At 47.3% G+C, this 142,815-nt stretch overlaps 4 protein-coding genes and 1 long non-coding RNA gene across 13 annotated transcripts in view; 2 read left to right on the top strand and 3 right to left on the bottom strand.

Annotated features, from left to right (window-relative positions):
• Positions 1-8,362, bottom strand: part of RNF114 (ring finger protein 114) — a 14,140-nt gene extending 5,778 nt beyond the window's left edge. For both annotated transcript variants that reach the window (XM_046679230.1, XM_046679231.1), the window contains exons 1-4: positions 8,204-8,362; positions 4,030-4,180; positions 1,980-2,086; positions 1,505-1,619 (exon numbers count right to left, since the gene is read on the bottom strand). In XM_046679230.1, the coding sequence (XP_046535186.1) occupies positions 1,505-1,619; positions 1,980-2,086; positions 4,030-4,180; positions 8,204-8,343 (513 nt within the window). In that variant the 5' untranslated portion in view covers positions 8,344-8,362. The remainder of the gene's footprint in view (positions 1-1,504; positions 1,620-1,979; positions 2,087-4,029; positions 4,181-8,203) is intronic.
• Positions 8,363-26,401: 18,039 nt separating this feature from the next.
• On the top strand, positions 26,402-36,787 carry SPATA2 (spermatogenesis associated 2). Of its 6 annotated transcripts, none has more exons than XM_046678967.1 (4): positions 26,414-26,540; positions 27,994-29,747; positions 32,035-32,477; positions 33,452-36,787. In XM_046678967.1, the coding sequence occupies exons 3-4, from the start codon at positions 32,142-32,144 to the stop codon at positions 34,676-34,678; spliced, it is 1,563 nt and encodes a 520-aa protein (XP_046534923.1). In that variant the 5' UTR covers positions 26,414-26,540; positions 27,994-29,747; positions 32,035-32,141; the 3' UTR covers positions 34,679-36,787. The 6 variants fall into 6 exon arrangements, with proteins under 6 accessions (XP_046534922.1, XP_046534923.1, XP_046534924.1 ...); XM_046678968.1 differs by having other exon boundaries at positions 27,994-29,755; XM_046678966.1 differs by lacking the exon at positions 27,994-29,747 and having other exon boundaries at positions 26,402-26,540.
• A 2,283-nt stretch (positions 36,788-39,070) lies between these two features.
• On the bottom strand, positions 39,071-39,646 carry LOC124248633 (interferon lambda-1-like). Its single transcript, XM_046678973.1, has one exon. It carries the CDS (start codon positions 39,644-39,646, stop codon positions 39,071-39,073), a length of 576 nt encoding a protein of 191 aa, XP_046534929.1.
• Positions 39,647-39,864: 218 nt separating this feature from the next.
• LOC124248634 (uncharacterized) lies at positions 39,865-44,501 on the top strand. Its single transcript, XR_006891104.1, has 3 exons — positions 39,865-39,930; positions 43,478-43,565; positions 44,215-44,501. It is a non-coding gene; the product is annotated as an uncharacterized LOC124248634 (long non-coding RNA).
• Positions 44,502-45,924: 1,423 nt separating this feature from the next.
• Positions 45,925-114,875, bottom strand: SLC9A8 (solute carrier family 9 member A8). Of its 3 annotated transcripts, none has more exons than XR_006891102.1 (17): positions 114,767-114,875; positions 112,799-112,977; positions 107,083-107,163; positions 93,189-93,247; positions 88,399-88,482; positions 84,410-84,511; positions 83,294-83,328; positions 77,950-78,093; positions 72,370-72,508; positions 70,820-70,925; positions 62,673-62,789; positions 60,261-60,343; positions 57,325-57,436; positions 53,963-54,183; positions 51,359-51,505; positions 49,599-50,337; positions 45,925-47,726 (listed from the first exon to the last, which is right to left on the bottom strand). XR_006891102.1 is itself a non-coding variant. In XM_046678965.1 (16 exons), exons 1-16 carry the CDS (start codon positions 114,778-114,780, stop codon positions 50,230-50,232), a joined length of 1,731 nt encoding a protein of 576 aa, XP_046534921.1. In that variant the 5' UTR covers positions 114,781-114,875; the 3' UTR covers positions 45,925-50,229. The 3 variants fall into 3 exon arrangements, 1 of the variants encoding a protein (XP_046534921.1); XR_006891103.1 differs by having other exon boundaries at positions 45,925-46,165; XM_046678965.1 differs by having other exon boundaries at positions 45,925-50,337.
• Between the last annotated feature and the right edge of the window lie 27,940 nt (positions 114,876-142,815).

Here is a 142,815-nt window from a genome sequence, read left to right as displayed (position 1 = left end):
TCAAGAGAAGATTCAAGGTATTTTCGAATAGGCCAGCTATACCTTAAGATTTAGGAGAGAGAAATAAAGAATACTACCAGGCCTAATTCCAGCAAAACCTCACGCAAAGTCTGAAGTCTGCGTACAACCTCTTAGAGCAATGGAGCTGAAGGCTGCCCAGAAAACTAGGTATATGGTTCAAGGGAAGCAGTCTGAGACAAATGGGAAAACTGAAGGAAAACTGCACGGAAGCTGGGTTAAGACCTAGTCTGTTAATGACATCAAGAGGGAAGGAAGCGGAGGGGAGCTCTGCTGACACAGACCAAATTCAAACATTTTTTTTTTTTAAGATTTTTATTTTTCCTTTTTCTCCCCAAAGCCCCCTGGTGCATAGCTGTGTATTTTTAGTTGTGGGTCCTTCTAGTTGTGGGTTGTGGGATGTGGGACGCCGCCTCAGGCTTGATGAGCGGTGCCACGTCCATGCCTAGAATTTGAACCAGCGAAACCCTGGGCCACTGAAGCAGAGTGCACGAACTTAACCACTCGACCACTGGGCCGGCCCCCAAACACTTTTTTCAAAAAAGAAACTACACGTGGACACCAAGGGATCCAAGTTAACGTTACCAAAAACAGGGCCAAAAGACTTCATATGACCCTTAACGTGGCACCTGGAGGAAACGCTGCTTACAGAGCATCCCAGTATCTAATCATGAAGAAACAGACAAACTCAGATGCAAGGACACTCCACAAAACAACTGGCCTGTCCTCGCTAAAAACGTCAAGGTCACGAGCCAGCCCCGACGGCCTAGTGGTTAAAGTTAGGGGTGCTCCCCTTCAGCAGCCCAGGTTTTCATCCTGGGCATGGAACCTCACCGCTCGTCTGTCAGTAGCCACACGGTGGCGGTGGCTCGCATAGAAGAACTAGGACCTACAACTAGAATCTACAACCACGCACTGGGGCTTTAGGGTGGGGGGAATAAAAAGAAAAGAAAAGAAAAGGGAAGATTGGCAACAGGTGTTACTCAGCACGAATATTTCCCAGCAAAAAAAATGTCAAGGTCATGAAAGACAAAGAAAGGCTGAGGACCAAAGAGACATGACAATGAAATGTAATACACAGACCCAGGATGTGGGGCAGGGGAAGATGCTATGAAGGACACTACAATGGTTAAGATTTAAACATCAATTCCACATTAGCTATTAGATTCTATCAATGCTATGTTTCCTGAGTGTGACAATTAAACACAAAAAATGTGGTTTTGCAAGAATGTAAACTACTCTTAGGAGATATAAGCTGAAATATTCAGGGGCAAAGGGTCATGAAATCTGTAACTTACTCTTGAATGGTTAGCAAAAAATATGTATATAGAGAGTATGGTTAAGCAAGTACAGTAAAGTGCTATTAATCTGTGAATCTAGGTAAACAGTACATAGCAGTTCACTCTACTGATTCTGTAATTTTTCTGTAAGTTTGACTTTTTTTCCATAAAAAGTAAAAAAAAAAAAAAAAAAAAGTTACTCTTACCACAGATTTGGTATCCGTGCTATGGGACAACTTGCAGTGTTCCACAAGTCCTTCTTGATCAAAGTTCTTTTCAGGACAGTAAGGGCAAGGAAAGGTATAACGGTTTGGGACATTCCTGGAAGATGAAAGGCAGGAAAAAAAAAGAAACCGCTCTGTGAGCACCTTTCCACACAACTTCAACCACTGTAGCCCCAAAAAGGAGCAAAGTTACCAGACGTGTTACGACAGCGATTCTGATGATCACTTTAGAAGCAAGTCAACTCTTCTGAAAACACAGCATGGCTAGTATTTGAAATGAACATCAGACAGTCCTTCTCTACACCCCCCAACAAAAACTGACATCAGCCTTAGCCAGCGTAACAATTACACCTCCACCTTCCAAAACTCGTACAACTAGACCCTTGGACATGCAAAGTGGCCAATGTCTTTGTAGCAAAAGATGGCCTCCACCTAAGGGAGTGACTGAGTCATTTACCTTGGCTGAAGGGATGCATCCTTGGTGGTGGCCTTCACACCTTCCATGATGTAATTCTGGTATTTGGAACAAGTAGCCACGTGGGCCCGGATCTTGGATAGGAAGAACTTAGACGGAAGAATCAGAGCCCACAGGTTAGTCAGGACCCTGTACCAGGTCCACCACAGTCCCAAAGCAAGGGCAAGAAGACCACTAGACCCACAACACCCTGGCAAACACCCCCAGACTCCTGGCTGTGCTCAGGTGGCTGAAGGGTTTCTGTGAATACCAACAATGACGTTTCACTTGATCAAACTAGGTGACCTGCTTCTACTCTAAAGTGACTCTCCTGGAGGCATGTTTCCTTCACAACGTGCTCTCTGCTCACAGACACATCCCAAACCCAGTGAAGTTTCCGAGTTTTCCACACTAGCACTTAAATTAGTCTCCTCACAGCAAGCCAAGAACCACACTCCATTATGTGCAGCAGAGAAACAGGATCGTTTATGTAAAAAGGACAAAGGCTAGTAATCCTAGTTAAAAGTACAAACTGCCAGACCATGATAAATGATCTTAAAAAAACCTGAAATCTGAATTCCATTTCTCCCATAAAATCTAGTCTTCGCAAGAAGGAAAGAGAAAAGAAAACCCAGAGAATAGTGCTTCATCACAGGTGTTCTAAAAAGAAAGAAAAGTGTAAGGAATGAAGAAAAGGGGGAGGTAAAGGGAAGATAAACATTTTTGGAAGTATAATATACCTGGAGGTATAATATGATACAATCGCTAATCTTTAAAATGGAGGAAATGAAAAGTATACAGAAAAAAGTCAAAAAACCCATGATGCACACATAAAGAAAGATGAAGGTAACAGGAAATTTATTTTAGTATCTTGAGTTTCCAAGTTAAAGAAAACTGCAAGAAAAAAACAAAAAGTTTCAACATTTGAGCTCTGGCTTTCCCTGATGCTTCTTTCTGTCTTACTTCCAGCTAAAGAACTGACTTCAAGCTGTCAATCAAAGAGCTCACAATTAGAAGGGATGGGAAATGGCCCTATTCAGAACTGCAGCCACTGTCCACCCCAGCACGAATCCGCTCTGAAAGGAAGGAGGTGCTAAGGTGTATCCGCTCTTTGGCTCCCATATCAAGGTGTTAAAGTAATGAAACTGACATGCAAGGCTGTCCAATAAGTCACTAAGTGAAAAGAAGTTGTATAAATATATATTACAGTATGATACATCCTGTTTCGTAAAAAATCCTACATTTGTGTTTGTAAAAATCCTACATCTGTGTTTGTCAAAGGGCAGAAAATGTTTTGCAGCCTTCTAAATTGAACCACTTTTAAAGAGGTAACCTCTGGAGTGGGGAACAAGCCTACATTATTTTATATTTTTGTATTGCCTGGAATTAACAATCATAATAATTTTAAAGCCAATTAGGCTACGTATATCTCTTGGAAAATAAGACAGTAGTATTTCTTCTCTGCAGTTATAACAGGCATTAAAGTAAATATACTTGACTCTAACATGATTATACAAAAGAGCATGGAGGCATGTCAAATGTTAGATATTGCTATTATAATCAAATGACTTCATATTGACCTTTGTATCATCAGTCCTCCCTATCAAGTGCTAAAAAGGCGAACAATTAAATTTTGTACCTAAATGAGATAGATCATAAAATTCCCCCTCTAACTCATTGCAGCAGATAACTTTGTGTCATTGACTTCATTTTATATTTTAAACAATTAAGAAATATCATTGTCATTATATTCTAATTAAAATTGTGCATAATGCTTTGGAAAGATGGGGGTGTTTTATAGGAAAAACCTGGGCTAACTGATTTCTATGGCTTTCAAAGTTAACATATGTAATATCCTAAACCAATTCTTAAAAAAAAAACCCAATAAGTTTACCAAAACGAAACAGCACAGCCATTGCCACAGATAACTGGCATGCACACATGCTGTTAGTCACCTAGTCATGCTCTCACTTCAGAAACAACGTGGCAACAGCCTGACGTTTTACCCCGGCTCATCACAAAGACACTGACTCTTCGTTTTACTTCCACATACATTTTTACGGCAGCCATGGCAAGAAGTCTCTGTGCTCTCAATCTGCCGCTCGAGCTCCACGGCTGGGACGCCAGGCGCCAGAGGGCTGCGACACACCCCACAGACAGGCTTCTTCGGCTTCAGACATTCCTGCAGGCATGCAGAGCAAAAGCTAGAACAAGACATACAGAGAACCTGCATCATGCATTGTGGAGACAAGACAACAAAAATGGATACACTTTTCAAAAGACAGCAATGAATAATGGATTAAAAACATCTTGCTCCCTACCCCCAATTCAAATACTGAGTCCTCCTAGGCCAGAAAAACAGCACCGGGGGTTGCCGGGCAAAGAGCACACAGGCCCAGCAAGAGAAACAAACACGAAGTGCCATGACACACACTGAAAGGTGTCATGGTGCAGCCTTCCAACCTTCGCCTTTGCCACTGATGGGTCTCGGTGGGGTTTCCTAAATCTCGGTTTCTCCTCTGTGAAATGGAGATGGTAGCACATACCTCTAGGATCGTAGGAAGGATGGAATATGTACAGCAGCCCACAAATACAATGTCTAGCACACGTGAAATGCACCGCAAACAGGAGCTGCTACCATTAGAAGTGAATGCAAAGCAGAATGGGAACACAAAGACATGAGCAACTAGGCTGCTAAGACTAGAGGCAGCATCCACAAAAGAGCCTTAAAAGAAAGAGGTCAGCAGGCAGAGGAAATGAAAACCATTCCAGGCCCTCAGACTCAAAAATTCATGATGCATCTGAGGAAGAAGTGTAACACTTTTCCTCATAAGCAGCAGGGACCCAGATGTTCAAAGCAAGGTATCAACGAGACCAAAGCCTAGTTTTAGGAAAATGGCTCTGGGGTGATCATGGACAAGAGAGTTGTGGGCTTTTAATTATTTTTTTAGGTGAGGAAAGATGAGAAGAGACTTGAAGTAGAAACCAAACAGATGGCTAAAGGCAAGGGATTGTGAGGGCCTGACTAAGGCGACAGAAACAAATTCAGGAAATGGTTCTGAGGCGGCCTCCGCAGGACTTGAGCACTTACTGAATTTGGAGAAGAAAAGAAGGAAAGTCAGGGACGACTGAGTTCTCTCCTGAAGCCTGGGCAGGTGGTGCTGCTGGGATAAGGTGCACAGAAAGAAGGGATAACAAGGCATGGGAAGAGCCCGGCCGCATACCCACCCGGACAGACTTACGGCAGGATAACCAAATCCGCCAGGAAGAATTCAGGAGACACAATCAGAGGTAATCTGCACATTTGACAGTTTTTTAGGGTTTCTAAGAATTTTATTCCTCTTTGTCATTAAGCTAGATGGTAATGCTGCTAGGCAGAATTCTAGACCAGGCTGGGAGAAGGTGGGGTTCTACTGACTCACCACTCAGGGCACAGCAGTGAGCTAAACAAAGCCTCTGTCCTCATGGCGCGCATACTCAAGGGTGGAGAAAAACACAAGTGTGAATTTCAGATAGTGATGAAGTATAGGAAGGAAATGAAGCGAAGCAAAGAGATGAGCTCTCTTTGTCGATCATAGGAAGCTTCTTCAAGAAGGTGATATCTGAGCTGAGACCTAACTTCAAGGAGAGAACCACACAGACCTGGATGCAAAGAGTTCCACACAGAGATGACACCAAGTGCAAAGCGGGGTCGGAAAGGCAGAAAGGAAGGCTGTCAGGGTCATCATGTAGACCACAGCGAGAGGGTAGAGGGTAGGCGATGAGGTTGGAGAAGCAGACAGGCCTTGTGGCTATCACTTACTGTACTTCTTCTCAAGGGCAGATCACAAGATAAACTCAAGAGAGCACAGAGGGTCCCAGAGAGCATTAAAAAACCAAACCCAGCTTGCAGATAAAAGTAACTCGCAGCCTCCCTTCAGGCACACACCCAGATACAGCTCATCAATCAAACATTTGTGGGCCACTCTGTGCCTGAGTCATGCCCAACAAGTGAGCCTGCTTTGAAACGGTCCTTACATCTTGGGCTGGCTTTCAGTTTCCATTTCCTTAACGGGCCTTTTTCTAGTTCAGCCTTCTGGATGCAACCTTTCCTGTTACTGTGCTATGGAGAAAGTCCCTTCTCTTGGGCACCCAGCCACCTGCCCTTCTCCAGCTGTATTCCACTAGATTGGAGAAGGTTACAGTCATTCAGGGCTTGAAATATTTTCTAAAAACCCTATACCCCAGCCACAGCTTCAGTGATGTTCAAGTTTTCAAGCACAAATGTTAGCAAAAATCACCTTGGCAGAGCAAAAAGCACCTGGCTGGAGCTAAGGGAGACCTGCGCTGCCCTCACAGGTGCATCCATCTGTCTTCAATCAGCAGTGAACTAATGAACAAGCGCAACTAGTATGGTGAGTATAGCAAAAAGCCAAGGTTTGAATCCTAGTACTGCCCCTTGACCTCTGACCTAGGAAAGGTTCGCCTGGCTCAAGGAAACCTCAAATTTTCTTGCTCTTCGGTTGGTAAATTGTGCTGGGTCAAGTCTCTTTAAAAATGTTGACTGTAAATGAAACCCACTGAATTAATCCAAGATTAGCTAAATGTAATAAGGAGGGCTGATCCAAGGAAAAGAGGACTCAATGAGAAAGCTAACTAGACTCACTTCCACTCTCACCAAGTTTGCTTCCCTCACTGACTTTTTGGTTCATTCACCCATTACCTGATCACACACCCCGCCCCGGTTTGACCCTTAAAACACCCTCCCACCGCACAACGAATTTTCACAGTAGTTGGAACATCTGTTAGTACTTACTTCTCATCAATCCACTGGCTTGTGAACTCTGAGGGCAGAGGTGTTTCTTACTACGCCCCACGATTTTGGCACGAGGCGGGCACACAAATATTTTAGTGGGTTGACTATAAGATGGGAAGATGGATGCTCAGAAACTGTGCTGGGCACTGGGGATACAGAGAGGGGCAAAACAGATACGGCCGCTGCCCTCATGATCCCTAAGTTTTGCTCTGAGCAAGGAAAGAGGAAGCCCCAGGAGAGAAGCAGAGAGGTAACGTAAACGGGGATGGTGATAGGGAGGTCACTTAAACTGGGACTTGAGTCTGAGAAGGATCTGGGGTAGGGGCGCGGGAGGTGCAGATGGGGGGGAAGAGTTCCAGGCTAACTGAACTGCGAGCAGGAACAGCCTGAGGCCAGAAACAGCTCGGTGTACTTGAAGACGCAAAAAAGCAGTCGGTGCGCCTAGGAGCCCTTGCCAAGGTGCCAAGTGTTCTCTGGGCTGGCAAACAGATGCGTGCAGTCCACCTGGGAGGAGTGAGACCAGGGTGGGCCCGGCTTAAACCAGCCGCAGTTCCCTGGCCTGCAAGACGTCTGCCAACCCCCTTCCCCTGCGGGACTGCTGCAAAAATAATGCCCGAGAGGCCCAACAGGTGCCTGTACCGCCCAGTGACCAGTAAAAGGGGTCCAAAGGCCAATGCCAAGGCGATGCCATGATAAGCACTGAGCGAGGCCAAAGAGCAAAAGCCGACTCCAAGCGGCAAGAAGCAGGCGGCGACTTTCCACAGTTCCCTCAACTCAGGTGTGTGTGTGTGTCCCATGGAGTGAGGCTTCGACTCCAATCCGGCCAAGCTCAGAGCACCCACGCCGGCCCAGGACCTGTGCCGGACGCGTTCACCCCCGTCTCCTTAGTCGTCGCGGCCGGCCCATCCGCAAAACGCAGGCCGCGAAGGCGTCCCCTCAAAGGGCACGACGCACACCTCGTCCGCAGCAAGCAGGAAGGCTACACCCCCGATCCGCCCGCTCCAGCCGCGACCACAGTCCCGGGCGGGCCGCTCAGGTCCTCCCCGGACTTCCCTTTTGTCCCTCCAGGCCCGCCAGCGTTCTCCAACTCCAGCGCCCGTTAGACTACCCGGAGCGCCGGACGCGTGCCCCGCACGCCCCCGACCTCAGGGGATGCAGACCCCCAGAGGGGCCCGCGGCTCTCCGCGGCAGACGGCAGCCCGCCGCCACGCGGGGGAAGGGGCCTGACAGGCCGCCCGGGACACCGCAGGCGCTCGACGCCAGCCCGGGGCGGCCGCCTTCCGCGGGCCTCCGGAGCCCGGACGGCCCCGCGGGGACGCCGCGTCAGGCCGGTCCTCTCGCTCCCGCGCCGGGCCCCTCCCCGCCGGGCCTCGCCCCTCCGCCCCGCTCCCTCTCAGCCCCGCGCCCCCCGACCAGGCCCGACCGCGCTTACACGTGTCCGCAGGGCACTTGCACCGGCTTCTCGTACACCTCCAAGCACACGGGACACGTGAAGCGGCCCAGGGGGTCGGCCTCCGCCGCGGGTCCCGCCAGCGGAGCACCAGCCGCCGCCTCCTGCACTTGCGCCGCCATCTTGCCGTCGCAGAGCAGGGCGCAGCCGCGGCCGAGGAGGAGGAGCGCGGGGGGCGGGGCCGGGGCGACGCGTGCGCGCGAGGGGCGGGGCGCGCGGGGCCGGGGCTCGTGGGAGGAGCGCCCGGCTGGGGGCGGGGCTACTGGCTAGGCCGAAGGAAATCTGGAAAATGTGGAAGCCAGATCCCGAGCCTCGCAGAATTAGAATGGGCTCTGTCCTTCGGCCACTGTTTCCCATATTTAAATCTTTATTACTGTTACTTAATATTACGCACTATTACTTAATATTTCTCTTCAAATCGAGTTGCTCTGTCTTTAAGCTTAAGCAAACAGGTTTTAAAGGGAGATCTTATATCACTCCCGAGGTACTAACAGAAAATCAGCATCACTTATTTTAGAAGGGCACTGCAAAAATACACTGGAAACAAAGCAATACTATTTATTTTTTTGAGGAAGATCAGCCCTGAGCTAACACCTGCTGCTAATCCTCCTCTTTTTGCTGAGGAAGCCTGGCCCTGAGCTAACATCTGTGCCCATCTTCCTCTACTTTATATGTGGGACGCCTACCACAGCCTGGGGTTGACAAGCGGTGCACAGGTCCATACTGGGATCTGAACCCGTGAGCACTAGGCCGGCGAAGTGGAACACGGGAACTTAACTGCTGCGCCACAGGGCCGACCCCGAAAACAATACTATTAATTCATGCTGGGTACTGTTGGCGCTGGAAAGGCAGATGAGCCATTATTGGAGAGGCGTTGAAGACAAGCTGTCACCACACTGAGACTTCCCAGTGGAAGCAGAAGGAATGGGCAGCGTCGTCCTCCGTGAGTGAACATTGGGTAACGTCGTGCTCACGCGTCTCCTGGTGATGGGGTCCAGCTCCTGCTCAGAGCAGACGGAAGCTGAGGCTCGAACAGCTCGACTAAACCTCAGTCTCACAAGAAAGGGGTGGGCCTAGAACCCAGATGTTTTGAATCCCAACTGTCTCCACTTTCACTGCACCAAACCAGCTCTTGTAAACAGCCCATTTAACACAAGACTCATCTTTTTAAAAGGCAGCTCTGCTAAAATTCTACATGGTTCTTTTAACCAGAGAATTCAATGGTCAATTAAACCTCCATCCTGAAAGGCCACCAAGGGCTCACAATAAGGAGTCTACAGAGGAGAAATAAATGGTGTTTGTTAAGCCAGGTTAATTGAATGCAAACTTGTGCCTCCCTTGTCCCGTTCTCAGTTCCCTGGACTGATTTTGCTTGACCTGGTGGTGGTGGCAGCAGGATTATTTTTAGCTATCCACATGGGCATCTTTGCACCAACGAATAACCTGGCACGTAGGCAGCAGCCCAAGAGGGCCGATGCTTACACTTTGCCGTTTCTTTTCCCTGTCCCTGTGCCAGGACCCATGCATCTGAGCTCCTGCCAGCCAGACGTGCGCTGTCTCCCCTCCAGGGATGGAGGTGCCCTGGTGGGGGCAGAGGTATGCTGTGGGTATGTACAAACCTTTCATCGGCCTTGCAGCTGCTGCCAGACCCTGTGTGTGTGGCCGGGGAGCTTCAAATCCCATGAGTGCCTCCAGTTTGGGCCCTTGAAATGAACCTTCCACGAGCTTATACACTTAGTAGAAAGACAAGAGGACAGAATTGAAATAATATTACTAGTGAACTTTTTTGGTGCTTATTTTTCTAAGCCCTTTACGTGAATACGTTCTCACGGCAACCTATGACTTAGGTCGGTTATTATCCCATTTTACGGCTATGCAAATCGAGGCACGGAGAGATTAAATTACCTTTTTAAAAAATTATTTTATTAGGTCATATTGGTTTATAACATTGTGTAATTTCAGGTGTACATGATTATATATGAGTTTCTTTTTATTAATTTTTTAAATTTTTTCCTTTTTCTTCCCAAAGCCCCCCGGTACATAGTTGTATATTCTTCTTTGTGGGTCCTTCTAGTTGTGGCATGTGGGATGCCGCCTCAGCGTGGTTTGATGAGCAGTGCCATGTCCGCGCCCAGGATTGGAACCAATGAAACACTGGGCCTCCTGCAGCGTAGCGCTCGAACTTAACCACTCGGCCACGGGGCCAGCCCCTGAGTTTCTGTATAGACTGCATCACGTTCAACATCAATAGTCTAGTTTTTATCTGTCACCATACACACATGTGCCCCTTTACCCCTTTCACCCTCCCCCCACCCCTTTCCCCTCTAGTAACCACTAATCTGTTCTCTTTGTCCATGTGTTTGTTTTTCTTCCACATAGACTGAAATCATATAGTGTTTATCTTTCTCTGTCTGGCTTATTTCACTTAACATAATACCCTCAAGGTCCATCCATGTTGTCGCAAATGGCACGATTTTGTCTTTTTTGTGGCTGAGTAGTATTCCATTGTGTGTGTGTGTATAGTGTATAATATATATATATTTCTATTTTCAGGACTTTATCCCATAGACCGGTGCCATCCAATACTGTGGCTATTTAAATTTAAATAAATCATAGGGCCGGCCCCATGACCAAGTGGTTAAGTTCTCGCACTCCGCTTCGGTGGCACAGGGTTTCGCTGGTTTGGATCCTGGGCGTGGACCTAGCACTGCTCATCAGGCCATGCTGAGGTGGCATCCCACATGCCACAACTAGAAGGACCCACGACTAGAAAAATACAACCATATACTGGGGGGATTTGAGGAGAAAAAGCAGAAAAAAAACAAAAACATAAATAAATTAAAAAACACAACCAAAAATTTAATTCCTCGGTTTCACTGGACATATTTCTAGTGCTCAGTAGTCACGTGTGCTAGTGGCCATGTATTGGACACAACAGATATAGAACATTTCCATCATCGAAGAAAGTTCTGTGGACGGTGCTGCTATGGACCTGCTCACGCATGTGGGAAAGACATGCACACACAGGTGCCTGGGACAGCCTTGGTCACAGTGGCAAAGTGTTGAATAAATACAATAGATGTCATTACTGCTATGTCAACTCCCCGAGGACAGGAATTTGTCCATCTTGTTTACTACTGTATCTTCAGCTTCTAAAACAGTGCCTAATTTTCAGAGAGGGCCGACCCAGTGGCGCAGCACTTAAATTCGCATGTTCTGCTTCTCGGCAGCCCAGGGTTTACCAGTTCGAATCCCGGGTGTGGACATGGCACTGCTTGGCATGCCATGCTGTGGTAGGCATCCCACGAATAAAGTAGAGGAAGATGGGCACGATGTTAGCTCAGGGCCAGGCTTCCTCAGCGAAAAAGAGGAGGACTGGCAGTAGTTAGCTCAGGGCTAATCTTCCTCAAAAAAAAACCAAAACCAAATAAATAAAAATAAAACAGTGCCTAGTGCAGGGTAGGTAACTCCATAAATACTTAAGTGAATATACAGCTGATATGGAATGATCTTCAAAATGTACTTTTAATGAAAATAACACCAAATGCTGAGTAACACAGCTAGTATATGTATATGTTTCTGTGTGATGAATAGATGTCTCTGGAAGGTAGGCGGACCAACTGTCCCGTTTGCCTGGCGCTGTGGGGTTTCTCAGGATGCGCGGCTTTCATTGCTAAAGCTGGCAAAGTCCTGGGCACAGCAGGATGAGTGGACCACCCTACCAGAAGGATTCCTGGGAGTCTGGTACCAGGGCCTATTATCAGAAAGGGTAACTGGGGGCCTGGGGCCTCGGTGGTGGGCTGTGGGCCTGGAGGAAGACCAACTTGTCATTCTCTTTCCCCTTGTATTGCCTAAACTTCTCTACCAAGTTCCTGCCTCACTTTTTAAGTAGAAATTAAACAGTGGTGCACCAGGCCCTGTGGGAGAATAGTTGAGATGAATTAGGCATGACCTCAGCCCTCAAATCATATAACCCTCAGAGCCCTATTGTGTAGCCTCAGGTCACATGTAAAATTTATTACTATACTTCTCTAAAGCAGGGAGAATTTATACCAGGATGTATTACTAAGTTTATCAATCTATGCGCAGATCATTTCATCCCGATTTCAGCCGGTTCTTCAAGATTGCCAAACTGGTAGGAGAGCGAGCCAGGAGGAATTCCCACCTGCGCCACTAGGGGGCAGAAGAGTCCCTCACAGACTCACCTGGCCGGCAAGGTGAACGCAGCCTCTCTTATTCTTTCCTGTTCCTCAAGCATTTACCGCCCCTGCTCATTGTGGCTTACTGTACTTAGCCTGGAAGAAAAAAATCAAAAAGGACATAGTCTTAGATCGCAAGGAGTTTTAACATGAGTGACACTGGCGTGTAAATATCCATTCAAGCAATAACGTGTGTGTGCCAGGCCTCCCAACAGGTGTTGGGGCTATGGCAGTGAATGATTTGGATATAAGCAGGAAAGACACAGGGGGATGACCACAAAAAAAATGCTGCTTCCAGAAAGTTGCGGTTTATCAGTCACTCCACCAGCTCAATGTTTTCACACAGCATTTTACAGTTTATGTTATATCAGGGATCAGCCACATAAGGAGGTGAAAACAATGATGATGCAGTAAGATCTGACATGAACTAGAACCAAACAATGAATATTATCAAGAAGACTGATTGAAATAGGGATTTAAATCCACCGTCATCGGTGATAAACGCCACTCCATGGGTATATTGTGACTTGAGACGTTGGCCAATGATAGAATGAAGCTGTCATAGTTAGCAAGACTTTGAAAAGCTAAGCATCCATACAGAAGCAGAATTGCTGGGTCAGGGCATTTGGCAAGTGTGTATTTAAATTTACTAGAAACTGCCAAAGCAAGCCATTTTCCAAATATTTTCCACTGCCACTAACAATGTGAGCTGCTCCACATACACACCGGCATGGGGTTGTCAGCCGTCTGGATTTTAGGCATGCTGGTGGGTGTGTAGTGATAGCCTTGTGGTTTTAGCTTTTGTAATGAGGAGTGATGTTGAGCGCTCTTTCATTTGCTGATTGACCATTTGTATGTTCTCCTTTGGAGAGTGTCTGTTCTTTTGTTCATTTTTATTGGGTTGTCTTTTCTGTCCTTCATTGTAGGAGTTCTTTATAAGTGATTCCTAAGTCAGTGCAATTTTGAGCTTTAAATACTTTAAAGCTACTTAAAGCTTAACACTTAAAACTGCACCAAGTTTTTAGATGTCTTGTAAATTCTGGATACAAATCTTTTATCAGACATATGTATTACAAGTATTTTTTCCCAGTCTGTGGCTTGCCTATTCATTTTCTTAGTTCCGTCTTTTTTAAAAAAAAAAATTGTGGTCATAGTAGTTTCTAATATTGGGAAATTTCAGTTGTACATTATTTGTCAGTCACCATATAAATGTGCCCCTTCACCTCTTGTGCCCACCCCTCAGCCCCTTCCCCCCCGGATAACCACTAATCTGTTCTCTTTGTCCGTAAGTTTATCTTCCACAAATGAGTGAAATCATGGAATGTTTGTCTTATTTTGCTTAACATAATACCCTCAAGGTCCATCTATGTGGTTGAGAATGGGACAATTTTGTCTTTTTTTATGGCTGAGTAGTATTCCATTGTATACATACCGCATCTTCTTTATCCGTTCATCACTCAGTGGGCACTTGGGTTGCTTCCACGTCTTGGCTATTGTGAATAATGCTGCAGTGAACATAGGGCTGCATGAGTCTCTTTGGATTGCTGATTTCAAGTTCTTTGGATAAATACCCAATAGTGGGATAGCTGGGTCATATGGTATTTCTATTTTTAATTTTTTGAGAAATCTCCATACTATTTTTCATAGTGGCTGCTCAGTTTGCATTCCCACCAGCAGTGTATGAGGGTTCCCTTTTCTCCACAACCTTTCCAACATTTGCTATTTTTTGTCTTGGTGATTATAGCCATTCTAATGGGTGTAAGGTGTTATCTAACTGTAGTTTTGATTTGCATTTCCCTGATAATTAGTGACATTGAACATCTTTTCATGTGCCTGTTGCCTTCTGTATATCTTCTTTGAAAAAATGTCTGTTCATATCCTTTTTTTTTTGATATGCCACATTGTAAAACTTTTTATTACGGAAAATTTTAAACATATATAAAAGTGAGTGGAATGACGAATTTACATGTACCTTTCACCCAGCTTTCATAGTTATCCACTCATGACTAGTCTTATTCATTCTATGCCCTCATCAATTCTTCCCTTCACCCATCACTTGCATTATTTTGAAGCAAATTTAACCATGTCTTTTGATGAGCCAAAATTTTTAATTTTCATCAAGTCTAATCTATTGTTTTTCCCTTTTATTGTTAGGGCTTTCTGTCCTAAAAAACCTTTGTCTACCCAAGGTTGCAAAGATATTCTCCAGCATGTTCATTGAGAATTTTTATGGTTTTATGTTTAGACCCATGATCCATCTTGAATTAATTTTTGCACCTGGCGGGAGGTGTGGAGCCAGTGTTAGTTTTTCCCGATGGCTACACAGTTGTTCCAACACCATTTATCAAAAAGTCCATTCTGGGGGCCGGCCCCGTGGCCGAGTGGTTAAGTTCCTGTGCTGCACTGTGGCGGCCCAGGGTTCGGATCCTGGGCATGGACATGGCACCGCTCATTAGGCCACGCTGAGGCGGCGTCCCACATACCACAACTAGAAGGACCCACAACTAAAATATACAACTACGTACTGGGGGATTTGGGGAGAAAAAAGCAGGAAAAAAAAAAGAAGATTGGCAACCGTTGTTAGCTCAGGTGCCAATCTTAAAAAAAATAAAAAATTTAAAAATAAATAAATAAAAAGTCCATTCTGTGACCCCAATTTCACTCAAGAAAAAATTTAGGTAAAATTCACAAACTTTACCCAAGACATATGTAAATATATGTTCATAAAAAGATTTAGACGAGAATGTTCATAGCGGCTTGTACAAGAATCTTCAAAATGCTCTAAACTGGAAACACTGCAAAAGTATATCAGCATGTGAATGAATAAACAGGGTGTGGGGTCTTCATACAATGGAATACTACTAAGCAACGAAAAGGAACAAACTGCAACACGTGAGACTTATGATGTGGCTGAGTCCCAAAGTCATTATGCTGAGTGAAAGTAGCCGGACCCCAAAATTCACAGCATGTAGGATTGTATTTATATGAAATCCCAGACAAAACTAATCATGGTGAAAGAAATAAGAACGGTGATTGCCTCTGGGTGTGGACTGGACTGGAAAGGGCATGAGGGAACTTTCTGGGGGTTTGGAAATGTTCCGTATTTTAATAGGGATGGTGTATGCATTTGTCCAAACTCACTGAATTGTGACTCATAAGATCGGTGCGTTTCACTGTATGCAAATTATAACTTAAAATAAAAATTAAAAGACAAAAAATAATGCATGTAAAGAATTACTACGAAGGCTAGCAAATATTAAGCACTTAATAAAATTTATCCACTATTATTAAATTTTTTAAATTATTTACTTTAAGGGAAAAAAGGTGTCTTTTTCAGATGATGTTTGTAATCACCTATTTGCCTCTGCAGCATAATTACATTAAAAATAACATAGCAGAGGCCGGCCCTGTGGCTGAGTGGTTCAGTTCGCACACTCTGCTTCGGCAGCCCAGGGTGTCGCTGGTTCGGATCCTGGGTGCTGACATGGCACTGCTCATCAAGCCATGCTGAGGTGGCGTCCCACATGCCACAACTAGAAGGACCCACAACTAGAATATACAACTACGTATGGGGGGCTTTGGGGAGAAGAAAAAAAAAAAGAAAAGAACAAAAAGGAAGATTGGCAATAGATGTTAGCTCAGGGACAATCTTTAAAAACAAATTTTAAAAATAACATAGCAAACATCAAACGGTAACAACAACAAAGCCCCCAACATCCACAGCAAAAACACAAACCTCTCCAACTGGTGGATGGGATTAAAAAAAAGAAAAAGCACCCCCTGATTTGGAAAGCCCAAGCAGAGGTTCCTGCTTCCATGTGGATCTGTGTATGTTTTTAAGGAAACTTTCCAGCTACAAGTGCCATTAAAAAGCAAGTAGCAAAATACATATTATTGGGACAACTGGCAAATTTGAATATGGGCTGTATATTAGAAAATAGTATTGTTTCAATGTTAAATTGCCTATTTTAATAATTGCGTGGTGGTTATTTGAGTAAATATGTTTGTTTTCATGCAATGCACGTAAGCACTCAGGGTAACCTAACTCCCTGTCCACAACTTATTCTCAACAGTAGCAGGCGTGTAAAGAGAGACAGAGAGGCAAACACGGCTAAATATTAACATCCAGGAGTCTGCGTGAAGAGTGTACCGAAGTTCATTGTATTATTCTTGGATCTTTTCTCCAGGTTAAAATTTTTTTCAAAAGCCAAGAGGTTAAAATCAGAATAAACTGAAGAACAAATTCCCAATTGGCCATATCACAAAACATGTGAACCAAGATTTAAAAAAGAATAATGAAATATTTTTAATCACATTCCTCTCATAAAACTCATAAAAAAATATAGTTTTGTTGAGGCAGATTAGCCCTGAGCTAACATCTGCTGCCAATCCTCCTTTTTTTGCTGAGGAAGACTGACCCTGAGCTAACATCCATGCCCATCTTCCTCTACTTTATATGTGGGACACCTACCACAGCATGGCTTGCCAAGCGGTGCCATGTCCACACCTGGGATTTGAACCAGCGAACCCTGGGCTGTCAAAGCAGAACATGTGCACTTAACCGCTGCACCACCAGGCCAGCCCCAAAATATTTTACTAATAATATTTTTTTGTTAGCACAATAAAGTTTTTGTATCATTAAGAAATCAGATAAAATATTATATTTAGGCTATTCTTTCTTTTTTTTTTTTTTTGGTGAGGAAGATTGGTCCTGAGCTAGCCTCTCTGCCAACCTTCCTCTATTTTGTATGTGGGACGCCACCACAGCATGGCTTGATGAGTGGTGTGTAGGTCCATGCTTGGGATCTGTGCCAGCCAAGTGCAGTGTGTGAACTTAACCACTATGCCACTGGCCCAGCCCCTATTTAGGCTATTCTTTTTGTAAGTTTTTATTTTGAAATAATTTTAGACCTACAGAAAAGTTGCAAAAATGGTTTAAAGAACTCCCAGAAGTCCCTTCAACCAGATTCCCCAATTTTATCACATTTGCTGTATTATTCTGTCTCTCTCTCTATGTATATACACACACATACACACGTATGGCTGGCTTTCATATATATACACATACATCCATATGTATGCTCTTTTTTCTGAGACATTTGAGAGTAAGTTGTAGACATGATGCCCTTTATTTCTAAATACTTCAGTGTGTATTTCCTAATAAAGACATTCTTTTATAAAACCACAGTAAAATTATCAAAAAGAAGTTAACATTGACATAACAGTATTAACTAATCTATAGACCTTATTCATGTTTTACCAATTGTCTCAATAATCTTTATGTAAATAGAAATAAATGTCTCTATTTTTTTAACTTTTTCCCCCTAGTTCAAGGGTCCATCCAGGATAGCATATTGCATTTGGTTGTCAAGTCTCTTTAAACTCTGTTAACCTGGAACAGTTCATCAATCTCCTTTTATCTTTCAAGGGTTTAATATTATTATTATTATTTTTTGATGAGGAAGATTTGCTAACATCTGTTGCCAATCTTCCCCCCTTTTTGCTTGAGGAAGATTAGCCCTGAGTTAACATCTGTGCCAATCTTTCTCCACTTTGTATGTGGGTTGCCACCACAGCATGGCTGACGTGGTGCAGGTCTGCACCCAGGATCTGAACCTGTGAACCCCAGGCCGCCGAAGCACAGCATGTTGAACTTAACCACTACATATGGGGAGTGCCTCAAGACCTTAATAATTTTGAAGTGCACAGTAGACTGTACTTTTTAATCTTTCTTTGTGTGAATGTTTCTTAAGGTCCACAAAAATAAGCATTGTGATTATTTATTTATTTATTTATTTTTAGGAAGATTAGCCCTGAGCTAACATCTGCCACCAATCCTCCTTTTGCTGAGGAAGACTGGCCCTGAGCTAACATCTGTGCCCATCTTCTTCTACTTTATATGTGGGACGCCTACCACAGCATGGCTTGTCAAGCGGTGCCATGTCCGCACCTGGGATCTGAACTGGCAAACCCCAGGCTGCCAAAGAGGAACGTGCGCACTTAACTGCTGTGCCACTGGGCCGGCCCTGTGATTATTTACTATGTATGTTGTGGGAACATACTCAAATTTTGTACTGATGGGCTATATGACTGAAAAGATTGGAGCCCACTGTTTTATAACCTTCTTGCATGTACATTTTCCTATTTGGAAAACTGTAAGTTATCTGCTGTATAATGCTGAGAAAACATGGAGTTGCTCTAATCACCTGTAGCACTTGGTTTCAGTAGCAATCTTTGTTTCCAGCCACGTACTTTGGCTGTAGTCAGCAGAGACTGACTCCAGCGAACTTTAGCAAAATGGAAGAAAAGCTAAAACTCCAGACTTGAGAGGGACTGGTAGTGGGGCATTCTCAGCTGGAGGAATCCACTCCTTCCAACTCCTTCCAACTTCTGCGTAACCTGCTCTGTAGTCAGACTCCCTGCGAAGCATCTGATTGGCTCAGGGTGAGCCATATGCTCCTTCCTTGGACTGGGGGACGTTGAGGGAAAGAAATCACAGGCCTGTAGCCAATGGAGCTTTGGCCAAGGGTGGCTTCCCAGAGCAAAACTGAGATGCTATTATCAGAGGAAGGCGGGCTGGGACTGGGCGTCCACAAATGACCTGCATCCACTGCTGGCAGTTTGTGCTCAGGAGGCCCCATTAAGGCTTCTGTGTCCGCAGCTCCTTTGGAGGCAAGTGGGGCTCCAGCCTCACACCATGTTGTTCAAGTATCCAGGCCACAGCTCACTGACCAAGGCCCAGGGTCTGATCCAAGCCACCATCATGGCCCACCCGGATTGTTGCAGGAGCCTCCTCGCTGGCCTCCCTGCTTCCATCCTCATCCTCCAACAGGCCCTCCTTGATATGCTGCCTGCTTCCCTCTGATGCCAGTCTCCTGCCTGACCACCACACTCCAGCTACAACAGCCCTGTTTGTTTACCCCAAGCACACCCAGTTCATTCCTGCCTCGGGGCCTTTGCACCTACGGTTCCCTCTCCCTGGCATGCCTTCCCCTGGTTACCTGCATGGCTTTTTATGAGTCTCAGGTAAACAGCTACCACTTTAGAGGGCTCTTCCTGAAGCACCTATCTGAAGTCACCTTCCCAGCATGCTCCATCACATGACCTGATTTATTTCCTTCCCAGCCTGTATCAAAATCTGAAATGGTTTTGTTCATTTCTTTGTCCACTGTTTTCTGTCTCTCTCCCCACTGTTAGCATGTAAGCACCCCCACAGCTTGGATCTTATCTCCTCTGGCTGCCTAGCCTGGTGCCTGGCACATAGGTGTCAATAAATATTGAACGAGCAAATGACTCAATCAATCAGTGACACATCAGGTCGTTTGTTGAGAAGCTCAGCCCTCAAGCGGGTGGACTAACCACCCCAGTCAAACTCTTCTCTCTCTGATTTCCCTCTATTTGTTTCCTTTCTGCTTTCTAGTGAAATAGCAGGAATATTGTATTTTTCTTTTTTAAAAGTTTTTAATTTGTGGTAATATATACATAACCTAAAATTTGCCATTTTGACCATTTGAAGTTACTAAGTCAGAGGCATTAATTACGTTCACAATGTGGGCAAGCATCACCAGTTTCCAGAATTTTTCATCACCCCAAACAGAAACTCTGCACCTACTAAGCAGTAACTCCCCATTCTCCCCTCTCTCCAGCCCTGGTCACTTCTAATCTACTTTCCATCTCTTTGAATTTTCCTATTACAGGCATTTTATATACACGGAATCATATAACATTTGCCCTTTCGTTACTGGCTTCTTTCACTTAGCCTAATGTTTTCAAGGTTCATCCATGTGGAGGCATGTCTCAGAACTTCATTCCTTTTTTATGGGCAAATAATATTCCATCGTATGGATATACCACACCTTGTTTATCCATTCCTCTGTTGATGGCCGCTTGGGTTGTTTCCACCTTTCGGCTGTTGTGAATGCTGCTGCTGTGAATGCTGGTGTATGGCCTTCTGTTCCAGTCTCTGTTCTCAATCCTTTCGGGTAGATGCCTAGGACTAGAATTGCTAGGCCATATGGTAATTATGTTTCACTTTTCAAGGCAGCACCGAACTTTTCTCCATAGCAGCTGCACGACCTTACATTCCAATCGGCAAGGCACAGGTTTCTGATTTCTCAAGATCCTTGTGAACACTTGTTATTTTCCCTTTTTTTAAATTATAGCCACTAATAGGTGTGATTCTGCATCTGTGACTTTGATTTGCACTTACCTAATGGCTGATGATGTTGAGTACTTTTCCATGTGCTTATTGGCTGCTTGTATATCTCCTCTGGAGAAATATCTATTCAAGTCCTCTGCCCATTTTTAAATTGGGTTGTCCTGTTGTTCTTGAGTTGTAGGAGTTCTTTATATATTCTGCATGTTATAAAAGTCTATTCTTGGGAGCAGCACAAATGCAAGGTGCCCAGGATTGACCAGAATGGCATCAAGCCCAGTCACCTTCCCCATCGTCTGAGGCCGACTGTGCACCCCAGCCTGGCAGGCTCCGTGACTCTGAGTTAAGAATACTCATAGCTGGCTTGTCTCCACTGCTCACTGTCCGCTGGCGCCCTGTCTGAGCTCATTCAATCTCTCAGCATCCTTGGGGTACTTACTCCTATTAATCTCATCTTACTGATAAGGAAACCGAGGTCTGCAGGGGTCAGATAGCTTGTCCAAAGTCACACAGCTGGAAAGTGGCAGAGCTGGGATCTGAACTCAGGCCTTTTGGCTTCAGAGTTTACTTTGCCCTCCTGCCTTGGGAGGACGTTGCTATGGAACAAAGACAACCTGTTTGTGGCTTTCCCTGGCCTGCTTCAAGGGAAGGGCAGAGACGGTCGGTTTCAGTGCACAGGCTTTGAAACCCAATTCTTTAAGAGACCAGTAAAGTACATATCGGGAGCTCCCAACCTCTGAGTTACTGTTTTCAGGAGCAATTCAGAATCACCAGAGGAGGAGCTGAGTGGTGCACATCCAACCCCATGACCTGTGTCTCCAGGGAGCGGGGCTGGGCTGGGCGGATCACGCTAAGGACCAGCCTTCAGCCAGCCCGGTTACCTTTGGACTTGTGGGTGGCTCCTGCGGCAGACATGAAGACTGTGAAGCAATTGACAGTTGGGTTTATATTTAGAGAAAAAGGGGGAAGCAAGCCTCTTACTGATAGTGAAGAAGCTCACTGTGCCAGCTTCATTTCCAGGCATGCTTCTTCAGGCTACGAACCTCCCCCAGCGCTGCCTCCACCTGTGGGAGGTCAGAATGAATGCTGAGCTTTGAGCAGCAGACAGAATTGCCAGCTCCCGGCACATTCGTGTTGCACAGCAATGACCCTCATCATGGACAACACCGCCTGCAGGCTGACTCTCTTCCAGGCTTTGGGTCAAGTTCTTCCCACGCATTATCCTATTTAACAAAAAGCGCTGATACAATAGCTCACGCTTAATGGGCACTTACTATGCCAAGTGCTCACGTGGACTATCTCACAACCCATATGGAAGCAGGCACTACTGTTATCTTTCTCATCTCACAGATGAAGAAACTGAGGCACAGAGAAGTGAGGTTAATTTGCCCAAGATCATACATAGTAAGTAGCGCAGCTGAACCCACACATTCTGGCTCCAGAGTCCAGCCTCCTGGAGGGGCTGAGAGTGAATGACTTGCCCAAACTGTGAGGCTACCAAATGCTGTGCCAGGGACTGGAAGCCAGGGCTATTGGCTGCAGGGTCATTTCTGTTCACTGTGCCATGTTTCTAATGACCTTAAATCCTGATTTCCTGTCTACCATACCCTGTTGCATCCATGCCCCAAATACCTGCTCTGCAGAGCCAGGGCTGTGATCACCATCTCTCCTGCTCACAGACCTTCAGTGGCTCCCAGGTGCCCACAGGGTCAAATCCGGACTCTTGGAGTGACATTCAAGATCCTCAAAGACCAGGCTGATCTTGCATCACCCCGATTTCCTAGCTTGTCTTGTGCACTCATATCTCTAACCAGATGAACTACTCATTGTTCCTTGCTCCTCCTTAGTGCAAGGGTCAGACCTGGCACCCAGGGCCACACACAGCCCTCGGATGCATTCCTCTGGCAAACACCGTATTTTATGTTTAATATCAGTATGGGATCATGGTTTCTTCTTTTTTCACCCCTAAGGAATTATAATTTGTTAATATCATTATTTACTTTAATGTTCAGATTGTCCCAGATTCAGCCAGTAGGAACCCCTCAACCTGGCTTTTGTGTCTTTTAACAAGTCCCATCATTCGTTTGACATTTCCTTACTTTCTGGCTCAATAAGACGTTCCAGGCTCACGTTCCTTGCCCCAGCCCCGAGACTCAGTGATTTCTCCAAGAACACTTGGTTCCTTTTAGTGGAGAATGGCAGTTAGGAAGTAAGATCTGGGTGCTAGGTGCTTGTTGCTCTAGGGGTGTCATTTCTTGTAGGCTCTCTTGGCACACAGAACCAGGAAGTCTATTTACACAGAGTGTTTATAACTGAGAAATTTCACTTACAAATCTGGACTTCTAACTCCTCTTCAGAAACCTGGATATCGGATCACAATCAGCCAGGAAACTGGCAACAATCAGCAGGGTGGGGGTTCAACAGTATTTGTTTTCTCACTAAAGTACTTATTGAATGCCTACTGTGAGCCAGGTACGGTCATACACCACGTAACCACGGGGACACGTTCTGAGCGCCATTGGGCAGTTTCTTTGTTGTGTGAACGTCAGAGGGTGCACGCACACTAACCTAGAGGGTCTAGCCTACCACACCTAGGCTAGATGGCACTAATCTTAGGGGACCGCTGCCATCTATGCAGTCCATTGTTGACTGAATCATCGTTACGTTAGGCTACTTTACCACTGTGCCCAGTACTATCTAGTATGAGACTGGTACTCAAGCACCTAGTTGCGCCCACCTTACATGCTTGTAGGCAGCTGAGTCTCAATTTCCACTCCTTGCTTTTGATTGTTTTCTTCCCTCCAGCTGGAAGGAAAGCTGGACATCCTCAAGTGCCCAGCTCACTCAGAGCCCAGCTCCAACGCCACCTCCTCTGTGGGGCTGTCCCCAGTTCGCCCTGTCGGAGGTCACGTCTCCATTCTTTAAGCTCTATGCCGCTCTCATAACATTTACCACCTTCTATCCCGGAATTACGGGTATTTAGTTCATCCTACTCCTGTTTTATTCTTTCTGATAAGGCGACTGTGCGCTCCTTGAGGGCAGGCGCTGTGTCTGTCTTGCTCACAGTTACGCCCCTTAAATCTAACATAAATCCTGGCATTTAATAAAAACTTTGTTCAGAAACACTGTTGGACTCCCGTTTGTGTGTGGGAAGTGCATCTATGGCAGACAGTAGTGATATAATTGTGAGCAAAACAGATACAGTTATGTCCTCATGGAGCTTACTGACTTCTGGGAGAGAAATATATTAATAAAAATCACATAATATGTATTTGTGACAAGATTTAAAAAACACATGATCGATATTTGCATTACTGTCTCCCGCTGACTTTATACACTTATACACACCCTTAGACAATACGGTTTCCATTTCAGGGTACGTCCTGCAGAGGTACACAGGTTTCCATCATCCTTTTCAGTGACACACCCTAGTCATCAGCACGGACACACCACTCCCCTACTGACGGACATTTAGCATGGTTCTGGTTTTGATTTTGCATTACAAACAACGACGCAACAGGTTTCTTGGTGCATGTACGCTGGTTTCTCTAGTAGATTCCAAGAAATCAAACTGCTGGGTCCTAGGGTTGCTTTTCTTTTTCATTTTTCGTTCTACACACGTCTGCATCGTTGGAATTCATGTGCTACTTTTGTGATGAGAAAAACGCCTAAAAAATAGAAAGAAGTAGGTAGATTGTTCGTGTTGTTGGCTCTTAGCAAGTAGAGGTGCCTGATCATTGTCATGACTGTTACATAACCTGCGAATCATTATGTAATAAAATCTGGAGAGATGCTCCTGCGGTTCCACATTACCAAGCAGAGGAATCTCAGGCCTTCAACCTCGTCTAAAAGATGAGACACACGACTCTCTTCGGAGACTTTGGGTCTTTTCTGATATGAAATGTCACCGAGTCTCGATGACCAGGGTTTCCTACTGGTAAAGCCTTCTGCAAACTCTGTTTCCCTTTTGGCTGCCACAGAACCACGGAGCTGCAAGGGACTTATTAGCAGTCTCATGCAGTCCCGCAACAGTTTCCAAAGGTCAGTTGTGAGTTGCTGCAAAGGCAGAGAATTCAGGTGGGCCAGTTTTTCTCAGCTGGAATCCCTGTAAACACCATTCCCTTGCAGGTGATTAAGAGAGGAGCTTAAACCTGAGCTGATAAAGGCTGAAGTGCACAAAGACCTTGTGCGGTGCTAGGACAGCACCAGATAAATATAGTCACTGCTGCTGCAGGAACAGCAGGCTGCTCCTTCTCCAAATGCTTCCCCAGGTACGATGTCATTCCCTCCTGAGACAAGACCCCCCGGCTTCAGCTGGGGACACCAAGGCTGGGACAAAGAGTCCTGCAGCCAAGGAACATCTGTTGGGCGCCTCCTGATCAGACATGTGCAGAGCTCAGGGGAAACACAGAGGAGTAAGGAGCGCCAGGTCTTGTGGGGGTGTCAGGTTTAAAAATACATATAATCCACTGCAGTAAGAGCTCAGATAAAATTATGAAAGACAGTGTTGTGGGGAACCAGAGGAAGGTGGATCTTTGCCTGGAGGAATCAGAGAACGCTTCAGAAAGGATGTGAGGACTGAGCTGGGGCTGGAAGTCAAGAAAGCAAGGAAGGAGGTGAGGGGAAGAACATTCACACTGAGGGAAGAGCATATAGAGGCTCAGAGGCAGAAGGGTGGAAGAGCACGGTAAGTGCAGGGAGCCAAGAGCACGTGGAGGAAGAGAACTTGGCATGGGGTGGGCTCTGAGTCTTGAATAAGTGGCTGGAGTAAGTTAGAGAGAGAGAATGAACGGTTCAATCGCAAACGTGTTCAACACAGTCTTGAGTACGTGCCAGGCACTTTGCAAACACTAGGGATTCAGTGAGTGGTGACCCACAAAAGCCGAGTCCTCGGGGAGCCCAGAGTCAACGTGGTGGGTGGGAGTATAGACAAATCCACGAAGTGAAATGACAAGCTACCAGGATTAACGTCAGTGTAGACCACGCAGGTACTGCAGGTGCCTGGTGAAAAGTCACAAGGCTAGGAGGCAATATTTTGGCATCGTTTTCCCCAAGGGAAGTTGAGGGCAGAGACCGGTCATTTTCTTTGACTTAACTACTTAAAAAAACAAAATGTATTTAGATCTCTACTATACGCCAACTACTGTAATAACTGGTTTCTATATATTAATTCTCACATGAATCCCAGGAGGCGGTACAATTGTTCCATTTTACAGGTGAAAAAGCTGAGGCTCAGAGAGGTTAAGTAATTTGCCCCGTGTCACGCAGCTAGGAAGTGGCAAAGGCAAAGTTGGGGCCCCGGTCTTAACGACAGCCTGTAACGTCAACAATGCTCCCAAGGCGGGATTCAGTCTCGCGTGATCCCGCGCATCTCACTTGCTCTCGGTATTTCCGTCCGTAAAATGGGGCGAGGGGTCCAGCCATCAGCTCAGGCGCGGTCGGGAGCGCAGCTCTCGGTCACCTGGAGGGGGGCAAGTCTGGGCGGCGGAAGCCGCGGTCCGCGGGCTGCGCTCATAGCTCTGAGCCTCCGCCGCCCGGCTCAGACCGGTTCCCATGACAACCCGGCCAGCCGCCATCCTGGGGCCGCGGCGCGCGTCACTTCCGGTCCATTTGCTTCCGGGTCCGAGACCCCGCCGCGGCCGCGGCCCTCGGGGCCCCAGAGCGGAGTTCGGCGGCTCCTGGGCTCGCTCGTCGGGCCCCGCCGCCTCCGCCGCCGCCACCGCCGCCGCCCGGGGGCCTCGGCCTCGCCCGGGCCCAGCGCGCAGCCGCGGCCCGGCCCCCCTCTGGACCCGCCTCCGCGGGACGTCACGCCGTGACTGAGTGCTTCCGGGTCGCGGCGGGCCCGGGGTCCTGGTCGCGCTGCCCTGTAGCCGGCCGGAGCGGCAGAGCCCGGGCGGGCCCGGCTCCGGCGGCGCCGCGGCTCCTCCTGCTTCGCTCGACCGGGGTCCTCGGCGGCGGGGCCGGGGTGAGTGCGAGGCGGCCGCGGGCGGAAACGGCCTCCGGGGCTTCCCGGGCGGAGGAGCGCCCGACTCGGCGGGGCTCGGCCGGCCCGGGCGCGGGGGCCCCTCGCGGCGGCGGGGGCGACGGGCGGGGCCGCCTCCTGGGCGCCCGGCGGCCCAGCTTGGCTCGGGACCTCCACGGCCCCGGGGGCGGCCTCGCAGGCTTCGGGAACGGCCGCGGGCGGCCCGGGGCGGCTCAGGAGGAACACCCCCTTTCGGCGACTCGCTCAGCAGGACATCCCGCTCCCAGGCGGTTGCCCCGCCGTGGCCCCCGGTCTCCGGCAGCAGGCCCGGGTTTGAACTGGCGGTGTGACCTTGGACAAGTCACTTGGTCTTCTGAGCCTCAGTTGCCTGATGAGTTACATGGAGTGAACCTGCCTGCGAGCGCCTCGGTGGGGGTGGGGGGGTATGCGTGCGAAGCTCGGCCTCGGGCATACAGCAGGCGTCCAGTAAATGATCGCTGCGGGGAATTCATTCACAAACCCGTGGGGAGGGCCCGAGTTTGGGACGAAGCTGTTTTTCGCAACTGCGGTGGCGCTCCCAGGCAGGAGGAGTGACCAGGCGGGGAAAAGCAGCCGCCAGCTTCTGTCGCCTGCAGGGCGGGGAGGCTGCTTCCTTCAGAGCTCCTCGGAGAGGCAGCTGCCACCGGGCAAGCCTGCTTTCGGCACGCTGAGGTTATTTTCAGGGATTTGGAAGGCCTCTGTAAATTTCTCTGGGATCTGGTTGGGATGTGGGGACCCTCCGGTGTTTCCCAGCCAGTGGAAGGTGCGTTGGATGTGTCTCAGGGGGCCTCGGGCTCGAAATGAGAGCAGGAGTGGGCTGCGGAGGTGGCGGGTGGAGCTGCTCTCCCCTTGCTGCCCTGTGGAGGCCAGGGAACTCGGAGCCGGAGGAAGCTGAACCAGGGATCTGTCCGCTGTGGACTGGGGCAGTGCCCGGACCAAAATAGCTTCTGCCTGTGCAGGGAGGGGGGCCTTTGGATGCTGCTGGGGGAACGTTTCTGCTTGAATGGGCCAGCTGAGGAAAAGCCAAGCCAGTGCTTTGCTACCCAGAATCATTTCAGTGCCATTCAGTGGGGTTTTAAACAGATACGGCCGTCTTTTGAGATGTTTCAAAAATAACAGAGAACCACCATCTCCCTGACAGCCGTCTCTCTCCCTTCATTGATTTGCTGTTCGGAGGGGGCCCAGATTGTGGGTGCAGGAAGTGCTGACCAGGCCTGTTGGCTCTGGGCACCCGCCTGACTCTGTTAGAGATGCTCACAGTGCCATTTTTTTTTTTTTTTTTCTGCCAGACTGGCACATCTTGGTGTTCCAATCCTCGGGTTGCTTGGAGAAATTATCGGCTCCTGTCACTGCTCTGTCTTGGTCTCCTGTAACCACGCTGTTTTTGCAGAGAGTGTGTTTTTTTTTGTTCTTGCAGAATACCGGGAATAAATTACCGGCTCTGTGCTCAGAAAAGATACCAGTTACGGCCAGCTACAGTGCAGCCCGTATTCTCAGAAAATGTATTCGGGAGAGATGATGTCAGCTGCTTCATCGCTGGCCGGTCTCTGGCCAGCCTCTTCCCTTGGCCTTTGAGCTTACATCATAAAGAGATTGGTGGTTCTTCCAGCCTGGTTCTGTGTGGGAAGATGTGAATTTTGCTACTATAGGAATTTTTAGAACTCAGCTCTGCTCGCCCTGCCCTAGGGCCCTTTCAAGTAGAGCTGTCCAGCAGACGATGCCACAGGACGGCTTTGCTTAAAAGCAGCGTGGCTCAGAGCTTGAGGCAGGGTTTTGACATCAGACCTAGGTTCGGATCTCAGATCCACTTCTTCCTAGCTTTGTAATTTGGGACAAGGGACTTCACCTCTCTGAGCCTCAGTTTCCTCTTCTGTAACCTTGGGGCTGTCGTGGGTTTTATTGATTTTCGTCAAGCACTTAGCAGAGGGCCCTCAGGTACTAATCTCTTGGTGCACGGTGCTAATTGTAACAATAAGTGAGTGAGATAAATGGGAAGAAGCTGGGGCCTCAGGACCTGCCAACCCAGGTTCAGATTCCACTGGGCCTCTCTGAAGCTCTGATGGGCAGCTTGTTTAACGGCCGGGCCTTGGTTTCCTCATTGTTGTGAGGGTTAAACAGGATGATGCAGTTAAAGCAGAAAGCCCAATGCTCAGCACATAGTAGGACCTCAGTAATTGTTCGTTTCCTTCTCTTTAATTATCTTTTAGCATTCATTTTCTTCCACCTTTTTCCTCGCCTACCTAGCTTGGTTCAAGATTCTTCTTGGATGGGTTTCCCATCCTTGACTTGAAGATTTTGAACACCAGCTGGGCTATTTGGGTCCCTTTGCCTTGTTTATTGTTTGCCAGCAACAAACAAAGGTGTGGACTGTGGCGTGATTACAGAGCAGCAGACGCAGAGCTCGAGGGTGGCTGACATTGTAAAAAAAAATTAGCCTCTGTGGGCTCAAGGCTGACTTCCTTGGGGAAAAGTCACAGCAGTGTTTAGGAGGCTTGCTGTCCCCCTGTTTAAATTGTCCTCAGCTGTGCCAAAAAACAGTCCCTGGGGCCAGAGGCACGATGAAAGCTTCTCTTAGATAAATAAAAAATGGTCGATGCATATGGGTTTCTGTTACCAGGGACAGTGATGGTTCTCTCAGGTTGCAATACAGTTCTGTTTTTTGAGAGAACATACGTACTTTGATACTAGACGGTAAGCTCTTTCAACTGGAATTGAGGGCAAGGCTATGTCTTCTTAACTGCTTCCCCTACTGCCCCTTCCCCACCCCAAATCCCCCCACTGCAGCCTAGCACAGGGCCTTGGGCAAGGTTGGCGCTGCATAAATGCCTGTTGAACTCAGGAATCCTAGGGGGTGGGAGGGACTCAGGAGGAAGCCGGAGGCCAGGCCTGCCAGGCCTGCATCTCTAGTCCGCCTTTTCCTAGCCCCGAGCTACTTACATCATGTCAGTCCTGGAGCCTCTGTTCCTTCTCTCTCCAGCTGATCTCCCAGGATTCTTGGGACAACTAAGTGAGAAACTAAAGGAGTGGCATCGTGAATGCTTACAGCCTTTGCATCATTCATTTCATCTGTGTGCCAGGCTCTGTGTTAGGCATCGTGGTGAACAAAACAGATGTGGTCCTTGCTGCTGTGGAGCTCTGGGGGTGACAGGAGGATACCAAGAGAGGAAGCGGGTAAAGAAGTAAATAAAGTCGATAATTTCCAATGGTGATTATCCCAGGATAAGGGGGTCACAAGGGACTGGGGAGGTGGGAGGGCCTCTGAGGGGTGACATTTGAGCTTGAGGCCTGAATGACGGGAGTGAGCAGCTCTGGGAAGAACCAGAGGAAGAGCATGCAAAAGAAAGCAATGGACAAAGGTCCTGAGATAGAAAGGAGCTTGACGTGTTTGAGGAACAGACAGAAAGGTCCGTGTGGGGGAAGGGAAGGGAAAGGGCAGACTGCTATGGGGGGTGAGCGGCCGCTGACCACGCGGAGCCTTTGACCAGGTCCAGAGGTAGAAGTTGATCCTAAGTGGGCTGGCATCTGCCTCGTGTGCCCCCAGGCGCACTTGTTCTGTGGTTCCTGAAGCACTGGGCTGCCTGCAGGGCCATAGGTGGGAGACGGTGGCCTCTCCGTGTCCCTAGGTCTCCTGCACATCTCACCCCTCACCTCACAGTTAAGACCCCCGAGAGGCTCCCCAAAACTCTGGAGAAGCCAGACGGGTGCTTGTGGAGACAGGGATGGTTTTATTGACCTGATGATGGTTGCCAGGCTTTGGGCTCTTAGGACTCCCTGAGCTGAACTCAGATCTGCGAGAGGACTCCATGTGTCCCTCCCATCCCACTGCCGCTTCTTCCGCGTCCCTTGCCATCCCCCACAGCCGGCAGAGCCTCCCCGGCTCAGACAGCAGGCGTGTGAATCGCCGTGCTTAGGTTAGTTGCTGTGTTCAGGCCCGAGGCCTGCGCCCATGGAGCCTGGTCAGCACTGGCAGGACAGGCGAGTGCGAACACGCACATCCACCACCTGTTGGAGACATTTGTCCTGCTCGGATCTGACCCCTCGAGGATGCTTGGCATCATGGCGGGTGGCACACCTTCAGGCCCCGGGAATGGCTGCTTGTAAGTGTCAAGGGCTTACTTTGAGCCGGCATCTGTGCAGAGCTTTCTATACTGATGGCACATAATCCTCCCACCAGCTCTGGACTCTAGGTCCCATTGTTCACCTCCTTTTTCAGAGGAGAAAACTGAGGCCCAGAGAGGTTGAGGAATTTGCCCAAGTGCCCTAGAGCAGCAGACCCAGGATTGACACCGGGCCGTCTGGCTTCGGAATCTGTGTGCAACCCCTGTGCTGTGTGGCCTCCCCCGGGCCTGGCAGTATCCCTCGATGAATCCAGGTTTGCTGCCAGCATTGTGGGCGCCACGAATATTGCTGCAGCTGTACACATGCTCCTAACAAGTGGCCAGGCAGACAGCAAGAGTGTATAAATCCAGTGTGTCCCAGCTCAGAATGTCCTCTTCTCTCCCAGTGGGGCCATAAACTGCTCTTAAGGTAAAGGGGAATGCAGGCCTGTGAAGGCGGATGAAAGCCCTCTCCAGGGGCCAGCAGCCAGCATGGTCTCTCTTTAAAACTGTCGATGTGATGTGTCCCTCTTTCCCGTGCTTTGAACTCCTCAGGCGCTTCCTATGGTTCTTTGAATAAAATGTAAAATTTTTAATGTGCTCTTTGAGGCCTTGGAGAACAGGCTCCTGCTTAAGCCTGCGGCTCCATCTCTTGTCACTCCCCTCCTCTCTGCTGCCGCAGCCACACTTGGCTTCTCTCTGTTCACATGCCAGTCTCCTTCCTGCCTCAGGAAAGCAGGGTGTGGTGGTGAAGGGCACGGACTTTGGAGCCCGACTGCCACAGCTCTGATCTCAGCTCTGCCTCTTAACAGTTCTGTAACTTTGGGCAAGTTTCTTACCGTCTCTATGTCTCAGTTTTTACATCTGTAAAATGGGGACAACAATGGTACCTATCTCCCGGGGTTGTTTAAGAAGACGGCTGGCGAGCATGTGTCAGTGCCTGGCACAGGGTGAGCACTGGCAGTGTTAGCCCGGGGCCTTCGTCTGTGCCGCTGCTTCTGGGGTACACCCTCGCCCCCCTCTTTGCCTGGGAAGCTCCTCATCCTTCAGGTCTAACCGTTACTGCCTCAGGGGCTTTTTAAAACTCCTCCTTCTCACCAAAAAACCAGGGTAGGTGCCCCTAATCATATTTTTCATTGGTGAGCTCAACAAGGTCAAGGGCCTTATCTGTCTTGTTTCCACTGCAACCTCACGTGGTATGTGTTCAGCAAATGTGCCGAATGAATGAGCAGAAAGGGGCCCTGGGCTGGTGGTGCCCATGTAGCTCAGGCCAGTGCTGCTGCTTATCCTGCCTCAGCAGCCACAAGCTGGTGTGTGGACTATTGCGAGGAATGACACGCTCCTGGTTCTTCCCCTTCCAGAGCACTCCGCTGGTCCAGGCGAGCAACATGTCAGTGCTTTTAGTCATGTCCCTGACTCCAACCCAGATGCCATGGAGGAGATAAGGTAGCCCCCGTCCCTGAATCCGATGGAGAAGCCCAGTTCAATGGATACGAAATACAAGGATGACTTATTTCGGAAGTACGTGCAGTTCCATGAGGGCCAAGTGGACACCACCCCCAGCAAGCAGCGGCCCGGCAGTGAGGAGTACCTGCGGGCGGCAGCCTCGACCCTGCTCAGCGCGCACAAGCTGGATCCCTTCTATCGATTCCGGCTGATCCAGTTCTATGAGGTGGTGGAGAGCTCCCTGCGCTCGCTGAGCTCCTCCAGCCTGCGGGCTTTGCAGTCTGCCTTCAGCGTGCTCGAGACGGTGGGCGTCAACCTCTTCCTCTACCCGTGGAAGAAGGAGTTCAGAAGCATCAAGGTAAGGTCTAGGGACGGGCCCTCCGCTCTGGTCTCCCTTCTCCCTTCTCCCCGCTTCCAGTCCGTCTTGAGAGGGCTTGTGCCCATCTGATCACATCCCTCCTCTGCCCCCAGACCCTCCCACTCTCTCCACTGCCTTTGAGAGAACAACCAGAATTACCCCCCAGGTCCCCACTGTGCCTGTCGTCCAGTGTCACTCGTAACTGGCTCCCTGCCCCGCAGCGCATGTCTGAAGCTGTGAGGTTGGAAAGGTAGGCAGCACCCCGCTTGTGCAGGACCTTGAAGCCGGGGCGGAGGGCTTGGCTTTATTCCAAGTGGGCAGGGAGGCCAGGCAGTGCTGGGATCAGGGTTACATTTGAAAAGAATCCTTCTGGCTGTCTTACGGGAAGTAGATTGTAGAGGGGCAGGAGTAGGGCGGGGAGACATTAGGAGGCTGCCGCCATGTCCGGGTACCCAGAGAGACGCTTTGGACAAAGCGGTAACAGAAGGAGGGAGGAGGGTGAATTTGAGAGAGAGAATCCTCAGTCACTCCAAAGACAGTGATGGCTCAGGAGAGTGTCACCCGATCGGGCCCTTCAGCCTGGCGTACTCTTCGCACCTACGTAGAAACACCAGAAAGGAGCATTCTCGTTGCTCCTCGTATGTTCTGCCCCCGATCTGATGCCCTTGCTTCCCCCGCGTTTGCCCCATCCCCTTGTTGTATGGAGCGGGGCCGCTGCCCCATGGAGAAGTCAGTGGCCTTGTTCCTGCACTTGAGGAAGGAGTGGTGTGTGAGCTCCCTCGCGCCGGTGAGCCGAGCTGCTGGCGGCCTTGGCCTCTGCCCGCCGCAGTGAGGCACCGACGCGGACTCCTGCCCCTCCCCCGCCTCTCCCCCGCGCTCCTGTTCAGACTTGGCTCTCCTGGCTTTGACGCAGTCTCCGTCTGTGTCCAGAGAGAACATACTGCCTCTCTTTCTCTGCCCTCTCCCTTCTCCAGACCTACACGGGCCCCTTCGTTTACTATGTCAAGTCGACCTTACTGGAAGAGGACATCCGAGCAATCCTGAACTACATGGGCTACATTCCTGAGCTGGGGACCGCGTACAAGCTCCGAGAGCTGGGGGAGACCCTCCAGGTGAAGATGGTCTCCTTCGAACTCTTTCTGGCCAAGGTGGAGTGTGAGCAGATGCTGGAAATCCACTCACAAGTCAAGGATAAGGGCTACTCTGAGCTGGACGTGGTGAGCGAGCGCAAGAGCAGCGCAGAGGACGTGCGTGGCTGCTCCGATGCCCTGCGGCGGCGCGCTGAGGGCCGGGAGCACCTAACAGCCTCCATGGCCCGTGTGGCGCTCCAGAAGTCAGCCAGTGAGCGGGCGGCCAAGGACTACTACAAGCCCCGCGTGACCAAGCCCTCGAGGTCGGTAGATACCTACGACAGCTACTGGGAGAGCCGGAAGCCGCCCCTCAAGGCCTCGCTGAGCCTGCGCAAGGAGCCTGTGGCAGCAGACTTGGGGGACGACCTCAAGGATGAGATCATCCGCCCGTCCCCCTCGCTCCTGACCATGTCCACTTCCCCCCACGGCAGCCCGGATGACCTTCCTTCCCCCTCCTCCAACAATGGCCTTGGCCTGCTGCGTGGCACATACTTCTCCGCTCAGGATGACGTGGATCTGTACACAGACTCAGAACCTCGGAGCACGTACCGGAGGCAGGACGCCCTGCGGCCGGACGTGTGGCTGCTCAGAAACGATGCCCATCCCCTCTACCACAAGCGCTCGCCCCCTGCCAAAGAGTCTGCCCTCTCCAAGTGCCAAAACTGCGGTCTGTCCTGCAGCTCCTCCCTCTGCCAGCGCTGTGACAGCCTGCTCGCCTGTCCCCCAGCCTCCAAACCTGGCCCCTTTCCCAGCAAGGCCTCCGCCCACGACAGCCTGGCCCACGGGCCGTCCCTGCGGGAGAGGTATGCAGGCCAGACTCAGGGCCTCGAGCGGCTGCCACACCTCCACTCCAAACCCAAGCCCTCCCCCACAGCCACCTCCCGCTGTGGCTTCTGTAACCGCCCCGGTGCCACCAACACCTGCACCCAGTGTTCAAAAGTCTCCTGCGACGCCTGCCTCAGCGCCTACCATTATGACCCCTGCTGCAAAAAGAGCGAGCTGCACAAGTTCGTGCCCAACAACCAGCTGAACTACAAGTCCGCCCAGCTCCCCCACCTCGTGTACAGATAGGCTCGGCGCGCCCCTCCCTGCTCCAAGGGCTACGCCGCTCACCCGTCTGGCTTCCGGGGAAGACGTGTTCGTGCGTTATCTCGAAGCAGAGACCTGCACTTGACCATGTGGGGGCCAGGGGCTCGTGGGGCCGGCCGCACCGTGTGGAGTTCACTTAGCGACTCGTGTGTTTCAGCTGGTGGCTGCTTTGTCTCCTGACAAGGGAGAGGGTGGCACTTCCGTTCAGATTAATTTTTGCTGATCTCTCCACTCCCTAGTCTGTTGTTTGGGGTTTTTTTTAAAGAGAATTTCTATCTCTGGGACTCTTGCCATGCCTGCCACTCCCAGCACAAAGCCAACGGGGACTAGGAAGGGCCCTCCAGGTCACCTCCAAATGCCCCCCTGGAGTGGCGAGCTAGAGGCCTGTTGGCTTGTGAAATGAGCCCTCCGGCCACACTGGGCCTCTTCAGTGGCTCATCCCTTCACCTCCCCCTTCCCGGACACAAGGACCCCCACCTGACCTCCCGCCCCTCGCTCCCCCACCCAGGTCTCACAGGTGAACCGAGCCCAGTGTTAGATGAATGTCCTCCTGTTGCCACCACAGTGCAGTCCAGCCCGTGGTGTTTGGCACTTTGCTCCAGCGTGTTGACGTGTGGCCCTTCCGCAGCAGGACTGTCTTCTCCCCTTTCTGTCATTTGCACATGCCCCTCTTCCTGTACTGTAAATAGATATTTTTGAGATTTATTTTTAAATAAATATTCAACTTGCCGTGTGTTTCAAAGTGGTTAAAACATTAATTATGTAGCTGTTTATAAAAATGCCCCGGGTTCTTTAGTCTTCCAAGGGAGGGCCTCAAGCCCATCCCTGTGGTATCCTCCACTGGCCACAGCCCGAGGGTAGAGCGGAGAGTGTGGGGGCAGAGGAGCAGAGCCGATGTCCCTGAGGTGGTGGAGAGCCACTGTCTTCCCTACAATAAGTTTCTATACACCTACCTCCAGTGGGTTCTAGGGGGTTAGCGCGGGCCGACAGGTCTGGTAGCCTAGTGACGATTCAGGAACCTCCGTGCAGATCTGCAGCCCGGCCTTTGCCACTTGCTGAGTGTGAACCTGGCACTCCACACTTCTTCTGGAGTCCCGTTTCAGAAGGAGAATCATTTGGGATTCCTGCCACCCCTCTATCTCAGTCCTCTTCTCTTCACCTGTTTCCAGGACTCTGCAATGTTTGCGATCTTTTTGCACTAAGAGTGGGCGGGAGTCGGCGTGCGCCCCTGAGACGTGTCCCCTGGGATTCTCAGCTGAGCCTAAGCTTCCAAAGCCGAAGGCCCCTTAATCTCCTCTTGTGAATTACTGACCCCTGGATTTTCCTTTTGGGGTGCAGAGCAGGAGTGGGGCAAGAGTTTGAAAATAAAGCCGCTTCCTTGTGAACTAATAATCTATTTTAGCCATAAGTGTTTGTGCTGTATGGAATGTCACAGGAATTTACATGCAGTGGGTTTTCTGGTAGAAGGAGGTATTCAGCTCTTGAGCAAATTTAAATCTGGCTGAGTCCTGAGGCCACTGTGAATTTGCTGATGTCCTTCCAACTCAGTTGAGTGATTTTAAGGTTTTCAGTCTTCTCTGGCTCTTTTTTATATATCTAGTGGATCACATGTAGATATTCAACGTGTATATACAGCCGGATTTCAGCCAACCTCCCTGCTAAGACCAGCCCGTTCTGGGGCATCCGTCTTCGCTGTTCTTCCTTTTCACGTTTCAGAAGTGTCAGTGCCACCCACTCCCGAGAGCTCTAGCTTTCCGTTTCCAGATCGCTCCAGCACTACAGTCACTCTTTAACCACCTGTGATGCCACGTAACTGACACGGCAGACAAAAGCAGGAGCCACTCGCTTGTCCTGGGAGAGACAGTCCAGGGTGCGTTTCACCATGGAGATACTGTGTTCGTGGACTGGAATAGGAAACGCTGTGACCCTGCTCCTTCCTGGTGTGTATCTTCTCGTGTGAGGTTGCTGTGATTAAGATAGTTAAATATGTGCTAATTTAAAAATGCAGATGTTTTACATTTGATTTCTACCAAGAGTTGAAATGTTGAGAGATGATTTTAAAAAAGTAATAAAGTGTCTTCCATTGTTAAATGAAGTGTTTGGGGTTTTATGTCCCCTCTCCTTGCTGCTTTGAAGTTTGCTCGGGTTTGGGGGTTTTTTTGCTCAAGCCTTATTTAGTTCTTTAATGACAGGGCTCACATTTTCTCCTCCATGGAACAGGAATAATAACAGCCAGCTTCTGAGTGCCTGTACTATGAGCCTGGCGGCTCGTCCGCTCAGACTTCACGTGTGTGATCTCATCTGGTGTCGGTCCTCCAGGGAGACAGGTGCTGTTATGATCCCCATCTTACAGATGGGGAGACTGAGGTGTTTCCCACGTTTCCAGGAGAAATATGATTGTTGGTGGTGATTGACAGGCATTAAATAACATTGAAGGACATTATGAGAAAAAGGTCCATTTTTCATTCTTTAGATTCACTTAAACGCCTCAAAGAGGCAGTCAGTTTAATGCTACCTTGCCTGTAACAATGAGAAAGCAGACGTCGGGCTCACCTCTGGCAGAATCTTAGCCAGGTTTTCAGTTACCTTCTATTTAGGGCAGCCACACTGCTTTTCCATCTACAGCAATGACAGATTACTTTAAAAGCCAATTTAAGGTGTTTTTAATAGAGTTGACGTAAAAGCAAAGGACATGGCCAAAATCTTAAGGGTGGGTAAGAGCGGCTGTGGTTTGGGACATCCTGGCCCTAGCACCACGGTGCTGACCGCTGCTGGGCGGGGCCCACGAGGTGGCTCAGCTGTTGGGGAAGAGACGGAACAGGCTTCTCCTTTTCCCGCACTGGCTGGACAAATATCCAGGCTTTGGGCCAGACCCAGGCCCAGGTGCTGGGTTTGCTTTTAGCTACAGCATAGGAAATGGCCCCACCATCCTGGCTGCCAGGAACAGCAGCTTCCTGGAGATGACACCCAGCCTGGGAGAGCAGAGGCAGCCACTAGGCCCTACATCCGAAGCGGAGCAGATTCTGAGCAGATGCTTAATTTGTATATGTAGATAACAAGCATTTAAACCCCTCAGGCCCACCAGCTGTACAGCATTAGCTCTGCTGCCAGCTCCGAGCACCGATCTGTGGTACCCCACGAGCCTGATTGCCAATCTCAGATGAGAATATGGCAAACACCGTGAATGGAACCCGGATCTCTGCTCGCCCTTCCTCCCTGGGTAAGAGAAGCCCTGATTTGTAGACATATGGCTGTCGAGACTGCCTCTCCTGCAGCCAGGCACAGTCATGTGACTGTGTCTGGTCCCTGGGATGGAAGAGTGCCGTGTGTGGCTTCTGAGACATGTCCTTCAAAGAAAGGAGTTTGTCCCTCTTCCCACCCGGACCCTCCTTCCCGCTGGACTGGCTGTGCTGGCTGGAGTGGAGCAGCCTTGGGAGACCGAGTTGGAAGCCAAGTGAAGGGGAGGGTGGGGCGGCAGCTGGGAGGGGCATGGTCCCTGATGCTTCGGAAGCTGCGATCACGCCTGGCCTGCCCGCTTACCTCCAGAGTTTTTATATGAGAGGGAGAAAGTATTATCTTGCGTAAACCACAGTCTTTCTCTTTGCTCATTTAAAAAGCCCTTTTATTTACAAAAGAAGTGAGACTGGTATAATGAACGCTCATGTATATTGAACCCAGCTTCCATGGTTGAACAGTTAGCAACTTGTGGCCACCTGCTTTCCTCTACCTGGCCAACCCCCCGCCCCCCAGTTCCTTTGAAGCAAACTGCAGACACCTGTTTCATCTGTGAACATTTCAGTATGTGTATCTAAAAGACAAGGACTTTTGAAACACAATAGCATGAGCACATCTAAATTTTTATAACAATTCTTTAATAGTGACAAATACCCAGTCATTGTCCCATGTCCAGTTGTCTTATGAACCTGTATGTTTAGAACAGTTTGGTTGCATCAGGGCGCAAATAAGGCCCGCACGCCGCAGTTCGTGGACAGGCCTGTAAATGGCCTTTACAGACTGCCGGGCAGAGCGTAGGGCCCTGTCTCTCTTTCCTTGAAATGTGTTTGTTGAGGAAGCTGGGCTATTCGTCCCTCAGCATTTGCCAGTCTCAGTTTCGCTGATTGCAGCCCTGCTGTTATTAACATGCTCCTCTGTTCTCCGATCTCCCGAAAACTGGTATTTGGCTCTTCTTTCTTTACAGTTCCTACTGTTTATTTGCACAGATTATACAAAAGTAGAAAAATAAACAATTCTTAGGGGTCTGAGTCAGAGTCGAAGCTCCATAAATAAGGGGGGAGGGGAAATAACTTAAGGCGGGGATGGGTTAGTTCATAAATAAGGTCTGGGTTCCAGACGGGCGGCGGTGGGTCCAGGTCCTCAGACGCACAGGTCTCCGCTGGCAACACATTTCAGGTCCCGTGTGAGGAGGCGGAAGAGGTTGAATGTGACGGAGGCCTCAAGGCAGCCTTGGGACTCCTTCTTCGTGGCCTCCTGGAGCCGGTGCAGCCAGTGGTGGAGGCGGCCCCGGGGTCTGGGGCCTGCTGTGGGCTGAGCCGGGACACAGGCCCGGAGCCTGGAGTGGATGTGGCGCAGCGTGTGAAGGGGCTGGTCCAGGACGACGCCCAGGGACGCGTCAGCCGCAGTCCTCAGGACCTTCAGCGTCAGGTGTAGCTCAGCCTCCAGGGCCACCGGGCGCTCCCACACCTGCAGCAGCCTCAGGTCTCTGGTCATGGGGAAGAGGCGAGAGCTGCAGCTCCAGTCGTTCTGCAGGAGCGACTCTTCCAAGGCATCCTTGGCTTTCTTAAAGGCTTCCAGCTCCCGTGGCGACAGAGATTGGAACCTGCCCATGTGGCAGCCCCTCCAGGTTGTGGTGGGCTTGGAAGTGGGGACAGGGCCAGCTGTGGCCAAGCCCAGCACCACGGTCATGAGCACCAGAACCCAAGCTGTAGTCATGGTCGGATCTCAACTGCTCCTCTGGCCTCATGGCTCTGCTTTTAGCCAGGTTCCCTGGGCAGTCCCAGGTGATGTGTGTAAAGTGAAAAGGCAAATGGAAGTTGCAATCTTCACTTTGACTGAAAAGGCATGAGGGGGTGGGGCCAGCCACTGAGCAAGGTGAGTCCAGACCTGTGCCAAGAAGGAAAGAGAAACTGAAATTACATCGTGGGGAGAGCCTTGTTTCCGAGAAGGCCCTGTACCTGGAGAATCTCCAGTCCAGGGCTCCCTGGGGCGGCCTCCAGGTAGCTGACGACTTTGGGGAGTCCCTGGTTGAGGCTAAGGCAGGTGGAGGGATGGGAAACTGGCTTGAGGACTTTCCCAGAGGGGCAGCGACCTGGGGGGCGAGGGTGAGGCTGCCCCAGCAGCGAAGGGGCATCCTTTCGATGTGCGGAAGTTTTAGAGTTTGCTGTGGTCCCGTTTGTCTGCTCTTGCTCTTGGTGTCATATCCAAGAAATTATTCCCAGATCCAGTCCCATGAAACTTTTCCCTATGTTTTCTTCTAGGACTTTTATAGTTTTAGGTCTTAGATTTAGACATTTAATCCATGTTAAGTTTTGTGTATGGTGTAAGGTAAGGGCTAACGTCATTCTCTTGCATGTGCATGTCCAGCTCTCCCAACACCATTTGTTGAGACTGTCCTTTCCCCATTGGGTGGCCCTGGCCCCTGTTGTTGAAGGATCATTTGATGGCATAAGTGAGGATTTATTTCTGGGCGCTCTCTTCTGTTCTGTTGGTCTGTATTGTCTATCTTTATGCCACTACCACATTATTTTGAATACTGTAGCTTTGAATGTAATGTGTTCTAAAATCAGGAAGTGGGAGCCCTCTAACATTGTTCTTTTTCAAGATTGTTTTGGCTATTCAGGGTCACTTGAGATGCCATATAAATTTTAGTATTTTTTTTTTCTATTTCTGCAAAAATGCCACTGGGATTTTGACAGGGATTGCATTGAATCAGTAGATTGCTTTGGGTAGTATGGACATTTAAACAATATTAAGTCTTTGAACCTGTGAGCACATGATGTCTTTCCGTTTGTGTCTTCTTTACTTTCTTTCAGCAATGTTTTATAGTTTTTAGTGTACGAATCTTTTGCCTCCTTAGTTAAGTTTATTCTTAAATATTTTATTATTTTTGATGCTATTGTAAATGGAATTGTTTTGTAATTTCTTTTCCAGATTGTTCATTGTTTGTGTATAGAAAGCAACTGATTTTTGTGTGTTGATTTTGTATCCTGCAACTTGGCTGAATTCATTTATTAGTTCTAACAGGTTTTTTTTTTTGAATCTTTAGGGTTTTATACATATACGATTGTCATTTGAGAACAGATATAATTTTACTTCTTTCTTTCCAATTTGGATGCATTTTTCTTTTCTTTTTCTCTTTTTTTGGTGAGGAAGATTGGCTCTGAGCTAACATCTGTGGCAGTCTTCCTCTGTTTTTTTGGTATGTGGGATGCCTCCACAGCGTGGCTTGATGAGCAGTGAGTAGGTTGGTGCCTGGGATCCAAACCCATGAACCATGGGCCACTGAAGTGGAATGTGGGAACTTAACCACTATGTCACTGGGCCGGCCCCTGGATGCACTTTATTTCTTTTTCTTGCCTAATTGCTCTGGCTAGGACTTCCAGTTCTATGTTGAACAGAAGTGGTGAGAGTGGGCATCCTTGCCTTGTTCCTGATCTTAGAGGAAAAGCTTCCAGTCTTTCACCGTTGAGTATGATGTTAGCTGTGGCACATGTGTTTTCACATGTGGCCTTTCTTATGTTGAGGTAGTCTCTCCTTCTATTCCTAGTTTGTTGTGTGTTTTGATCATGAAAGTGTGTTGAATTTTGTCATGTGCTTTTCTGCACTGAGATGATCGTGTGGTGTTTGTCCTTCGTTCTGTTAATGTGCTGCATCACGTGGTAGTCGACTTCTGAGGCCGGCTCAGACTTGGGTTTGATTTTTTGAGTGAGAATGCTTCATTGATGTTGTCTTCTTTCGTCAGGAGGCACGTGATATCGAGTTCTCTCTCTTAGGGATGTTAAGAGCCCTTAAGGCTGTTACTTAGTCCTGAGATCCATTATTTCATTGGTGCTTGCAAAATGGAGTTATTCTAATTCTGGTCCAGTCAGCCCCTCTGTATCTGCAGGTTCTGCGTCCACGCATTCAGCCAACCACAGATCGAAAGGCCCACGATGGCTGCATCTGTACTGAACGTGTACAGACTGTTTTCCTGTCATTATTCCCTAAGCAGTGCAGGATAACGACTATTTACACAGCATTTACATTGTGCTAGGTATTATAAGTAAACTAGAGATGATTTAAAGTATACGGGAAGATGCGTGAAGGTTACACACAAGCACTGCACCATTTTACATGAGGCCCTGGAGCATCCACGGCTTTTGGCATCCGTGCAGCATCTTGGAACCAATCCCCCGTAGAGACCAAGGGACAACTATATTTGTTCTTTGTTTGGCAGCTGGAATACTTCTATAAAAAGAAACCTCCCTGTGGCAGTGTGAATCTATATCAGTGATAAAATTGCATAAAACTAAACACACACAGGAGTGCATGTAAAACTGGAGTAATCTGGACAAGGTCTATGGATTGTGTCAATGTCCATTTCCTGGTTGTAATATTGTTCTATAGTTATGCAAGATGTTACCACTGGGGGCAACTGGGTGCAGGGTACGTGGGACCTTTCTGTACTATTTTTTGGCAACTTCCTGTAAATCTATGATTTATTTTTTATTTTTTTGGTGAGGAAGATTGGCCCTGAGCTAACATCAGTTGCCAGTTCTCCTCTTTTTACTTGAGGAAGATTGTCACTGAGCTAATGTCTGTGCCAATCTTCCTTCTTTTGCTTGAGGAAGATTGTCCCTGAGCTAACGTCTGTGCCAATTGTCCTCTTTTTTTTTGCTTGAGGAAGATTGTTGCTGAGCTTACATCTGTGCCAATCTTCCTCTATTTTGTATGTGGGATGCTGCCACAGCATGGCTTGGTCACAGGGATATGTAGGTCCGTGCCTAGGATCTGAACCTATGAACCCTGGACCACCGAAGCAGAGCACGTGAACTTAACCACTATGCAACCCAGCCAGCCCCTATGATTATTTTTTTTAGAAAGTCAAAAAGAAACATTTCTGATCTACTCTTTGACTACCAGTGGTACTGTTTAAGAAAGGCAGGATAAGTGCTTCATTCTTTCCCTTTATTTTTATTCAGAATAATGAGTTGATGCCTTCGAATCTCCCCAATAGTGACTGATTTTTAAAAAGTATCATTATGAACTCACTGATTTCAGTAAATTTTAAGTATTTCAATCCATTGCATATTAATGTTACTGACACTCACTTTCCTGTCTTTGGCCAGTAGGAACCTCCTCAAGCTCCCTCCTGAGCCCTTCTCACGTGACCCTGAAATCTTTGATTGCTTCCGGCGCCCCAGGTTCATCTTGTGCATTTCCTGCCCAAGTCCTGGAATCAGGCATTTCCCCAAAGAACGCGGGGTCCTTTTACTGTGAGCTGACATTTGGAGCCACAGTCTGAGAGCCAGGGGTCTCACTCCACTGGGTTGGTCGTTGTTTCTAGGTCCTTTCAATGGGTAGAGCTAGGAACAGGTTTATATTTTTTCAAAAACAAAATACATCCTAAGTTCATACTTTAAAGTTCATACTTTAAATTAAAATTCAGGACCGGCAGGGTTTTTACTGAACTTCATTTCTCTTTCTTTTCCCATGCCGAGAATCCTGGTTCTCCAGGACTCCAGGGGAGCCAGTACTCATTTTGATTTTGTCACCCGTGACTAGGCCTAATCCTGACTGGTCGGAAGGAGTCCTGGCCTGGGACGGCCCCGGGAGAGCGAGCGGCTCAGTTACCACAGAGCGAGCCCTGCAGGTTCGCACACACATTCGCTGTTCGGAGGGAAAGGCCAGGGACACAGGTGCAGGGGGGCGGGTACTGGGGTTCGAATGCAGTTCCTCACCTCCCCCCCCCCCCCCCCCCGCCCTGGGAGCCCTGGGTCCCGTGCTGACACCCGGCCACATCCCTGAGCACCGTAGTCGCCAGCCCTCTTTTGCGCGGGTCACATGGACGTCTTCCCCTGTGTTCCTCTGCAACCTGCTTCCCTCCTCGCAGCGTGTTGAGGTTTGTCCGCGCTGACGGGTCACTCCAGTTTCATTCCTCATCCTCACCGCGTACGGCGCGTGTCCTCACCTCACGGGGCCTGTTGTCCCTGTTCCCAGTGGGAAAGACTTAGCTCGTCCCCATCATTTGCTCTTACAGAGATTCTCGTGGGTGTGCCCTGGTGCACGAGTGTGTAAGAATTTCTGTAGGGCGGGGCGGGCAGCGTTTTCTGTAAATGGCCAGATAGGGAATATTTTAGGCTTTGGGAGCCAAGAGACAAAAAATACGTTGGTACCTATATAACAGGAGAGCAAACAAATTTCCATACATTTTTTATTAAAAAATTCCAAACTTTATGGACATTGAAATTTGAATTTCATAAATTTTCACATCATGAAATATTCTTCTGAATTTTTTTCAGCCGTTTGAAAATGTTACGAACCAGTCTTAGCTCTCTGGTGGCCCCACCACAGGAGCAGGCTGGGTGTGGTCCCCACTTCCCTAGGTGTGGCCGGACGCTCTTCCAGGTGACCTCTCAGCCGAGCATGACGAGGATGACGGCTGAGGAGACTTCCTGCTTCCCGAGTGGCCTGCACGGCGCCACCTTTCTCCCTGGAGCACCTGCTCCCTGGGTCTGGTGCCGTTGCTAATCGCACTTTGAAAAGTGCAGATAACATGCCGTGTGCCCCTTATTATGGAATAAATGTTCTTTATGACAGAAATAGAAACATGTACAAACGGTGAGATTTTTTTAAGTTACCCACAATCCTTCCACTTAGAGAGAACCCAAGTTAAAACTTGGCATCTGTCGTTCCCGATGTTTTCCGATAGAGACACACAGCGTTAATTTAATTTTTAGAGGCTAACACTGTGTCTATTGTTTTGGCATCTGCGGTCTCGCTTCGTGAAGCTGTATCAGGATTCTTTTTGTTCTAACATATTGGGGTGCGGGGCCCTCTCCCCAGCTTCCTGGCCTCTAGGGAAAGTACTTCCTCCCTGGCTTGCTCCCCTCCACCCTGAGCGTGCTTTCTGGGAGTGGAGGAAAAGGTTGACATGTGAAGGAGGGATGCCCAGGTGCTCCAGTGGCGGTGTGCCTCTGGACCCCTTCTCCCTTTCCTTCCAGCACTCCGTTTTGTCCAGGCTGATGCTCTGCTCAGCCCCACGCCATCTCCCAGCCTCCCCTGCAGGCAGCTGTGGTCTGAGAAGACTCTGCTTTATGTTTGCCAGAGTCCCCATCACTCCAGTGCCACCTGTCACCACACTTGCACAGTTTTGTTCTGGTAGAGAAATCATTCTCTGAGCCCAGGTCTATCAGGTGGGAAAGGGGCTGACAGCCCGGCCCCACCCGGCTCCCGGCAGGCACTTGGGTGCGCGCTCTGGCAGCCCAGGTGCAGGTGGGTCCTAAATGTGACTGACTCTCCCTGGTTTCTTCTCTGGCTGGGGGCGGGATGAGGGCACAGTGCAGGGCCAGGAGGAACGAAGAGGCCTAGTTCTTGCCTCCCTGCCGGAAGGCCGGGGTCTGGGGTCAGGACACGTTCTCCTGCCTGGTGTCGACTTACTTGACATGTCTATTTTTGTTTGCCCTGTTGAACATGCAGCTGTGGACGCCTTTTGGAAGTACGATGGGGCGTAAATAAACTGACGCTCAAGACGTCCCACAGACAGCCCCACCTCCTTCCATCAGACTCCTGCGGCTGTGCGGATTCAGAGCCTGGAGGGCAGACCCGCGGGCTCCTGGTGCACAGTCAGGCAAAGGCCCCGCAGGGGCGAGCTGCGATCTCGGGAGGCAGGAGACCAGCAGCCCGCCAGCCCGGGGAAGATGGGTCCCCAGGCCTGTGAGGAGGCAGCCGGGGGCTGTGTGCAGGCTGGGCCTGCGCTGAGCCTCTGCGCAGCCTCCCGTGCTGCTCCCGAGGGTGGGGGCGGGAAGGAGGCCCAGGCCTGCCTGAGCCAGAGCCCACACTCCCACCCACTGACCACTGCGCTTCGCTGGCCACGTGGGCTGCTGGTCCGGAGAGTCGGGGAGGCAGTGACACGGAGCTGAGTCTAGGAGTGTGACCCGTGTGTCCACAAAGCCACCGAACGAAAACACAGAAACCGTCTCTGGTTCAGCAGCATTCATTTTTATTTCCAGGCAAGTATCCAGTGACTAAATTACTGAGTTCCATCCATTTGTGGATTCTTTCAAGAGTCCGGTGAGACGAAGCAGGGGCTCCCGCACGGCAGCCACCAGTCGCGACCTCTGACGCCCTTCCCCTGCCCACTCAGGAGCCCGTCCAGAAGAGCAGCAAGTCGTGTCCCGGCACCAGATGGAGCGAGCGTCGCTCACAGCGGACTTGGGGGAGAACAGAACAAGCCCGACCTTCCCAATGGTCCTTGAATCAAAAAGCAGGACTTAAAAATCTTTCATTTTTACAAAGAAAACTACTCACAAAAATACAAGATTCAGAGTAAGCCCGAGAACAAATCAAGCTTTGCAGGAGCCATACTGGCGACAACACTGAAGCAGTGGGGAAGCCGGGACCCCGCAGCGAGGTGGTGAGGGTGCTCCCCGGCCTCGGCGGTGCCTTAGAGCAGGGGGCCGCGAGAAGGGGGCGCCAGGACGCTGACAGGCTCGTCAGGCTCCCCTCCCGGGAGCACAGGCCCACAAGGCTGACAAGGGACCTTTCTCTTGACCACCCCTCTGCACATCCCTGCGGCTGCGCTCACGCACTGCACTGTCACCCTGTGCCAGGCGGGCTCACGCTGAGCAGCCTGGGAGAAGACCGTCTCTCCGCGAGGAAAGGCCAAGGCTTTTTTCTCTCAGGGAGAACATGGGGCGGGCCAGGGGACATTAGAAAGTCTTCCTGCTTTTGTAACATGGCCAATGACAACAGAAGTCCCTGCATATCTAACCCACTTGTGTGAGAAGTGCAGGAGCCTAAGTGGAAGGGAGTGTGGCTACCAGTTCTCTTGAGGCCTTGACTCTGCGGTGTTTTCATTGAAAACACACCGCCTGGGGCTTCGGAGACTGGGTTCCTGGTGAACCGCCTCCTACTGGTCCTATGTGGTTTCCTACCCACCAACCAGCGGGAGAAGCCCAGGCCTGCACTCCGGAGGGCACGGGGAAGGATCAGGGGACCCTGCTCTTTTTCACATTTAAAGTCCTCGTCAATGGCGGATCACGGCTGCTGAGAGTCAGGGACCAGCTCTAAGAGCAGATCCACCCCAGGCCAGGCCTGCATCTTTGATGGCAATGACGGCTGAGACGCCGGCCACCACCCAGCCCTACCTCACTCCCCCCACCACAGCAGAAGGGGGATCCTGGCTGTGGCCACCTGCTGAGGCCACATGTGTGGGCCCCTGTGGGCATGTGGACCTGGGACCTCCTGAGGCCAAGTCTTGTGATGGCACCTCTGACATGGGTCTTGGAGAGAAGGATCCCCACTCACCCATCTGTCCACATTTCACTGCAAACAAAGGAATCCACAGGCAAATCCGGGCCCCCCGGGCCGGCCTGGGGTGCTCAGGGGCCGCCAGCATTGTGGGTCAGACCCTGTCTCGTGGCCTCATGTCAGCTGGGGCCTGGCCAGCATTCCCACTGTGGAAAGGTGGCTGTTCTGGGGGTGGGAGGGCTGTGGGTCTGGCCCTGGGCTGAGTGTCTGAGCACCAGACTAGAGAAGTGAGCCACCTGGCCCAGCCCAAACTTAACCTCTGGGGACCCAGGAAAGGCCAGCTCCTTTCCCTGTCAGGCCTAGCACCCCAAACCTCGGGGCGTGGTTGTTCCCAGGGGTCCTACACCAACAGGGCTGTGGGGGGCCTTGGGGCGTGGGCTGGCTGCCGGGACAGGCGTGTCTTCTGAGTTCACTGGCTAACCAGCCGGCCCCCCAAGGCCTTCGCCTCACTCTGAGGTGAGCCCTTCCCGACGTGCTGACTCTCCTGGCCGGTGGCCTAGGCCTAGAAGAAAGTAAACATGCGGGAAGTTACAGTTATGCTGTTTTTTTGTTTTTATCTTCTAGGCATTTATGCCCAAATAACAGAATTATTAGGTATGCTAGAGGTAGACAGCAGCAATTTTTGATTCTCAGGCAGACATTAAGAAAAAATCCACCAGAAAGATCTATCCCTGTGGGCTTCTGCCTGTTCCAGAGGCGACTAGACGGAGGCGGCTGGAGGACAGAGGCTGGTCCCCGGGGGGGCTCCCAGGCTGCCCGCCCCTCCCACGGCCAGCGGGGGGCAGAAGAAGCTCGCGGGGATCCAGGCCGGTGCTGGCTCCTGCCAGGAAAGGTGCCCCCACTGCTTCTCTACCACAGTGTCCACCTCGGGTCCCAGCTAACAGGGGAGGCCAGGAGGAACCTGGTGACAAGGGGCAGCGTGAACTGAGAAGATCCTGTTTTCATTGCTCAATCTATGAACTCACAGCCAAAAAAAATTTTTTTCTGGCAAGCTATTGAGTTTGCAATTCAACTTATATCTTAGACCTCTGAGATCAACCCCTGAATTTCAGGGGAGAGAGCAAATCATGAGACAGTTGCAAGTTGAGGAATGAGAGAACCACCTGGTCTCAGACCCCTGCCCCCTCCGCCCAGGGGTAGACAAAGGTCCCCTTCCTCTTTGACCACTTCTCTTATTTTTCCATCAAAGGGAAACAGGAAATGACGGAGACCAGAGTTATGATGGCATGACTCCTGCAGTGGGGAGGTGAGGAACAGTAAAACAATCCTGTTTGGCTCAAATTATGGGGTTAAGGTGGGAGATTACAGAAAGAAATAGGCTCATGTTTGAGCTCTGTCAAGTTCAAATTTACTTTCCACGCATCAAAAGGAAAGTGCGTGCTTCCTGCCTGACTGGCCTCACACTTACTCTTCTGGGAAAGGGAGGAGGAGGCAGGGGCCTGGCCTACACGCTGGGCATGTCCAGGGTGTCCCAAGTCAGTCCTTGCTGGCATCCAGAGCCACGCTCCGTGAGGCGAAGAGGTGGAATCGTTCTTGCTGCCAGCCCAGGGTCCACCACAGAGGACCAAGGACATGCAGTGATGAATCAAACTACCCCAGGGGGTGCCATGTGCTAAGGCGCCAGTGGGAACCCTGAGCCACATAAGGGAACCGCCAACAGCTGGCGGCTGGGCAAAGGCAAGCAGCTACGAGGCTTGTTAAAGGGCAAGTGAGGAGGGCAGCGCAAGTCAGTAACTCTGCTTCCTCGGAACATGATTGGCAGCGCCTTGCCCTGAGAGGGCCGGGGGCCAGGACCATGGGGATGCGGCGAGGTGTGCGGGTGAGAGAAAAACCATGTGCAAGCACTCTGTGAACAAGTCCTGGGCTGGCAGTGGCTGACTAGGGACTGCAGGCGAGGCTCTGGAGCCACTGGGGTCCTGGGGAGGGGTGGCAGGGGAGGAGCATGGGGCACAGCTGCCCTGGTGAGCTGGGACCCTGGTATGGGGGACAGATGGGACCCAAGACACTAGGGAACTGGGAGAGGGAAAGGGAGGAAATGCTGATCGGCAGTGAGGGTGGCAGCAGGTACACGGTGTGCAGACCCCACAAAGCCCAGGAAAAGGGGCCCCCGGACAAACAAGGACCACCGAGCAGGGGATCGAGGTGAGGGAGGCACCTGCTGCACCCTCCCACTTTGTAAAAGTCCACGAATTTACGCTGGGCTCAGACAGTGGCTGCAGGCCTGTGTAAACGCTGCACCTCTAGTTTTTCCCTTTAGAGGGCACTCTGACTCCACAGGATAGGCTCCTTCATCCCCCAAGCCCAGGGATGCAGCTTCCAAGGTGCTCCAGAGCAGGGCCTGCGCCCTGGGCTCCACACCAGTGTAAACACTCACAGTATTCTGGCCCGGGAGACCGCCTGCAAGGTGCCCGGCGGAGGTCAAGAAGAACAGATCACTCGGTATTTCCTTCTCGGAGTGCAAGCAACATCACAAAGAGGAGTGTGCAGTTCTCAAGGTTTCTGAGCCAGCCGCTTAGGTCAGAGCTGTTGCTGCTGAGGCCGGAGGCACCCTGATGATGCAAAGGGACAGGCGGCCAGCCCCTCGCCTGCTCTGCAGACACTGGGCCGTGGTGAAGGCGGCAGCTGCAAACGGCAGGAAGCGCACAGCAGTGCTCCCGAGCACACGGGTCACAGCAGGCCTTCTCCTCTCACAATGATGATGGCGGGTGCCTGTTGGCCCTGGCTGGAGGGGCGGAAGGAAACGGCTACCTGGACAGAGGTCCTTCCAATCTTGGGCGGAGGAGCAACCGAGAGCAGAGGACCAGGAGGCGATGCATCGCGTCTCAGCAGCAGCCGCCGGCTCCAAAGGCCCCGGAGTTCCGCAGCAAGAAGACAGCAGCCTCGGCCTCACCTCGCCTCATCGACCCCAGAGGCCAATGGCATGCGCCTCCGGGGCCCTGGCTGGGTGTCCGTCCTGGGAGCCGCTGGGAGGCCCTGCCTGTCCAGAAGCCACAGCACCTGCTCAGTCACAGCAGCTCCTGCTCGTCGTCCTCGGAGCCAGAGGGGCCCTGGCGCACCTCCTCGTACCACTTGTTGGTGAGGGTTTTCATCTGGATGCGCCCGTGGTGGAGGTCCTGGGGTAGGAGACACAACCAAGCCCTCGTCAGTGGGTGTGGGTGTGGGTGTGGGTGTGGGTCAGAGCCGAGGAAGGGATGGGGAGCTGCTCTGTTAACTTGTGGGGGAGATGGGAGGCAGGGTGCATGGCCACAGACGACTTCAAAGTGTAAACTAACTAAAACTCAAGCTGGGATTTTTCTTGGTGGGGTGGAGCTAACAGGAGGCATCACTCAGAAACAGGAGGAAGAGGCAGGATAGTGTGACGTTAACAAACGTGGCCTCTGGAATCAGACATAGTCAGGCTCTGCTCCTGGCTTTGCCATGTATTTGCCAAGGCTGTGTGACCTCAGGGGTGACTTCACCTCTCTGGGCCTCAGTCTCCAGCTGTCAAGTGAGATAACAGCTGCATCTACTGCATGGGTTCTTGGGAGAATGAAATGAAGCAATCATGAAAAATGTTTGTTGTCACGCCTGGCTCACAGAAAGAGCTCACATGCTGACAGCAATCCCCAAAGGAGAGAAAACGGGGCTCAGAAACAAGGGGAGGCAGCAGCCAGAAGAACGCCACCTCTACCCTGAAAGCCTGCATGGGGCAGGATGACAGTTTTAGCAAAGCAGGTCCAAGCTGGTCTCTGTGAGACTGTGTCACTCACTGTCACCCGGAGGCCAGCCGTGCCTGGAGGGATGGAAAGAGAGCCCTGAGCCTTGGACCACTGCCTGAGGCCCAGCATGTCTGAAATTCCTCACTCAGATTCGGTAGCTGATCAGTGCCCCGGGTCTATCATCCAGGAAAAGCAAACTGTGCTCACAAGTCTATTATTAAACTTGCACTAAAGATGGCAGAAAAGGACAAAGAGCAGGTGCTGACGCCACAGCACATGCAGCCCGCGCCCCTGCTGGAGAGAAAGCTGAGCAGACGCAGTGGCTTGGCTGCCCCTCCCCCAGCCGGAGCACGTGGGCCTTCCCTGCCCTGCCCTGTCCACCCCGCTCTGGGCCAGGCGAGACACCCCTGGCTGTGTGGTGCTGGCCAGGCCCCACCTCCTGCGTCAGCCGGCGCGTGAAGAAGGGGTTCAGGTACTTGGCGTCCAGCCACAGGAAGCCTTTCAGGTCCTGCCGCCTGACGTAGTGGGCCTCGTACTCCTCCTCGGTGAGCTCCGACAGGTGCTCCGACTCCACGGTGTTGCCCTGCAGGGGGAGGGGAGGCGGGCAGTGGGTGGGCAGCTGGCAGCTTCCTGGAAGCCCCCACACCACCCAGCCTACCTAGCTGCTGCCCACTGCCCTGGCCACTGGTGTCCCCAGTCCTAAGTGCGCCTTCAAATCAGTGCAGGGGGTCTGCAGGCAGCACAGGGCCTCCTGGGAGGGAAGCAGGAAGGTTTGTAAAAACATGGCAGATACCCAGGAATAGACCCGAATTGTGAATAAATGAGAAGTTCAGGGCTGGGCCGGGCCTGCGGCTGGGTGTTTGAACTCTTCAGGTGATTCCCCTGCGCACCAGGACCGGGACGTGCTGTTCCGGCTGGTGCCTCACGAGCGAACAGGACAGGAGGCCCCTTGGGCCGTCTGTGCCTGCGGCGGCCCTCACTATGGTTCGGTTCTGGGCAGTCAAGTCAGTGCAGGGGGGAGGGGGACCATCCAGGCCGGAACCAGAGAGGGATGAAGAGAACCAGCAGCCGACCAGCTGGGGTAGCTGGTCAGGAGGGTCAGTGGGTCTCAGGTTCATCAGATCGCCATCAGCCCCGCTCCAGGCCCCAGGCCCAGAACAGCCCTCCCCTCTGCAGGGACCACCAAACAGGAGTTGAATGCAGCCTTTGCGGCCTCGCCAGCGGAGTGGCTCTGAATCCAGAGTCACTTGGCCTCCGCCCGCCCGCGTGCGGTGTAGGTGGAGGAGGAGAGAGACTGAGCGGACGAAGGCATTTGGGTGCCATGGAGCAGTGGTTCTCACACGCTGGCCTGCATCAGAATCACCTGGAGGGCTTGTGATCCACAAAATACTGGCCCACAAGGCCCACCCGGAGTTCCTAATTCAGCACGTCTGGGGTGGGGCCCAAGAACTTGCATTTCTAACAAGTTCCCAGGGATGCTGCCGGTCCAGGGACCCCACCTTGTGGAGCGCTGATGGAGAGTGTGGTGGTGAAGGGTATGGGCTCTGGGATCTGTGCGCCCGCAGCAATGTGACTGGCCTCTCTGTGCCTCAGTACTCTCATGGGCAGGAGGCTTCTGGCAGCTTATCAGGGCGACCTGAGGGAGCCTGCACATGGAAAACGTTCTCCAAAGAACAGCTGTTCTTCTCTGAGCCAACATCCTGGCTCCCCAGAGCTCTGCCTGCCAAGTGTGGCTGCGGGACCGGCAGCTTGTAAGCAACGCAAATTCTTTCCGGCCCTGCCCACACCTGTAAGCCCCCGGAGCCGTCCTCTGATTCTGACACCCTCTTTTAAGGTTTGAGGGGCCAGCCCCGTGGCCGAGTGGTTAAGTTCCCATGCTCCGCTTTGGTGGCCCAGGGTTTCACCGGTTTGCATCCTGGGCGCGGACATGGCACCACTCATCAGGCCACGCTGAGGCGGCGTCCCACATGCCACAACTAGAAGGACCCACAACTAAAGTATACAACTATGTACCAGGGGGCTTTGAGGATAAAAAGGAAAAATAAAATCTTAAAAAAAGTAAGAGGTTTGAGACCTATGCTACAGCTTTCATGACAAACAGACAAGAAAGTTGGCAGGTGTGGGGAGAGGGGCTGCTGGGAGGGAGAGAAGCTCTGCTGAGCAGCCCAGCCAAGGCCCTGAAGGGCTCCTCCCAGCGCATGGCCCTGCCCGAGAGGCCGGCGCCACCTGGAGGCCACGCTCAGCAGCCCGGGACTGTGCCCTTCCGTCCCCTGGTTGAGGATTTCTGTGCCTCCCGTGACTGATTAAAGTTACCGGCGGCCTAGGATAAGGGAACTAGAAAAAGACGCATTTCTAGAAGTGTGTGTGGGGGGTGCAGGAGGGTGGGACAAGAGGCCATGGCAGCCTCTGCTCTGTCAGAGAGCCTGGCTCAGCACAGGGGCCTGAGGTGAACACAGGGCAAGGCAGGCACGACCACAGCTGCCTCAGAGGGGGCTGCTGGCAGGCGCAGCTGCCGGGGCAGGAGGGTGGCTTGGAGGAGGCACAGGTGGGCAGGGGTTTTGGGGCCTGAGGCTCACTGCAGCTGGGCCTGGGCGCCTCCAGCCCCAAATCATGCCTTCATCTGTCCTCTCTCATGGCCTCAAAGCCACCATCAGCAGCATCCTCTCCCCAGGCCCTAACCGGCGGCTTTCAGGACATGGTGGGGAATGATGGGATTCTGAAACCTTCCAGGCCCAGGCCCTGATGGGGTGGTGCGGCTACTGGCAGCAGAGAAGTGCTGCTGGGCGAGGCTGACACCGGTCCACACGCCCTCCACGGCTTCACCAGGCCACGAGGCTGGCAGACAACTGACCCCAAAGAGCTATGCTTTGGCACTCGAGTTCAACCTCTTTCTCAAGTTGTGCAACTGGCATGTGCATGTGTGCACGCATGTGTGCGCGCGCAGGTCCTAAGTATCCTCAAATCGAGTCTCATTTCCCCATTTCCCGGCAGTAGGTGGGAACGAACCCTCTGCTCCCACCCAGGGCCACCTGGCACTCACCATCTTCTCCGTCTTGCTGAGGTTGACATCCTTCTTGTTCTTGCGGCGCGCCTTGGCATCCTCGATGTCCATGAGGCGGATGAGGGGCATGGTGCTGCCACCCAGCAGCAGGATGGTGAAGAGCACGATGATGATTGTGGTGGTGCCAATGAGCTGCCGCTTCTCCATGGGCTCCAGGTCCAGGTGCAGGCTCAGGGCGTAGGGGATGGCTCCCCGCAGGCCTGGGGGACAGTGAAGAAAGTGAGAGTGGAGGTGGAGGGAGGAGGCAGTGGCACCGCAGGCCCGGTCCTCTGGGGATCTGGGCGAGGCCAGCAGCACGGGCAGTTGCCCATTGTAACAGAGCCCCTGGAGAGTGCAAACATCCTATGAGGCTCTGGGCTGTGAGAACAGCAGGCTGCAGAGAAGTGGGGCCCAGGCAGAAGCTCACCCCCGTTCCCACCTCACAGGATGGTTGAACACATCAAATGAGGTGCCCTGTGCAGGTACGGAGCACTGGGGGTGTGCGTGGGAGGACCTATCAAGCCCAATGCTCACATTTGAGAAATGTGACGGCTAGTGCAGACCAAGCCCTCCCTGTGTGTGCACGCAGCCCCTGGCTCTTCACAGGAAACCCGTGGAGCAGGTCCTATTAGTCTCCACAATATACAGAGGCGGAACCGAGACTGAGGGAAGGAAGCGTCCTCCAGGGCCCCACAGCAGCACACAGGCAACGGCGCAGAATGCGGGCTGTCCAGAGCCCCGTGGATCTGAAGATGCTGCCCCTGAGTAGCTCTGAGCAGCACTCACAGGCTGGGGGCTGCTCTGGGGGTGGCCAGAGGCTGCTGGGAACCGCATCACGGCCTCTTCCTTACTTCCTATCTTGGTCCCCTGTGAGGCTGCTGCTGGACAGAGCCGGGAAAAAGCACTTTCTCTCTAAGAAACTTCCTGGCTCGCCTAGTGCCATATAGAGGGGAACAGGCAGTCCTGCCCCGCCCTCGGGGGGGTTCTCAGAGTGATAGGGAGGAGAGACACCAAGAGGACTTGTGATATGGTGTGTGCCAGGAGAAGGAGGCGGGGCAGGGCGACAGGTCACAGGGGTGAGCGGAAGGGGGGATGACCAAGGAAGGAAAGGGCACAGAGGATGCCCAAGTCTTCAGTGGGCGGGCAGTCCTAGGAGGCTGTGCCATGCAATGGTCTGGGCCCGGTGTCTCGAGTCTGGACCTGGCTTCATCTCCTGGCCCCCTAATTTCCCCTGGCCTCCCTCAAATCAACCGCTCACCCTGTCAGGAGGGACTAGAAACAGGACCTGCCATTCAGTGACGCAAGGACGAAATGCCTGGGCCCAGAACAGCATGTGCACACGGCGAACACTAAGAGCCAGCCACACCTCTGTAACAGCGCACACTGCTGTGTTCTGCGGAGGGAGCAGGTCGGGCAGGAGGGCAAGTGCAGTCCGAGACAACGAGAGTGCGACACTTCCACAACATGCGAAGAGGATTCAGACATGGGAGTCTGGATCTTAGAGGAAAGGGGACAGCTTTGGGAAGGTGGGAACTAGGTGGAGTCGAGGCCACAGGACAGCTGGGCTTGTGACAACACAACAGCAGAAGCGGGTCTGGGGTCAAGTCCCGAGGAAGCCAGGACTTGAAGGGTCAGCAGAGGAGGAGGGAGAGCCGGACAGGAGCCGAGAAGACCCTGATGGGAAAGGAGGGGAACCAGGAGCATGCCTCAGAGGCCCAGGGAAGAGGGGGAGAGGGTCTCCAGTGAGAAGGCAGGTGGGCAGGAGGAAGGAGCCCAGCTGAGCAGATGGGCGGAACAAGGGCTGGCCATTGCCCACCAGCTCTGGCTGCAGGAGGTGGCTGGTGACCTGAGCAAGGTCCAGTCCAGCCTGTGGACAGGAGGTGAAGACGTAGAGAAAATGGGTGAGGACAACCCACTTCAAAGAGGTCTGGCCATGAGGAGAGGAGAGGGGGAAGCAGCTGGAGGGGATGCGGGGTAGGGATTTTGGCTGAAGTTTTGGTTTTTTGCTGGGAAAGAGGAGAATCTTCGACTGTTTAAATGATGAGGGGAGGAGCCAGTAGAGACAGAGGCTGCTGATCCAGGAAGGAGAGGCAGGAATCCACGGAGGGAGGGTGCAGGAGGGGATGGACGGGGGAGGGCGAGGGACGGCCTGGGAGAGAGCACCCGGACCACAGCCTTCACAGTTGAAAACGCCCGGCCCGCTTCCCCATGGAGGTCTCTCGTCACGCCCCCCTCCCAAACAGCTCACATAACTTTAAAGATTTTAATTTTTTCTTTTTCTCCCCACAGCCCCCCAGTACATAGTTGTGTATTTTTAGTTGTGGGTCCTTCTAGTTGTGGCATGTAGGACGCCACCTCAGCATGGCTTGATGAGCGATGCCACGTCCGCACCCAGGATTAGAACCAGCGAAACCCTGGGCCGCTGAAGCAGAGCGTGCGAACTTAACCACTTGGCCAAGGGGCCGGCCCCTCACATGACTTTATAAAATACCTGATACATTTCTTAGATTTTCAAGACTTTGGATCAACTACTTGACAAAAATTTTCTTCCTCATTGGCAAAAAAGATTGAGAAAAAAGGTTACTCTCACTATATGAACATACATATGTATGTATCTCACACATATACGAATATACTTTAAACAAAGCCTTTGAAAGAGAAAAGAAATCTGAGAAATGTACAGGCATGCTACCGGACAGGAAACAGCTTATAAAGCATGTTGCTCTACCCTGACCCACACAGAAGTATTTTAATTGTAATATTTAAATAAGAAAGCACAAAGAACTGGATGTATTGCTCAAAAATAAATTTAAAGATGCCTAAAGACCCAGTTCTTTAGGAGCCAAAGATTTATAAAATTACTTCCATCCTTTAAAAAGTAGAGGAATGTGATTGAACATCAAATGAAATGTTCAAATAAACTATCAGAACTTAGTGTGACTGAATGAAAAAAATATCCAATTCGAGCCTGTAGTACACAAAAGTGTAAACTTTAATCTTTCTGATTTTGAGCCCTTATGACTTCAGCCTAGAAAGCAGACAGGTGAGAGGTGCCCCTGTGCACCTTGCCCTGGGCGAGGAAAGACCGGGGGTAGGGGTGCAGATCAAAAGCAAGCCCTCTGGCCTGCCGCCTGTGCTCCCCCAGCGGCAGAGCGGTCATGGAGCCCCCGTTCCACAGGCGTGTGGGTACTGTCTGTGTGGGGCCTGGAGTACAGCGGGCGCCTGTTAAATGGGAGCTTGCATGATTTCCAGCTCGTGAGGCACACTGCTCAGAGGGCTCCAGCAGAGAGCCACATGTCTGCGTGGCGTGTGCCTTTATAAGCAGTAGCTTCCCTCCGCTGTCCATCCAAGGCTGGACTTACCACTAAACCACATGATGAACATCATCTTCGGTGTGATTTTATGATCACGGAAGAAATTCAGGAGGTAGGAAAGAGGGAAAATGTTCACCGCTCTGCCAAACAGTACAAGCACCTGTTAATAGCAACAGACTAAGTTTTAAAGATTTTATTTTTCCTTTTTCTCCTCAAAGCCCCCTGGTACATAGTTGCATATTTTTGGTTGTGGCTCCTTCTAGTTGTGGCATGTGAGATGCAGTCTCAGCATGGCCTGATGAGTGGTGCCACGTCCGCAGCCAGGATTCGAACCGTCGAAACCCTGGGCTCCTGCAGCGGAGCACGCGAATTTAACCACTCGGCCACGGGGCCGGCCCCAACACACTAAGTTTTAGACAGAAACCTCTGGCTTTTCAAGTTGAAGCTTGTCAAAGCTAACCTAGACCTTGAAACACACCCATCGTAAGTGCAGTGTTCCCCTCGGTCATAAAAGACGTGAATAACACAATGCCAGTCAGAGGCCCAGCGGGTGTGCTGCCATGGTGGCCAGTTTCTGCGTGTCTGGGAGGACAAAGCCGTGTATGTTATGGTTCTGCAGTCCGAAACAGGACTAGCAAGTATCAACGACGGCTTTAGTAATGACAGGAGAACCAAACCGAATGCCAAGAGGCTGTGCAGAAGTACCCAGAGACTAATTTAAGGGCACTAACTGCTCTGATGGTGCGCCACCGTGCGACAGGCCTGCACTAATCATTCTCACTGGGCCCGCTCTAGAGGGACAGACAAGGCGTTCCTGCCTCTCCGGGGGGGGCCCACTGCTCAGGGAAAGGAGGGAAGACGGGGCAGGGCCTCCCGTGCTCATAAATGCTGCTCTCTGAGCAAAAGGAATGTGTAGGTAGGTTCTAAAAGGCGGTGCTTGCCATGGCTTTTGGTTCTTAACCATCTCCAAAGGCACTGCGGTCTTAACAAAACACTGCTTTATGTAAAGTTCAAATCTCATCTAAGTGGATACGTAGAATGACTTAGTAATTTACTTTCATTCTTTTCATCTTGCTTCTCACCATAACCAACTTGAAAGGATTAATAGACACACATGCATTCTGTAGGCTCCGAGTTTCTTCCTTTAACAAGCACGAAATGAGTGGGCTTTGGACTGTGTGCCTTGGATGGTTAAGTTAACAAGGACGGCTCCCAATCACCAACATTTATATGCCAGACAATGCGTGAGGCACTTTATATGCATTACCTTGTTCAATTCAGGTCCCTGCCACAGTCTTATGGAGATATTACTGTCTCTACTTTAGAGACCGGGGAATGGACACAAAGAGGGGCCACATAACTGGTGCAAGCTGACCCAGGCAGGGAGTGGCGGGGCCAAGCCCCCACAGCCCAAACCCTTGACCACTGAGTGACTCGAAGGTAACCCACCTGCAGAGCGCTGGCCGCCTCCAGGAGCACCGGGCTAGCCTGACTAGCTGCTCAGGGGAAACTGAGTTACCACCCCAGGGCATCTTCTCACTTCCCTTTTCCTCCCAACCCACAGCTGAGATGGTCGCCTCCCTGTCTTACCCCCTGAAATCCAATCCTCCCTTCCTGCACTTGTATTTCAGGTTTGACCAAACGTGGCCCCCGTCAGCCAGTGACCACACTACAGACTACTACACTTTCTGAAAAGACTCACTGCTGTTCTCTTGTCCTAAAACCTAAGTCTGGAGGATAGATAACAGTGACAAAAGCAACGTGCTCTTGCTCACTGAGAGGTAGAAGCACCTAGACTGCAAGGAGAAACATCTTTTCCCTTAGGCTTCCTTATCTTCTCTCTCAGTTTCCCCATATGCCAAACAGGTGGGCCTCACTGGTTTGTACATGGTGGGTGACTGTGCTAAAAAAAAAAAGAAGGCTGCCTCTCAACAGCTGTGTTTTATTAAGTGAAGTAGGTAATAAAAGTTAACTGAACATGAATTACGATAATTCAACAACAATAAGGTGTGCTTCTTAAGTGCCTTAAATTAATAGAGGATCTAAAAAGACAACAAAGATCAAATTAGGGCTCAGAGTATGAATCAGCAGGAGGGCCTACAGGAGAGGAGCTCACGCTGAGGGAATAGAGACACAAGGAGGAACACACACAAGGGATCGTGGGACACTAGGCTAAATGCCCAAAGTTAGAAGCCATTCATTTCACTTTGGTCAGATGCCTGAGGGAGCTGAACCCTTCTTTTAAATGTTTATTCCACCCCACCCCCCAGATTCCCCAAAAGGATTTGATTCTACAGCAAACGACTAAATTTCTATTTTCCTTTTTAAAAGGTGTATTTTCATTTATCCCCTACTGCCATCCCCAGTCCAATTATAACAGTTTTCCAAACGTTGATGGTGAAAGTCACCTGGGATGACGCCTCTGGAGGAACCTCCAGGGTGGGAAAGGGCCTGGTATCTTTACTTTAATCAAGTGTCCAAGGTCACGCTTAAAAATGGACACATTTGAAGAAAATCACAGTAAGAAGTAAGTATATGTATTATAAATTATCCAAAAGAAAAAGAAAAAGAAAGAAATCATCCCCAGTTCTACAACCACTGTGAACACTTGGCTGTATTTTCTTTTTTCTACGCATAAAGCTTTGACATGATTGTGATCAATTACACACTCAATTCTGAAATCTGCTTTTACCACCTAACACAAAACACATAGACGTGTGCATTGTGAAAAAGACCGTAACATTCAAGGCCATTGAAAACTTTAAAAGAAGCCAAAATCCTTTTCCAGGGATATTCATTCACTTAATTCCATCCCTTTTTCCTTTATTGTATGTTTGTGATCTTTTGACAAAAGAAACTTTAAACAGAAGAGTGTCTATGTAGCTGTTGACTTTCAACAGTTAACAGTTACATAAATGAATCCACAACACATGGTTATTGATCCACAAATAAGTAATTAAATAAAAAACAAGGAAAGTACTTACTATGCACCAGATGACAAAGGAAATTTCAAACTTGTGAGGGAAACTAAAAATGGACAGGCCAAGAAATGCAAACACACATGTTTCTGAAACAAACCAAAGAATGGATTATTCAGCCCCAACTATTTTCTTCTAATATAGTGCTAAATTGTTAAGCAAGCAAACATTCAGAAGTCAGTCAGAATCCAATATACATTTTGCTTATTTTCTGGAAAATCCTGCAACCAATACCTTGGTGAAACTTGTACTTCGACTCTCTCATTCTTTTCTTTAATTTTTTTTATTGCAGTAACACTGGATTATAACATTATGTAAGTTTCAGGTGTACATCGTAATATATTTCGAATTCTGCGTAGATTACATCATTTTCACTCTCTCCTTTTCTATCACACAGCAACACGTGCTTGCTGTTCAGAATCTCCCAATTTAATGAGTCAACAGTCAAATACTCATGCACATAAATGCTCTCCCACCCGGGAAGATGATAAATATATGAATCTGTCCATTTGCTGAAGACTGTGATTAGCAAGGATCCCAACTGTGGCAACGTGGCAAAAATTCAGAGCAAATGGCTGCAGACCCACATCACTGGTGTGAAGGGGCCCTTTGTTAACTTCCTCACCAGAGCGGACAAAGCCAAATGATTGACTTCACATATTTAATGCCGCCACAAGGTTTGGAAGATGGCTTACACCCTGCAGGACTGGCAGGAAGAGAGACATTTCCAGCTCTTGGCTCCGCTCCACAAGTCAGAGTCTGACGTTTACTCTCGCTGCACAAGCAGTCGCTTGTGTATCCTGAGAAACAGCACCTTATAAATTTCCAGCGCTAGGCCCCGTGCTTACCCTGTGGCGTCCCCAGCCCAGCTAGTAACCAGGGAGACAAAGACTGCAGTTTGAAATAGTTGAACATCATAAGACAGCGAGGCTGTTCTCAAGTATTTCAGCAATGTTTTTCCTTCAAACATGTATCGTTTTAAAACCCGTCCACGAGCTGGACAGGACAGTCACCCTTCTCCTCCTTCAATTTTTTTCTTACCTAGTAAATATTTTTGTGATCTTTCCAAATGGGCTCATTTAGAACATATTCAGATCTATGTTATGCTTTTCCCTGGCAGAAAAATTCTATTACATGGACATGTCATGGTTAATGTGGATGGATATTTAGAGTGTTTCTATTTCTGCTATCACAAGCTACGACAAACAATTCAGCCTGTACACAGGCTACACTCTGATGTTGGAATTGCTGGGTCAGAGAGCATATGCCTTTTAAACTCAGACTGATGCTGGAATGACTCTCCAAAAAGACAGCATCGATGGACACCCATCAACAGGGCCCGTCTCCATACAGCCGTGCCAGAAGTGGGCATTAGCAAACTTAAGATTTGCCAGTCTGATGGGTACAAAACAGAATTTGACAGACGTTTTGCTTTACACTCCTTTAACTGTGAGAGTGAGGGTCAGAGCCTTTAGCTATGACTTTCTGAGAGGGGAGCTGTGGAAAAAATACCCACTGGACCAGGCAGAGACAGACCTGGCTTCCATACTCACTTCTCAGCCATGAGACTGTGGGCAAGTCATTTGACCTCTTGGCACCTGAGCCTCCTCATCTGCGGAATGAAGTCTGCATGACCTGCCCCTGCCTCCTAGCACGTGAGAGTGGGGAACTAGTGCTTCAAAAGGAGACAAGCCCCACTGACAAGCCATGAGAGATGCCGATGATGACAGCTAGGGCACTGCCACCTGGCCAGCGTAAAGGGACAGTATGAGAGTGGTTCCTTCACTCCCAGGTATAAAATGGGGGGAGGCAGGTGGGGGAGCAAGAGTTCAAACTGAAACTGCTTAAAAGAAGCAGTCACCATGGTGGACCCCAGCCCCACAATGACACCTCCAATGCAGAATCTCCCCAAGTGCTGTCCTTCAAGATGCCCTTGTTCTGCGGGCAGGCGTGAGAGATGCTGTGGCCACACCCCTCTTAGAAACTCAGGACGCACGTGAGCTGAAGGCTGTAATTCACAGGCTTGTAAAACCATTTACCCCAGGATTTTCCAAACTCTTTTTTGACTCTGGAGTCTTTTTTTCATCTAACTCTCATCAATATCAGTTCCAACGAATACATTTTTGGAAATCTCACTTTAATACATAAAAAAATGCATGAGTCTCCAAAATGTTCATAATTAGTAGTTCTCTTACTTTTGGTCTTAAAATTGTAGGCATCAAATGTTCCATTTGTTAGGTTTACTTGATGGAATTTGAAAGCCAAAGTAACAAACAAAGTCTAAGGGAGCGCAGTTTCGGCTCTGAGGAACTCTGCCGCCTCTTCTGCCAGAAAATCTCAACTGATGCCCACAGCAGGGCGAGGGAGAAGCATTTGCTCTGGGTGGGCCTGCGAGGAACTGCACGGAGGGGAACTCACCACACAAGAAGGCCACGGTCCGCAGGGTCTGCTGCATGAGGATCTGGGTGACCGGGGACAGGTTATGGTGTGTGTAGTGAGACATCACGATGCCCGAGAACAGGATGGCCATGATGCCTAGAGAGACAAAGGGGCAAAGGGCACAGACATGAACAGAGCAGAAAGCACCTGCTATGTGATACACAAACAGTTATCCTGCACTTCCTCCAAGTCCCTGGAGCATTAGGTGCTCTAGAGTATAAGACCCTGGAGTATTAGGTGTTTAAAGAAAAAGGAAAAGAAAAAGGAGAGGAAAATAATACCTGAGGCCTCCCAGAGGCTGCAGAGAAATGCTCAGGGCCCCTTCTCTCTGGCAGCTTCATTACTGGCTGGGTGACCTTGGGCCAAGTTTCTCCCCCTCTTTAAGCCTCAGTTTTCTCATCCGTACAGTGGGACTAAAAGTACCCACTCATGGAACTGTCAGGAGGGTAATGAAGATAAGCCACGTAAAGTCCCCATCCCAGGGCCAGGACGAAACAGGCGTGATCTGTCACCGCCATCCACGGATATAAGGGGGGCAGGCAAACCACTCGTGGGGAAAGGAAACATAAGAATGTGGGTGTGGAGAACAGGTGGATTTTGACTTACTCTTTTACACTTTTCCTCGATTTTGAATTTTCCCATAATCACCATAAATTACCCTTACAAAAAGAGACATGTGTTATTTAAAAAGTCACGTATCTCTTCTTTAAGGTTCTCCATGAAAGAGTCTACAACTTCTGTTGTTTACTCAGGATTCAAGTCTCAACTTTCGTCCCCTGCCCTGCATCATTCCCGAAGCCCTCTGCATGGGCTTCCTCTCAGTGTCTCCCTGCCTGGACAGCAGAAAAGGGGTCTCTATTTCACATGAGGAAGCTGAGATTTTTACAGAGTCATGAAATACGCTGCCAAGATAAATGAATCGCAAGTCAAACTTCATAAGCAAACATTTAACTTGCTTCGGCCATTGTGTAGAAACAGGGATCACTGGCTAAGGTTCCATTTATAAAAGGATGAAAATCGTAGAATTGTATCGGAAACATTTCACCTGGTAAGCTTGCTCTATAAACAATATCCTACAAAATACAGGCAAACCCTACTACTTGTGGTGCCCAATAGGCATCTGCTGAGAGACAGCAACAGCGCAACATTTTCTCTCTTAGGAAAGAGCAAACGGCTGTGCTCTTTCATTTTCCCCACGAAGGCGGCTAGACGGAAATTCCAGCAATGCTGCCCCAGCCACACCTGACAAGACTGGAGCAGGGAAAGGAGGGGTCAGGAAACTCCTCCACTGGCTACTTTACAGTGCTGAGAAGACTTGAGCTCGAGAGTTGCTCCGAACCACTGCTCTGCTAGGAAAAACACACACGAGACAAACCGCCGGGGTTCCCTCCATTCACTGGCTTTGCTCAGGCTGTTCCTGCACCGACCACTCAGAGAGCCTGCCCTTCCTGACCCTGCACCGAAACGCAGGGCGCTGAGGCCGAAAAGGCCACACGAGGTGAAACCGAAGGGGAGAGGCTAGTCCCCGGGGCTGGAGCTCAACCTCGGCCATTGAGGCTGGGGCGGAGGGCAGGGACCCAGGCCAGTGTTCAGAGAACAGATCGAAAGGCTCTCCCCTTTACTTGCAGTCCAGCGCTAGGGTTCTGGCTTCTGGGCGTTCAAAGGCTTTGTTCATCAGTCTGCTTTGAGGAGGGTTATCAATTCACTGGCACAGCTGAGACTTTGCAGTTCTAACCTTGAAGTGAAAGTCAACCCCTGAGGAGCTTGATCCCTGTTTAAGCTGTGACACGAACGCCTTCCACCCACAGAGAGATGCTGTCACAGCCCACGGTCTGACATCAAATAACCGCTGCGGAGAGCCAAACGCTCTGGGAAGTCACATCTGAGAGTGGAATGGGGAAGTCCCCTGGGACTGAACATCAGGAGAGCCCACGGCCAGAGCCCCAGGGGGCTCGCCTTTCCCCGGGCCGTGCGCCTCAGGCTCTTCAACAAGGGGACAGGCCCAGCGCAGAAGGGGCTTGGCTGCCAGTTGAGTCTGGCGCACTAGGCCAGTGGTTGGAAACTCAAGCTCCTCGGGGGCCAGACAATAAAAATAAAAATAAGTGGGTGAGCGTCACATGGGCAAAGAAGGCACAAGACCATCTACAGAGGGCTGACGGCAGCTCCGGACGGGGGCCTAGCGCTGACCAGGCTTCCTTCTGATTTTTTGAGAGACGCCAGAAATCTGTGTCTTACGAGAAATCTCCCAACTAAACGACAGCAACTAATTCAAATGTTTAAAAATTTTGTGTATAAATAAACCCCATCTGGGGGCAAAATTTGGACCATATGAAAATGGGCCCTTGGACCATATGAAAATGGGCCCTCTGGCCAATGCACGAGGGAACAGCTAGCCACCACTTTTACCCTGGGTTCGTCTGGAGTCAGGGCATCTCTCAAGTTCTGGGGGCTAAAAGAAAGAGTCAGTGATAGCAGCGGGTGCAAAAGCCCAAGGGACAGCTCAAGTGTCTGCCCTATGTACCCTCTCTAAGCAACAGAGACTTCACCACCACCCAGACCACCTCATCCTCTGCAGCTGCCACTGGCACAGGCTGAGACAACACTAACAGGGTAACATCCTAGAGATAGAAGGCATGGGTATTTAAAAACATGCCCTGCAAGGAAGAATTCCTGAGACATTTCCTTCTTTCAGAAGGCAAATCATGGGGCCGACCCTGTAGCGTAGTGGTTGGGTTCATGTGCTCTGCTTCAGTGGCCCAGGGTTCGAGGGTTTGGATCCTGGGCACAAACCTATGCACCACTCATCAAGCCATGCTGTGGCGGCATCCCACGTAAAATAGAGGAAGATTGGCACAGATGTTAGCTCAGGGTCAATCTTCCTGAGCAAAAAAACAAGGCAAATCATTTAAGGAAGTAGGTAATAGCGCAGCAAACTTAGCCTCTTGGAAGGAAGAAAGAAAAGAGGGGAGGGAGGAGGGAGGAGATCCATTCCTAGTCTCAGTTAAATCCATTGTTTTAAATGTAATAAAGGAATAGAGTAAAGGGATCCAAGTCCAAAAGGCAGAAGCTCAAAGGGTAACAAGGTATACTTTCCACTGTATTGTATCTTACTGTAGGTAAAATATGATATACTTCTTGAAGACTGAGTCAAACCACAGCCAGTTTTCTTTGTTAATTACCCAATAATCAACATATTTGGCTATAAAACATCCAGACTCAGAGGTATTGAGTCAAACAAGAGAACCTCCATCACACCGCCTGCCCGGAGGTAACCACTATTAACAGTTCAATGTGCAGATCACCAATTCTTTTACTAGGCCATTATAAAGTTTACCTATCTTTAAAAGTAACAAACAGGATCATATTACAGATAGGGCATGCATTACCAGCACGGTGATTTTTTTAAAAGGCCTCTGACACTTGCCTTTGCATGTATAACAGAACTCCAACTCCATCCCAGGCCCACAGAGCCCTGCGGGCCGGGTCTTGCCCTCTGTCCCAGCCACACTGGTCTTCCTGCTCTTCCCGGGGAGTTCCAAACTCCCCCAGGCCTACCCCTGACTTTCAGCACCTGCTGCTCTCGCTGTGGAACACCCCTCCCCCAGACCCCCTCAGGGCTGGCTCCTTTTCAGCTCACAGGTCTCAGCTCCAGCGCCACCCCTTCAGGGAGCCCTTCCCAAGCCCATCTCACGACGCTTCTGCCGCTGGGCCACCCTCTAGCCCATCACTCTGATTTCTTCCTTCATATCATTTCTCATTACCTGAAAGGACTGTACATGTCTGCTTACTTGCTCCTTGTCTTTCTGCCGCAGGCAGGCAGGACCTGATCTCGTCTTGTTTACTACTGTAGCCTATCCTAAGGATGGTTCTCACACAGGGTAGGCATTTAATAAATATTCACTGAGTGGAGGAATGAAGGGTTTTTCAACTTTCATTCTTGAAATTGAACAATGTATCTTGGAGTTCTCTCCATGGCAGTACAAACAGGTCAAATTTGTTTTCTAGTGGCTGCATAGTATTTCAGGTGAGAATGGACCAAACATATGAGATCTTTCCTGTTACTGACGAACGTTAGTCACGTCCAGTTTTTCTCTCACAGGCAGTGCTGCAAAGGAATTCCCTGGATGGAAGCCTGTGCGCAGGAGTGCTGGATGATACATTCCATCTTTGGCCAACATTTTCCCAAGATTTTACAGAAAGTACTGTGTTCTGATCAATTTTGCAAACTCCTCCTTCAAAGCTAAAATGCCATCCTCTGACTCACCTCGACAGTGGTGCTCTGCCCCACTCCCCCTCCCTCAGCCCAGAGTTGGCTCAACTGGCAAGGATGGGGTCTATTGTCTTTGAGTCTTTATCTTCAGAGCCAGAGGGCAAAGTGACCCTCAAAACTGGCTTGAATGAACGAGAGAAAAAGTTAACACTGATAGAATTACAACAAAGATTCTGAGAATAGCTAATGCTTACCTAGTAATAATTAGGGAGACTATTTAATTTGCTGTTGAAACCAGGACACTTTTGGGAGTGAAAGGGGGTGTTATTAATTTGTCATGTTGGGACAAAAGGGGAAAACTGGGGGTATCAGGGCCAACCAGGACATGTGGCCACCTTAGCACTAACATACATTGATGCCCGTCAGGGCTCTTCCTTGCACCGGTTCCCTTTAATCCTCACCACAGCCACACACTTTTATTATGTCTAGTTCACGACGAGGAAGTGGATGCTCAGTGTGGTTAAGTCTGTTGTCTGAGGTTACACAGCTGCTGAGAGGTGGAGCTGGAATTCAAACCCAGGTCTGTCCAGTTCTTAACAGCCGTTCTAAACGCGTGATTTAGGTAAATGATTCGTAAGGAGAGAATGTCCTGCTCAGTGGTCCTGGTAACCACTCATTCAGTCCTTTGTGACGGTCAGGAAGAGCAGAGCACAGAAAGGATGGAGATGACGGCACGAACAGCACCTTTCCCGTGTGTCCTCTTACAGGGGGATTTGGAGGGTCCTCACAACACACCAGTACTATCCTACCCTTCTCTGAAAACCCTGTGTGACAAATATCCCAAAGGCAGAGCGTGGGCAGAGCCGAGCCCATCACCAGAGGCGGGGGATGTCCTAGGGCTGCATACGCTCTCTTTGGCCCAGTAACATGTGCAGCAGAGGTCCCTAAGGAAACGAAACTCCTAGAAACAGAAAACAGTGCGTCTCTGAAGAAAAGACAAGAAAAACACTCCCTTGTTTTAATCACAAATTCCAAAATGATGGAAGGCCAGAGCCAAATGACTCACAGGTAATGTTTATATAAGTGCCCAAATTCAGGAAAGATAAGAGAGGAAACCTGATGGCAGATAATGGGATGACATTATCCAAGAGAATTGGTTTAGGATTAAAAACAAACAAAACCCTGAGGTTTACAAAGAGTTCTCCAGTGAAAATGGCCAGAGTCCTCTCTGCTTCCTCCGGGCAAGATCTGCTCACAGAGTACCCTCCTTTGATTCCGGATAGTGATCTGTGGGGAGAATTCTGTTCAATGGAATCATTAAAACCCACCGGGGACTTCCACTCTGCCCATGAAGAAATAACAGCCTCACAAACTGCTGTCCTGCCACAAACAACTAGAAATCTGATAACAGATACGAGACAAAACTGTTTCCTGACGTTGGGCACCAGGCAGGGGAGGACTGTGACTCTTGGCAGAAGGGAAACAAACAAGATGGCCACTCCTGCCTCAGGCCCTGGCCCAGCTTACTGCCTGGACGTAGTTTCCACGCTGAGGCTCAGGGAGGGGAACCCCAAACTGAGCCCAGCAGTCTCAGTCTTGGTGAGAAGAGCAGAAGATGAGAGATGGGCGAGGCCAAAGCAGCTAGAGCACCTGGGAGGAGGAGCCGCACAGAAGGACCTCTGGAGAGCTGCAGCAGAGTCCCCTTGAAGCTTGGGCCAACACTGATCTGTACTTGAGTGGGGTGAGATTCCAAGAGGCTGGGGAAAGAAGCTAAAAAGGAGAAGGCTGGGGGCTGGCCCCGTGGCCGAGTGGTTAAGTTCACGCGCTCTGCTGCAGGCGGCCCAGTGTTTCATTGGTTCGAATCCTGGGTGTGGACATGGCACCGCTCATCAAACCACGCTGAGGCAGCGTCCCACATGCCACAACTAGAAGGACCCATAACGAAGAATATACAACTATGTACCGGGGGGCTTTGGGGATAAAAAGGAAAAAAATAAAATCTTTAAAAAAAAAAAAAACAAAATGTTTAAAAGCCAGTGATGCCGAGGAAATTAAAAAAAAAAAAAAAGGAGAAGGCTGAACAATTCCCAAGGTGGACACAGGGCTGGGAATAGTTTGTGTTCCCATCAGCCAGAGTGGAAGGGCCTCATACCAGATGAGACATGAGGCGGGGTCCTCAGAAGGGTGCTGCCTCGGTGCTGAGTGCTGCTCTGGACCTGCCCTGACAAAGTTTAAAGCAGATCTCAAAGGATTAAACTGATTCCAAGGAATTTAGATACATGCCAGAAGAAAGTCCAGAACCCTATGAAGGAATACAATAAAATTTAGTATTCAACAACACAATGCAGTTCACAATGACTGGCATCCAATCAAAAATTAATAGGCAAGCAAAGAGCAGGAAAATAGGACTTATGAAAGGAAGAAAAATTAATTGACAGAAGCAGACCTAGGACTGACAGATGATGGAATTAGCAAACAAAGACATTAAAATAGCTACTACAAATATGTTCCATATGCTCAAGAATGCAGAGATAATCATGAACATGAAGAGGAGGAGAAATGGAAGACATAAAAATGACCCAGGGGCCGGCCCCGTGGCCGAGTGGTTAAGTTCTCGTGCTCTGCTTCAGTGGCCCCGGGTTTCGCTGGTTCGGATCCTGGGCGCGGACATGGCACCGCTCCTCAGGCCATGCTGAGGCGGCATCCCACATGCCATAACTAGAAGGACCCACAACTAAAAATATACAACTATGTACCAGGGGGCTTTGGGGAGAAAAAGGAAAAATAAAATCTTAAAAAAAAAAAAAAGACCCAAAGGGAACTTCTGTAGATGAATAATACAATATCTGAAATGAAAAATACACTGGTCGGGATTAACAGGAGATTGAGCATGGCAAAAGAAAAGGCATAGGGAAAAAAGATTAAAAAAAGGGCAAAGCTATTATAACTGGAGTCCCAACAAGAAAGGACAGGGGAGGACAGAAAAATGTATTTCAAGAAATGGGTAAAAATGTCTGCAGGAAAGCTATAAACTTACATCAACCATAAACCCAAGAAGCTCAACGCCCCCCAAGCAGAATCCAAAGAGAACCAGACCACGCCACATCAAAATCCAATTGCCACACACCTATCAAAACGGCCAAACTTCTTAAAATTAAAATAGGTGTTGGTGAAGATGCGAAGTCGCTGGAACTCTCTCACACATTCTGGTGGGAATGTGCACGATCCAATCACTTTGCAAAACACTTGGCAGTTTCTAATACAGTAAAGCACACAACTTCCTATATGACCCAGCAACCTTACTCCCAGGTGTTTATCCAGGATAAATGAAAACATATGTAAATATTCACAGCCAAAATCTGGAAAAGCCCAAACATCCTTCAAACGGTGAATGGATAAACGTGGCTGAGTAAGAACGTATAAACTACTGATACAGCAAAAACGTGCCATCTCTCAAGAACGTTATGATAACTGAAAGAAATGAAACACAAAAGACTACCTACTACATGAGTTCATTCATACGACATTTATATTCTGGAAAAGGCAAAACTATAGTGAAAGAATGCCAGGGCCCAGGGATGGGCTGAGCGACTGCCGGCCCTGGGCAGTCTCCCCGCCTTTGAGTGAAGGCCTTCTTTCTTTGGGAAAGAGGGAACACTGGAAGAGAGATTTTGATCTCTGCTACGGGATGCTGGGTACAGAGCAAATGTGACTGTGACAATACTGAGGCCCTGGACCCAGCCAGGTCGAAATCCCAGCGCATCCCTAGAGAGCTGGTAAATCTCCTTTATTACTTAAGTTCTTCTAAGTTGTGACTTACTCTTGTGATTGAAAGTGACCTAACTCACACAACCTCTTTCACCAGGCAGGACAACGTGCCCTCGACCCCAGCATTTCACTGCTCTCCGTCACTTACCCGAGAGTGAGATTCCTTCCGCGAGCCCATACGGAAGATAAGCAAAAATGATCATCATGCCAAACTCCAAGGAGGGCGTTTTCCTCAAGTCAATATGCTTCAGCACGTAAATCACAGTTGTCAAGGAAAAAGAACCAAGGGACAGCTGAGGGGGCATCTAGAGAAGTCACAAACTGCCGCCTTCCAAACATACTAGACAACGGACACAAAAGGTTCTGAACATCCCAAGGTAACGGGGAACATTTGTCATTACGGATTTTTTTGCAGGGAGACTCTTGTTTCAAGAAACAGAATCTGACAAATCACTAAGAAATGTAAATCCCTGAGACAAATGGTAGGGGAAAATTAAAATCAACCTAAGTCGACATTTGAAAATGCTGACTTGGACGGCTGAGAGCTGGGGCACAGCTGGGCTGCAGACAGATGGGGACAGCGCACACACCAGGCCCTTCCAGGGCCACGTCACTCCTCCGAGGACATGAGATGAGATCACTAACGGGGTTTCCAGAACTCTGAGGTTCAATGTCCCACTGAAGGACCTTCTTTCCTATTCCTGGAGATGTCTAAACTGATGCTCCTGTGAAAGGAGAGTCTTCTATGTATTCAAATATTGTTCACATGCCTATGCTGGAGCTCACAGCACCCATTTACTCAGCTACATTACAATAAATGGTTTTTCCCCCTTTTTTTAAAGAAAAAGATAAATATAGAGGAAAATACTGAAGAGGAAAGAGTCTTCTTTTCCATTCTGTTTATTGGTACAATATGAGAAGCTGTCAGCCGACTCAGTAGAGCCTTCAGACTTCTGGACAAAGGAGCTGATGGGAAAATTCAACAGGATGGTAGAAAAACGTGCGTGTCACAGGGAAAGAGGCTTTCCAGTCATCTGGGAGATAGACTGCTCGTGGAGGAGGCCAGGTGGCCATCGCCCTGCGATGCAGGCTTAGGCACACAAATGGTCTGGTGCCTGTTCCTATTTTAAACAGGAGGTATTTTCTATAGCAATAAAGGTGTCATTGGCCTGAACATGTCTGTTTCCTTCTCTGGCTGGAAAGGCTTATGGGTTGTTAAGTAACAAAATCAGCGCAAATAACTTCGACGGAGCTCACTTTGAAAGTCTCTTTTCTGATCCTTCCAGATAAACACATTGCAGGGGGGTAGAGATTTTCTCAATTTGACATTTTCAAAGGAAATTAACTTCCAATTTTCTGAAAATGAAAAGTGAGACAGAGGAAAATGAAATTCATCTGAATGTGGTTATCATACTCTGGGAACTGAGAAGCCTTCAAAATCACATCTGATATCCAAGAGTTGTACATGTTTTTTAAGCTTTGAAAAGTGACATCCTAAATTTCATATGCTAAATTAAAAAATCCTTGAGTTTAAATTAAAGTGCTCCTCAAACCAAAACTAAGCATAAAAATCCTTCTTCAAACACCACCTTAGACTAAAATTGGCCTCTTATTAAGGAACTGGAGAAAATGGCTAGAGATGGATGTAATTAAGAGTAATCTTCTCAGCCACGCGTGTTCATCATATTAAAAGGATATTAATGCAGAGATTAAGCCAGTGAGGGTGCCGAGTGCTGCTGAGCCAAAGAACATTTTGAGGAAGTAGCCAAGGGCTTGTAAAAATGTTTGCCACCCACTGACATCTGACACATTTTTTCTTGTTAAACCTTCAGCTGTGCTAGGAAATAAAAGAAAAACGGAAAGAAGTTAAAATGTTATAGACAAAGTTATTAGAAACTAAGTTGGAACTTAAAAACTTATTTCTTGTTTATTCCCTCATTCACCCATCCATCGTTCAATCAGTTAGTCAAACATTTATTTGTTCACCTACTTTGCTCCAGGCACCATGTTAGTTTCTGGGGGTTCAAAGTCCCGCCCTCGCGGAGCTCTACAGTCTAATGAGGGAGAAAAACAAGATGGGAGCTAATGGCCATCGCAGCTAAGGGCGAAGGGCTGCAGAAACACAGGGTGGGCATCTAACAGACTGCTGGGGGTCAAGGAAGGTTCATGATAACAAGTGGGCTGGGTTCAGATTTAGGATAAAGAAGAGTTAACCAGGTGAAGAAATGAGGGAAAGCACCCCAGCAGACGGAACAGCATGTGCAGAGGCAGGGACCCAAGAATAGGTGGCACATTATGGAGCATTCAACTACATAAGTCAGTACAGACAAAACACGTGAATGGGGGGAGGGGCGGCTGGGGAAGACAGCGGCAAGAGATAAGGCAGGCGCAGCAGGCAGTGCAGGGCCTGGGAAAGGCTTTTGATGAACCAAGCTAGGGAGTCCTGACGGCCCTGGGGAGTCATGGGGGTGTTTTCAGGACAGGGCGGGATTCCTGTGATAAAACCTGAAATTGAGGCTATGGCAGGAAGATGAGAATGGAATTGGCTAGAGAAGAAATGCCATTGGATACAGGCCAAGAGGGTGGATTTAGGAGGCATTAGGGGCAAGAATTGAAAGAACTTTCCTTTTACTATAACACAACAAAGTAAAATGTCAGAAGCCATTAAATTAAATTGTCGGTTTTACCCCCAAATGGAAAAGAAAACCATTATACATTAAGATGGAGTCATTCTCATTAAATATCCTCCCCCTGCTGATTCTCCCTTTGGACTCTCTCTCAATCCCTCCCTCCCTCCTGTACTATCCTCTGTCCTAGGGCTAATGCCTCACAGATCTCTATAGCTGTGTCCTTGTCTTCCTAAGGACCAACCCACTCTCTCCTCAGGGGCCTGAATGACCTTTCAAATACACATCTGATCAGGTTACTGGCCTATTCAAAACCCAACAGCTCCCTGCTGCTTTTTAAGGAGGAAACCCAGTCTCCTTAGCAGACCTGGCTCCCCTGCCCGCCATACCTCTCTGTCCCATCTCCTCCTCATTCAGAGCAGGCCTCATTGTCCCTGGCACCTCCCTGTAGGTCATCTTTCATTCTTCCCTGGCTCCAGCTAGCTCCCTGGTTTGTTCCTCAGAACCCAAGCTCAGTGTTATTTCCTCAGGGACACCTGCCCTGACCCCTTCCACAGGTCAGCTCATTTACAGGCTCTCCTGTGCCTGCTTTCTCCACCACAGCACGTGAAAACTAACGCCTCCTTCCATGAGGCCCAGGCCTGTGTCCACCTTGTTCACTGCCATATGTCCAGGGCCTGAGGCAAAGCCCAGCACACAAAGGTCACAATCAATTTTTGCTGAATCAGTAAACGAAACAAAGAATACTTAAGAGTAATATTCAGCTTTATTTATTTTTTTTTTGAGGAAGATTTACCCCTAAGCTAACATCTGCTGCCAATCCTCCTCTTTTTGCTGAGGAAGATTGGCCCTGAGCTAACATCTGTTTTATATGTGGGACACCTGCCACAGCATGGCTTGATAAACAGTGGGTAGGTCTGCTCCTGAGATCTGAACTGCTGAACTCCCGGCTGCTGAAGCAGAGCATGCAAACTTAACCACTGTGCCACTGGGCTGGCCCCTCAGTTTCATTTTTAATCAGCGTTTCACAAACTGGTATGATTTTAAGGCAGGATAATCTCCGATAAAAGGATAGCTTGATCAAATAACCTTAGGAAACCTTTCATGGCCATTCACAGCACAATACAACATAATAAAGGTTCTGAGATGTCCTGCAAAAAAGAAAGCGCTTTTCACGCAAAAGTTTTCCAGACTCACCTGAATGTGCAATCTCCCCCATGCCCTTTCCTTCCCAGCAGGTCACAGGTTAACAGCTCACCTTGGGGAGCGCCGGAGCCAACGAGGTTCTTATTGGGAAAGTGCGTCTGAAGACTAAGATCACCTACAGTTCCCAAATGGATCTGTGGGCCACGTGCATGGTGTCCTGCCCCCACCCCACTGCCACAGCTGGTACAACATTGGTGTCACTGCTTTCTTTTTACACAGGGGAGGCTGAGGCCCAAAGAGAGTGACTAACTGGGGGAGGTCACACCACAGATTAATAGCAGACCCAGGGTGAGGCCAACGGTTTCTGAACTCGGGATAAATGAAAGTAGAATTCAGACTCTTTCAGGTCTGGTAACTGTCCACGTTTTATTTTTTCAAGTCATGGTTCTTATACCTTAAAGAATAAATGACAGTGCTTCTTTAGGATCCATTTCACGAGCTTAAGCTATAGCTGGAGAAAATAAAAGAGTTCCTCTACAGCAATTATGAGAATAAACTGTCATAGTAACAAATCAAAGATAAAAATAACTTAAAGTTAATGAAGAAACAGAAGATACTTAGCTTTCTGGCATTTATGAAAGTGGAAACATTAAAAAATGGTCATTTATGAAGTATACCCCTTAAAAACAAGACATGATTCTACCTTATAACCAAAAAAAGCTGATAATAGCCCCCTCCTGTACCGCCAAAAAAAAAAAAGGCAGGCTTACCATGCCCCCTCTCTCCCTCTTCTCTCTGAAAATGACACCTTGTCTGAGAAAGCTTCCTCAAACCCTTCACAGTGGTTGTTTTGCCTTCATACCCAAGGCACTGTGTTCACTTCTCTCTGAGCATCTTTCTCCCACCTTGGACTGAGCTCAAGTACAACTGGTCTCCGAGTAGCATCTGGCACACAGAGGCCCCTCACCAAATGCTGATGGCGGGCGACCAGCCTTTAGCACGTCTAGAGAGTCAGTGAGGCTGGATGTGGCTCAGGTCAGTGACTGCCACCCTAGCCTGTCGGAGGCGGAGGCCGGACACTACAGATGCCTGTGGTCCACAGATCCAATTTGAGGAACTGTCATCATAGGTGATCTTGGCCTTCAAAAGCACTTTTCCAGGAAGAACTTTTGGCTACTTATAATGATGCCATCACTTCTCATCTTAAAAAGAAAATCTTATATAATCTTTGGCCTTTTTGTGGCAAAGAGACCTGGAAAAGCTCAGAAAAGATCCTACTTCTAACAGATTAAAAAATAAACAAATAAATTAGAGACAAAGAAGTTGAGTTTAGATCCTAATGTAGAAAAATAACACATGATGTCATCTCCAATTTCAGTAAAGTTCTTTATCACAAATGTTCAATACGTGCAGCCAGGACATGAGATAAAAGTCAAAACCAGAAAGCTAAGAAGCTTTCAGAGTAGATCTCAAATAAGAAAAAATATTGCCATCAGATTTCTTAAAGGTCTTACAGCATGGTGTCTGATAATTTCCTAATAGAGTTATAGAAACTTTTGCCAAGAGAAACATGAAAAAGTCAAAAATAGGGAGCTGGTTAAATAGGTCACAGTAAATCCATAGAAAGGAACACTCTGTAACCAGTAAAATGACGTTATAGAAGATTAGTTTACAAACTCTGTCCAATGGAAAAGTCACAATACAGTACATGGCATACAAGCCCATCTAAATAAAATATACGTATACTTCTACCAAATTGTTAACCATAATTATCTCTGAGTAGTACCAGTCCATGTAATTTTTTTTTCTTTTTTGCTTGTGTTTTCTAAATTTTATATGAAGAATATACGTATTACTTTTTGAGTAATAAAAATTTTACAGTTTGTTTTGTTTTGTTTGTCTGCTGAGCATCTCTTGCAATTAAGCAGCATTTGGTAAATTCTTTCTGTAAAATTAGGATAAAAATGGCAAACAGAGTGAAACAATAACCAGGGGTGGAAGCAGAAGAGGAAAGGCTGTCATGTTAACTGATGTCAGATGCTTTCCACACAGCATCACACGTAACTCTTCAACCGAGGCAGATGTATTCTCACCCTCACTTTACTGCTGAGAAGCCTGTGGCTCAGAGGCGTGAAGGAGCTGGCACAGGATCACACAGCTATGAGTGGCATCAGCAGGACTTGAAGCCAAGTCTGCCTGACTCCAAACCCTGGGCTCTTTCCACCATAAACTGTTGTTTTAGGCCAACACAAGAATTCTGAATGAAGTCTGTTAAGAAAATGCTACCTACCATGGAGTGGTTATGCTTAGCAAGGATCTCCACAAAAAGGAAACAAGTCAGTATTCAGATAGCGGAAATTCTGTTCTCTAACAGAACACAGATTGGCCCCTAAAATTCTCTTAGCTCATCTAGGATACACTATCCAGGATCTTTTCTCCAACTGCTTTGACTGTCTATGCCTTCTCTGTTTTTTGGCAAAACTGTTTGGGTCTCCTGCCCACATAAGCTAATGAACAGCACAAAACGCAGAGTTTGAGGGAACAGGCCTGCAGCAGATAAATGCATTTGAGATTATCGTAAATTCATTCCATTTTCCCAATGACTGTTTTTTTAAGGACTGGCACCTGAGCTAACATCTGTTGCCAATCTTCTTTTTTCTTCCTTCTTCTCTCCAAAGCCCCCCAGTACATAGCTGTATATTCTAGTTGTAGGTCCTTCTGGTTCCATGTGGGATGCCACCTCAGCATGGCTCGATGAGTGGTACTAGGCCCACGCCCGGGATCCCAAGCAGTGAAAGCCTGGGCTGCCGAAGTGGAGCACGTGAACTTACCCACTCGGCCACGGGGCCGGCCCCTCCCAATGACCTCTTGATATTTTATGAGTCATCTTTAATTTTTCAGATCCTCTCAACTAGGCAGTAATACCAACGAACATTTGGAAAAGATGAGCAGTTTCCAAGTAGCTTTCACACAATGGCATCTCAAGGTGGGAGGCCTGTTAGTATCACTACCTTATTTTACAGCTGTGAAAACAAAGGTGACACGCAACAGCTCCTGAGTGGGAGAGCGGGACCTCTGTCTAGTGCTTTCATCTGCAACAATGCTGCCCCGACACTGATCCCTCGACTGGCTGCTCCATCATCATCTGGGGAACTTAGTAAAAACCTAAGTTCTTGGGACTCACCCCAGACCAAATGAATCAGAAGCTCTGAGGGTGGGCCTGGGAATACTACATTTCATTAGCATCCCCAGTGACACTGATGAGAAGCTGGGCTCAAAACCACTGCGAAAAGGCAGCTCATAAAAGGTGGACTCTCCTCTCCTAATCACCCCCGGGCCTTGATGATATTCTTGGGGCATGTCAAGCCTTGTCAAAACGGAGAGATGGAGAAGCAGGTGACCCAATCACCCAGAGGACAAGCAACCGTAAAGGCAGCTGCATGGAAATATTTGTCCCTTTGTCACAGGGACCTTTAGTTCCATCACTTGAAGAAAGCACACTTACTTGGTCAGGACAATGGAGACTGCATCGTTGAGAATACTCTCTCCAAAAACCAGCATGTTGAGCACTGGGTCCACATGAAGTGCATTGAAAATAGCAATAGTAGCTACTGGATCAACAGCAGAAATTAGGGAGCCAAATGCAAAACTGTAAAGAAGACAAAAGGAAGGGGTATTCTGTAATGCTTATCGCTTGGTCCACACAGGAAAACATTAAAGCCAAGGACTGTATTTGATATAACATAATAGGACACACAGTAGCTGAAGCAACTACAGAAGATGGTGTATCTTTTTCTACTTACAATATCTGCTAATTGACTCTGTGGGTAGAGCAGTGAAAGGCCCACTCTAAAAGGAGTTGTTAGCAATGGCCCGGTTTTCCACTGTAAGTACCGAGACTTTCTTTTGACCAATGATGGATGGAAGACTTTTGCTTAAATACATTACACACTTCCCAAGGTTTTTAGTCAGAGCAGCTGGAACCATGATGGCCCGGGGGCCTTCCCCACATGGCCCATGAGCTCCTGGGTCTGACCTCTGCTTTGCCCCTAGCCACTATCTGTGACTGAGCTCAGCCTCCATTCCAGATTTGCAACGTGTAAGAAAGTACCAAAGCCAGAAGCAACTCCAGTGTGGTTCAAGGCATGGGCAGCTTGGGTGGCAGAGACCAGCGCCAGCGCTGCCTCCCCAGGCCACGGCTCTCACTGACAACACCCATGGAGGTCTCATTACCTCCAACAAACAGGTAGTAATTGCCTAACATGTTTCAGGCACTGCGGCAAACAATAATAGCAAACATTAATGTGGCACTTACCATGTCCCAGGCACTCTGCGAAGCACTTTAGAGAGTACCCAACAATCCACACAGCAACCATATGAGATGGTACTACTAGTGCCCCGATTACACAGGCAAAACTGAGGGACAATGAGGTTAAGTAACTTGTCCAAGGTCAGACAGCTAACAAGTAGCAGAGCCAGGATTCAACCGCAGGCCATTTGGCTCAGAGTCGGTGCTCCTAACAACTACACTTGATATAGCAATATCCAGAGACTAAGACCAATTTTGAAAATGGCAAGCATTACCCAGGAAATTAGGGTGACAAGAGAAAGAGTAACCTTGTGGGCGGGGTAGGGGCCACTTAGAGTGGGTGGTCAGGAAGAGAGGACACACCTGAACAAGGACCTACATGACAAGAAGCAGGCGGCCAGGCCAAGATCCGGGGGCAGTGGCAACAGCAAGCTACCTCTGAGGTGGGAGCAAGCTTGGTTGCCTGAGAAACAAAAAGGTTAGTGTGGCAGTAGTGTGGTGAGGGCAAATGGGAGACATTAGAGGCTGGTGGGGAGGCAGGGCCTCATCCCCTGTGGGCCTGTGGGCCACCTAAGGAGTCTGGGTGATTTGTCTCTCATCCCATTTGTCTTCTTTCCCCCTCAGCATTCTTGCAAGCCTTCTATTCCTTCCAACTGCTATGCCCGGCACTTTCTTTCTACTTCAGCAGAATGGTTAGGTCTGCCCTCTTCCACAACACATGACAAAACATGGAGCCCCAAGGGGACAGGTCTGCGTGGGGACATAAGCCAGAGACTATCCGCCTCTGTTTCTGGCCCGTATCAAGCCTGCAGTCTGGGAGGGGAGAGGGTGCCACTTGGCCTGGCGACGGGAGCATGCTTGGTCCCCTCTGTCATCACCTGCAGCCCTCGATGCTCATTTGACCCCAGGCTCAGGGAGAGGAGTGCCGGCAGAGCACATACCTGGCTACCTTGCCAGTCAACAGTTCTCTCCGTAAATCAGTAATCTGGCACACTAGTTTCCATGGCAGCTCCCTGTGAGTTTGCTTAATGTAAATTCATGCAGAGAGCCTGCTCACCTCAGGGGCAGCCTCCAAACCCCAAGCTGAGGATCAGACCCCAAAGGATGGTCTTAGCTTAGACCAGTTCCCAGACTTTCCCTATTCTCATAGAGGTTGTCACATGCCCTATGAGCTGTGACGTTACCTGCCTCTTGCCCTCACTGTGAGTGCCAAGGGGGTGGGCACTGTTTTAGCCTTGGGTGTATTCCCAGGATCTGGACTGGGATGGCCCAGAGATATCTGTGGGAGGCAGGCAGGAGGGAGGGACGGGGGAGGGAAGGAAAGGTAACGGCACTAAATGGCTGTCGACCTGGAAGGCCCTGTCCTGTGGGCAGCTGGCCTTGAGGCTCTTGTGCTACAACCCAGACACAGAGCTTCTTCTCTCTCCTCTTCTTTTATTCCCACTCTCATCACCCATGGCAACATCAAGGGGGCCTCGAAGGAAGAACACCTAAAAAGTGTGTCCTGAAAGGGAGGGAGAGGCAAGGGAGGCGAAGCTGGGAGCCTTTGGTGTGTTGTGTGCTGACTGTGTGTGGCTCAGCTGGCCCCTCCCTCCATTCTCATGCCCAGTGCAGCAGAATGGACAGCCACAGTTCTCTCTGCTCCACACTCACTCCCCTGGTTTTGGTAACGGCACCCCAATTTTCCTTTGGGGAGCCGCACCTCCCCCTCTCTCCATCCATGGGGTTGCGTGGGGCTCTAGAAGTGAGCAGAGGACCCAAGCTCGGTCAATGAGGGCCATCAACAGGCATTTACCAGGTCATCAGGAGTGAGGTGGCCCTTTTGTCAGGGATGGCTGAAGCGAGGGTGAGGTGACTAAGAGCCATCAGTGCTGCCACATGAAGTGAGCATGCCCGAGGAGGAAACGAATCAGGGAAGACCTGAGCTGCGACAGTGAGAGGAGAGAATCCTGCCACTGTGGGCCCCTGGAGGCTGTCATACCAGAAGCCACCACCCCGGGGACACTTCAGTTCGATGAACTAACAAACTTCTTTCTTGCTAAAACTAGTTTGTGTTAGGTTTCAGTTGCACTGAAAGAGGTCTGCCTAATGTTCTTTGTCAAAGTCCCCGTGGCATCCTGACCTGGAAATCAGAGAACAGGAACCAGAAGATGATGAACAGATAGAGGGAGGGAGAGATGGAAAGAGCTGTGTTAAAGCAAATACAGTGAAAAGGTAATTGTAGAAAGGAGGTGGTGGTCACAGGGGCGTCCACTGTACAATGCCTCACCTTTTCTGTATGTTTGAAACTGTCACAATAAAAAGTTGGAGGGAAATGCTTTGCATAAATCATGTAACACATTTAGCTTTGGCTGGGAATCTAAGTTGGGGCAGAGTATTTCTGACAGTGAATATGAAAAGTCTGAGACATGCACTGACTGAATCTTCGAGAGCTCTGAATCCAAGGGGTCATTCCACCATGCCATCAGTTGCTCCACTTTGCACCTTCATGACCCAATTCTTTAAAAGGCCAGACACTAGAAGTTTAACTTAAAAATGTCTTTTCTTTATTCCATTATCTCAAAAGATAGCAACACCAAGAAAACAAAAAGGAAATAGACTGGGACAGTGAAATAATTCAGGGCGTGTCTATGAGTAAATCTCTCTCCAGCAAAAATATCACCAAAATAAAACCTGTGCAACAAAGTTATTTTTATATTTCCTATAAGCGCAGAGGCCTATGTGTCTCATGTTTGATCTGCATGGTGTTTTGAAAAGTTGAATAAATTGTCACTATCTGAAAACTAGAAAATTCCCTATTAAAATCTAGAAACTTGGCCTCTTTTGAAAAGAATTTCTTAAACACCTAGTAACTCTGGGCCCATAATGGTAATTACTAGGTGGAGCTGACAAGTAGCTGTCCCTTCAGACAGGGTGTGCTCTCTGGCTCCCCACTGTCCCCACCTCTGGACACACATCTGGCCAGCTTCCCTTTGTCAAGCGCTCTGCCAGGCCCTGCAGTTGTGTGGGTTTGCAACTGCTGGCTAATTTTCTCCAGAGCAGTCCCCACCTGTGGGTCCCCTTCTGTGGGACAGGCACTTTCTAACAGGAAGGGAAATGTCTGCAGGTAGAGAGAGAAAACTCTACTCGGTTCTTTGTCTGCTCGTCCAAGGGGAAATTCTTTGACTCCTCTCCCTGTGAACATCCCAACCACAGGTTCAATTCAATTTCACAAGAAATTTATCAAGCATTTTCTGTATCTCTAACCAGCTGCCCCCAAATAGGCTGAAGGCTTGAAGGCTGACATTCCTTTACAATGAAGGCTGTGTTTTGGGCATTTTTTTTCACTTGCAAAATACAGTCATGTGCCGCTTAATGATGGGATACATTCTGAGAAACGTGTCATTAAGCGATTTCAACATCAGAGTGCACTTACACAAACCTGGATGGTACAGCCTACTACACACCTAGGCTCTAGGTACTAACCTTAGGGGACCACTGTCGTGTGCACAGTTCGTCGTTAACTGAAATGCTATGCAGCATGTGACTACCTACAAAACGCAGGGCATCAGTTCTGCTTAATTTCCAGCTCCTCATGGAATAGGAATGTGACTTTTGCTACTTGTTTATACATCAAGGCTATCTTGCAACAAAAGCTCTGAAATTTATGTCCTCAGGGAAGGGGGGAATGAGTTTGTCCTCAAAGCAGTCCAGAGGTTATCAGAGGCACATTTCCCATGAAAAGGGCTCCAAGTTTCTGGTCACCAAGTTGCTGCTAAAGGCTGAAAGCTCTGGCTGGCCCAATGGGAGGCCAGCTCCCAAGCCACGCCACAGGACAGAAGCAAGCACTGATGGTGGATGTAGAAACAGAGCAAGACGGCAGACTTGCTGCACTCCTCACAGAGGGAAACCAGGCCACGTCTGCCTGTGCACTTTTTCAGCTCTAGATCTGGTACCTTCCCAGAGACAGCTGCCTAGGTTATTCTCGCTAAGCCGATTATGGAAACTCCTGGACTGGCTCCTAGATGGCAGCTCTGAGGACTCACTGGAGTAGCTTCAGACGGAGAACATCCACGATAGAGCCCTTGGCCCTGCCTGCTTCCTCCACCCAGCCAGCCCCACCTCAGGCTTGATGGGAAGCTTAGAGGAAAGATTCATACCTCACTCCTCCCTCCGTCCCTAATCTAGCGAGAAATTAACTCGTCATTATGGCCACTGAAAAGACTCAGAAATTAGCTGGAGACAACTCAATAATAAAAGGACACTGGTGCCGCCTGTGGTGTAGGCGGGGCTAGTTAAGTGACCAGAGTTATTCCCTCTAAAGCTTAACTAAACCAGTCCTTTCAATTGGCAGTGCTCTGATTAGAGATCTTCAAAATTCCTTAACATAATTTTCATTCACTTTAGAGGCACAAATTAATTCAGAACAGATTCTACAACAGAAATCATCAGCAAAACAAAAAGAGAGACAGAACAGAGAAGAATCACGCCCAGGAATCAATGAGGAGAGAAGTTCCCCGAGAAAAGCGGTCACACGGGTGTTATGGTAGGAAAGCTTTACCTGTCTGTCATGTTGAGTTTAGAGATTACATCAGCCTGTAAAATAAAACACACAAACACACAGACACAAAAAAACCCCCTGGAGAACAGCCAAGAAGATTAAAATGTCCATTACTGCTTTATTACAAACAAACAAGGACATTAATCTTCAATCCCCAAACCACTCGAAAAATAGGGGAAACTCCTAAATTTTAGTTTAAGCGTGCACTTGATCATCATACAACAAAAGTATGGAAAAGAATGCCACCATTTTTCAAGCCAAATTAACTACAGTTTCCTTCTCTAAAGTTTTCCCATTTGACACTAGAAGCTAAGCAAGGAAGGGTGCATGACAGGCAGATTTATTCTGGTGCTCCTGAGGCAGCTAAAGGTGACATCAGATGGAATGGGCTTTGCTCTACAGATATCCGAAGAAGAAAACACTTCTGACGTACAAAGGAGGAATCTGCCTGAAACTCAGTCTTAGTTTACAGAATCGGGGCAGGAAAACCTTCTGCAGCTAACACTAAAGGAAAAGAACTGCCACATGCATAGACGTGCATAACGCACAACTACAGGTATTACCTTCCTAGGTAGGTTTGGCTTAAATAAACTCTAATTTGAACTCAAACTATAAAACACCCAATTGATCACACTGGAAATTAGTTTAGCAATGGTAGAAAATTCAGAGTATATGACTCTACAGGTGGACGGCTTAGAATTGAGTGAACACATTCAGGATTATTTCTGATTTTTAAAATGCAAATTTTTATTAAAAAAGCAGCATTTAACTCTGATTCAGTCTATCTGACAACACAACTGATACTGTTACAAGTTGAAGAGCTTTACCGCTTTACTTTTAGGTATTCCAACTTAAGACAATATTGGTTTGCAAATAAAATGAAATGCTTTCGGGGATTATGAAAAAGATTCACTCAGTTCCAGACACCAAAGCTCTTTGAGACACTTAGAAACAACGTCAGCATGCCTTTACCGTGCCTCGTATCTGGATTTCCTTCCCGCAGAGCTTCTATCTTGAGCGTAAAACCCAGGCCCCATGAGGAGTCCCCACCCCACCTCCCTGCACTAGCTCTAAGAATGTAAGATTTTCAAAGTTTTTCAAAGATGTTTTTCTTACCTGACCCAGAAAATAAATTCCTCCACCTACTACAAAAGCAGAAATTGCTGTACCAAAAACAGCAAATAGGGTGATGGAACCAATATTTTGAAAGAAGTTACCCTGTTTGAAAGAACAGAAATGAGAGAAATGATTAGAAAGGCTGGCTCAGGCAGTGGAGGCGCAGACCCCGACACCTGCCCTCCTCACACGCTTGATTTTATGCAAAGAGGACCATCACCCACCCCATTTGGCAAGCTGGAAGCCTGGGAGTCTTCCCTCACCTCCACATCTGACGGCAGACCCACGTCCTCTGGCTTTCACCCCCCCCCACGTCACTCACATCTCCCGGCTTCTCTCCATCCCCCTCTCCACTGCCCTTGTCCAAGCTGCCATCATCTCTCCCCTGTACCACTGCAATAGCTTCTAACCAGTCTCAATCATTCCTGACCCCTTGCCCCCCACTCTCCAAGGGCTTCCAGAATGATCTTTGCAAAAGACAAATCTGACTGTGCTGCCTTCACTCTGACCCCCACCTGCACTCGAAATGCAGCTAAAACCCAACCAGAACCTGGATGGTTTAGCCTGTGATGGCCTCTAACTCGCCATGTCCTCTGGTCCAGTCACACAGATGGCTTTTTGTTCTGTGCACACTTTGTGCTCCTGGGCTTGGACCACTCTTCCCTCCTCTTTGCCTGGTGAACTCTAATCACCCTAAGATCTCAGGACATTTTGACTTTTCCTGAGGGACGCCTTCTGTGATCCCTGAGCCAGGTCAGATCCTACTTTATGCTCTCAAAGCACAACGACCCTCTCCTGGTAGCACTTGACATGGCTGAAGTTTTACATTTATTTAGGTAACTATCTGACTGACGTCTGTCTTTCCCCCTAGGCTGCAGGCTCAACAGGGAAATGGCCACATCTGTTTTTGTACAACAGTCACTGACAATGCCTGTCGGCCGGAAGATGCCTAATGAATAGGTACTGAAGAAATTAACTCTGCTTCATGTCTGATCAAAGGCCAAAGTTTACACAATATCATTTTTCCTTTAATTAAGAAAAGGCATATCATTACAAAGAATGTCAAGATAATAGGTAATACTATCAGAAACTCCCTCTTGCTATCCAGGTCTTTTAAACAATTTTATTTCACTCTATCAGTATCATCATCAAATAACAGATAAAATATATTTTCATCCATACTTCACAGCATTTAAAGGAAAATATTTGAGTCCAAGTAGCATGGTATTATCTTTTGAATTTCCATAAAATTAAGAAAATTATGTTATTTATTAGGCTCCTGTGGACTCCACTTAGAAACAACACCCAGCAACCTTAATGATGCCTGATTGTGGGTGTGGACAAGGAATCTCATCTTTTTGCTCAGAAATTGTCAAGCCAGAGACAACAGGAACTGATACTTTAAAGCTCACTTCAAAAGAGCGTCCTCAGCTCAGCAGTGACAGCTCCACTAAGCCTATCTCCTTCAGGAAGCTTCTCTGTTTCATTTGTTGCAATTTTGATTTGGCTGCCCCAAATCTGACAGTCAATTACTTTGTTTGGCATATTAATCTTTAGCACACAAAGAACTTTAAAATAACTCAAGGCAAATACACTGAATTGTTTTTTCTAAATAAGAGGCTTTCATCTATGAGTTTCTCTTTGCAGAGAGCTACTTTATTTTGTTATTTAAAAACAGATTAAGCCTTCGTCTGTTTATAAGAATCTAATTCTGATCTAATCTATGTAGTTGGTTAATATTAATCTGGATATTGAAAATTTACCCAAATTCAAGTTACCACACTACAAGAACTTCCTTTTGCACATAAAGCAAATTTACCTGTTTTTCTGACATAATTAATGTTCTATTCTCTATACGACATTAACAATTTAAGGAAAATAGATGCCCACCTAATGTATATCAACTGATGATAATCTTATTGAAATTTTTATCCCAACTCCAAATTTACATCAGCAAATACAACAACATAGTCATGCATCACTTAACAATGGGGATATATTTTGAAAAATGTGTTCTTAGGTGATTTTGTCATTGTGCAAACATCACTTACAAAACCTAGATGGTGCAGCCTACTACACAGGTAGGCTACATGGTACTGATCTTATGGGACCACTGTTGTATATGTGGTCCATTGTTGACCACAACATTCTTATGCAGCACATCACTATTAAAATAAAACATTCAAAGTCGACCGCCTGTCTTCTTTGGGGGAGGGTAGGAAGTGGACAGAAGTCTCTGAATTCAAATTTCCACCTCTTATTGGTCCCTTTCACATAAATTGTCACATTTTCTGCTGGAAGGCCATCTTTAAAGAAATGTATTTCTAAGAAATTATTATTTTCCTCAAATTTTGAACAAGTTTATTTCCCCTCCCTCCAAAAAATTAGAAAATAAAAACTTTACATGCTTTAATATAATAATCAAAGTGTCATGTTTTAAAGTCCAAATCAAATCAATACCCTTAGCTTTGTTTTGAAATATGTTCATAATCTGCTCAAAGCTCTTTTAAGATTTGCTTACAAAATGAAGGAGTAAAACACATTGACTTTCCATTCCTTCTCGCTTGTTTTCTTTTTAACAACTATCTGATGTCAGTAATGGTTTATAAGATTTGGGAAGTTTTTTTTACATTAAACTTCCTTTTCACCTTTTTTTGGGGATAGTACAATAAAATAATAACTTTTTAAAAAATCTAGACTGAACATCTTAGGATATTTTTGCTTTAGTACCCAGGTGGAAAATTAAAAATTTAATATGTATGTTTTTTATGAAAATTCTCTTGACAAATTTAATTCTCAAGTTTAATAAGTTGCTATTAATAATAATACAATAATATTAATAACAAGAAGTGCTACCATTTATTTAATGTGGTGGGCGGTACTTTGCATACATTCTTTCATCTAGTGTAAACGTCAAAACAAGCTGGGAGGTAGGGTTTTTGGGGTTTTGCCTTTTGTTTTTAATTTCTACCTACTCAAAAGGAACCCACAGGGGGCAGCGCATGATTAGACCCAGGGCTCTCGGGCTCCAAAGTTCACGCCCTTTCCTCTCTCCAGGGCAGGCCTAATCTTACTCCTTCCAACCTTCAACATTTTTATCACATTCACAAAATAATGTATTATTAAATTACTATTAACACAACAGTATTAAATACCGTTGTATTACTTGTATTTTAAGTTGAGTCACCTTTTTATTTTAAAACAAATGTATTTATATTTAAAGAAAACTCATAGACAAGGAAAAAACCCATGCACGCACACAAACTGGCTTAAAAGTGAGAAGCTCCTGCCCAAGCAGACAGAGTCCCAGTGGAGGTGGGAGGACAGAGACCAGGAATGCCAGGGCAAAGAAGGGAACTCGGCAGGGGCCAGAGACGCTGCTCTCCAAGGCCGAGCTGGGGGGCCAAGAATGGGCCAGAAGGAGCTGGAAGACTAGAGGAAAGGATAGGACCCCAGACTGGGAAGGAGAAGCTGGGCCAGGGAGAGGGAGGGAAGAGATTGAGGCTTGGGGATCAGGGGAACATCAGCTGGGAGCTGAGGCCGAGGGAAGGGCACTGAGAGGGGAGACACTGAAGGACGGACGGGCCTAAGAAGAGAGAAAGGCCCCATGTGGTGAGCCGAGAGAATTCATACGTCTGGGGCACATGTCCCCGTTGCCCCAGGACATAGTCTGTCTTCTTAACATGTGTCAGTCTGTGTTCAGTAAGAGGAGTCAAAGTGTTGTCCGTGCACCACTTAACATCACTTTGGCCAACTTCCTAAGCAAAGTACTCCTCTACGAAAAACACGAGCTTAATAAGCCGCACTGCTTGAAACCACGTTTGCTCCCCTCCACCAGTCAGGCAGCACAGGGCAGCTTCTACCACACCCCCCAAGATGTTCACACAGAGCCTCCGCTGCCAAATTAACAGCCCCGCTTTGAAGGAACACGCCTTACAAACATGGGAAGCCATCCAGACCAAGAACACTAATGTGTGTCTGAGTCTCACCTTGTGTAATGAATATCCTGACTCAAATATAATAGGCGGAAGCAACAGGAGGAAAAACATATTTGGACGAAACATTTCTTCTTCCTGTAAATGTAAAGGGGTATTTTCAGAGACATGGAATTTGTGTAATTAAGAAATAAATCCATCATTCGAGAGCCAAAGTAATAATTCTCTCAGGGCCTGGCCCAGTGGAAACATACGTTTAAATGATGACCTGATAATTAAACCAAGCAGGAGGAGAGACCGAAAAAGAAAAACAAACCAAAAAATCCCCCTGTATTTAAAAAGAAAAACAAACCAAAAAAATCCCCCTGTATTTAAAAATGCGGGACAAGTGATTTTAGAGGGTGATCAGCAAAAGAAATAGAATGAACTGCTTCCAGACAGACAGTAGTACGCTTTTATTCTTTACTAAGGAAAGAAAATTAACATTAATATAGAAAACATTTCACTTCAAATAAAACACTTTCAAAAACAAGTCCTTGAATTGGAGTCCTCTGGGAAGGAGATAACGGGGAGCCCTCAAACAACCCACTGACAGGAAGGGCAAACCCACACATGTTGCACATGGCCCTGCCTCTTCCCTGCCTGTCACAGACAACTTGCCATTTTCCCAAATCTGACTGTAATGAAACAGTCCCCACCTCACTGTCCATGCGACTTGGGACATGGCTATAAACAAAGTGAGCCCCCTGCCACGCTTCTGGTACTTTCAAATATTAAGTACCATTATGAAAGGTATTTCCAGAATATGGCCATCTTTGGGGAGCTGAAATAAGAATTTAATTTTCTATATTAATATATCTAATTATTGGTGGATTTAAGGAAAACACATATTGGTCGTCAAACCCAAAATGACTACATGTAATACACAGTCTACTAAATACCACAAAATGAGGCCCTTTTCCACATGAAAATTTCTAGGCCACAATCTTGACAGTTTGATTTTTTGTCAAAATCCCTGTTCAAAGAAATGACTAAATGTATTCTTACAAATGTACAGCTGTTACCATACAGACCAAAATAACAACATTCAAAAAAGGCTCAAAATAGAAGCAAATGATGCGGTCTGAAAATGCCTTATGAAGTCTTAAAATAACTATCTGTACAACAAACTCATGACTCAGACTGGGACCATGTGAAAAGAAAAGGGCCGATCTCCGCGTTTCGTGGGGCCATCTATTCTCAGGATCTGTGCAGTGGGGGCACTGTACATCCTTTTGGAGTTTCAGAGACTAAACTCATCTGGGAGAAAGAAGAACCCACCTGCAGTAGGTTGCAATGTCCTGCAGCTCCAATTCAGGTCCACCTAGAACCTCAAAATGTGACCTTATTTGTAAACAGGGTCTTCGCAGATGTAATTAAGGGAAGAAACCAGATGAGATCATATACTGGATTAGGGCGGGCACTAAACTCAATGAGAGTGTCCTTTTAAGAGACAGAAAAGGACACAGAGACACAGAGAAGAAGTCCATGTGAAGACAGACTGAGGCAGAGATAGCAGTGATGCTGCCACAGCCACGGGACGCCTGGGACCACCCAAGCTGGAAGAAGCAATGAGGATTCTCCCTGACAGCCTGGATTCGCTCCCTGGAGGGAGCATGCCCAGCCAACACCTTGATTTCAGATTTCTGGCCTCTAGAATGATGACAGAATCAATCTCTGTTGTTTTCAGCCACCCAGTTCATGGTCATTTGTTACAGAAGCCACAGGAAATGCATACATTACCTTACTGTGACTAGTGTTACAGAAAGGTCCCAGGTTCCATTCAGCAACATCTCTCAAGTACCATTCTAGGTGGTACTTGAGCAGGGTGTGTCAAATACTGCTGACCCACAGACTGGGAGAGTCAGCCCCTTCTGACTCTTTTTCAATCCCAATTAAGTCAAAGACACCTCAGTCTGGTGCCACATGTGTAAAGCGTCTCTCCACTGTGCTGACCTCCCTTTCTGACAGAACAGGCCTGACCCGAGAGGTTTCAGCAGGCATCTGTACCACTTTGTTTTTATCATATTTATTTATAGAAACAATATTGAGGGGCCGGCCCAATGGTGCAGCAGTTAAGTTCGCATGTTCTGCTTCTCAGTGGCCTGGGGTTCGCTGGTTTGGATCCTGGGTACGGACATGGCACTGCTTGGCAAAAGCCATGCTGTGGCAGGCATCCCACATATAAAGTAGAGGAAGATGGGCAGGGATGTTAGCTCAGGGCCAGTCTTCCTCAGCAAAAAAAAAGGAGGATTGGCAGCAGTTAGCTCAGGGCTAATCTTCCTCAAAAAAAACCCCAAAAAACAATATTGGTTTCCCACCTGAAACAGTATTACGACGTTTCCTTTAAAATAAATGTATACGGTATACCAATGTTCACAGCAGCATTATTCACAATAGCCAAAAGGTGGAAACAACCCAAGGGTCCATCAACAGAGGAGTGGATAAACAAAGTGTAGTATATACCTACAATGGAGTATTCTTCAGCCATGGAAAGGAAGGAAATTCTGACACATGCTACAATGAGGATGAACCTTGAAAACACCACACTAAGTAAAATAAGCCAGACACAAAAGGACAAATATTGTATGAGTTCACTTATATGAAGTGCTTAGAACAGGTAAAGTCATAGAGACAGAAAGTAGAAGAGGGGCTACTGAAAAAAGATAGAAAATACTAAAAAAGATAGAAAGTAGACTGGAAAGTGAGGAGGGGAGGATGGGGAGGTTTGTTTAACGGGAAGTTTCTGTTAGGGATGATGAAAAACTTCTGGAAAGAGACAATGCTAATGATTAGACAACACTGAATGTATTTAACGCCACTGAACTGTACGCTTAAAAGTGGCTAAAATGATAAATTTTATGTTATGTATTTGTAGCACAAAAGACTTTTAAAAAATGGCTATAAAAAATGTACATAAACAAAAAAGCAAGTTCATTTAAAGAAATATGCTAAGCATATGAAGGCAGGTAGAAGGCAGGCCTGGGGAGACAGTTTGAACATAGAACTCACGGAAAGAAAACACCAGGCTCCTTCACTGTTTTTCCTATCCCCCTGCTCCCTGCAGCACCCAGTTTCCATACAGGTGTCCTGCTTCCCACAAACACCTGTTCCTCCAGGAAGCCTGCCCCGACTACCCCAGCCTAGAAACCTCGCCCTTTCAGCGTCAAGCACTGGTTGCCTGGACGGCTCTTTAAGCACTTAATTACATTCATCACCCAACTTTGAGTCGCTTGTCTATACTATTAAATATATTACTATATTTTAACTTGAAAAGTAACATCTGTTGAAAAATAAATTCAGTAACACTGAAGCATATAAAACTAAAGTGAAAGATAAGCTCCCCTCCTCTACTGAGAGCAGGGGTCACCAGCGTCGCCAGGGGAGCGGCTGCGGCTCAGTGCCTCCCATCTCTGCCAGGCAGAATGTGGGCCTGCTGTTAAGAGAGCTTCTGTTTTTTCAAGAGAAGGTAGAAGTTCAGGTTTTTATGTGAAATTTCCAGAATTTTATATAGATTAATAAAAATTTTAAATCAAACTAAATATTTTTTATTGTTTTTGAATCAATTCCAATTTTGATCAATTGATTTTAAATCAAATCAAACAAAATGTGTTAGCGGGTGATATCTACACATCAGGCTATATCCGGGAGTAGAGCGAGGGTTCCAGTCTGCAGCCCCCGACCCAGGATGAGCCACTGGACGGGAGCTGAATTTAACAAGCTGCAGGAAGGTGGGGACGTCATTCACAATGTGCTGCAGGGGGATGCCCCGCCCCAGCCGAGGGGAGTTCTAGATTAGGAGCTCAACAGACATCTTGAGAATTCATTTAAGACATGCAACATTTCCTGAAGATTATTTATAACAGTTTCAAAGTGTGATTTAGGTCAAACTACGTGGATTTTTTGCAAATTTTACACTGTACAGTTTACCAGGTAAATTAATCCTAGCACCGAGGAGCTGCAGCAAAGTAGGAGAGGCTCAAATACGAAAAATTTTAATCATACAATTCTTTAATACTTTGAAATGGACCTTATTTCCCTCCACAAAGTCAATTTTGTACACACAATCTCTCTGCTCAATACGGATGCTCAAGTTTACAAATGTCACATTAGTCCTCATACCACAAGAAGACGCTCAGGCTCTAAGGACCATTGTGTAAACACAAGGGTATGGACATCCACAAACTGAGGACAGCAGGGCACGGCAGAGAAAATACAGAATACGTCAGGCCAGAGGGTCTGGACACATGACTCAGCTCAGCCATTTTCTAGTTCTGTGGCGTTGGACATGTCCCAACTTCTCTGAGCCTCACTTTCTTCATCCGTCAAAGCGAGGTGACGATGAGACCCAGTCTACATTGCACAGCTGTCATAAGGACAACATGCGACACCATTTACACAGCATTCTGTAAGCTCCACAGCACTGGACAAACACATTTTATTATCCTCAGCTGTCAGAACGGAATTGGGAGCAATAAACATTGTTTAATGTTTAATGCTAATTAGAGCCTTTCCTCCCTATGCAGCAGATTAGCTAAGATTATAAAGATGCAAATAAATAGCAAAACATGACACTGAGTGCTCCCATGTTAACTTGAAACAGTATGAGATTTATGCTTTTTCAAAAAACTTAGATGTAAAGATATCAACACCAATCTAATAGAATATTAAAAAATTAATGGGACAACATAAACTTCACTGACAGTAATGATAAGAAAGCCACCATAACTATCAGTGTTACTAAAATTAAGAACAACCGATAAAAATTGTAATTATGTTAAAAAATGAACAGTTGGCAAACCTACCTTCCAATTTGCCAGTTTTTTAAACTCTATAATTTTTATAACGGCTCCCATCAGAATACCTAGAAGAGAAAATGTAAAGCTTAACATAAGTTTAAGACATGAGAAAGATCACTCAGGTTTATTATTCTAGAGAAATTGAATATTATTATGTCTCTAAATGGCTTTTATGGATTTCTGCAAGTTTTTTGTCTGAAAACACAAGAAAAAGTGTGAAGTTTGATGAGTCACAGGAACTTCTCACCTGCATCGCAGGCAAACATACTGTAATGAAGTCTACAAAAATCCAGAGGGGAGAAGCTTCAGAAAGCAAGACCAAAGGACAGTCTGCTTGGCACAGAGGACTAATGCCTGTCATTTGAGCTATGTCCCCCCATTTTGTAAGAAAGCTTACAAGCTAAGATTGCCCTGTACCGCTTATTCCTACCATTTTCAAAACACAGTCCAAGATCACTTTCTCAGCCTCGATGGCAGCTCTATGTATTTAGTTAGAGATAAAACCCCAATGCCGAAAATAACCTAAAGCAAAAATTGTGTGAAATTCCTGGAACATAACAGACCATCTAAGTTCAGGCATGTTTCCACAAAGCTGACAGGTTCATTACTCTCTCAAAGTGCCCACCAAAAATAATTCTCGAAGCAGCATCACGGGTACAATTTATGACTGCTCTCTTACTTTCTAGGGAAATGATTCTTAACCCTGCTGGCTCTTCAGAATCACCACGGGAGCTTGACACCTGAGCAGAACTGCAGCCCCCGCTAAGTCAGGACCTCTGGCAGGGGCGATACAAAGCCAGCCTGAAGACCACTGTCGCAGGCACTTCAACGCAGAGACTCCCCTCTCCCTACAGAGGAAGGCGCTTTCCCCATCAACAACAGGAAGCGGAGGAAACACACCTTGGGGTGGGAGTGAGGAGATTATACTGGAACACAGAACTTCAGTATTAGGAAAAGCAGCTGCACTAAAGCTAATTGTTGTGGGAGGAGGGTTGAGGCAAAGAGAGGAGACAAGTTAATTCTAATTTTATAAACCTCTATACTATTTGAATTATCATATACTATTAAACAACAGTAAAATTACTTTGAAAAAGAGAACAAGAGAAAATAGAGCTGAGCCACGAGGGGAGTCAATGACCAGGTTTTCAGAACAGAAGCTGCATACCCACTCGCCAGGCGGCACGAAAGCACTGACTCTGACCCCTCTCCAGCTCCAGTTCCCAAAGGCTTCTCTTTCCTTCTCCCTTCAAATTGTGTATACAGTTTAAGGAGTTTTTACGCAACTTTTTATTAACCAAATTGTTCATGAATACTTTGTAAAATGTTATAAATAAGACAACAGTCCCTTTTGGTGAGATGCCACTCCCATTCCCACTCTCTCTCCCCGCCCCAACGTAACCAGCCTTCTTGAAAAGTTTGGGGAAAATTCTATCACACCCTTCTCTATCCTCTCACATATTTATATGTAACCATACAGTACTGGGTGTGGGGGTGTGTAGATACACACAGCACACACCTGTGTGTATCTATACAAAATTTATGGAACTGTAATGTGTCATTCTACTACTTGCTATTTTGCTCACTGTTATGTCTTGGAGATCGAGTCAGGGATTATCACACATAGAGCTGCCTCGATCCTTTAAATAGTTCTACAGCATGGCATAAAAATGCCACAGCCTGAATAGATATTTCTCCAAAGAGGATATACAAATGGCCAACAAGCACATGAAAAGATGCTCAACATCATTAGTCATTACAGAAATGCAAATCAAAACCACAATGAGATACCTCTTCACACCCACTAGAATGGCTATAATAATAAAACATGGAAACCAAGTGTTGGCAAGGATATAGAGAAACTGGAATCCTCATACATTGCTAGTAGGAATGTAAAACAGTGTAGTCGCTGTGGGAAAACAGTTTGGCAATTCCTCAAAAAATAAAATAGAGTTACCACGTGACCCAGCAATTCCACCCGAGAGAACTGAAAACGTATGTTCATACCGAACCTTAGCCACTGATGTTCACTAACAGCATCATTCTTGATAGCCCAAAGGCAGAAACAACCCAAATGCCCATCAACTGAGAAATGGATAAACAGAATGTGGTCTATCCACACGATGGACTATTACCCAGCAATAAAAAGGACTGAAGCACTGACACATGCTGCAATGTGGATGAATCTTGAAAACATACTAAGTGAAAGAAGCCAGACACAAAAGACACATATTTTATGACCCATTTGTAGGAAAGATCCAGAAAAGGCAAATCTATAGAGACAGAAATGGTTGCCTGGAGCTGGAGAGGAGGGGTTTGGGGGTGATAGTTAAGGGGATGAGGCTTCTTTTTGGGGTGAAAATGTTCTAGAATTGGTGGTGATGGCTGCACAACCCTGTGAATACACTAAAACACACTAAATTGTACACTTTAAAACTGTGAAGTCTATGGTATGTGAATTACATTTAAAACTTTTTAAAAGTCACAGTTTTTTTAACCATTCCCCCAGTGATGGCTGTCTCCAACTGGTGGCTGCTAACAGCAGTGCTGCAATGAACACGCCTGTACGTGCCTCTTTGTGAAAGAGTGTGTCCCTAGGGCAGATCAAGGGACAGTGAATGGCATGAGCATTTTTATCTCTGAAAACGTTGCCAAACTGTCCTCCAAACCGGCTGTGCCAATTCACACCCGCGCCGCACCGGGGCGTCCCCACAGCCTCACCAACCCTGGGGAGTCACCAGACCTCAACATTTCCGCCAATGTCATGGGCAAGAAATGGCACTGTTAAGGTTCTACTTTGCATGGGCAGTCTGCATTCAGTAACCATTCCTGATCACTAGGGAAGGTGAGCCTCTCTTCATGGTTTCAGATTTCACTTTTAAAGCTAGTGTTTTTCTGCTCTACTAAAACCTCAACTTTCTGTTTCCCTTGTAAATGTACACCAAACTTTACCAAGATTAACGCTTTTGTAATTACATACGAAGCAGTAACGTTTGAAAATCAGTAATTATTCTATTGCCTAAGTTTGTCCATGTTATGATTTATGAGTTACTAGAAAGCTTTGAAAAATACGTGAGATGATTACTACTACTTCTACTATTATTATTATTCCTTGAGCAGTCCTTTTGAGATGTCCCAGAACTATGGTGCAGCACTAAATTGGCAAACTACTCCCTTACCTTCTGAGATAAAGGTTCAAAGTTAGGTCAAATCAATCTACTCTACAGGAGAAATTAATTTATACCACACAACTGGCCAGCAGATGAAAATAACCTGTATACTCCTATCAGTTAAAAGAAACTGAGCATTGCAAATTTTTATTTATCATTATAAAAAGGTGCTACTGTATTAATATATTTTAAAATATAAACAAAAAATACAGGTTATAAAAGAGTGAGATTAAAAATAAATAGAAATGCAAGTTCTAACATTTTCTTTTGACCCCAATGGATCTTTGCGCACACACCTCATTATGGACACCACTGGACTCATTCAAAACATTGCGAGCAATTAATCATTTGTTCAGCTCCTTCTTCCAGGATTTGTCACTTTAAATTATTTCTAATCCTCAAGAGAATGTTGCCGGTAGGAAGGCTCAGCGAATTTAAGTAGCCTGTCCCACAGCTCAGGGCCAGCAAGTGACACTGGACTGCTCGTTCTTGGGTGCATTCTACCACCTAATGATGCTAAAGACACAGGAGACCGCACTGCCACACTCCACCTGCACCACTGCGACCAACTGCTAATGCTCATCTCTCTCCCAGAGCGCACTGCTGGTCCACCATTATCACTGTGAAATATGAGCGTTCCCAATAATTTATGTTACAGGACAAACACTTAAGATGTAATAAGAAGAACAGGTTACAAAACAGTATGTAGAACATGATCCTAATGTCTTTAAAAATATTTATATATATGCACACATATATTTATTTATTTATTTGCACTGTGTTAAACACACATACACTCACCAAGCACTGTGCTAATGTACAAAATATACATTATTTTAGCTCAACTTAGCATTATTTTAATTGGCGCAAATTAGCAATTTTACATTAATTTAGTACAATTACCGTACAAAGTAGCAAGTGATGGTAATATTAATAGCAGCAACTAACAGTTATAGGTTACATAGCAGGGAGGCATTATTCTAAGTGATTTCTATGGCTTACCCAGTTTAATACCTGTAGTCCTATGAAGTGAAGGCATCGTCACCTGCATTTTACAGTAAGGAAACAAGCCTAAGGCCCAACATCACTTATGTAGTAAACAGCAGACCCAGAATAATTCTAACAATGAATTATTTTTATTTGATTATCTAATAGATGCATATAGTACAAAACTAAAAAGGTACCAAAGAGGAATACTACTCAGCCATAAAAAAGATGAAATCTTGGGGCTGGCCCCATGGCCGAGTGGTTAAGTTCGTGCGCTCCGCTGCAGGCGGCCCAGTGTTTCGTTGGTTCGAATCCTGGGTGCGGACATGGCACTGCTCATTAGACCACACTGAGGCAGCATCCCACATGCCACAGCTGGAGGGACCCACAACAAGGAATATACAACTATGTACTGGGGGGCTTTGGGGAGGAAAAGTAAAAAATAAAAAAATCTTTAAAAAAAAAAAAGATGAAATCTTGCCATTTGCCACAATATGGATGAACCTTGAGAGTATTATGCTAAGCAAAATAAGTCAGAGGGAGAAAGTCAAATACTGTATGCTCTCACTCGTAAATAGAAGATACAACAACGACAAACACAGAGAGACAGAGACTGGATTGGTGGTCACCAGAGGGGAAGCGGGGAGGAAGAAGGGTGAAAGGGGTGATAAGGCACACATGTGTTGCGACGGATTGTAATTAGTCTTTGGGTGGTGAACATGATGGAATCTACACAGAAATCAACCTATAATGATGTACACCTGAAATTTATATAATGCTATAAACCAATGTTACCACAATAAAAAAAAAAGTACAAAAGAGTATTCAGTGAAGACTTAAGTCTCTCTCCCATCCTTGTTTCCTTTTCTTCCCAGAGGCCACCAGTGTTACCAGTTTCTTGGTTACACATATGTTTCTTCTGAGAGTATCTGTGCGTTTACCATCATATATGTACATATAAAATGATTTTTAAGACAAATGGTATTAAGCATGCATTCTTCTGATTTTTTTAACTTACCACTCTATCTTGGAAACCATTCCGTGTCAAAGCATCTAGAGCTCCCCCCCACTTTTTGTTTTGTCAATGGCTGCAGTGTATTCCACTGTAGTAAGGTGCCATCCATCAGTATGTCCTCTAGCATGGCACTCAGGTGTTTTCCAGGTTTGCTATCACTGCCATTCCCATCTTAGTAAATACGTCATTCTACATATGTGAGGGTACGCCTAGGAAAAATTCTTGAACAGGGGATTGCTGGGTCAACGGTACAGGCATTTTAAATTTTGTAAAGAGCTTACCGGCTGCCTTCTGTGGTAGATGCTGCGAGGCTGCCCCGTCCCTTCACTAGGTCCATCTGTGTGAGCTGCTGCACGTGTTGGCGGCCAAGTGCTCGCACCTGTCCCCTTCTCCAGACATCCGCCCTTAGCTGCTAAGAGGCACCTCATCACCGAAGTTGTGCCCACCCTCACCAGCTAGGAGCCAATGACTAGCTGACAGGGAGTACAGAAGTCCAGCCCCCCTCGCTTTAAGGAGAGACAACCATGTTGTGAGTTCTTACCCCAGAGCCCTCCTCCTGCGGCTCAGGCTAGGCTTACCCTGAGATCACACCCGATGTTTGCCTCTCTCGCCTTCCCTAGTCTGGTTAACTTCCTTTAGATTTATTCTCAAAGAGCACCTCTCCATAAATTGCATGTCCCTAAACCCCTGTCTCAGACTCTGCTTTTAGGGAGCCGACCTACGACAGCTGATTCCGGGAGTGGAGTGGTCACAAGAAGCAAACTGGAAAGATGGTGTTCTGGAGTTGGATGACTCAGCAGCTGGCCCACATTGAGGACCCCAGCCCTGGGCGCAGGTAGTGACAGTCCCTCACCTGGGGTACCAGTGCCATTGCTACGGCTTTCACTTGTGGGGGATTGGGTGGGGACGCCAGTAGGGCAATACCTCTGACGTCAGAGGTATGGGGGAAATAATAACTATAAGAACAGGGGAATTGTGTGGTTGTTGCTTAACGCCATTGATGCTTTGAAAAGAGAAAATGACAGGCTCAGCCAATCACCAACTTAAAGCAAAGGGTGAGAGTCAGAGGGCCTCCTTGGTAGCATTTAAACAGACCCTCATCTCCTGCAGCTGGAGGGCTCCCAGAGCTGAAGATCAGGCACAGGACTCAACCGCAGGAGTGGCAGATCTTCAGAGAAAGCTGAACTCAAGAAGGGAAATCTCTGCCTTCTGCTATCAGGGCCCTGATAAGGAAGAAGCGGGACTCTGAGACACGGGAGGGGGTCACCTCAGGGAGACGCACACGAGTACCTTCAACTTTCAGATTCTGCACCCCCTGGGCCTGCAGAAGTGGCCTTCACCATCCTGCTGGAACACAGAGCTCCTAGGCTGTTTCAAGATTACACAGAAGCCTCAAATGAGGCGAGTGCTTGTGTTAACTACTCCTTTCTGTCATAATATAGTCCCGAAGGATCTAGATCATATGGACATTCCACAGGACAATACACTGGTCCACTACACTGCTGACATCATGCCCATCTGACATGACATGAAGTGGCAAGTAGATGTCTTGGTAAGACACACATGCTTCAGAGGAGAGAAAGTCTCAGAGGCCTGCTCATCCATGAAGTTTTTAGGGGTCAAGTGGTCTAGAGCACGCCAGGACACTCCCTCCAAGTAAAGGATGAGATCTGCACCTTCCACCTCCTACCACTAAGAAAGAAACACTGCTTGGTAGGCCTCCTCCGGGTTTTGGAGGCAATATATTCTACACTTGAGAAAACTACTTCCACTCGTTTACTTGGTTTGTGGGAGGTTGATAGTTTTGAACGAGGCCCAGAAGAAAGGGCCCTGCAGCACATCCAACTGTAGTTAAGCAGCTCTGCTGCTTTTGCCACGGGATCTGGCAGCCCCCATGGTACTGGAAGTACCTGTGGTAGAAAGGGATGCTGTGTGACGTCTCCGGCAAGCCCCAACAGGAGGGTTGCTCAGCACAGCTCAGCTGGAGCAAGATCATGCCATTTGTAGCAGAGAACCATACACCATTCAAAAAACTCCTAAGGAAAAAATGCAAACAGCTCCTGGCATGCTGCTGGGCCCTGAGAGAGACAGAGCATCTGAGCATGGGACATCAAGTGCCCACGTGGCCAGAGTTGTCCTTCATAAGCTTGGTTGCCATACCCACCAAGTTATAAGGCCAGGGGGGCCCCGCAGTAATCGGTTTTAAGATCAAGTGTTACATCAGAAATCAGGCTTGCGCGGCTCTAGAGGGCACAAGTGTGCTGCAAGAGCGGGTGGCCCAGACCTCCACGTCATCTATAGCTGTCACATCAACACCCGCCCCTCAGCTCCTACCTATGGCCTCACTGGAAGTTCTTTATAAACAGCTGCCAGAGGAGAAAAAAACCCAAGCTTGGTTCATGGATGATTCATGGCCACTTCAGTATTTGTGCAATGGGCTCATGAACACAGTAGTCATGATGGCAGCTACACAACGGCCCAACAGCATGAATGGCCTCTCACCCAAGCTGCTCTAGCTACTGTCACTGTTGACTGTATGACTAGGCAACCAAAGAGACCAACACTCATCACCTGATATGGTACCATCTCTCGAGAAGACCAGCCAGCTACATGATGGCAACTTGATTACAGAGACTCCTTTCATCCTGGAAAGGGAGGGAATTCATTCTGACTGAAACTGACATGTACACTGGCCCTATGGCTTTCGGCCAGCACCACCGTGCAAGGGCCCATGAGTGTCTGACCCACCACAGTGGATGCTGCATAACGATGTGTCAAACCAAGAGAGACTTATGTTATGGCAAAGGAGGTGCAGCAGTGGGCATGTGACCGTGGACTCCACATGGTCCGACACCATAAACCACACGATCCAGAAGCTGCCAGCCAGCCAGAGTGGTAAGATGGCCTCTTAAAGATGGAGCTGAGGCACCAGGTTGGAGATGACATCCTGTGAGGAGTGGAGCTCTCCACTAGGATACAGTACACTCCTTAAACTAATGGCCATTAGAAGGTGGTATGTCCCCAACCAGTGAGCACGGGTACAGCACACAATGGGTAGAATCAGCAGTGGCCCCACTCAACATCACTCTCGGGGACTCATCTGGGAGTGGGGATTCTTACTTGGGGAATTTCGGCTTCTTTAGCCTGAAACTGCAGGCTCAGTGGCTTGAAAGGTCCTTGCTCCCAGAAAGGGACATTTCCCCCAGGGTTCACATAATAAGAGTTACAATGGCTGCCGCCCAGTCACTTTGCGCTCTTTATGCCAAAAGACCAGCAGGCCTAGAAACAGGCTACCATACTGACAGGGATGACTGACCCTGATCATCATGAGGAGACAGGTTTCCTACCTTAGAATGGGGCAAAAAGGAATATAATTACTTATGTAATACTTTTTTAATCACAAAAGATTTTTTTGAAAATACCGTTGGCACATTTTGTTAGCTGTAATTATAGAATCAAGTTACACTACCTAATAAGGTAATTGAATTGAAAACTCGGTCCTTCATTCTGCTACCTAAAGCAGATACTCTCAAAGACAGCAAACCTGCCCAGTAAGATGGGGACCAGCAGCTCAGGGTTGGCTGGCTGTCGGTTTTCTGGGGAAAGGCTGTTTATGTGTTCTGTTTCTAAAGCAGCTACTTTTTCAGAGGAATGTTACTGCTTTCTAATCCGCAGAGGAGAATATTTATGTGGTGGAAGAGGAAATTTATAGAAATCGGCCCAAATACAGGAAGTTTCAGAATGTAATTTTTTAACAACCATTCTTCTTTTAAAATTGACTACCTGACTATTCTGGCATAGCTGGAAGATTAAAGTATAAAATACAAACTAAAGATGATAAAATGCTAAGCCGAGAGAAGATGATCACAATACCAGAAAAGCCAAAGCAAGCCCCCGGGCACAGCAGGAAACTGTCACACACAGAGCACATATTTAGTTAATGGCAGCGAAACAGCAACAAGACGTTCCTGGAATAAACTGTCACCTCTGATCTGTTTCCAGACGCACGGAGGCTAAGAGTCTGTGCGGGCACTCTTCCTTGGAACGTGACAGCCTGGAAAATCCGTAGAGTCTGAGGTGATCATTTTGTCAATCTGATAACCCATTTTGGCCTCTGCCTCTAAGACAGCTACTCTAATACCAACAGATGAACACCTATTTCTTCTCTAACAAAAATCAAAGCACCTAAGATCCAGGGCGAGGGTTAGCCATGGGACATCTTAAGCTGTGTCGGCAGTGGATGCTAATAGTCTACAAAGCAATGAAAACGATCACAGTCACAGCTAGGATTCTCCCTTTAAGTTTTCTGTAAAAAATTTTTTTAGAACTTAGGTACAATTAGAATATAATTGCTGGATCTGCTTCTTCTAGAATTATCTTTAGTCAACAACTCAGGAACTGAGTGATTTTTCATCTTCCACTCAAAACTCCCATCGACAAAAAGAGCACTAATCTTAAAAAAATTAAAATCCTTTAGTCAATACAAGAAGGAATTAACAGCTAAAAGCACAAACATAGTTAGGAAGGTTACGACACGGGAGCACTTTTGTGTGTCCTATTTATTCAACGATTCAATCGAATCTAGTTAAAAGTCAAAACATCATTTTTCTAACCATCAGCAATATTCAGGCTAAACCTTGGCATTTGAAAATCAAATTTCCAGCCCTTACTTAAAACCCCATTCTGGCCTTTCCTCGCTCTAAGATAAAGTACAACTGTGGAAAAAACCTCTTGTTTTTGCTATATACAACAGAGGAGAGTGGGCAGTACAATTACTTCATTTTCATTCCTTACAAATTTCAGCCCAAAATCTATAAAGAGTGAATCAGCACTATAAGGCTAATAAAAATATGTGAACTTAACTATGCAGAGAAAGAAGAGTAAAAAGGAAAGAACACAAAAAATGATATAAACTCAAACCAAGTAAAGTCATTTAATTGATATGTGTATGTCTACACATGGTTTGGAAGAGAATGAACCATGTTAAAAATAGCTGAAGATGTCAATGAAAAGGATTTTTCTTTTTCCATATATCTGTGCAAGAAAATTATTTTTTTAAAAAAAGCTACAAACTACAGAATTCCATAAGCATAGAAAGTATCTGAAAGCTATGAGCAAGGGCCAAGGAACTATCTTTAGAGCTTCATGTTGATACTACACCCTTATAAAGAACGAAAAAGGGCCGGCTCGCTGGCACAGTGGTTAAGTCTGCATGTTCCACTTTGGTGGCCCAGGGTTTGCCAATTCAGATGCCAGGTGCGGACCCATGCACCACTTGTCAAGCCATGCTGTGGCAGGCATCCCGCATATAAAGTAGAGGAAGATGGGCACGGATGTTAGCTCAGGGCCAATTTTCCTCAGCAAAAAAAAAAAAGAGGAGGATTGGCAGTCGATGTTAGATCAGGGCTAATCTTCCTCAAAAAAAAGAATGAAAAAAGTCTTGAGATTCATTTGACAATACAATAAAATAGAAGGGAAATGTGCTTTTTGAGGGCAGATGGTCCTTTCCTATATCAACAATTTCTTAAGAACTCTAAATGCTTCACTACAACTCAAAATGCTAATAATGTCTCCAAATGACTGAAGACTAAAAAATAACTTCTGGCTAGAAGAGGAAGGCTAGGAAAATTTATCCCTAAAAGAATGAAAACTCCATTTTCTCTGGCAGCTTCATTTAGATTCTTTTTTGGCACAAAAGTTGGAAATTCTTGAAATGGTAGATATCTCAGTATTTTGTTACACTTTGCTCCAATAGGAGAAAAATTTTTCCTTAATTTACATAGCTTTATGAAATATAGAACTATTTTGATAGCTTTGTCAGCATTTCTAAATTCTAACCAAATGTCTTCTAATCTAATAAATACTTTCGGGGGCCCAGCACTCTCTCTGGAAGTGCTCTTAGCATTGCAATCACCTGAGTTAGCAAGTAAGTGTGGAAAGCAAGACCTTCCATCACCCCTCCCAAGACCCAGCTGTACAGGCTACAGTTTTTCTGCAACATCAATGAAGAACTGAACCTCACGGATGGAGAACCTTAGCTGACCCTCAGCATCACTCCACCCCATGCCCAGTTCTGGGGTGGCCACGTGGTCAGAGTTCATCCCACAACTTCTGATGGAACCAGGGAGAAGAGTAGGCCACCTTTCCCACTGTGCTTGCTACTGTAAGGACAGTGAGCCTGAAGCTGTAAAGGCTTGCCACATGGAGAGAGCCTGCCTGCGGGAAGCCAAAACAAAGGGAAGCACTGTTGAGAAATGGAGCAAAACTGAGTCGGGAGACTCGCTTCAGTCTGAAGCAAGCACCAGCTGGAGCTTCTTCAGTTCCATGAGCCAACGGGTGTGCAACTCCACCCCCACCAATCTGTTTTCTTTGAATCAATTCGAACTGATTTTGTCCCTTGAATGAAGAGTCCTGTATCAGTTAAGATGTCTTTAGTTACACGTAAAAGAACCCCTGACTAAAAACGGCTTAAACAGTAGATGTTTATGATCTCATACAGCAGGCAGCTCTGAGACAGGGAGCTCCAGTACTGTCAATCGACAAAACAACCACGCAGTCAAGAATCCAGGCTTCGCACAGGTCCCTGCGGCGATCCTTAGCATTCTGGCTTTTGTCTTGGAGCCACAGTGATTGCAAGATAGCTACCAGTGCTCCAGGCATCACATCCTCAACTAACAGCATGAAGGAAGGGGAAATTTCTCTTCTTATCAGAGAGGAAAATATTTTCCAAAACTCACCACCCCAGGATACCTCCCCTTGGCCTCACTGGCCAGAACTGGCTTCACTCTGCCTTGCTGCCCCACCTCTCTCAACCAACCGTTGGCAAAGAAGAGTGGAACTATCATGACGACAAAGACCAGTCTTGACTCGGAAGGTCCCATCTTTCTTGAGAACACTGTGGCAAGACAACTGATCAAAATTAGGGTTCTATTTTCAAGGAAGAAGGGGGAAATGGCCCTTGGTAGGCAATCAACAATGTCTGCTACAAGTCCTAATACAAGCCTATTGCTCACTGACCTGCAGTTACTCAAACATTCAAGAGACAGTGAAGACCAAGTTATGAGAACAATCATTTCAATTTCTGTGTGCAATACTTTTTTTCCCCCAAGGAAGATTAGCCCTGAGCTAACATCTGCCAGTCCTCCTCTTTTTTTTTTTTCCTGAGGAAGACTGGCCCTGAGCTAACATCCGTGCCCATCTTCCTCTACTTTATACGTGGGACGTCTACCACAGCATGGCTTGACGAGCAGTGCCACGTCTGCACCCAGGATCCAAACTGGCCAACCCCGGGCCGCCAAAGCAGAACGTCTGCACATAACCACTGTGCCACCAGGCCGGCCCATGTGTGCAATACTTAAATACACACCAGTTATAGTTCTTATTCTTAAGAAATTAAGAAAACTGACCGCAAAACTGTAAATTCCTTGGAGTGGTTTTTTTAAGTCTTTACTGAATGCCCCAGAATAATAGGTATCAGATATTATGTTATTTTCAACATGCCTAATAGCAGAAAAGGAATGTTAATGAATGATTCTCCCATTCTTAGAGCTCCAAGGCTATCTCATTAGCTGAGGTTGTTAGAATCTATCCGCCAGGATGTGCTGATGAAGAGCCCGCTAAATAGAAAACAGGAACGCTTTGAGTAAAACTGGTTTCCAACTCTTGATTGAAGATCAATACTATCCAGTGTTGCCTCTTCCTTAAAACATGGCATCACCTGGGGCTTATGAGGCTCAAATGAGATGGCAACGTGAACGCTCAGAGGCAGGAAGCTGGAGCTGAGCAGTGCTGTGAAGTGCAGGTAGAATAGAGGGGGGACGGAAGCAGGGCAGCAGGAATGCAGGCGGGGCTAGGGAAGAATGCTCATTTCCAAAGCTAACCTCAACCACCACCATACTGTGAAAGAACTTGTAAGCATATTAAACAAGATCTATAAGGTAAAGAAAATTAACTTACAAAGTATCAGTGGTGATGAGAAAAAATTAAATATCATCAGTAGGCAAGTGGAAACTAGTAAAAGTAATTACAATATAAGAAACTGATGAAGGCTTTAGCTGACCTTAGTAAAACTGTATTTACTATGCCTTAAGCACCCCCACCCACACTTGAGTCTTGATTTTAATAACTACCGAAAAGTAAGGTTCCTGCTTCTTCCTTCACGAACCACTTCAGTGAACCTGCATGTGAACTCACACCTGTTACTACAGCAATTCACTCTCTCTAAATACAGGCTAATTACCTTAACAGTTAATTGCCATAGGAAACAAGAGAAATGTGAGAGAACAGAATGCTCTCTGAAGACTTCAGATCTGACTCTGACATTAAGGTGAGCCATTTCTCCTTCTTAAACTGTAAAGTGAGAACCCCTTCTGGCTGTAAAGTTCAGTGGCTCTAAGAATTAAGGGTCAATACTCGCCTCAGTTGAGCTGGTGCAGGCCGAGACTAGTAGCAGAGGTCAACGCACCCCGAGGGCGGTTCTGGGAGAAACAGAAAAGGACTTCGAGTTGCACAGAGGGGCTTCTACGTGACCTTTAGGAGGTCATCACCCTGCTCTGAGCCACAGCGTCCTCATCTGTTAAAGGGGATCATAACACCCTCAGGGCGGGCTGCAGTGAGGATGCAATGAGATCAGGTACGTACTGCATCTCGTGATTCCTGGCACTAGGGAGACACTCCAAAAACGGTAATTATCGTTACTGCTTTTATTATAGGATCACCAATAAGCACTTACCTAAAGAAACCACAGCAACGCTCTCTGGCAAGAAATGTAATCTGTATCGGATCAGTAAATGCACCAGTATGATGCAGATAGCTGTGGGAAAAAATAAGACATTGTTAAAACAGCACAATTTTAAATGATAAACACCAAGTTTGAGGCAACGTTACTTCTAGGGGGCCGCCAGCGAAATGGAGAACTGACAGTGACACAGTAGACTTCAACTGTATTTTCAATCTCTTATTTCTCAACCTGGAGGGAGACTCACAGTGTTTGTAACATTTTCTCCACACTTCTTTGTATGCCTGAACGAGTTTATTTTCCAGTGGTTACTGAAAGAGCAATAGACATCTAATTTTTCCCTAAGCTGCTAAACCTTACATGACCATTTAAAACTACCCAAATTTCCCTGATTCTAAGAAATGGTCTTCAACTTTTTTGAAGCAATCATCAACTGGAAAACTCTAAATGGAGAGGAGGGGGTCAATGAAATCAATCACTTTTATGCCAATATAACCACAACAGAATATGCTGACATGAAGTATTTCGCCACCATGTGACTGGTTCTCTTTTAACATAAAGTGAGGGTGTTTTATAAACAGGACAAAGTAAATACTTTGGTTTGGTGATAAGAACATCAAAGACCTAAAGATGGGGCTCCTGCTCCTCAGCTGGGTCCTGGGGCTCCCACTGGCTGAGGGCTCCCTCCGAGCCAGACACTTCACTGAGCACTTCCCAAGCGCCGTCTCACCTAACCCCCACCACCTCCTACCCCCTGGAACTAGGTGTTATCACTATTATCTACTTTGACTATAGACAGAAAACCAAGGCTTAAAGAGGTCACAGCACTGGCAGGTGCTGCAGGGTTGAGCCTGATTCCAACCCTGTGTCCTTAATCCTGAGCACCCACCATCTCCCTCTCGGCTACCCTCATTCCCCCATCTCCAAAGCTGTAAGGATGTCTGACTTTCCTCACAAGGGGAGTGTCATGAAAGAAAAGAAAGGAAACAAAAACATGTAAAACTATTTCAAAGGAATGAGTATTTCTGGACCAAAAAAAGAAAAGAAAAAAGCCTACTTTCACATAAATAATTCCCACATGTAATTTCATAGTCCAAATGCTAGTCTGCACGTCTTTCTTTTATTAGGCACCTAGGTGGCACAGCACCTCATCAACCACAGTATTATCTTCATAATACCAAAAATAATTTTGTTACTTTTTTTCTGTAAAAGGAAATGTTTAAACAATCGGCATGGCTGCTAACTGGCCACCTTCAGAGCCTGCCTTGACAAATTAGCTATCTTTAGTCCTACCAAAAAGCACCAGGTGGCCAGAGACAGGAAACAGTTGTAAATATAGAAATTTTGTCCTCCTTTCATTCTGCGCTCTAAACTATCAATCTGTGGTGTTATTTTATTATAAATATTTAACCTAGTTAGAAAAATCCTATATTAAATACTAACAGTAAGAAGAAAGTTCCAGTGCATAAGCACAACATGCGACCAACGGGCATGCCTACTATCTAAAAGGGCAGGGGACGAGCACACAAGCAGACAGAAATAGATCTAGGGCGTTGAGGCATGTCTGCACTTTCTTAGCACCAAGCTGGATGAAAAAATTAATTTAAAAAGTTTATTCTCATAAGTCAAACAACTATGTGCACCTTTAAGAGCAGAGGGGAAAACTGTCTATCAACAGAGAGAGCTAAACATAAGGCTCAACACCAGGGAAGAGTCTTCACCGTTAAAAAGAACGGGGTCTGAAAAGACAGCCCACCGAATGGGAGAAAATATTTGTAAACCATGTATCTGATAAGGGTCTAGTATCCAGAATATATAAAGAACACTTACAACTCAACAACAAAAAGACTAACAACACAGTTTGAGAATGGGCAAAGGACCTAAACAGACATTTCTCCAAAGATATACAAATGGCCAATAAGCACATGAAAAGATGCTCAAAATCTTTACTCATTAGAAAAATGCAAATCAAAACCACAATGAGGTACAACTTCACATCCACTAAGATGGCTATAACTAAGAAACAAAACAAGACAAAGGGGAAAATAACGAGTATCGGCAAGGATGTAGAGAAACTGGAACCCTTGTGTATTGCTGGTGGGAATGTAAAATGGTGCAGACTCTGTGGGAAAGTTTGGCAGTTCCTGAGAAAGCTATCCAGAGAGTAACCATTTAACCCAGCAATTCCACCTCCAAGTATGTGTCCAAGAGAAATAAAAATGTATGTCCACATAAAGTTTTCATCTTTTCATGTGCTTATTGGCCATTTGTATATCTTTGGAGAAATGTCTATTTAGGTCCTTTGCCCATTCTCAAACTGTGTTGTTAGTCTTTTTGTTGTTGAGTTGTAAGTGTTCTTTATATATTCTGGATACTAGACCCTTATCAGATACATGGTTTACAAATATTTTCTCCCATTCAGTGGGCTGTCTTTTCAGACCTTGTTCTTTTTAACCTGTACACAAGTGTTCACAGCAGTACTACTCACAATAGCCAAAAGATGGAAATCACCCAAATGACCATCAACTGAATAACAGATAAACATAATGTGGTGTATCCATACAATGGAATATTATTCAGCTATGAAAACGAATGCAATTCTAACACGTTACAACATGGACGAACCCTGAAGACATTATGCTAAGTGAAAGAAGCCAGACATAAACAGGCACATACTGTATGACTCCGCTGGTATGAAATATTCTGCATAGGCAAATACCCAGGGACAGAAAGCAGAATAGTGCTTACCAGAGACTGGGGGCCGGGGAGAAGGCAGAGCGACTGCTTTTCATGAGTCTAGGTTTCCTTTAGGGGTGATGAAAATGTTCTGGGACTAGATAGTGGTGATGGTTGCACAACACTGTGAATGTACTAAATGCCACTGAATTGCACACTTTAAAATGGTTAAAATGATAAGTTTTATGCTATATTTATTTGACCACATACATATCCTTTAAAAAAAAAAAAAAAGATGAGGCAGATACAAAAAACAGTAACATGGAAAGATCTCAAAGACATTCTGCTGGATGAAAAAGCAAGCTACAGGAGCCCATTTACATTGAAGGAAACTTCAAGCTATGCGTGCCCGTGCGTGTGCACGTGCTTATGAACGTGCCTGTGTATAGATGCACACAAGTACATGTTTTAAGTACACTTGGGAAAAACAGCAAGAAGGGACAAAAACTTCTGTATGGTATAGAGGGTGTGTATGCCACAAGTTAATTTGCTTCCAATTTTTCATGACTGAAGTATTAATTATGGAAACTATATTAAAACATAGACATGTCAATTTTAATAACGCCATTAAATTTAATGGCCCACAAAATGTATGCATCAAATGATGCTAATTGTTAACTCTAGTGGATGTCACTTAACAAGGACTCACCATTGTTTCTGCAGAGTCAAAGTTCAGCAAGGGTTAAGTGTAAGTCAACTAATTTCAAGCTTTTAAAAGTCAAAAGTAACTACAGAATCTGGCATCCCTTCTCAACAAAGGGGAACACACTGTAATCCTTTGACACGCTTATAGGACACAGAACTTACAATTTCATTTGACTTGACTAAACCAGGAAACAAAAGTGGTAAATGCATTCCAGGTTAGGAGTTCCTGCAGTCTGAAATAAACTACGGACTAATTCCCCTCAATTCTCTAGACTTCATGCATTTAGTGAGTTACCAAGTTACGTAGTAACACTTTTTTTTTTTACTTTATCAGATTTACATTGTTTGGACACTTAATCAAGAATAAATATACAATATACATAATATCTTGTTGATAATATACAGGAGAGAAAAAAATGCCTTCAAATTTACTTAAAAAGAAAGCATTCCATTCTGCTAACGTATGCTGACCCACACTTAAAAAGTGGAGATGCTGACTCATAAACCGCCAATGATCTGATTTGCTGAAAACGGAATCCACCTGACATTCGTGTGACTCCAGAGTCTAGCTTTATGATCTGTTTGAAGAGAAGACAATCCAAGAGAAATATACAGCACTATTAATTACAGTTCAGCCCTTTCTGGCCCCAAAGACATATTAACACTGGGCAGGATTTTGCCTAGATTATAAAAACTTGTTTTGTAGTCTCTGGCATAGGCTAATCTTAAATATTCCACACCCTGAAAATTACTTTGAAAGTCTTACTTATTCTTTTTACCCTCCAGTGAAAAAAGTGATTACACAAGTTTTGTCCAGGCCTGTCTTTTATATTCTCTAATATATCAAGGTGACAACATGTAAACAGACTAATAACACCCCTTCAGGATTAAGAATCCAGGTACTAAAGACTTCTTGGTCAAGAAAAGAATTTCTTTTCTTCTTTGTATTCAACTACTCTAACAAAAGAAAATGAAAACAAAACAGGAGTCCCTGACTGTTGAAGTAATCTCTTAGAAACAGAATTCAACTACATTTACAGTGTAAAAATTACCTGGGCATATGAAATCTATATGGGAAATCGTACACTTGTAGTTTGTGTACTTTTTCAGTATTACAGTTTTTAAAAATCTGTAAGAGACAAGGATGAGTCCAGGAATTTTAAATAAAATTACTCTATTATTAAAATTATTTGACCATTAACAAAGTCTGAATATAAATATGAAAGAAGTTACACTCTTCCTCAAAAAAAAAAAACCAGTCCTAACAGACATCAGAGAAATACTCCGCACCTTTTTTTCCCCTCCCTCAGCTCCCGCTCTCTGCACCTTTCACTCCTCTGAAAAGATCTAATTGGAAATATGTCACGTATCATTAAAGAGCAGAAAATGTAAACGTGCCAACTTCACCTTTCAACTAAGACTGTGGACTTGGGTCAAATGCTAAGCTATTGCTTCCTTAGCTAACCCAAAGTGGCTTGCAGTTTCAACTGGGTTTTCTTTGTCTAAAACAGTTGTCAACTGTCTGTAGTCTCTGGGAGGCATCTAAGTTATTGCTTTTTACCTAAATTTCTTGACCAATGTCTGGCAACCTGAATATCAGCCTCTAGCGTCCCCAAAACCAGGTATGTCAATTGCTTACCCTCTCCGGGCCTAAGTTTCCTCACCTGTTAAAGGAGGAGGTTGAACAAAATGAGATTTTAAGTTTGAGACAAGTGAATCCATTTAAAGAAAAATATTGCATAAATAAATAACAGCACAGGTGGTGCACAGATGTGGCAAAAGTCATGGCTATGGTTAGTGGGAAGGACAGAGGTTAAGGAAAAGAGCGTGCCAGGGCAAGGGTATCTGATCTTTTACTCAGCAGCAAAACTTTTACATAAAAGTTTACATGAAAATCTAATAGATATGAGGTAAAATGCTGCTCTGATCAGAAAGCTGGGTGCCCTCCCATTGACTCCCCCTACCTACTGCTGCCACCACCTACACGCACACAGTCACACACAGACTCTCATGGGCAGAGTTTGAAATTCACTACGCTAGAAGATATTTAAGTTTCTTTCTAGGTCAAAATTATTTAATTCTTTCTTCCAACGGATGTCTAAAACATTACATAAAGGGAACTTCAGAATTGCTAAGCTCTATGATTTTATAAAGCAAAAGGAGTACACTGTTATGATGTTACGAACTGATCGTTGTCCCTCAGTGTTTGACGTGAGAACCAAATGGGAGGAAGACCTGACAAAGTGTGGTTTAAATGGGGTTAACCACACAGACAGTGCACCCAGACTCAGACTCCCAGGATGGCCGACTACGGCGTCTCCACATTCACCTAGGACGAGGAGGCTGAAGAAGATGGTCATGCCGTTTGACTGCTCCTCCTGCTGAGCCTGCTCCCCCGTCTGCACGGGGAGGATGGGCTTGGCAGGGGTTGGTAGCACCAGTCTCGTAGTGACAACCAGGGTAGTGTGGAGGGTGACATTGAAACCTTCATGAGTTGTATTGGGGAACCTGTTGGAGGACACAAAAAGCAGAATTAGATCAAGGGAAAAGGGCCCTGACCTGTCAACACACACACGCAAATGAGCAAGAGAACCTGGCACAGAGGTTTACGAGAGTCCCAAGTCTCGCAACCAACAGGCAGGCTTTTGAAACTGATTAAGAAAATTCCTGCCTGCTGCAACAGGAGGGTGCCGGTGGCCTCAGGTGCTTCTGAACACAGGCCCCTAGAGGACGGGAACAAGGCAGAGTCAGCGCTGGTGTGGAAGCAAAACGCTGCCTGCTCCTTGGCACTTAACGGGGGATTTAAAGGGAGGTGAACTGGAGTCTCATCACATTCCAAGGTCCAAGGTTATTTACTTGGCGTCTTTATTTCCCCAGGTTACACTCTTTTCCTGAGATTATTATCTGTAAGTTGAAGAAGACACCTGAATTGGCCCAATTCTTGATCTGATTGGAAGGCTCCACCCTACCTTACAAAATCCTTCTCACATTTCAAAAGGCTCAAATGTAACCTCTTCTGTAACACCCCCCTCCACCTCACCATTTACGTTCCTCACAGCTGTCTCCTCACATCCTATCAGGGCTGCAAACTGGTGCAATATTAATACAATAATCATTGCAATTCTAACAGCTAATGTTTATTGGCTACTGCTTCATTCCAGATACTAGATAACATACACCCTTTCATTGAATAGGCACAACATGCCCTAAGTGGGTACTATGACTTTCCCTTTCCTAGCCATGAATAACTGAGGCTCAGAGAGGCTGCATGACTTGGTCAATATCTCAGTCAGTGGCAGAATCAAACTTTGAGACCAAACTTGAAATCACTGGGCCACACCACCTCTTTTGCTTTGTGCTGGGACTGCCCGTTCAGTGTCTGGGACAGAGCAGATGCTCAATAAATAAGAGGACTAAATGAAATGAACACCTGGCCAAGAGACACAACTGTAAAACTGTCAGCTGAAGGAGTCAAATTTCAACCATGGGGTTCGTTGTTAACTTTTGCATAGTCATCCCTCAAACACAGACAAGGCATCTATAATAGCCAATAGTCTGTGCCCTGCAGGTATGGAGATGGCCGTCTACAATCCAGCCATCCTGCCTTTCTTCCTGTCCTTCAAAGGCACTAAGCCCTTTCTTGCTTCTGGCCTTCTGCGCTTGCTGTTCCCTCTCCTATCCCTCCTTCTGGTCACTGAAGTCTCAGCTGGCAGTCACTTCTTCCTGAGCAGACTCCCCCACCCTAACACTATTCCATTCCTTCATCTTGCCTATTTATGGTCCTCTTTCCCCACTAGAACGGAAGCTCCCTGAGGGCGGCTCCTGGTCGGCTGCACGACTATGTGCCCAGGCCCTGAACTAGAGTGGATGGCCAACAGTTAAGGAATGAATGAAACTCCGTGCAGGAGACAGACGCGAAAACTGATCGTCATAGCGGAGGAGGCGACTGGCTAAATTGGGGGCGGGGGGCACGGACTTTCTGGAGGAGGCGGCGGAGCGCTCCGTAATCATCAGACGACCGAAAACTAGGAAAGTGAAATCTGGGTTGCGGTTTCCACAAGACGGCTTTCGAAGCCTGCGCTGATCCCCAGCCCGAGGGGCCGACCTCGGGGAGGCTGAGGGCCCCGCTGGGCCCAGGCCCGTCCCTCCCGCCCTCCTCGCAGTGCCGGCATGGCCAGTCCTGGCCAACCGGCACAAGGAGCTCCGCCTTCCGGGGCCGGAGGGCGGCCTGAGGCGCTCGCTGTCACCCGCCGGGCCTAGCCCTGCCGCCTCCTCCGCCCCGGAAAATCCCACTCACTCCTCTTCCGCCATCTTCTCCCCAATCCTGCGGAGCCTTCGAGACCACCGAGTTCGGAGCTTGGGGCTAGCAGGCCCCGCTTTTGCTTCCGGCTTCCGCTGGAGGCGCAGGCGGGCGGCGGGCAAGCGGGGGGGCGGGGCCTCGGCCTCGCAAGAGTGACCCCTCTGTCCCTTCGTCTCTATGGTCCGAGGGTGGGAGGAGGCGCGTGGGAGGACCCTCTGACGTTTTGAGGACTCGCGTCCAGCCTGGGTCTTGTGACTTGTGATCTTCTGGGGTTTCCCCACCGCAGGGCGGGGAGGTTTTGGGGGAAGCTTCTGAGAGATCTCTGTGAGTCACCCTGAAGGCCGGGTCTCTCCGCCCAGTGTCCAGGACTTCACCCTCCTGAAACAGAAGGAAGCTTCTAGCCTAGGCTGTGCAGAGGGACCCCGGGGGACACTTTCCCAGCCTGGCCTCAATTTTCCTCAGTTGTGAAGAGGACTAACCAGCTGGGCTTTGCAGAATTGTTCAGTATTCTGTCTGTAAACATTTATTGAGCTCTGACTAGACGGCTATCGTTAAAACAGGCGATGATGATCAAGGGATGGGTCGTTCGTTCATCCGTTCATTGTCAACAGATACTCACTAGACGCCTGTATGTGACTAGCAGTGGTCCCTGGGGCCGGGGACACAGGAAGGAACAAGGTAAGCTTGGAAGGGTAGGAGAGACCCCCATCAGGAGGGCTGGTACCCTCTTGGTACCTTTGGGTTTGATGCCACCTCTCTTCCTAGTCCAGGCCTTGGCATCTCGTAACAGGCAGGACAGCTGCCTAAACCGTCTCTCTGACTCTGCCCTTGTTCCTGTGGTCTTCCACACAGCGGCCCCGGGGATCCTAAAGCTCCAGTCCCTCCTGTGCTCAAAACCTCCACTGGCTTCCAATCTTAATCAGAGAAAAAACCTTAGAAAACCTACAGGCCTCAACCCTGCCGCTTTCAGCCTTCTGAGGTCGATCCCCTTTCCCCCTCCTACACACTTTCTGCTGTGGTCACAGTGGCTTCCTTCCTGTGCCTGAAACACGCTAGGAACACGCCCTCCTCTGCCCTTGCTGAGTCCTTCATCTAGAATACTTCCCTTCTAGGTTGCCCCCTGGCTCCCACTTTTCCCACTTTTGGACTTTCTGTTTAACCCTTACCTTGTCCACTACGCCTTCCCTGACCACCCCGTTTAAAATGCCAGCCCCCTCCCCTTCCCTGAGTTATTTTTCTCCATAATACCTCACATATTATATGTCTGTCTTATATATTGGCTTATTATCCTTCTCCCTTCACGAGAATGTAAACTCGCTGAATGCAGAGGTTTTTGTTTCTTTTTGTTCTATCTCCAGTGCCTAGAACAATACCTGGCTCATAGTGAGTACTCAATAATAAGTGACCATTGAATCAATAAGGAAGTTAATTAACTCTAGATGTGTCCAGAAACACAAGAGTTTCAACAGGAGGAGTGCCATAAGCTGACTGACAGCAGGACCCCATTGACTGCTTGTGGAGAGTTGAGCGAGTTGGGGGGGCAAGGATGGACGCCCTCAAACCAATGAGGAGGCCTCTGCAATAATCTAGGCAAGAGCTGATGGCAGTTTGGATTAAGGTGGTACCGTGGAGATGGTGAGGATGGTTGGACTCTGGGTGCTAGGTTATTGTTTCCTTAATTACTTAGATTGTTTCTTTAATTCCTTACATTTCCTTGAGGCAGATACTATCATAATCCGTGAACTGAAGCACAGGGAAGTCAAGCCACTGGCCTGAAGTCACACAGCTGGCAAATATTGAGGCTGGAATTCAGGTGCAGAGTCTGTGTTTTTAACCTTTACCCCCTGTTGCTCTCCACTGCCTTCGTTTCTCGGGCTCCGAAATGGAGCTAACAGCCTGCTTTCCTCCCTTAGCCTGGAGCCTTGCAAGAATGAGCCAGCCCAGAAAGGACCGAGAGGTGTGTTCCCTCTGAGCCACACTTGGTTACTGATAGCTCAAGACTGCCATTCTTCTTCCCTGGCTGGAGTGGGGCCCCACGGGCTGGGGGTAGGCCCCATGCATCAGGCTGCAGGCGGGGGCTCGTCAGGATCAAAGCAGAGGCCTGAAAGCACCAAGAGCTGCCCCGTCTACCTGGTGTCAGTCAGAGAAGGGGCTGCCGCAGGGCACAGCAGACTTTGGTGCCAGGCAGTTCTGGCTCCCTACCTCCACTCGGGACCTCTGGGACCCCACAGCACCCTCAGAACCATCGCAGTTTTGACCGAGCCCCTCTGTGGAAGGCTGTTACGGGATTGGAGAGAAAGCTCTTGCCTTTGTTCTCTGTTCTGCCAGCTCTCCTACCCCCACTCTTCCTCTTGCCGCTCAGGTCTCGGCTTAAATGTCAGGAGGGCCCTCCCTGACCACTCAGTCTACAGCAGGGGTCGGCAAACTTTTTCTGTAACGAGCCAGACAGTAAATATTTTAGGCTTTGTGGGTCTTCTGATTTCTGTCGCAACGACTCAACTCTGCTGTTGGTTGCAGTGGGAAGGTAGCCGCAGACGATTTAAGTAGGCGTGGCTGTGTTCCAGTAAAAGTTGTGGCTATTGAAATTTGAATTTCTTATCATTTTCACATGTCACGAAATATTCTTTTGATTTTTTTCAACCATTTAAAAATATGAAAACCAGGGGCCGGCCCAATGGCATAGTGGTTAAGTTCATGTGCTCTGCAGGTTTGGATCCCAGGCACAGACCTACACACCACACCGCTCATCAAGCCATGCTGTGGCGGTGTCCCATATACAAAGTAGAGGAAGATGGGCACAGATGTTAGCTCAGGGCCAGTCTTTCTCAGCAAAAAGGAGGAAGAATTGGCAACAGATGTTAGCTCAGGACCCATCTTTCTCACTAAAAAAAACCACAGAATAAAAATGTGGAAACCATTCTTAGCTCACGGGCCATATGAAAGCTGGCGACAGGCTGGATTTGGCCCCCAGGCTGTCAACCCCTTGTCTAAAGTCTTAAGGGTAAGTTTCTCAGAGGCCCTTATCACTGTCGGATATTTTATCCCTTCTTCCCTCCTTCCCAAGTTTATCACCCATTTCCCACTGAGGATATGAGCTCCCTGAAAGAAGAGCTTGTCTCTCCCCTGTCTTTCTTCTGTCTTTTATCCCTTCTGACATTTCTTGAACACTTACTCTGGACCAGGCATTATTCCAAGCGAATTATGCTCAGCAATTTATTTAATCCTTATAATAACCCTAGAGGTGCTCTGATTGGCCCAGTTTTACAGATGTGGAAACTTGATGTGGAATTCATCACTCTTTTCCCAGAGCTTAGAAAATGCTGATGTTGTCAACCAAACAGGGGCACCAATGAAAACTTTTTAACAAATTTGATATTCATGTATTTTAAAAGGGAATCAAAGTGGTTACCATGTATCTCCGTCAAGGTTCATCAGAAAAGCAGGACCAGTAGGAGATACATATTAAAAGATTTATTGCAAGGAATTGGCCTGAAACAACACAAATTTATTATCTCCCAGTTCCGTAGGTCAGAGTGTCAGGGAGCTGAGGTCAAAGTGTCAGCAGGCTGCGTGCGTTCCTCCTGGCAGCTCTAGGGCAGAATCTGTTTTCTTGCCTTCCAGCTTCCAGAGACCACTGCATTCCTGGCTTTCAGTCCTGTCCTCAACAACGGCATTGCTCCAACCTCTCCTCTGGTCATCACAGCTTCTCGACTCTGACTCTCCTTCCTTCTTTCCTTCGTGAGGACCCTTGGGATCACACTGAGCCCATGGATAATCCAGAATGAGCTCCTCATCTCAAGGTCAACTGATTAGCAACCTTAATTCCCCCTTGTCATATAATGTAACGTATTCCCAGGGTCTGGGGATTAGCATGTGGACATCTTTGGGGGGCCATTATCCTGCCCACCACAGCATGGGATAAATAAGATCTGTGTTGGCCTTCCTTGTTTATTTTTACCAGTTACTATCGCTTCATATAGATTTACATATGGAGGAGAGTTGGGCATAATTTTTTCCAGTCTTTCTAATTGAGGTTATGATAGTTTATAACATTTGGAATTTTTAGTTGTACATTATTATCTGTCAGTCACCATATAAGGGTGCCCCTTCAGCCTTTGCGCCCAGCCCCCAGTCCCATTCCCCCTGGTAACCACTAAACAGTTCTCTTTGTCTGTGTGTTTGTTTATCTTCCACATGTGAGTGAAATCATACAGTGTTTGTCTTTCTCTGTCTAGCTTATTTCACTTAACATAATACCCTCAAGGTCCATCCATGTTGTTGCGAATGGGAGGATTTTGTCTTTTTTTAATAGCTGAGTAGTATTCCATTATATATATATATATGTATGTATATACACCACATCTTCTTTATCCGTTCATCACTCAGTGGGCACTCAGGTTGCTTCCACATCTTGCTATTGTGAATAATGCCGCAGTGAACATAGGGGTGGGTAAGTCTCTTTGGATTGTTGATTACAAGTTGTTTGGATAGATACCCAGTAGTGGGATGGCTGGGTCACATGGTAGTTCCAATTTTAGTTTTTGAGAAATCTCCATACTGTTTTCCATAGTGGCTGTACCAGTTTGCATTCCCACCTGCAGTGTATGAGGGTTCCCTTCTCTCCACATCCTCTCCAACACTTGTTATTTTTTGTCTTGGTGATTATAGCCATTTTAATGGGTGTAAGGTGATAGCTTGCGTAGTTTTGGTTTGCATTTCCCTGATGATTAGTGATGTGAACATCTTTTCAAGTGCCTATAGGGCATAATTTTTTTTTTAAGATTTTCCTTTTTCCTTTTTCTCCCCAAACCCCCTGGTACGTAGTTGCATATCTTTTTTTTTGGCACCTGGGCTAACAACTGTTGCCAATCTTTTTTTTTTTTTTCTGCTTTATCTCCCCAAACGCCCCCTGTACACAGTTGTATATCTTAGTTGCATGTCCTTCTAGTTGTGGGATGTGGGACGCCGCCTCAATGTGGCCTGACGAGGGTGCCATGTCTGCGCCCAGGATCCAAACTCTGGGCCGCCGCAGCGGAGCGCATGAACTTAACCACTCAGCCACAGAGCCGGCCCCCATAGTTGCATATCTTTAGTTGTGTGTCCTTCTGGTTGTACTATGTGGAACACCACCTCAGCATGGCCTGATGAGCAGTGCTATGTCTGCGCCCAGGATCCGAACTGGCAAAACCCTGGGCCACCGAAGCGGAGTGCACGAACTTAACCACTCAGCCACGGGCCCAGCCCCAGGGCATAATGTGTTAATGCCTGTGGAGTTTAATGTTTTAATCTGGTCCTGGCCACTTAGCAAGTAGCGGGTACTAGAATTACTAGGCAAAAATGAAAAAGTTGGGCTTGTAGAATTCAGTGGCGTCAGATGCCACAGACACACCTGAAAGAATTTGTGGAAAAATGCAGATTCCAGTCCTATCACAGACCTACTGGATCTCAGGCATGGGGCCTGGGAATCTGAATTTCCTCTTGGCTGTCTCCCGTAGCAGACTCTGCCGGTGCCTGCCCACGACCTCGACCTCGGGGAGGGGCCTACTACTGCCTAAGGGCTTCCTCTCAGCGCACACAAGCCAGCTGTGCTGGGGAGTTAACGCTCCCAGGCAGCCCTCAAACAATGACTGGTGCAAGTAGGAGGGTAAATACCCCCACTCCTTCACCCCTTGGGTGGGCCAGTCTGAGGTGCATGTTCTGAATAGTTTCCCAGAGCTCCCCGGTGGGGTTAAGCTCCAGCTGCCCGCAGTGGTGACCTGCTTGACGACACATCTATACATTTTTCTTTCTCTCTTTCTTGGCTGATATAAACATCTAGACAATGACTTTGTTTTGAAAATCTGCTTTGAGGGTATCTCTTGAGTTTTGGCCCATGATGCTCTCTTTATAGTTTCCTCTTTGAGACAGAGTTTACTTAGGAGTGTTTTAGAATTTCTTACTTATTGAATGTTTATGTAAATTTTGTTATTCGTTTCTAATTATATTATATTTTTACCGGGTAACATGTGCCAACATTTTTCTACTTTTATGACTTCACAGAGGTTTACTTCATTGTCAACTTCATGAATAATTTTTGTAAAGTACAGGGAGAAATGGAAAAGTTTATGTTTTTGTTTTTAGATTATAAATATTGATGTTTATATAGTAATTTATTTATTTTTTTTTGCTGAGGAAGGAGCTAACATCTGTTGGCAATCTTCCTCTTTTAGTATGTGGGCTGCCGCCATAGCATGGCCACTGACAAGTGGTGTAGGCCTCGGCCTGGGAACCACACCTGGGCTGCCCGAGCGGAGTGTGCTGAGCTCAACCACTAGGCTGCCCAATATAGTAACTCTTCTGACTTATGTTATTTAAATTCTATATTCATTTTTGTTTTTAGGTTGTAGAAGACTTTGAATGCCTAGGAAATGAAAGAATACCTTTGATAAACGTAAATGTTAACATTCTGAATAATAGAAAATGTCAAAAATAACTTTCTTCCTAATTATATTTTAATCAAAAATACATACTCTGAAAATACAGTTTATAAATGAAACTCTGAACAAGTTTATAATCATACAGATTCCAGGACTCTGAAATCTATGAATGTAAGAATTTTTATGCTCTCCCCACAGATTCAAAAAAATATATGTATTTTTAAATTGAGATGTAATTGATCAACAGCTCACCTATGTTGATTTCTCTTTCTTCTCTGTCTTAATTCTCCACTCCTGCATCTGGGCAGACCATACTAGGACATGCCCTTCGAGAATCTCTTGCGGTGATCACACTTGGTAACCACGGCTGAGGCTGATCTGTTAAAGAACATCCCCATGCTTAGCGCATGGCAGGCCCCATTCTCAGCCTGGGGAATGGAGAACTGAGTCAAGCGTGGACCTCTGGTGGGGGGGTGGTTTCAGCACATGTAGAGAGCACCACTTTAACGTTAGCCCACAGAGACTTTGGGGAAAAGAGGGCAGACGAAACAGTCACTTCTACTTTTGCTGCTCCCCTGGGCCCCACTAGGTTGACGATAAAGGGATCCATTTTTAAAGGCATAAACCGTCAAGGACTGGAGAACAGGAGAGGAGACGACAGTAAGAACATTTTGGAGAAGAGAGAGCAGATGAGTTCATCGGTAAATGACTCAGGAGAACAGAGAAAACCCAGTTCTCAGGCAGTAGTGGGGAAAGCCAAAAGCAACCTGATTTACCCCCCTCAAAAAATTCCTCCCAAAGGCTCAGGAATTGGTGGCACCATGTGCCTCTGAAAGTAAAGTTGAAATGGGGATGAGGGGAGGCGGGCGGCAGAGAGGAGGGTGTAAAATAAAGGAAATTGGCTAAAAGCATGAGAAGCAGTCAGATTCCCAGATCCTCCCAGCCCCCATCCAGCTCTAGGTAACCAGGCACCTACCCTGGCAGAAGGATGGAGGTGTACTCTCTCGAGACAGTAAAACGGAATGTGCCTGGACCTGGGGACCCCAGCATATTTTAGGGCAGGCGTACTATATTGAAAACAGGAGGGTTAAGCGAACACAAGTGTATTCGTTTCCTGGGGCTGCTGTAACAGATTACCACAAACTGTATGGCTGAAAACAATAGAAATATATTCTCTCCTAGTTCCAGAGGCCAGAAGTCTGAAACAGTGTCAGCAGGGCCACGCCCCCTCCAGAGGCTGTAGGACAGAATCCATTCCTTGTCTCTTCCAGTTTTGGTGGCTGTTGGCATTCCTTGGCTTGTGGCCATATCTCCTTCCGCTCCATATTCATGCTGTTTTCTCCTCTGGGTTTCTAATCTCCCTCTGCCTTTCTCTTAGAAGGACACGCGTGATGGCGCTCAGGGCTCTCGTAGATAATCCAGGATTATCTCCTCATCTCAAAAGCCTTAACTTAATCACAGCTGCGAAGACCTTTTTCCAAATGAGGTGACATTCACAGGTTTCAGGAATTTGACATGGATTCTTTTGAGGGGCTGTTTTTGGGCTGCAGGCTGAGACCCCCTGTTCCGGTCCTTTCCCACGTCACAGGGCTGGCCCCATTGCTCATATCCAGAGGGGCCAAGCAAATTGTGTGTAGTGGCCCTGCCCACACGACTCCAGAACCAGGCCAGCCAGGCTGTTCCATTCTACCAGGAGACTGGAGGAATCTTCTCCAGAAAACCTGGCTAGGCTCAGAGGAATCACCTGAAGATGTTTTAACATCAGGGGGTCCCCAACAAATGGCCCAGTTCAAAGTCAATGGCCCCCTTCCCAACATACTTAATGATCAGCTTCTTGGTTCCCTACTCTTAAATATGAACAGAAGACTGAGAAATATCAGACATCTGAGGATACGTTTGCATATGAAAAATTGAGACCAAAACAATAGAGAACAGTAACCAGATGAGACAGAGACAATGCAAGAGGAAAAAACTGAAAAACAAGAACAACTTCTCAGAGAGCTACCCTGAAGCAAGAACAACATGCTATAAAAAAGGAATATTTTGAGAACAAAGAGGGGCTCTTAGAAATTAAAAGCATGACAGTAGAATTTCTAAAAATTTAAAAGAAGAGTTGGGAGATAAATTTGAGAGTTTGTCTCAGAAAGTAGGACAAAAAGACAAAGATGGAAGATAGGAGAGAAAAGATAAGATGTTTAGGGACCAGTCTGAGAAATGCTACCTCTGAAAAATAGGCATCTTATCAAGAAAGAAGACAGAGGAAGAGAAATCATCAATAAAATAATTTTTTTAACTTTTTATTAAGATTATGATGGTTTACAACCTTGTGAAATTTCAGTTGTACATTATTGTCAGTCATGTTGTAGGTACACCACTTCACCCTTTGTGCCCTCCCTCCACCCCCCCTTTCCCCTGGTAGCTACCTAACAGTTCTCTTTGTCTACATTTTTAACTTCCACCTATGAGTGGAGTCATACAGAGTTCGTCTTTCTCTGTCTGGCTTATTTCACTTAACATAATACCCTCAAGGTCCATCCATGTTGTTGTGAATGGGACCATTTTGTCCTTTTTTATGGCTGAGTAGTAGTCCATTGTATGTATATACCGCATCTTCTTTATCCATTCATCAGTTGATGGGCACTTAGGTTGCTTCCACGTCTTGGCTATTGTGAATAATGCTGCAATGAACGTAGGGGTGCATGGGACTTTCGGAATTGCTGATTTCAGGTTCTTAGGATAGATACCCAGTAGTGGGATGGCTGGGTCATATGATATTTCTATTTTTAACTTTTTGAGAAATCTCCATACTGTTTCCATAGTGGCTGCACCAGCTTGCATTCCCACCTGCAGTGTATGAGGGTTCCTTTTTCTCCACAACCTCTCCAACATTTGCCACTTTTTTTTTTTTTGCCATTCTAACAGGTGTAAGGTGATATCTTAGTGTGGTTTTCATTTGCATTTCCCTGATGATTAGTGATGGTGAGCATCTTTTCATGTGTCTATTGGCCAATAAAATAATTATTAAAAATTCTCTAGAACTAAAGTACTTGTGTTTCCAGATTGAACGAGATTACTGAGTGCTCAGCACGTTGGATAAAAATAGACCCACAGCAGGGAACGTCATCAGGGACTTTCAAAATACCAAGAGCAAACTTCCACAAGAGGGGGCATAGGTCACTTTTAAAGCATCAAGAGCAGAGGCCAGCCCCGTGGCCAAGTGGTTAAGTTCACGCACTCTGCTTCAGCAGCCCAGGGTTCACCAATTTGGATCCTGGGCACAGACCTACACACTGCTAGTCAAGCCGTGCTGTGGCGGCATCCCACATTGAAGAACTAGAAGGACTTACAACTAGGATATACAACTGTGTGCTGGGGCTTTGGGGAGAGGAAAAAAAAAGAGGAATATTGGCAGCACATGTTAGTTCAGGGCCAATCTTCCTCACCAAAAAATTTATTTATTAAATAAATAAATAAATAAAGCATCAAGAGCATAATAACTTTGAACTTCTCAACCAAACCTTGAAAGCATGGCGCTGATGGAGCAATGCCTTCAAAATTCTGAAGGAAAATGATTTCCAACATAGAATTTTATACCCAGCCAAACAATCATCAAGGGAGCAGATAGAATAAAACCATTTTCAGATATGGAAAGTCACCAAATTTCTACTTCCCACACACCCTTTCTTAGGGAGCTACTGGAGGCCTGTGCTGCCAAAAGGGGAGGTCAGAGAAGGAAGACTAAGACACACGACCTAGGAAATAGAAACCCAGCACTGGAGAGGCCAGAAGACGGTGAAGGGGGATCCCAGAATGGCCACCGTGCACCAGAGGGGCTAACCAGTCCAGACCCCAGCAGGTCTGAAGGCTCCAGGGAGATTTCTTTGAGAAGGCAAACAAATAGAATTCTGATGCATTGGAAGGTGTTGAGAGGACACTTGGACCGCTGCCAAAGAGTTTGGAGTTGAACTAACAAATACTGAGAAAATTAGGTCGGCTTGAGGTAGGAGCAGAGAATAAGACAGTTATTAACTCAAGGGAAAATAAAAAGCTGTGCAGGAAAGTGAAGGATGTCATAGTTTACCATGGAGCTCAGCTGTCAATGGCATTTCGACAGTCACAATTATGTAAATAGTAAATATTGATCTCACCAAAATGACCATAAAACTATCTTGACAGGTTGGGGATGGGCAGGATGCATGTCTGTGCTGGGGCCAAGTGTGGAGAAGGAAAGAGAGCAGAACCCTCATATCCTCTAGAGGGAAAGCAGATTACATGGAAAAGTGAAAAATTTAGAAGTGGAAATAGATGTATATTATTTAGAGACATGGAATTAAATATCAAAAAATCAGGACCAGCCCAGGAGCGCAGTGGTTAAGTTCTCACGTTCCGATTCTAGGCGGCCCGGGGTTTGCTGGTTCGGATCCTGGGTGCGGACATGGCACCGCTTGGCAAAAGCCATGCTGTGGTAGGCGTCCCATGTGTAAAGTAGAGGAAGGTGCGCATGGATGTTAGCTCAGGGCCAGTCTTCCTCAGCAAAAAGAGGACGATTGGCAGTAGTTAGCACAGGGCTAATCTTCCTCAAAAAAAAAAAAAAATCAGCTAAAAGTCATCAAAGAGGTTGTCTTTGGGGAAGGGGAAATGGGAGGAGGGAGTGACGTGAGAATTTCTGTTTTTAGAAAATTTGGCTCTTCAATTTATGTGCATGCATAACCTTGATACAAACAAAATATAAAACCAAAAAAGAAAAAAGGACAGGAATAATATATATTAAAGTGCTGTTTTGGTAATGGTTGTCTCTGAATTGTGGATCATGGGTATTTTTTTCTTTTGCTTATTTGTTTAATAATTTTCTGCAAATGATAAACAGTATGAAGTGAGAAAAAAATATGATATTTTTAAGAGGGAGAAAGAAAAAAGGTACGCCCAGGGGCAGCCTGGAAACTAATGTCCCCATCTGTCACCAGGTCTCCAAGTGGGGACAGCGGTAAGGATACAAAGGTGAAGGCGTCGGGGGGCGGGGGAGGAAGAATTGACAGAGCTTCGTGACTCATAGAATAGGGAGGTGTGGCAGCGTCAAAGGCAGAAATATCAAATAACCATGGCATTGGCTTCCTGTTTTGACATGACAAGCTGGCATATTTCTGGTTTATGAAAGTTGACTGGCAGTTACCGAGTGTGTTAGTCACAGGCACAGTGTCGAAGTGTTGTCTTTACATCTTCTGCTTCTGCTCTTACTCACCTGCTATTTATGTGGCAGTCTGAGCAGTCCTTTTTAAGTATTCATCAGATCATGTTCCTCTCCTGCTCAAAACCATCCGGTGGCTCCTCATTTCACTGTGAACAAAACCAGCGCTTCTCATAGTGGTCTCCAGGGCTCAGTTTGCTCTGCTTCCTGCCCCTGCAGGGGTCGCTGACCTTCTTTTCTACTTTTTCTACTGTACCCCAACTCACTAGGCTCCAGCTCCACTCACTTTATCTGCTCCTCGAACATCCCAAGCTCATCCCCACCACAGGACCTTTGCACACACTGATCCTTCATCTATCTGCTTCTAGATATTTATAGCACTGCCTCCTAGTCATAATTCAGGTCCCATCACAAATGTCACTTCCTCAGAGAGGCCTTCAGGAGCCACCCTGCCCACTGGTCCTAACCAGTTACTATCTCTTCCAGCATTTTCCTTTCTTGTCCTCATTGCACATATCACCATGTGAAATTATCCTGTTTATCTTTTTTTTTAATGTTTTGAAAATTGAGATGTAATTCATGTAACATAAACTTCACCATTTAAAAGTGTACAATTCAATAGCTTGTAGTGTATTTATCGTATTGTGTAACTGTCACCACTATCTGACTCCCAAACATTTCCATCACCTCGCAAGAAACCCTGTACTTGAGAACAGACTTGTGGTTGCCAGAGGCTGGGGATGGGAGGGGGTGAAATGGGTGCAGGGGGTCAAAAGGTGCAAACTTCCGGTTATAAAGTACGTCAGTCATAGGGACGTAAGGTACAGCATAGTTAAACATACTGCACTGCGTATGGGAAAGTTGCTAAGAGAGGAAATCTTAAAAGTTCTCACCACAAGAAAAAAAAAATTCAGTAACTACGTATGGTCATGGGTGTTAACTAGACTTATTCTGGTGATCATTTCGCAACATGTACAAATGTCAACTCATTACGTTGCACACCTGACATTAATATAACGTTGTATGTCAACTACGCCTCAATAGAAAAAAGAAAGAAACCCTGCACCTGATAGCAGTCATTCTCTCCTCCCCCTACCCCCTTGGCAATTGCTAATCTACTTCTGTTTCTATGGATTTGCCTATTCTGAACATTTCATAGAGATGGAATCATGTATGTGGCATTCTGTGTCTGGCTTCTTTGACTTAGGATAATATTCTGTTTCTTTTCAAAAGGTGCTTCCTGGTCATCTGTCATCCCCTTTAGACTCTCAGGAGCCTGAATACCTAGAATAGGGCCCAGTATGAGTCACTGAATGTGGGTTAAATACCCATTATGTGCTATGCATGCAGTTGCAGAAAAACCCTCTCCAAGGAGACTCTTTCTAACCTCTGTTTTCTCCTCAGCAATCTTCTAGTCTCCCCTTGGACAACCCTCAAGGTGGGTGACGGGCTAGGGGGTAGGGGGCTGGTTTGGAAAGTCCCCCTTTCTTGGCCCAGCAGACATGATCCAGCTCTCTCTAGAAAGGGACGCCTCACAGCGGCACAGGGGCCTCTGTCAAAACTGAAACCAAAGAAAAATCCCATTGAGCACCTGTTTCTAAGGGGTTTCCCTGCCTCTTTGGTTCTTATTCAAGAGAAATCTGTGGCACAGGTAAGATATTTGCCTTCAATAAAAGGTGGAAGGGAACACAGGACAAGGAATGCGGGAGGCCTCTCGTTGCAGAGAGCATGGGCTCCACTACCAGCAAGCAAGGAAAATGGGACCTCAGTCCTACAGCCGCAAGGAGCTGAACTCTGCCAACAACCTGAATGAGCCTGGAAGTGGATTCTACCCTGAGCCTCCAGATGCGGACGCAGACAGGCTGCCATCTTGCCTCAGCCTGTGAGACCCTGAGCCTAGAACACAGCAGAGCTGCGTGGGCTTAAAATCTAAGAACCATGAGCTGGATGTTGTTTAAAAGGGAAAAAAAAAGACACTTACCTTGCTGTCTTCCGTCCCCAGCTGAAGGCAGGCTTGCATGGAGGACCCCAGGGCTGGCTGCCTCACTTGGGCCAAAGGGTAGACAGAGAGACCCATTAGAATAGGAGTCAAGAACCGAGACACTGGGGCCAAATTTCCAGGGTTCAAATTCCAGCACTGCCACTTATTACCTGTGTCATCTTGGGCAAGTTACCCTCCCCGTGCCTCAGTTTCTCCAGTATGTATGTCAGTATTATTTTTGGATTAAATGAGGTAATATTCATGTGGTGCTTAGAACCCTGCCTGGCACATAATAAGTACTCAATGGATGTTTCTCAAATAAAATGAAACTCCTCATATGTGTGCGTGACGGGGTGACGGCTTCCAAGTGGCGCCGGGCCCCTTTATTGCTTCTCCTGTTTTAGAAATACTGGTTGTGGTCCTGTCTAACCACGGTTTTCTTACCTCGTTTAAAGACCAAAAGGGAAATTCCCCTGTTTTCTAATAGGGGAAAATTGGAAAAACCCCAATTATCCATTAATAGAAGAATAAATGGGGACACTGAAAGCGAAGCCTCATATCTATGGGTCCTAACTTTGGAAGGGGCCTGTGCTCTGCCTTGGCAATCTAGTGTAGTGGTCAAGGTCATGGTTAAGGTCATGGGCCTCGAAGCCAGACTGCTGTGTCTAAACCCCAGTGTGGTCATCTATTGCTGTGTGACCTTGGCTAAATCACTTAATCCATCTGCGTCTCAGATTCCCCAGTTTCTTTTTTTCTTTTTTATTGCAGTAACATTGGATTATAACATTCTATAAATTTCAGGTGTACATCGTAATATATTTTGAATTCTGTGTAGATTGCATCATGTTCACCACCCAAAGGCTAAGTAGAATCCATCATCACACACATGTGCTTAATCACCCCTTTTACCCTCCACCTCCTTCCCCTCTGGTTACCTCCAATCCAATCTCTGTTGCTGTGTGTTTGTTTGTCATTGTTTTTATCTTCTACTTATGAGTGAGATCATATGGTATTTGACTTTCTCCCTCTAACTTATTTCACTTAGCATAATACCCTCAAGTTCCATCCATGTTGTCACAAATGGCTGGATTTCATCATTTCTCATGGCTGAGTAGTATTCCATTGTGTATATATGCACCACATCTATCTCTTTATCCGTTCCTCCCTTGATGGGCACCTAGGTTGCTTCCAAGTCTTGGCTGTTCTGAATAATGCTGCAGTGAACACAGGGTGCATGTATCTTCACACATTTGTGTTTTCAAGTTCTTTGGATAAATACCCAGCAGTGGAATAGCTGGATCATATGGTAGATCTATTCTTGATTTTCTGAGGAATCTCCATACTGTTTTCCATAGTGGCTGCCCCAGTTTGCACTCCCACCAGCAGTGTATGAGGGTTCCCTTCTCTCCACATCCTCTCCAACACTTGTTGTTTCCTGTCTTGTTAATTATAGCCATTCTGACGGGAGCTGGAGTGAGATAATACCTCACTGTAGTTTTGATTAGCATTTCCCTGATAGCTACTGATGTTGAGCATCTTTTCATATGCCTGTTGGCCATCTGTATATCTTCTTTGGAGAAATCTCTGTTCAGATCTTTTGCCTATTTTGTAATTAGGTTGTTGGTTTTTTTGTTGTTGAGATGTATGAGTTCTTTGTATAGTTTGGATATTAACCCCTTATCTGATATGTGGTTTGCAAATATCTTCTCCCAATTGTTAGGTTGTCTTTTCGTTTTGTTGATGGTTTCCTTTGTTGTGCAGAAGCTTTTTAGTTTGATGTAGTCCAATTTGTTCGTTTTTTCTTTTGTTTCCCTTGCCTGGTCAGACGTGGGATTTGAAAATATGCTGCTCAGACTGATGTCAAAGAGCCTACTGCCTATGTTTTCTTTTAGAAGTTTCATGGTTTCAGGTCTTACATTCAAGTCTTTAATCTATTTTGAGTTGATTTTCCTGCATGGTATAAGAAAATGGTCTACTTTCTAAAATGGGGTTCGTAATAGTGTTTATTACATGGAATTATTGTTAGGATAAAATGAATTAATACACAGAGAGCAACTAGCATATGCATTGAAATACTCAGTAAACCTTAGCTATTCTGCTGAATAAAAAAATAGCAGAAATTCACTTTAGGACTTACATATATGACTATGCATTGAAAACCTATGAGATAATTTATAAAATGCTCTAAAACTATGACTGTTTTTCACTCTCCATACTCTCCTGTATTTTCTGGAATTTTTTTTATCACCATAAGCCGATATGACTTTTGTAATCAGAAAAAAATGCTTAAGTTAATTCCTCTTGGGGGTGGAGGACTTCATAAACCACTCTGCCCTTGGGTGTTGAGACAATCAGTGAATTATTTGCCTGTCCTTCCCATTGTGTGCCTGGAGACTGTATTTGCCCAGGAAGTTCTTGCTAGAACATGAAGTCACCCTTGTTTGCTCAGTTCCTCTCCCTGTGAATCAGGACGAGCCCGTTAAAGTCTGGGTGGCTTCTCCTTTCTCCCGCCGGACTCTGTGTTGCGGAGAAGAGGTGCCGACTCACCCAGGCCCCGGGTCGTTTGGCTGTTTATCTCACCCACAGCTGTCCAGCAGAGTTCAGGAAACAACATGGCCCATCCATTCAACAGAATCCACGCATTCGTCTCAAAGATGGAGGCAGCTACGTATCTCTTACCCCTGAAAGATGTTTGTGATCACACTGCTCAGTTAAGCGAACCAACTACAGAACGGTATGAATTCGACAAATAGGTATATTCTTCTGTTCAAGGCGCTGGGGACATAGCAATGGTCAGCAGAGAAAAATCCCTGGCCTCACAGAGCTGACATCCTGGAAGAAGAGAAAGACAGTGCACAAGAAGTTCACTTAGGTCGCAAAAAATGCCATGATGCTAGAGAGCAGGAAGGAGGCGGAGCTGCCTAGATGGGGTGGCATCTGAACTGCAAATGCACGGTGTGATTCCACTTTTGTAAAAATATTCCTCTATGTGTTTATTATAAGTGTAGAGAAAAAGTGTGAGGGATACTCACAGGATTGTTTGTGACACTTGTGGAGTTCTATTATGCATTGGCCTGGGCAACATTCTCGAGATTCTAAGCTGATTCTGGTAGGCATGGTCCTGCCCTCAAAGGACTACCTCCTTTTCTGATTCCCCACTTCAGCCAAGCGAGGCTAGACTCTGAACTCATTATTGCAAGTAACAGAACCTCAAACTAGTTTAAAGAAGAATTGGCTTGCATAAGGAAAAGTCCAGTTGTATCGCTGGTTCAGGCATGGCTGGATCCAGGAGCTCACCAGGGTCAACAGGCCTCTGCCTCTCTCCATCTCTCATCTCCGCTTTTCCTTCTGTTGGCTTCACTCTTGGGCAGGATCTTCCCATGAGATGACCGAGATGGTCTCCAGCAGCTCCAGGTTTCTGTCCTTCCAGCTCAGCAATGCTAGAGAGAAGAGAGCATCCTTTTCCCTGGGCAAAGTTCTAGAGCTGCTTGTCATTGGTCCAGTTTGGATCACATGCTTTCCTTGAGCCAATCACATTGGCCCGAGGGATGCAGGAATCCAGGCAAGGATAACCCATCCGCTCCTGGAGCCAGAAGGGGGAGTCTCGCTCCCTTGAGCCACAACTACTGAGGAGGGAAAAGGCTGCCCAAATTGTCACTGGGAAGGCAAAAAGAAAGGAAAAGCATCATCAGCACAGATTGAGCATTAACTATTTGCCACACAATAAGGACACAGGATAGGAACATTTATCACTGTCATTTTACAGAGTAGAATTGCGGGACAGCAACTTTTCTAAGGCAACACAGCTAAGAAGGGGAGAAACTTTGAAATCTGTCTGAAATGATGATGATGATGTTGATAATTACAGTAATAAGAACTACTACTTGTGGAACACCTCCCGTGTGCTAAGCTTTGAAGGCATGATCTCGTTTCATTCCCCCTGCAACCCTTTGAGGCAAGTGTGGTGGACAGCGTAGCTGACTCCCTGACATCCATTCCAGCCCAGCCCCAGGCCTGGGCCCCGATTCGTCTTGGCCAATTGTGGGAATTGCATGCTCTTGCCAGAGATTGGCTCAGGAATGAGCATGACCCAAATCTGGTCAATGAGAAGTGAGGAGACATTTGCCAGGAAAGTTCCTCCTCACTCTTCCAGGAGAGGGTCTGGAGGTGAGGCAGTTTTCCTCCTGGATGCAAAAGAGGATGCCCTGGTCCTCATAGCTCTTGGCAGTCATCCTGCGATCACGAGGAGAGCCAGCCTCAGCGTGAAACCAACACTGTGGACAGCAGAGCAGAGGGACAGAAAGAGCCTGGGTCCTTGATGGTATCGTTGGGCTGCTGGATCTACCACTGTCCTGCAGCTGGCCTGAGCTGGATGTCCTGTAAGGGGACTAGCCTGCTCTGGTTAAGCCAGTTTGAGTTTTATTAGCTTCTTTCTAGCAAAAGGTACTCTAATGGACTCAGTATGGATTTTATCATCTTTATTTCACAAACGGGGAAACTGAGGCTCAGCGAGCTCGAGTGAGTTGCCTCAGGTCGCACAGGGAGCAGAGCTGTGTCCAGGGTTTGTCTGATTCCAAACTCATCACGCAGTACGGTTCCCACACGGTGGCAGCTTCCTCCTGTGAGGTGCTGGATTAAGCACCAGGAAGCCTAATCCTCGTGACAACCCTGCGGAGCGAGTACTTGCATTATCTGCATTTTGCAGATCAGAAGCCTCCGCCGGGGAGGGGAGGCCGTTTAGCAGAGAGGCTGTGGCTCCGAGCTTGGCTTGCAGGTTATGATTCAGAGCTGATTCAGAGCCGAGGGCAGGCAATGGTCAGGTGGCAGAGGATGGGGAGGGAGTGGAGAGGGTAAGGAGATCTGGAGTTTGGAAAATGCTACGATCTTATTTCGACTCTGCTGAAGTGTTGAGCCAGGATTGGGAAACAGAGCCCCAGAAATGTATTTGTCCTCTCTCAAGACTGGCTCTTAATTAATTTTAAATTTGAGTTAAAAAAAAAAATCCATGTAGGGAATACATTACCCTTTTTAAAAAGTTGGAAATAGAGGCACGTCATAAGATAACATAATTCAAAAATCTTTCTAATACTCCTGCTGTATAATTATTGGTAATTATGCTCAATCTCTTTGTGCCTCTGTTTCCTCTAAACAGGATAGGCAGGAAAGCCTCTCTGAGTAGATGACATTTGAGCCAAGGCCTGAAGGATGAGATGGAGCCGTCATGGGACGAGTGTTCCAGGTAGAGGGAATAGCATGTGCAAAGGCCCTGGGGTGGGAGTGAAGTTAGCTTACTGAAGGGACAGGAGGATCGCCAGTGGGGTTCCTGAGAAACAGGAGAGGGGGAGAATCAAAGGAGATGAGGTCAGGGAGGTAGACTAGGGTCAGATCACAAAGGCGGAAATGGGTTTGGGGCCAGAGAGCTGCTCACGTGCCCAGCACACAGGTGATGGGCCAATGATATAAGCAGAAGTTTTATTAATCAGCATCAGGCTCCCGGGAGGAAAAGAGGGTAAGAGACACTGTCAGTTTAGCCTGGTACCTTTTTACCAAGTGCCCACCCTGTGCCAGGCCCTGCCTGGAGTTCTGGCCTCCAGGAGCATTTGCTTTGAAGATTAGAAATTCAGGGGCAGGGGCTGGCCCCATGGCTGAGTGGTTAGGTTCGTGCACTCTGATTGGGCGGCCCAGGGTTTCGCCGGTTCGGATCCTGGGTGTGGACATGGCACCACTCATCAGGCCACGCTGAGGTGGTGTCCCACATGCCACAACTAGAAGGACCCACAACTAAAAAATATATATACAACTACATAGTGGGGGGATTTGGGGAGGAAAAGCAGAAAAAAAAAAAAGAAGATTGGCAACAGTTGCTAGCTCAGGTGACAATCTTTAAAAAAAAAGAAAGAAAAGAAAAGAAATTCAGGGGCAGCCAAGGCTGAAAAGAGGCATTTTTCCAAAGAGGACACCTGACTGGTCAACGACCGGTTGGAAAGATCCTCAAGGTCCCTCCAAAGCAGGCAATGCAAGTTAAAACACTTTGAGACATTTCACAGCCTTGGACGGGCAACAATCTGAAAATCAGAAAATACCAAAGTGGAGAAGAGTGGTTGACAGCTCAGGCTCCAGAGCCAGCCTCTCTGGTTCACATCACACTCTGCTGTTCCTAGCAGAGTGATCTGAGGGTACTTACCTCACCTCTCTGTGCCTCCATTTCTCTATCTGTCAAATGGAAATGATCATTGTCTTCACCTCTAAGTTTCTTGGGAGGGCTACACGAGTTATTTCACGTCAGACGTTGAGAAAGGTGCCTGGCACATCATTGTGCCACGTGTGGTGGGGGGTCATTATTGGTGGTGGTGGTGGGACAACGGGAACCCTCATACCCTTCTGTTTGGTGATGGAAACGCACGCGCCGCGTGACCAGCAGTCCCACTTCCGAGCATCCGCCTGGAGCTCGTGCAGGGAGGGGTGTGGCGGCTTCTCCCGTGAGAGGCCCAAAGTGGAATTAACTGGATGGGCGTCAGCAGGTGAGGAGCTAAATAAACTGTGACATATTTCCAGACAGGAATACCAGTGAGCCGGAAAAATGAATAAACTAGACCTAAATAGGTCTTAAAACTATAACGTTGAATGAGAAAAGCGACTTTCAGAGGTAAATTGTTAGTATGATACCATTTATGTAAATGTTACAGCCACAAAGCAGCATCGTATTTATAGTAATAGCAGGAATAATATTGAAATATTTAACAACTGGCAAGAGCCAGGCCAATCAGAACAGAGGCTGACCGCATGGGTGCCAACAGGTGGTCCTGGCTCCCCATTCCTCCTAGGATGAAAATGTGGCCGCTCCATGCTCGCCAGCCCTCCCATCCTCCCCACCGTGTTCTGTCCATTCTATTGCTTATTAGCTGTGTGATGTCAGGCAAGTTGATTCATCTCTCTGGGCTTCAACTTTTTCATCTGTAATATGAGAATAATACTTGCAAAAGCCAACACATACGTAGTTCCCACGTGCCAAGCACTCATTGGAATTCTCATAATAACCCTTTGTAGTAAGTTCTATTCTTACTCCCACTGTGCATATGTGGAAACAGAGGCAAAGAGGGTCTGAGAAACTTGCTCATGAATATGTACTAAATGATACATGTTAAGAGCTTAGAAAAAGGTCTGGCACTGAGTAAGTGGTCAGTAAGTACTAGGAGTTGTCATTATGTCATTGCCCTGCTTGTGGGTCTTCGGTGGTTCTCCATTGCCCTTAGGAAGCAGTTGAACTCCTCAGAATGGACTAGAAGGGCATGGTCTGTTCCCTCCTCACCCCTCTGTCTCCTTCCCCTGTGTCCCCTTGTTCTCTGTTCTCCAGTCCACTGACCTTCTCTCAATTTCTCCCTCAGCCCTCCCTTTCCTGCCACTGGGCCTTTGCACTTGATATTTCCCCTTGCCTGAAATGCTGTTCCCTCCTGCTCTTCTTTTATCTAGTTAGCCTCTAAACACCTTCACAAGTCACGTACAACGACACCTCTTACAGGAGGCCCTGTGGGAATGGGTTAGGTCCTCCTTATCCGTGTTCTCATGACTTTCTAAAATTTTTCTTAAGTCATGGACTCCCTCCTGGAATTACTTCTTTGGCTTTGGTCTCCCCGTCTCCACTGTGAGCTCTTGGAAAGCGGGGGGCTTTCTGATTTTATCATCGCTGTGGGCCTGTGGCAGGCATACAGATCTGCCTCCCCACCCCAATCCCCTTCTAAGGTGGTTTCTTGTACTAGAAAGGCTGAAGAAAAAAAAAAAACCCATGCTTCCCAGACTTCCTTGCAGCAGGAGTGACTCATGTGGCCCAGGTTCCCCTGATGAGCCTTGGAGGCGAGAACAAGCCGTGGGATGCCAGGGGGCGGCATTTTCTGGCAAGCACGGTGCTAGCAGGATCTAGGCCTTCCTGGTGGGAGGAGGGGCGTTCCAGCCGCCAGTCGCTGGCTCCCCCAGTCCCAGCAGAGGTGGTGGCGGTGGTGGCGGTGTTTCTGACTGAACGGCCGGCAGCGAAGGTGGGTCTCTCCCTTCTCTTTCATGTCCTGCCTGCGCCGTTTGCAGTTGTTTAGCACCTGGGGTACCTAACGTCTTCAATAAATTCCTTTCCGCCTCAGCTGGCTCTCGGTGCTTCTCTTCTCTGCGATTTAGGGTGCCTTCCCCAAGCACTCAATAAATATTTGTTCACTGAAGAATGAATGAATGAAGGGTGACCTCTGAAGGACCTCCCTGTTCTCACTGCGTTAATCCCCAAGAGGTAACGTCACGGGCCCTGGACGTGTACCGTTCTTTCAAAGGTCAGGGACAGGAAGCCGACGTGGAACGTCTTATCACTGGCAGGACAGAACACTGAGGCCTGGCAGATGGAAGAGAACCCGAGGAAGGAACTGGGGCTGCCTCCCCGGTCAGGCAGGGGAGCTGGCAGGAGCCTTGGAATGAATGGGTCCCGGGAAAGGCCGCCGTGGCAGGGTGACTCACCGAGCCGTCCCAGGGCCACCCAGGGGAGTTTGCACACCGGAGTGCGCACACCAGTAGGAGAGTGCGTGCTCTGCTTGTCGGCTGAAAAGCGGGGTGGAAAAACATAGTAATGAGGCAAATGTTTTTCAAAGAATGCTCGAACTGTGTGTGAGCCAGAGCACTTTTGTCTGTGATGACAGAAAACTGTTCTTAGGAAATGCTTAGGTTGGCTTCCTGCAGAAGCAGGTCCGAGACAAGGATTTGTACGCAAGTGGTTTGTTCGGGCAAGGCTCCCAGGAAGCACTGGTGAGGACGCGAGACCTGAGACAGGGACCTGAAAGAAGCCAAGATAAGGCGAGTTACTGAGCAGTTACTCTGGGCAGCTGAGACTCAACCCCACTGTGGAAGACCCCTCACACAGTCCACCCAAGCGGCAAGGGCGTGGGGGCATTCATCCACCAACTCCTGTCAGTCATTGGTTAAGGGCTGAGCCCCTGGCATTCCCGGCCTGTTTGTGCTAAATGCATCTCGGGGACAAAGCCCTCAGACAGAGCACACGGGCGCTGGGAATTGAAGCCATCAGGTCGTTGAGCCTCCAAATGATGAGAGCCAAGGGGATATGGGCAGAGGACCAACATCGTCTGCTACAGTGATTTAAGCCAAAAAAGGAACCCTACTGGCTCATGGAGAATAACGTGTCCAAGGATATGCTGGCCTCAGGTACAGCTGGATTCAGAGGTTCGTCACTTATCAAGGACGATTCTCTCTTTCACTGTCTCGGTAGCAGCCACCTTCAAGCTTCAGGCTGTCGTTGCCCTGGTCCAGCACAGCAGAAAGAAAACAATTTGATACCAATGATTCCAAAACCCAAGGGCTGACTCGTTGGTCTGCTTGGGACACGTGCCTATCCCTGAAGCAATGCCTGTGGGCAGAGGGATGAGGAGTGGATGGGCCAGCTTGGGGCACTGGCCTCCCCTGGAGCCAAGGACGGAGTTAGCCCCAGATGCCTCTCAGGAACAGGGAGTGAAAACGGGGGCACCCAGGGAACCTGCTGTTCCCAGAGGACAGGGAACTGAGACTGAGTAGACGAAACTGAGAGGACAGATGTAGTCCAAGCCCCCATGTGTAGATGAGAACCAGCACCAGAGAGGGGAAGGGACTTGCCCAAGGTCATTCAATTAGACGGCAGCAACCCAGCTTCCTGTCTTAACCCAGCATCCTTCCTCCAGGAGCCGGTGGCCTTTCAATAAACGGGGTCTGTTTAACCAACACAAACCCTTTAAGGTCCTCCCATCCTAGCCCCTTCTCTCGATGAACACCCTATGTGACTCTAACACATATCTTCTTGCTTTTGTTAAATATGTAAACCCCCATTTCCCAAGCAGAGAAACTGAGAGACTAAAAAAAAGTGGTGTAATTCAGGGGTTGGCAAACTTTTTCTGTAAAGGGTCAAATAGTAACTATTTTAGGCTTTGCAGGCCATCTAAGGTCTCTGTGGCATAGTCCTCTCTTCCTCTTCCTCCTCCTCCTCCTTTCTTCAACTCTTTAAAGATAGAAAAACCGTTCTTAGCTGCAAGGACCAATAGGCCACAGTTTGCCCATCCCTGGTATAACGAGAGAATATAGACTTGGTGTCCCAGGGGGTGGGCTCTGCCACCTCCTAGCCAGGTGATCTAGAGCAATCCTTCATCTCTGAGCCTCAGTCCCTCAACTGTAAAGGGGAGAGCAGGGGCTGGCCCCAGGGCCGAGTGGTTAAGTTCGCATGCTCTGCTTCGGCAGCCCAGGGTTTCGCCGGTTCGGATCCTGGGCAGGGACATGGTACCACTCATCAGGCCACGGTGAGGCGGCGTCCCACATGCCACAACTAGAAGGACCCACAACTAAAATGTCCAACTATGTACTGGGGGGATTTGGGAAAAGTAAAAGATAAAACACATTTTTTTTTTAAAAAAAGGAGAGAGCATGCTCCCTCTCTCGTGAGGCTGATCTGAGAAACACAGATTATGAACATAAGGTGCTATATATTAGAATACAAACCAGAGACCCAAACAAACACGGCTTAACAAAGGAAAAGTTCTGAGGTTTTTTTTAATTGAGATAATATTCACCATTGTAACCACTTAAATAATTCGGCAAAGAGAAAAACTTTTTATTTCTTTTTTTAATCTTTCTTGGAACTGTGTGGGTCAGTGCTGTGGGGCCAGGATGGCACGGTCCACAGGGTGGGGGCCCAGGCTCCTTCCGCCTTGTGCCTCCTCCATCCCTAAGAGGCATCCTTGTCCACCGGGTCCAGGATGGCTCCCCAGCACCACATTTATCATTTCAGCCAGCAGGAAGGGGAACAGCGAAGGGAAGAGCATTGCCCATGCCTTGTGAAGAGCAGGACCCAAAAGTGGGTTTGGTGGATATACAGCGGAAGATCTCTTTGATTGTAACTTACTCACATGGCAAAGAAGCCTGGGATATGTGGTAAAGCTGTAGGAAGCTGTGTATCTAGGTGAAAATCAGGTATTCTCTTACTAAGAGAGAGGAGGCAGGAACAGATATTGGGGAGATTATTCGTAATCTTTACGCAGAGCATCTGACTCAGAGAAGCTCTAGAAAAGATAACTGCTATTGCTGTCATCTCTTTGAAAAACCCAGTAGGTACACTTGAAAGATGCACATAAACGCTGGGTATGGATACCATCCTGCACCGAACTCTGGAATCAGCACAATAGGGTTTAAATCTTTATTTTCATGCCTTCTTAGGCTGTGTGACCCTGGATAAGTTACTTAACCTCTCTGAACCTGCTTTCATCATCTGTCAAGCAGGAATAAAGGTAGATGACTCATGCAGGGGCTGGGAAAATCAATAAGACAATGAACAAAAAGCTCAAGCACAATGTCCAGCCCAAAGGGGATGCTCCATAAATGGTCATTTTATTGATAAGAAATGTGTATCATGAGTAAGAACATGGGCTTGGAGATCAGAGAGACCTGGGTTTAAATACAGGCTCCTCTCCTTCCTAGCTGGGAAAATTATTTTACCTCTCTGTGCCTCAGTTCTGTCATCTGTGACGTGGGAGCAGTAACAGTTCCAGGCCACTGGTTGGTTTTGAGGCTCCAAGGAATGGCTGGCCCACTGAAACCAGCCAAGAAAATGACTTATTACTGGATTCCCATTCCTACGTTGAGCTGGTGGAAGAAGGAGCGGAGTCCAGAGGATGTTGCTAAAAAATTTAAAAAATTTTAAAAAACCCCATAATCAGAAGAACCTACAACTAGGAAGTCACGGGAATGGTGACCATTGATGGTGATGGGAGAGGCTAGAAGGGAGCTTTTAGAGGCCTGAGAATGTTCCATTCTGTGGTCTGGGGGCTGGTTACCCTAGCACATTGCCCTTGTGAAAATTTATCAAGCTGTCACTTACGTGTGCACTTTTCTGTACGTATGTTACACTTCAATGCAAAATTTCCTCCCAAAAGTATTTGTGGTCTCTGGGAAGCCAGCGGTAGCTGAGGGGCCGAGAGGCACAGATGGGGGCTTCCCTCCTTGCCAGCCACCACAGTTTTTGTTCCCACGCAAGGTATGAACGTCAGCTTCCCCTTCATATGCATGACCTGGTCCCCACCTCTGGAGCCTCTGGCCACAGAGTTCCCCTTCCCCTGTGATGTGGCCTGATTAGCACATCCGGCTCCACACTGGGGCCAGCCAGCCTGACTGCCCGTGTTATCAGCTCCTGGACCATGAGAGAGACTTGGTCAGATAGGGAAGTTTCAGAACGTCACTGTGCACAGCGGCCTCAGATCATCAATCTCACAAGTGGAATTGGAGCTGTTAGTTCTTTATTTCATTAATTCAAACACTTTTTGGGCACCCACTATGCATGAAGCTCTAGGCAAGGTTTATGGTTGGTACAAAGATGCTTCATTCATTCATGCAATAAATATTAATTGAGTACCCACCAGGCCCCGTGCTGGGTACTGAGAATGCCTCTGTGTAGACAACAGACATGGTCCCTGGAGCTGACTCATGAGTAGGGGGAGATATACAAGAAATAAACAAGTGAATATACAGTCTGTCAGGCGACAATGAGTGCTATGGAGAAAAGTCAAGGAGAGATGGGCATACGGAGTGCCAGACGTGCTTGGGGGGTTGCAATTTTTAACAGAGTATTCAGGGAATGCCTTCCTGAGGAGGTGACTTTGAAGAAAAGACTCGAAGAAGAGGGAGTATGCCGTGTGAGGATGTGAGGAAAGCACGTTCCAGCCAGAGAGGAGAGTGGGGAGCTGGGGTCAGAGACGAAGCGGCAGGGACCCAGGTCCCTCGGGGCCTCGCGGGCCAGGGTGAGGATTTTGGCTTTTCCTCTGGATGAGACGGGAGCCATTGGAGGAACTTGAGCAGAGAAGGGACGTGATCTGGTTCTCTCTTCACTTTGGCTGCTGGTTTGAGAATAGGTTATTCAGAAAAAGGATAGAAGCAAGGAGACCAGCGAGGCGATGTCTGCGATAATCCAGATGAGAGATGATAGTGGCCCGGCCCGGGATGACTCAGTGGAGATTGTTGATTCTGGATGTATTTTGAAGGTGGTGCCAAAAAGATTGCTGATGGATTGAAGGGTAGAGGGCAGGAGATAGAGAGGAATCCAGGCTGGTGCTCATCCTGGATTGTTGGCTGGAGCAAATAGAAGGACGAAGGAGGCATTAACTGAGCTGGGGAGGACTCCCATGGGACAGTTTGGGTGAAGGTCAGGGGTCGGCTTTGGGGCATGTTCACTCTGAGATGGCTGTTAGACATGTAAGTGGAGATGCGGAAGAGGCAGAGGGAAATCCCATCCTCAAGTCCAAGAGAGAGGTCTGGGCTGAAGACATCCATTTGGGGATGTCAGTGGTTAGATGGTATTTCACGCCAGGAGGCTGGATGGGAGAAGATGTCTGAGGACTGAGCTGTGGGGCACACTCAGCACGGTCAAGGTCAGAGAGATGAGGGGGCACCCGCAAAGGCGAGGGAGCAGGAGCAACCGTTACTAAAACAGCAGCCGCCCTGGGAGAAGACTGGACCAAGGTGGAGTGCGCTCCGAGATGCGTTTCTACAAGAAAGCAAAACAGACAAACAAACAAATCTAAGGTGCAGAAATGTGTATATTTATGTGTGCATATATATATGTAATATTTTAAAGCCATCATATATTGGTTCAGGAAAAAATCATCAGTGAGTGCTAAATCTGAGGGCTCGGAGAAATTTATGAGGAACAAAATATTTCATTGGTCTTCACATGTCCCCCCAACAGATCACTTGTTAGTTTCATGGGGGGCTATACCTTTACCAGGAGGTCAACATCAGCACCAACAAGGAGGGGCTGACGGACATCGCGTCTCTGCAAACGTGATACCCTGAGAAAGACCCAGCGTCACTTGAGTCGTGTTTCAGCCAGGGATGCAAACCTGAATCAAACGGGGGCAGACTGTGTTTTCCAAACATGGTCACACCAATGCGTATCCCACCCCCAGTGCTTTTTTTATGAAGTGACATGGACGTGCCTCATCTGGAGGTGGAGTCCGCGTTCCCTCACCTTGAATCCGGGCAGAACGTTGTAACTTCCTCAACTAGTAAAATGCAGCGTTAGTGCCGCTGCATGACCCCAAGGCTAGTCAAAAAAGGCAACATGGCTTCCTTCGTTCTCTCTCTCTCACTTGCATGTTTGACCTTCCACCCCAACCAGCACATCGTGAGGAAGCTGAGGACACATGGAGAGGCCCACAGCCCCAGCTAAGCCCCAGCTAAGCCCCAGCAGCCAGCAGCGACTGCCGGATGGATGAGCGAACGAGCCTTTCGACCACTCCAGCCCCTGGCCTTTGGGTACGCCAGCTGAGGCCCCAGACACAAGCAGACAGAAGTCTTCTCCACTATACCCTTTCTGAATTCCTGGCCTACAGGAATTTGTGGTAATTTGTTACAAAGCAAGGTTAAGCAGACAAATCCCAAATTAGAAACACTCTATGGAATAACTGGC

Source organism: Equus quagga, chromosome 12 (assembly GCF_021613505.1).
Source record: "Equus quagga isolate Etosha38 chromosome 12, UCLA_HA_Equagga_1.0, whole genome shotgun sequence".
NCBI lineage: Eukaryota > Metazoa > Chordata > Mammalia > Perissodactyla > Equidae > Equus > Equus quagga.
This window is presented reverse-complemented; position numbering and strand designations above follow the sequence as displayed.

What these genes read in the sequence shown, in the direction of transcription:
- SLC9A8 (XM_046678965.1), bottom strand. An exon ending in CTTCAGCCTCCTCGTCCTAG is followed by an intron (nt 107,164 to 112,798) that starts GTGAATGTGGAG and finishes TTTTTCCCACAG; the next exon opens with CTATCTGCATCATACTGGTG. An exon ending in GACCGTGGCCTTCTTGTGTG is followed by an intron (nt 60,344 to 62,672) that starts GTGAGTTCCCCT and finishes GGTTTGTTTCAG; the next exon opens with AAACATGTGTGTTTGCATTT.
- SPATA2 (XM_046678966.1), top strand. Translation starts at nt 32,142, where the DNA reads ATGGAGAAGCCCAGTTCAATGGATACGAAATACAAGGATGACTTATTT. An exon ending in AGGAGTTCAGAAGCATCAAG is followed by an intron (nt 32,478 to 33,451) that starts GTAAGGTCTAGG and finishes TCCCTTCTCCAG; the next exon opens with ACCTACACGGGCCCCTTCGT.
- LOC124248633 (XM_046678973.1), bottom strand. Translation starts at nt 39,646, where the DNA reads ATGACTACAGCTTGGGTTCTGGTGCTCATGACCGTGGTGCTGGGCTTG.